This window comes from Arctopsyche grandis, chromosome 13, assembly GCF_051622035.1.
Source record: "Arctopsyche grandis isolate Sample6627 chromosome 13, ASM5162203v2, whole genome shotgun sequence".
Classification (NCBI taxonomy): domain Eukaryota; kingdom Metazoa; phylum Arthropoda; class Insecta; order Trichoptera; family Hydropsychidae; genus Arctopsyche; species Arctopsyche grandis.
In genome coordinates this window covers 14,659,567-14,762,003 of record NC_135367.1, presented here as the reverse complement: position 1 = coordinate 14,762,003, position 102,437 = coordinate 14,659,567, and the positions used below count along the sequence as shown (strand labels likewise).

The 102,437-nt window shown below is 35.2% G+C and overlaps 6 protein-coding genes across 10 annotated transcripts; 4 read left to right on the top strand and 2 right to left on the bottom strand.

The window, feature by feature from the left end:
* Positions 1–2,590: 2,590 nt before the first annotated feature.
* On the bottom strand, positions 2,591–6,246 carry LOC143921354 (uncharacterized). 3 transcript variants are annotated; one of them, XM_077444603.1, is made up of 2 exons: positions 5,970–6,235; positions 2,591–4,538 (listed from the first exon to the last, which is right to left on the bottom strand). In XM_077444603.1, exons 1-2 carry the CDS (start codon positions 6,012–6,014, stop codon positions 3,978–3,980), a joined length of 606 nt encoding a protein of 201 aa, XP_077300729.1. In that variant the 5' UTR covers positions 6,015–6,235; the 3' UTR covers positions 2,591–3,977. The 3 variants fall into 3 exon arrangements, with proteins under 3 accessions (XP_077300729.1, XP_077300730.1, XP_077300731.1); XM_077444604.1 differs by having other exon boundaries at positions 2,597–4,538; positions 6,172–6,246; XM_077444605.1 differs by having other exon boundaries at positions 2,597–4,538; positions 6,068–6,224.
* A 5,817-nt stretch (positions 6,247–12,063) lies between these two features.
* LOC143921353 (glyceraldehyde-3-phosphate dehydrogenase 2) lies at positions 12,064–16,620 on the top strand. The gene is made up of 2 exons (XM_077444602.1): positions 12,064–12,311; positions 14,630–16,620. The coding sequence occupies exon 2, from the start codon at positions 14,646–14,648 to the stop codon at positions 15,642–15,644; it is 999 nt and encodes a 332-aa protein (XP_077300728.1). The 5' UTR covers positions 12,064–12,311; positions 14,630–14,645; the 3' UTR covers positions 15,645–16,620.
* A 1,777-nt stretch (positions 16,621–18,397) lies between these two features.
* Positions 18,398–25,938, top strand: Reps (RALBP1 associated Eps domain containing). Of its 2 annotated transcripts, none has more exons than XM_077444599.1 (5): positions 18,398–18,850; positions 20,355–20,768; positions 21,795–21,978; positions 22,109–22,289; positions 22,865–25,938. In XM_077444599.1, exons 1-5 carry the CDS (start codon positions 18,701–18,703, stop codon positions 24,441–24,443), a joined length of 2,508 nt encoding a protein of 835 aa, XP_077300725.1. In that variant the 5' UTR covers positions 18,398–18,700; the 3' UTR covers positions 24,444–25,938. The 2 variants fall into 2 exon arrangements, with proteins under 2 accessions (XP_077300725.1, XP_077300726.1); XM_077444600.1 differs by having other exon boundaries at positions 22,115–22,289; positions 22,865–25,932.
* A 2,164-nt stretch (positions 25,939–28,102) lies between these two features.
* fz4 (frizzled 4) lies at positions 28,103–95,588 on the top strand. Its single transcript, XM_077444601.1, has 3 exons — positions 28,103–29,415; positions 77,220–77,386; positions 93,929–95,588. The coding sequence occupies exons 1-3, from the start codon at positions 28,442–28,444 to the stop codon at positions 94,609–94,611; spliced, it is 1,824 nt and encodes a 607-aa protein (XP_077300727.1). The 5' UTR covers positions 28,103–28,441; the 3' UTR covers positions 94,612–95,588.
* A 1,478-nt stretch (positions 95,589–97,066) lies between these two features.
* TFAM (mitochondrial transcription factor A) lies at positions 97,067–99,639 on the top strand. Of its 2 annotated transcripts, XR_013261379.1 has the most exons (6): positions 97,067–97,316; positions 97,646–97,856; positions 97,963–98,121; positions 98,194–98,387; positions 98,468–98,913; positions 99,482–99,639. XR_013261379.1 is itself a non-coding variant. In XM_077443957.1 (5 exons), the coding sequence occupies exons 1-5, from the start codon at positions 97,255–97,257 to the stop codon at positions 98,565–98,567; spliced, it is 726 nt and encodes a 241-aa protein (XP_077300083.1). In that variant the 5' UTR covers positions 97,067–97,254; the 3' UTR covers positions 98,568–99,109. The 2 variants fall into 2 exon arrangements, 1 of the variants encoding a protein (XP_077300083.1); XM_077443957.1 differs by lacking the exon at positions 99,482–99,639 and having other exon boundaries at positions 98,468–99,109.
* Positions 99,630–101,551, bottom strand: LOC143920922 (uncharacterized). Its single transcript, XM_077443958.1, has 2 exons — positions 101,265–101,551; positions 99,630–101,081 (listed from the first exon to the last, which is right to left on the bottom strand). Exons 1-2 carry the CDS (start codon positions 101,449–101,451, stop codon positions 100,582–100,584), a joined length of 687 nt encoding a protein of 228 aa, XP_077300084.1. The 5' UTR covers positions 101,452–101,551; the 3' UTR covers positions 99,630–100,581.
* Positions 101,552–102,437: the final 886 nt, after the last annotated feature.

Below are 102,437 nucleotides of genomic sequence, written 5' to 3'. Positions count from 1 at the left end.
GGCACAAAACAAATCTATGTGTAGATTTTATACATACATAATGCTGACTGAATGATAACATGCTAATGTTTATACTGTATACATATTGTGTAAATAATAAATATATATATAATATGTAATAATTTCAAAGTAAATTTTCAACGTGTGTCGTAGGGTTTATTATTATATTATATTAACTATCATTACCCGATAAAAATGACTTGACAACGTGCTGTTCTTTTTCTATATGTAATATTGTAATGCTATGTATTTCATTCGAAAATAGTTAAACCAGAGCATATATATATATATATATATATATATATATATATATATATATATATATATATATATATATATATATATATATATATTATATATATATGTATATAATTGTCAAGTTCCATCAGTTATGGTTGATGGTTACTTGACATTCTCATCTTAGGATGTTATTAAATCAGTCTATTACTTTTGTAACATATGTATGTACATACTTTTGAATGTCGCGCTCTATACGAACTTGCATCTGTTGATATTATGATTTCATAAAAGTACTTAAAATTTGAGAAATTGTTCAAACAATCTATTGAATTTGATGTTATTGACTGACAATAAATGTGACTAAATTAGATTATTAAAAGAAAGTAATATATTGTAATTGTTTTTGTCAAATGTTCAAGTTCGCCATGTGATTCTGATTACATCTGTAGTTAAAACAGAAACGAAGAAAAAAATTGTCACAATCGATGGTTTCTCACTATAATACTTGGAGTATTGTTTTGTTTTGAGGTTAAATGTTTATAATTGATATTATTTTTTACTATGCCTAGCATTTTTTTAATATTATTCATTCCACGCTCTGTATTAACAAATCTTTTCTAAGTAACAAATATTTATATATACATATATATTTTTTCATTAATGTTATATGTATTTTAGTACCGCCTGTAATCTTTGTATTTTATTTATTTTTTGCTCAACATTGATAAATGAAATTATTTTAGTCACTTATCAATTAAGAATTGATGAAAGTGTAAAATCAACTTAAAAATTGTGATAAAAGAAATATTGTTACCTTTGTTTTATCATCCAATTAACGTTATAAGAAAAAATGTTTGTTAATGAAGATGCTTTCTCTATGAATAAAATAAATCAAAAACTTGTTTTTTATTATTTAGATACGATCTACATATGTAGTTTCTATATATGTATGTACATATTTGCATCTATAGATTGTCTCCGGTCCCAAGTTACTAACCGTGACCGAAAAGTTGTAAGAATAACAACAAATAATCTTTTTTTACATACCTCCTTTACGTTTCACTTACGATTACAATTCAGGAAAAAGTTTGCCTCTTATCCGATCGTTTTCATACTTTGCCATATTGCTCATTTTGTTCATCAATATAAGTAAATCGATCCTCTGCCATTACGATGGTGCAAAAATATCGTGTAATACGCGTTTGAAATCTGTCCGGCGAGATGGTCGTTGACGTTTATCCGCCATTTGTTTATTAGTTTTAAACATAGATGGCAGTAGTAAAATAAAATTATTGGTATTTTTATTCAAAATAATAATTTTTATCTTAATGGAACAGCAAGATATTTATGTAGAGTTCGTTCAACGAAAGAGCGACCAAATTCATTAAAATGTTTGACCATGCAAAAAAAATTCAAGACCGATATATAGAAAATGACCACATAATAGACAAAATGATTGACGACGATTCCTTGCGCATTATTGTCAACGATAGATCAGATTCACAGACAGTGAATTCAATGGATCAGATGCAGAATAATTTATTAATATTGTTAATAATACTCGGAGTAGGCCGAGTAAGTGCAATCGGATTAGGCCGAGTAGCATCCCAGAGACTGTGTGACCGTTATAATTGGTTTCAAGGATTATCTTTAGACTCTAAGTGCATGTAGGCTAAACAATGGCCACCGAAGTGGCCCTTCGCAGAAGTGACCGATACCGTGGGACTGGGTGTCGTGGGAATACATATCCGGGTACATGCCTAAACAATAGGGAAGTAACCGGATGCCCTGAGAAACCTGCCCCTTATAAGGCGGTACTTAGGCGATATCAAGACCTTCTGGACGGAGCACTGCCAGTGCGTGTATCTCCTTAATCACCAATAAATGCTGTGACACGACTTTGGCCTTTTACTTGGATCCTCCACTCACGCCTACGCTACAATATGATAACTAGTTTTTGAAACTTCTTTTGGATTTTGCATTTATAAAATGCAATAAATCTAGGGATTTAAAAGGACCTAAAATTAATGTATATTATGCGTAAAGCATACTTTGCAGTCACCGGTAGTTTCCAACATTGTTTCATTGGTCGCTCTTTCGTTGAATGAACTCTATATAAAAGTTTTTCTCAACTGTTGGTGTTCAATAAAATTAGAAAGATATTCCTTTCATGGAAAGAAAGATAAGAAGCATAATATGTAATTGCTACTTTGTTGGCTTGTTTTAATTAATACCATCTTATGTACATTAAAATTTTTCACATGTATGTAGTTGAAAGGAATTCGATTTCAAAAACCAATGATGGATAAAAATTGGATGTGTGGAATTAAATTAAATCGATGAATTATTTAAAAAATAATAATCTATTCCATAGTATTTTAATAAACAATGAATGACAATTTGATACAAACATATACAAATTAATCAACACCGTGTAATAATCATACACACAAAATAGATAAATGCTTTACAGAGTAATAATAATTATAATACATATACAACTTAAACCTATATTAAAATATACATCGAGCGGTCACCACACTACATTTTTTTTACCTTTTTTTTTTGTTTTTATATTGGTAAAGTTTATTTCCATTAATTTGTCGTACAAAAATGTCAAAATGCAAAATCAGCGATTGTTTAACAATACACATACATCTACATTCTACATAAATACGGCGACAACACAAAGCGGTGAGTTACTTATATATTATAATATGATTCGTAATATTTTTTAGTTCTCAATGTTAAATATCTATACTATCAATTTAAAATCGAACACAATTCAAAAAGTATATAAGCGTAAATTAAATAACATTGAAAATGATTTTCTTTGTTTTCTTCGCAAGTTTCAAAATTCAAGTCATAAACTATGGAAAAATAAAATGAAAAATGCATATACAAAATGCGTTGCAATAACATATGTAGGCAAGAGTGAAATTATCCACTCAAGTGCGTAGTGTATTTTCAACTCTTTGCTCAAACATAAATATATGTAAATTATTGGTAAGCTTTGATAAAGTTAAATCACTGAAAACACATCAATGGTCTTAACAATATCAAAAATAATGAAACATATATATATACTTAATGGTTTATTTGCGGTTAGGTTTGAACAAAGTTTTATTGACTATCAGTTTCACACCTAATTTAGTATCTCATTTACTCTTTTAACTTCATTTAAAATAGAACATGAACTGTATTTCCATCTCTAATATAAAATAGTATAAATTTTTATAAATATTTCCCACGTATTTCCATCATATTTTTATAATAATTGAATAGAATCGTTATTTCAAAATGTTAAATATAAAATTGATACTATTTGTAGCTATGAACTTTTATACAACTTTGGACTGAAACTATGTAAATATTATTTTAGTAAAAATTTGCTTTACAATAATGAAATGATAACTTTGATAGGCAAATTCAAAACTTTATAAATAATAGTCAAATTAAAATCCTATTACATTCAAATAAACTGAAAATTAAATACAAACATATGTATTACATGACTGAAAATTTGAGAACCACATATGTATATGATTAATATACACCTGAAAAACGATTATGCAGAAGATATATATATATATATATATATAATTTTTGTTAATATGGTTTAATAACTAGCCAAGATCTCATCTCACATTACAGTCAAAATCCTCCTGTTTGTTAACAAGTTACATACTTATCGCTAATTTTATACGAACAAATAAATGAGATAATGTCTAGCATGCCTACTCCATAACCTTTAACTTCTGAATTCGACTCGACACAAATTCCATCTCGTGCGATGGCTGCGATGCATCTATATTCTCCACTCGGATATCCTCCAACGAGCGAGCCTTCTTAAGCGACGTGGGCTTCTTGTCTTTGGTGAATGTATTTCCCACTTTCGGGTCCAAGACGGATATATAACTGGACGAGTGCTCCATCCACGTATCCTGCACTGGAAAATCGCAAAAGTCCCTCGACTCCAGATTCAAACTGTCCGAGTTCTCGCTCTTGGTCCTGTTCCTCTCGGGAACGGTGTATGGCATCATTCGATTATTGGTCGTCTTCTTCATTCGCAGGCCGATCGTCACGTTCGAGACATACCTCGTGTTCATTTGGATCACGCTGAGATCGGTCTGACTGGCATCTTTCCTCACGTACGTGTTGGGTTTACTGCCAAAGCTCTTCCGCCTCATGTCATGTAAATATTGATTCCTCGAGTTCACAATCGTGCTCAACATTTCTAATTTACGCATGGCTGAGTTCAAGCAGTTCAACATAGGCAGGGGTTGATTCTCGGTATCCTGAAATTCATCATGGAATGCATTAAAAAACAAAACAATAAAAATAATTAACAATACATATATTATATAATAATAGAAAGCTCTTATTTATTATTTCTGAAAATATTTGATTTGATAATTGAATTGTTTAACTATTTAACTGCATGCTAGTAGGGCATTAAAGCTTAAAGATTAGGGTTTGATGATAAGTAATTTATTTATTCCAGAAGAACTAAATTATAGAAGATAAAATATATCATTGGTTTTTATAACATATATTGATGTTTTATAAAAAAGTTTCAACCCACATATGTAAAAAATTATAGAATCTCACATCAAATGATAAAATATACCACAATATGAAATCCATACAATATACCGGGTCTACGTGACGAGCCAGAATGTTAAATTACAGAAAACACAAATATCGGAAGGCAAAGATCGAAAATCGAAAGATCTTAAGTCGAAAGATCAAAAAAAAAGGGTGCATGGTAAACGGTACATACTCACTTAATTTGCGCGAGCAGGGTACAACAGGAATAAGAGGAACAGGCTTTTCCTCCCGTATTCTGCGCGCGCACATTAATACGGGAGGAAAAGCCTGTTCCTCTTGTTCCTGTTGTATCCTGCTCGCGCAAATTAAGTGAGTATGTACGTGAGTATGTACCGTTTACCATGCACCCTTTTTTTATCTTTCGACTTAAGATCTTTCGATTTTCGATCTTTGCCTTCCGATATTTGTGTTTTCTGTAATTTAACATTCTGGCTCGTCACGGAGACCGAATATACCTTATATATTTATTTTTGTATATATATTTTTATACCTATATATATATAGATATAAAAATATGTTTTATTTATTTGAAGATTCAGTATATAATGTTCTTTACTGATACCACCTGTTTATTATATTAAAGTTTATACTAAGTTTCTATACAGAAAAAAGTAACAGAAATGGTCATGTATAACTGCAAGTGCGAATTAAAAAAACATAGCATCTTCTGACAATCCATTAAATTATTGTAAATTAATATGTATTGTAATTAGAACTGCAAGTCAAAAATATTAGACTTGTTTACTTACAAGGAAATTGATCATATTACATTCTTTGTTTAGTTGAAGCAAAACATACACAATTTATTTAATATTATATTGAAACCGAATGTCCGAATGACACGTTTCGAAAATACACTCATCAAACCCTAACCAATGCGTAATATACTAATAAAAATTGGCGAAATACGATCCAATCTTCAATAGTTGACGGTCAGATCTTGTCGCATGCATGCTTTATTTATCTAGGCCAATTCAAAATCAACATGCAAAAAACAATAATAACACATTGCCATGACAGAACATCAACAATGCGACAAACAAAACGACAATATTTTACTAAGAAACGGTGAAAAGAAAGCCTTCAAAACATAACGATGATACGACAAATATACAGACTGCATTCGCACGGCGCAGAGGCGATTTTGCAATGACGGCATCCATAATTGTTTACTCGTGTGACGCGACCTACTGCGACATAAATATAATAATAATACGATCTGTCGCCGTTCTGGAAGCCAACGTTGATTCGAAAGTGTGACGTTCACGTTCACGTTCACGTTCAGTTGTTGTGAACAACCGCTGTGTGTGTTTTCCTTACGTGTGAAGTGCCATCACAGTACATGTTGACGATATTGCAATCACTGTCAAACTGTTGACGTGTCTTAACACAAGCCATTGCGGCCATTGTTTTAACTCAATTGCGTAAATGTCATTTTACTTCAAAAATCATAATTCTCATTCGAAAAATCTTAGTTGTACTACATATATTAGATCGAATCGAAAATAAGTTATTACACTGTAAGCTTTATGTATTATCATTCTACTTATATACAGTGGCGTATCAAGTAAATGGGGGACCCCAGGCGCATTTGAAATTTGAGGCACCCCCAAAAGCAGTGCTGGTTTTGGGGGGGGGGGCTGAGCCGGGTGGCGCCCGAGGGCGTCATATTATTTGGGGCGCCACTCAACAAGCCAAAGGCGCTTTAAAATTTAAAATTAGAGCGCCAAATGCCCTACAAAATTTTAGATTATAGCTCCAAAGGCACCTCTACTTTCTAAACTCAACATTTATACTTGGAAAATTCTATTCATTGGGTGAAGGCGCATTCCTTTTTGTATTATAATTAGCGTTTTCCAGTGGCAGCCACAATTTGAATCTTGTGCTATACGACGCTGCAAAATCTTTTGTAACATCGCATACTTTTTTCGATATTCTCCAAAGGTTTTTTACACTATTTTCTGCTTTAATATATTTATGGAAGATTCTAACTGATAACGTTGTAACGCGACGTTCTCCCCATAGTCCCATAGGGCAACACTCGCCCTTTATTTCAAGTGGCCACACAGAGAATTCAAAATCTGATATTATTAGCAATGAAAAGTTATCAATTGAAAAGCCCTTCTTTCAAATAAAGTTCAAGGTAAAATGAATTCACTCATTGTAATACATTTTATAAAACAGCATAATTATATCCAAACATTTGTGTTACTATGCTTTTGCTGGCACTGCCTAAAACTATAACAAGGTCCTAAGCCCGGAAAAAGGAGGATGGTAATCCAATTTTTATAATTTTTTTCTAAGGGTGTAAGAAACAATTGCCCAAGGGCGCCATTGGGTGTAAGGCCGGCACTGCCCATATGATATCATCGTTTTTTCCATGCTTTTCAGTATATGGTTTTTCATAAAGATTTTACAAAGCCATATTTTTTTTATTTATTTACTATATGTACTTGAAACACTAACAGTTTTTGGAATAAAATATGTACTATTTTAAAATACTATATAAAATAGATATTAATTTCATTTATTCTTGGCTTATGAACGTATTATGGACAATGATAATAATAAGTTGTAAATTTTGGTAGCAAAGGCTCATTTCGGGGCTCCCAAGATTCGGGGGCCCCAAGCGCGCGCTTATTTTCAATGTATGATACATCGCTGCTTATACGTGTACAATCAAAATTATGTATTTTAATAATTGTGTTAAAATAATGTTTTACAATAAATAAGCTTATAATAATAAATTCACAACTGATTAATCGTTTTATTATTCAAAAAATGTGTGTGAATTGCAAATTATGAATTAAAAAAATACATTAAAAACAAATAAAAAAAATTCTAAAAACTATTCATACAATGCAATAATTGTAAAAAAATTATATTGGCTTGGGATACGTTAATGGAACCTTTTTCCAAGAAGATAAAGTACGCCCTTGTGAGATAAAAATACTGAACCTATCTTAAGTGCGTATTTTTCATTACCTATGTACATTGATTATAAAAAAATGTAATTGAAATATATTAATAATTATGAGTTTTTCATTGAATAATTGTCCAAACTATACAATTAACTTGAGAAATATTTAAGTATATAATACTGTTCAAAAATTTTAAATTCATTAAGGTAGGCAATTTCTATTCATTTTTTTCTATTCGTGGGCTTGGAAACAGATTTATTCATCTGTTAGAATTAAAAACTCCTAATGATTAACATTTATAAATACATACTTAAGAATGGTACAGCGTATTTATCTCACAAAAGCGTATTTTTTCTCCATTAATGTATCCAATATATTAGATTATTACAATTATCGGTCACTTATATAAATCTAATAAACCCATTCTTATTGCCCATACATTTAACACCTACCTAATAGAATTTATAAAATACGCCTACATGAAAACACCAAGACGAAAACACCACGTACACGATTAAGAAATTTCTAATATGTGACTGCGTGGAAACAATTTTAATTATATCTGATGAAATGAATTTGTTTTTTTTAAAGATTAGCTTAAATAACTGCCAACTTGGATACTCGCAAATAAATTAGTTATTACATATTAAAAAATATAATTAATACATTTTAATTAATTATCCAAATAATATAAAAAATCCTGTTATCGAATTTTTGCTTTATTGTAGCGTTGCAAAATTCACCTCTAAATATGGTTTCACACTTCCCGATATGTACAGTGTCATAAAACCAACGTAAAGGTCATTACTCCTTGCAGATATCTGCAATTGCACTCTGCATTACCTACGCATAGCTCTGAAGTCTGAAGTATCCATCAAATAAAACTGCATGCTTGTATCTATCCCTGAAAATCTAATTTCGTCTCTCGCCGTTGGTCTGTCTACGTCGAGAAAAATAAAGACTAAAAGAAAGCTCTCACGAGAGAGAGAGTATCATAAAATTCACTATTTTGCCAATGTCTCTTTTGACATTGAAGGTGGAATTCTATAAATTAACATCACTTTTTGTATTAAAACATCGCACGTAATCAACATTGCAGTTCACCCATTGGAAAATGCATTAACTGAACATTTGTAGTCGCGTAAATATTCACACAAATTTAGAAAATACATACATATATTGTGCATTTGACCGCCAATGTTACAAAACGACATATTCTCTATCGATTTGTTCTTTGAAGGTTATTTTGAGGATATCACCAACAAAGAAAGTTTAGATAACCTCTAGAAAGAAAATTAAAAATATTACACTTTAACATTAAAGTTGTTATAGAACTTCAAAATTATATGATCATTGTTAATTTTTTATCATTTTGACTGACATATGTATATGTGTGTATGTATGTACATACATATATGTATGTACAAATCAATAGAAGTACATGCATATATTATGTGTTCTTAAGCGGTTTTGACGTGACATATTATATTGTAATCTTTTCTGAGGAATTGCACAAATGCAGTCTAATCATAAGTAGTGAATTTATTATTCATTTAATTTGTGGCGAATACGTAGTGTATCGCATGAATTTAACCAGGTGCAGGCAACCTTTATGGGTAAAAATTGAGAACAACTATCCATCATCATCGTATTTATTCATACTAAATGATTTGTCAGCAACTTGTAAATTAAACGTTTAAAACTATATATGAATTGGTCAGTTCATCCATAAATATTTTATTGGATTCATCAACAAATCCACTTTATAAAATTACAAAAAATCACTCATTTGTTTTAGACTGCACAATATACATAATTTCATTGTGTCGAATTATAATCCAAATGCCATAAACAATTGACCATTGATATATATGTACATGTACTGATCGTTTATTTTATTTAAATACCATTTTTTATCGTAATGACTGACCATTTATTATAATAACTAACTAAAACCAAAGTTACTGACCAATTTATTGTAGGTCTACGTACATGTAGCTTAGTTAAGCATTTTTTTAGCATATTGGTGGGCTTTCTTGGAACTTTCCAAAATGATCCCACATGTCTCGATGACATTCTCTTTTCTTACCTGCTTACACCTTAGCTCATCAGTAGTGCATGCGATTGCAATTAATGATGAATTGTTCTCCATCTCGTATGGGGACTTAACAAAATTTCTGTTTAATTCTTAATGTATTCATATATTTTTTTATTTGGCCATAGTGACACATTGGGGCAACCTGTCAAGTCACTTTGGTCTAATTTTAATTCTGAAATAAATAAATATAATACATTCCTATCTGATTGGGGCCTATCACACTTACAATATTATCACGTGATCGGTATTGATAGTATAACATGTTAGTATCGTGATAGTTAGGGTTGTTTTGAAATCCGCGATACTAGAATCACGATCCGTATCGATAGTGTAATACCCCCCCCCCCTTCCCATTTATATCGTGTTTTCAATATTAAATACTTTCACTTACAAATAAATTTTTCCATTTAAAAAAAGTCCAGCATTTTACTAAAAAAAAAAAACAGAATGAAGTCAAGTATCAAATGCCATAAAGTACTGTAGGCGGGGTACGATGTGTTGACCGTATCCCGGCCTAACGAAACACTGTTGTGTGGTTCAAAGATGGGGTCACCAATGTAGGCGGGGTAGCGATGTGTTGACAGCGCTGTTGGATGATCAGAAGGTTGCGTAGATCACGTCGGATTAGTACCAATGTAGGCGGGTTACATGTGTGTTGACCGTATCCCGGCCTAACGAAACACTGTTGTGCTAGTTTTATAAAGTTTTATTGTTTGCCTATGGTTGTACAAAGGTATGGTATTTGTGGGCAAAAGTATGTCGTTCAGCGGTCTCTGGATATGGTAGAGTGTCGCTGGCTCAGCATTCAGCTATGTACGGAAGGTCTCTGGATACGGCAGTGTGTTGCTGGCTCGTCCGGCTGGTTGATCTTCCAAGTCCGCGTAGTGTAGTGGTGGCTGGTCAGGAGCTGTATGTTGACTGGTCTGCTGCTGTGTGTCGACGCTTGCTGCTGTGGGTCGACTGGTCTGGTGCTGTGTGTCGACGCTTGCTGTTGTGGGTCGACTGGTCTGGTGCTGTGTGTCGACGCTTGCTGTTGTGGGTCGACTGGCGTTGTTTGGGTTGTACCTCCTTTTATAGTGTTTTTGGAATGCTTGGTGGAAGTGGTTATTGACGCGTACGAAAGGAATTTTGTTTTCGTCGAGGCGTCGAATTTTCTGGAATGCTTGATGGAAGTGGTTATTGACGCGTACGAGAGGAATTTTGTTTTCGTCGAGGCGTCGAATTTTCTGGAATGCTTGATGGAAGTGGTCGTACGAGCATTTAGTTTATTGATGCGTACGAAAGGAATTTTGTTTTCGTCGAGGCGTCGAATTTTCTGGAATGCTTGATGGAAGTGGTTATTGACGCGTACGAGAGGAATTTTGTTTTCGTCGAGGCGTCGAATTTTCTGGAATGCTTGGCGCCTTTCCGCTCGATGTATTTTAATGGTGGCGGCGTGTTTCGACCGTTTTGGTTCCACTCGACTGGTAGGGGCGTTCCGCCTGAGTTTAATATAATGACTGCAGGTGCATGTCGTCTGGGTTTCGGGAATGTAGTTTGTTGTTGCGGAATATTCTCGAAGGTTTCGATGACGATGACGACGACGAGATTCCTACAGTACTGTAACGTACGCCGCGGATTAAGCGAATAGAATCCCAGAGACTGTGTGACCGTTCAAAGATTATCTGTAACGGATATCTGTTAACGGATTAACTAAATGCATACCGTGCGACTGGTATAAGTGGGTTTTAAGGATTAGCGACAAGCTAAGTGCATGAAACAATGATTGCACTTCTCATACCGTGGGAATACATATCCGAATACGTGACTATAAAGTAGGTAAACAGATTAGACGTCCTGAGAGATCTACCCATTATAAGGCGGTACGTAAGCGATCTCAGGTCATTCTGGACTTAGCAGTGACACTGCGTGTATCTCCTTAATCATCAATAAATGCTGTGAAACGACTGTTGGCCTTTTACTTGGATCCTCCACCCACCCCTACGCAACAGTACCATGCACCTTTTTTATTATCTTTCGACTTAAGATCTTTCAATTTTCGATCTTTGCCTTCCGATATTTGCGTTTTTGTGCGTTTTACATTCGGGCCTGTGAGGTAGACCACAAAAGAACACCTAAAGCCACGTCTATTAATATTACATTTCTCTGTCTACAACGCAGTTTTCCTACCACAAGCTCTATCAACCACCAATACGTACATACGATAAAATGCCAAATTATCAACGCAGTCTATCAACCATCGATCAAATGATAAGGCGTTGATAACACCAAACATTACAACCAATAATAAGTGTAGAATCAAAATCCATCGAAAGAGTCGAGCGCTCGAAACCAGCAGTAGGGACCCCTGATTTAGCCGGTCACCTCTGTGAATTGGCGCCCCTCCGTCACTCTCCGTTCAGACGCCGGTCGGGAAACACCTCTTCGCGACTACTCAACAGGTAACTGGTGACTGGTGACCGGTGACCGGTGACCGGTACTTCTACCAGAAAACCCTCAAACCACACCCTTCAAAATCCCTGCACGCTAATCTGAAACGTCCCTTAAAACCATTCGCACGATCGTTTTATCGAAACCAGACGTGGCCCCACCTTCAGCCACATCATCATCATCAATTACGAAAACTCCATGCCATCGCGAATATCGTCCGGTTGTCACCAATGATCGTCCGGTTGGTTCAGTTGCGTAATTGTCGAGGCGCGACTCTCGTGTGATGGTTTCCGTTCGGTTGACCTTCATACGACCTCGAAACGTTCCGAGGATCCTACGCTCGCTTGGACTGTTCTAGGGTTTGGTCTATCTATATTGAATTGTTTAAAGTATTTTCTTATTGGATTCTATTTAGTTTGAATTGATTTCTTTGAATTTTATAGTTTGTTGAGGAATTGGTGCCGGCCGGCACGCCCAAAATGGTTGTTGTGCACTTTGCTGCACCAATTATGGGTTACGTGATCGGTCTCGCGTCTTCGATCCGAATTGCGTTTTAGTTTTCATTTGTTCTCGGCTACTTTTTGAAAGTTGTCGGCAGAAACAAATGAAGAAAAAAAAAAGTTGAATGTTTGGTTCAAATATGCTAAGAATTCATCCAATGTCCAATGTGTGAATATTTTGTTTTTCAGTTTGATTTTTTTGAATTAATTTCAATATGTAATTATATACAATACATAATGTATTTAAAAAGCCTTGGCCGATTTTAGATTTATATAATTTTTTTAACATACTGAAAGATAAAATTTTTGAAAAAAAATTATACTTGGTATTTCATTACTTTATATTTAGAAGAAAAAAAGAATTTGGCGTCTCTTTACTACTAAAAAATAAATTTCTAGACGTCTGTATATGCAGGGCAGGCCCTCTCGATGCGAAAATAATTTGAATAATATATTATAAAATAATTATTCGAGGAAATTCATTCTCCATTAGAGTTTGTGCAATGTCTTCATGAAATACCTTTAAATATTTGTATTCCAAAAAAAACCAAATAGGACGACTCATCTTCAGGCCTCAGGTTTCTGAGACTAATGCAAATGTTTTTGTCCGAATAAAATCCACTTTTCATACGTGAGACTGGGTGCCTTGCATCCGCTGTTCACCCAAGTTGGCCAGTCTTGTGTATATGTAGTATTCTTTTATCTTCAGACTTTTTCGTTTTATAAGAATCGGTTTTTCATTCCAAATTTACCCTTTTTACTAGTTCATTTCAAATTGACCCTTTTTCATTGAAAATGGTTTAATTTGAAAATGAAAAAAAATCAATTTGGAATGAAATACCTGTATCTTAGTAAATAGTACAATAGTTTTAATTATAGAAACTGAATGGGGATAAGATGGTCTGAATAATCAAAAAGAGGGGGAAAAAAAATATAAGCAATCCAAATGAATGACATTGAACAAAAACTGTTCATGTTTCCATCCTTGGACATTAGAAAACGAATTCATTTAATCTGATTTTTCTATTTTAATATTCTTTATTTTTTTTATATAATCTGGATTATTGAGGTTCTACTGTACTTAAAAGTAAAAACAAAATTTATGGACATGTCTTCTGCGAAATTGAATACTTAAATAATTTGAAACTTCTTGTCTTTAATTTGTAACATTAATAACTTAAATTTGAATTATATATAATTTATTAAAATTTATTAGTTTAGAATTTTAAAATGTTAATTGCTATTGACTGAAAAAAAAACACATAAGAAGAGTTTCATATGTTTGCATCATACTAAATGTAGTACTGCACACGTTATACATCTTAGGTCATAATTGTTCTGATGTTTGCATCATACTAAATATAATACTGCACACGTTATACATATGTATATCTTAGGTCATAATTGTTCTAATGTATTGTGCAAACATCAAACTATTCAAACAATAGAGTGAGTTAATCACTCCCAATTACGATTGAAAAATGCATGTTCAAAACCCCGGCCCTTGTGTGCAAAATATATAGCACTGACTCTATTCTTATCTATTTATTTATGAATGTATGAATTAAAAGAAATTTATATACCCTTTAATATTTTAAGATTATAAAATATTAATTTTAATCCATTCGTATTTATGGTTATTTAAAAATTAATCCACCTTCAGGATTATTTTTATTAAGTAGCTTATGTTTTATAATTACAAATAATTTTGGTATGCTTTATCTAATTGATCCCCAGTTTCCGATTAATTCACAGGTTCACATTGTAACAACAGTGTGCTATTTGATTTGTGTAATTTTTATTGATAGAATTTATTTGTTTAATTTCAGAACAATCTAATCCAAGATGTCGAAGATCGGAATCAATGGTTTCGGACGTATTGGTCGTTTGGTGCTCCGAGCTTCTATTGAACGGGGAGGCACCGTAGTCGCTGTCAATGATCCCTTCATTGGCTTGGACTACATGGTCTACATGTTCCAATATGATTCTACACATGGTCGTTTCAAGGGCACCGTCACTGCTGAAGGGGACTGCTTAGTCGTCAACGGCAACAAAATCCAAGTGTTCCAGGAACGCGATCCTAAGGCCATCCCATGGGGAAAAGCTGGAGCTGAATACGTTGTAGAATCCACCGGAGTATTCACCACCATTGAAAAAGCGTCGGCTCATTTGGAAGGTGGTGCCAAGAAAGTCATCATCTCCGCTCCCAGTGCTGATGCTCCCATGTTCGTATGCGGTGTCAACCTCGAAGCTTACGATCCATCCATGAAGATCGTCTCCAACGCATCTTGCACCACCAATTGCCTCGCTCCCCTCGCTAAAGTCATCAACGACAACTTCGAAATTGTAGAAGGTCTCATGACAACTGTACATGCCACCACCGCCACCCAGAAGACCGTCGACGGACCTTCTGGAAAGTTGTGGAGAGATGGACGTGGAGCTGCCCAAAACATCATTCCCGCCTCTACCGGAGCTGCCAAGGCTGTCGGTAAAGTCATTCCATCCCTCAATGGAAAGTTGACCGGTATGGCTTTCAGAGTACCCGTCGCCAACGTATCAGTCGTAGATCTGACTGTACGCCTCGGAAAGGGAGCTTCTTACGATGCTATTAAACAGAAAGTAAAGGAAGCTGCCAACGGTCCTCTTAAGGGTATTTTGGATTATACCGAAGATGCCGTTGTCTCCTCTGATTTCATTGGATCCACCCACTCCTCCATCTTTGATGCATCTGCTGGCATTTCACTCAATGACAACTTTGTCAAACTCATCTCCTGGTATGATAACGAATTCGGATACTCATGCAGAGTCATCGACCTCATCAAGTTCATGCAAACCAAGGACTGAAGACTTCAAAATTCGCATTTTTAATTTTAAACATTCAATTTACATCCGTTGAACGATATCTATGCATTTCATATACATATTTAGCTATTTCCATCTTCAAGTGCTATATAAAGTATGACTGTGTCATCCATTACATTTAGTAATATCAATATTAAATATTTTTTAAAAGCAGTCATTTAAATTGCCTTTGGAAAATAAAAATTTAATACGATTTCTGTCTTTCATTTTGTTTATACGTTGTGTAGGGTGGATACTCTTATCTGAGAAACATTTTTGACTCATGATGACCCCAATTTTTGTTTTACGAAAAAAAATCTGATAAATAATATCGAAATTCCATCACTAAGCGACTTAGTAGTTTTAGTTATTTTTGTTCAAATATTGACAGTCAAAATATAAACAATTTCGAATTGATAGTGTGTTGTTTTATGGCTGAACAATTTATAAAAAAAAAGATTAAACCATGTCATAAACAGTTGATAATGCTCAGTGCAATTTGTAACAGATAAGGAAAATTTGACATTATATTTTCCACCTGAAATTTAATACTCTCATTTAATTATAATGATTTTAAATTAGGTACTCTGGTGCGTAAGTTTTTAAACTTAAGTAATTATAGTTTTCGTCTATGATACTTAATTTCCTAAGTTAGAAATTTCGAGGTAAGAAAATCCATGCTTAATTGAAATATTTTTTTGATACATTAATTATTATTGATAACAAATCAGAAAAATTACAACACAAATTAATTGAAACTAGGGTTTTAATTTCATGTATGTACATATGCATGTACTTGTTCATGTGTAGCGATAATAAATTGACATGCATATTTTAAAACGAACTAGTGAATAAAAAAATCTAGTATCGATATAATAAAATTGATGGTGACCAAATACTGCACAAAATGCTTATAATTTTTTTCTAAAGAGAAGGCGATTCAAAAATTTTAAGTGAAAATAAAATAAAAATTGCACATTGATGGTAAAATTTTTCATTCTTTATGCACATATCAAATTCACTTAAGCTAAATATAACGAAGACGAACAACACTTAAATAGATTAAACAGAATATAATTAAATTATTTTAAAATATTTCTACATAATATTATAGTCAATAATGTTTCTGATAGTTAAATGTACGAGATTGAAATTACGTAAAAGGTGTGGTTCCTTTAAATAATGCATTAATTTTCAATAATTCATGCGAACAGTATTGGTATTGTTTCGGTACAATATTCATATTAAGGTTTTCACATTAAAAATATACTGAATATGAACACAATTTCTTGAGGTCGAATCGAATACTCTTGGAATAAGAAAATGCCATAATAATCCAGTCTGCAATTATGTTATAATTTTCATCGATTATTTAGAATGCTTATTATTATGAATTATAGGGAATTATTTATAAAATGGTGAACGGATTATTGCGCAAAATGCAATCGCGCGCACGTCACCAAAATTACGAAAACAAAATATCTGGCACTCGAGTGTTCATTAGTACAATATTTCAATTGATGGAGTTTTTGGGTGCCAGATGTTCCGTGATCAAGATTTTAGTGACGTGCGCAAGATCGCTTTTTGCGGAATAATCATCGAACCTTATAAAATAAGCAAAATATAAATATTACACAAAAATAATGCGTATTTTTTTCGTAGTAATATACGCAACAATATTTATGCTTAATTTAAAAGAGACACTTTTGGCGTACTGAGTTGGTTCGGTGATTACATCCCAAATATGAATCGCTACCAGGATAACCGCCGCTACGAAAATCGCCTACGCGGATCTCTTGTCGCACAGGAAAATTGCCGTACAGAAAACTGCCGAAATTATTGCTCGGCAAATTTCTTTTTTTTACGAGATTTTTATTATTATCGACTAGACCTATGAACTTCATATGGTGATACGAGCATACGAGTCCGTAACGTCATTTTAGATTTGATAATCATAAAAATCTCGTAAAAAATAAGAGAGAATTCTCAGCAAATAGGTTGAAAAGTGGCACTGACGTTCAAAAGATGGAAAAAGACGGCAGTCTTCTAGCCCTATTTGCATAGATCAATTACACAATGAGGATGAATTCAAAATATGTATAATAATGTATGTAAATACATATAGTACATACACATATAGTACTAATAGATTGAAAAATAAGAGAAGTTCTCAAAAAAGTTACGGAACAAATTTAATATATCAGTGAAAAAAGGCACGCTCAGTGTCGCCCCCCAGGTATCGTCGCCCCCCGCGTTGCGGGGTCTGCGAGGGCGGCTGATGCTGAGCAATATTTGGACAGTTTTCTGTACAGCAATTTTCCTGTGGGACGAATTTACGTGCGACAGGAGCCCCGCGCGCGCAGTTTTCGTTATCCTGGTAGCAATTCACATTTGGGACCATAACCCGTATACCACTGAGCTATATTTTTATTATTGAATGATTACTTTAAGTTCGTCTATATCAGTGACTGTGATTCTTTTTCTTTTTGTCGTACAGCCTTACTTAATGTGCACGAACGGGATACAAGAGGAACAAACGTACGACAAAAAGAGAGAGAATTTCAGCGCACACCACTGGTCTATATGTATGATATATTGCACAATTTTTTATTGAATCAACTAAACGAAATCGTTCGAAGCGAATTAGGGTGAATGAAAATTTTAGGCGTATAATTAACCGTGGGATAAATTTTAAACGGTGAAAAAATCACAACAAACACGCGGAGCGATAATTATTCGAAAGCTAAAAGAGGCTTAGACATGGTTGTACATCGTTACGTTAGGTCGTGTTGAGGCGGTCGACAGCGACAGCGACAGCGGCAGTCGTAGTGTCGGCTGTCGGCTGCGGCTGTCAGTTGGCAGTTGGCAGTGGGCGGTGGGCAGTCAGCAGTGAGCAGTGGGGAGTGGAGAAGCCGACTTGTCGCACGGGACCGGGGGGCAGGATTCGAGTGCGCGATCGTCTTGATCAGCATCAGCTACCTTCAGCAACCCACCCTATTTAGCCATCTAGCCATTTAGCCATTTAGCAATTCAGCCATTCAGCCATCCAGCAATCCAGCATGGACGAGCTGCGCCTCTCGGAGACGGAGCAGCGCTACTTCGGAGACCTGTTCGTGTGCTGCGACGAGCAGGCCAATGGCGCCGTTCCCATACTCAAGGCCACCGAACTCTTCCGCTCTGCAGGTCTCCACGACGACACACTCAAGCAGGTACTCCCCACACCTCACACCCCACACCCCACACTTTGATTTCGAGGATCGATCTACTTTTTACCGCACTGCCAATCGTTAGGAATTCGGTCAGATGATCACCATTTGTATGCACTCTTTTACTAATTATCATTTCATAGTAGAAAGCGGTACCAAATTAACTGTCATATATGCTACTATTTTTTAGAATTTTTTGCTCGCATTATATATATATATATATATATATATATATATATATATATATATATATATATATATATATATATATATATATACTGCTATATATTCATAAATATTAAAATAAATAACTTATATATATATATATATATATATATATATATATATATATATATATATATATATATATATATATATATATATATATATATAAGTTATTTATTTTAATATTTATGATATATATATATATATATATATATATATAGAAATTTAAATTGTGTATGTAATAATGTATGAATCTATCAAAAAAAGTTCATCGATTTTTATAGAATTGTGTCTGTATTAGGACAAATTTAAAATAATGTAAATCGAAACTGCGACAAACTGAGTTTTGTTCTCAGTAAAAAATGGACTTGATAATATATTGTGATATTTCAAATTTAAGCAAAACGATTCTCGCTTCAAATCGAGAAGTAAATTTCCATATTATACGTATATATTTTGGAATAGTAGTAACAAAAAAAAGATTCAAGATCCTCGATGCGGATGAATCGTATCAAGCACTCGTAAAACTAATGTATGTATAGCATATTCAAAAAGCTCACTTTAAAGTAAAGTTGGTGAATTAGTAAGACGGTTCCCGGAAAGATGCACTAAATTGCACTGAATAGTAGCGCAGTTTCGAGAAGTCATATTTTCAAAAGCGCTCAAAAAGAACTTGCGCAATAGAATTTTACAAAAAAAGATTAGCACCCTCGGATAACATACAAATACCCATTTTTGTGGAATTCTATTGCGTTAGTTCTCTTTGAGCATCTTTGAAAGTTTGGATGTCTCGAGAGTGCATTTTTCCGGTCACCTAGTAATACATTTACGTATGTGTGTGTGTGAAATCAAATTTTAAAATTGAACTACTTGCTCTTTTTTTACAATAGTAGCAACAACTTTATAACGTTACCTTTAGTAACGGTCCAAGTGACTAAGTACTATAAACTGAGCTGATTGCTGTAGTCTCTCCCCTATTGAACTAGATTCCACCTTATCAAGAGGCAAATTATAATGAAGAGCAACAGATGAACTCAATTGTTTTACATCGCCTCGGATCGATCATAAAAATTGAGCTTAAAATGAAGCAGAAATTTTTATTTTTCTTATTGATTGTACTACCGGCAATAAATTATATAAATAATGTTTTACATATATCCAAAAAAAAATATGCTACGTCTAATTTACGTACACATAATCATTATATTATTTTATATCGTTAAAACCTCTTATCAGCTACTAAATTATACATATGTACATTAATTTAATATATTATTTCCAGATTGCCGAAATTAGTTATGCAAGTCCGACAAATACCACTCATATCAATAGGAAAGAGTTTTACTCCGCTCTAAAGTTGGTAGCGGCACACCAAGCCAACATGCCTTTAAGATTGGAGATCCTCACCTCACCGGTAGACTTGCCGTTGCCCCGCTTCACGTGGAACCTGAACTCGGAAGGCGAACCCGATCTGATACAGCTTTCCAACTCGCCGATAGTAGCCGGACAGAAGGCCGAACTGAGACTGCATCACAAGCGCGACAAATCTTTTAGATCATACGAGCCGATGCGACTGTCATCGTCAGACGTCGAAGCTCCTCCGGGAAGCTCGCTACACGACAACGTAGAATCTCAAAGCACCGATTCGGAAGTTGAATCAGAAACGATATCGCAACACTCGGAACATTCGCATACTGTAAGTTTAACATGGCGATCGTTTTACATAATAATATCTTTAATTCTTTAGCATTGTGTTTATTTTGTCGATACAAATTCAATATTTTTCATAAAAATGCTAAAGGATTATTATTCTATTAGGTATATATTATGGAAACATTTTGTATTGATATTTTTACTGACTGTTTAATTGAAATTGTATTGTGTATTTGAATGATAGTTGAGAAGTGATGGACTTAAACATCAGATGAAGGTATTATCCCTGTTATCAAATCCATAATCTTCATACAGCTTGATAGCATATTATAAAATCTAAACATGCAGTTACATACATATACCTAAAGTCTCATGCAAACGAGTGTATTATGTGCGTTTTTGCAAGTATCTCTCTAACTCATATGCATGTATATTATAATAGAACTTAAAATAGTGTAATTACTGGTAATAATATGCTCGTCGAACATTCAATTTGCTTGTATGTATATTACAAACCAATTATGTACCTTCGACTGAGTTCACTGTTTCAGTTAATATAATATGCTATTAATCTATGTAAATACTGTTATAATTCAGATATTAAATAAGCTTATTTGTATTTACTTTTGCATTTATTTTACATTAGCGATTGTTTATTTATAATAGGTATATTATTAAGCAATACATAATATGTATTTATTTTACACATCAATGCATGTACTGATCAAGTTTAATCACTTTCTATTCACATTAATATGAAGAATTTTATTAGTTTATTTATTTTTTTATTAGTACTGCAATATTATACAATTTTAAAAAAATAGCTCTGTTTTTAATCTAACGCTTGACGTGTCTGTAGAGCAAGTTTACAGATATCAGTAAAACAAACAAACTGATAGTAGAAACAGATTTTTTACGCTATTACTAATTGGTAAAAATAGAGAATTTTACAATATCTTTATGCAAAATATATTATGTAGTGCCACATGTAATTTTTTAAGCATTAGCACTAGCCACATGTGTTTTTTTTTTAAGGATTAGCATTAAAAATATGTTTTTCACATTTTAGATGCGAGCTAAAAATGGATCTCCTTGGAGTACGGCTAGCGAAAGTCCAACGCCGACTAATTCCGTAGCAGATCAGCGTGCCCAAGGATTATTAGGACCTCACGCACCATGGACTTCTACGAGTGGTCCAAATCGCGGACGTTGGCCGGCAATGTCCATCGGAGAGGAGCATACCCAATTACTTGGTTAGTTTTTAAAAAATGAAATTTTAGCCGTAATTGCTGACAATTGAAACAGCCCAGGGATATCATGTTTCCTGTTAAATTGTGTGAAGTTTTTGTATGTCGTTGTCTATAGAGTTGTAAATTTTTTAAGGTACAGAAGAGGAATCTTCGGATCGTCATTCGTCTGATGAAGAAGGCGGGGATACTGAAGGTGACAGATCTTTCAGTAGGTCCGTATGGCGAGTCAGTCCTGAACAACGACTTCATTACGTTGGTCAGTTTCAATTGTTGCAACCCGATGTTCATAGTTTAGTCCCTGGAAGTATAGCTAGGTAATTTTTAAAATATTTTTTTAAATATCCAATCAAACTGGCGTACTTTGAAATACTAGATGAATATTTTATTTATATCATATATGTATTTAGGATTCAATTCACACGGTTCGGTGATTATTGGTCACAAAGGGATCGCCCAAAAGTCACTAAAATCTCTAAAACGGAACATCTGGCAGCCAAAAAGTTCATCATACGAACGATAACTATCATACTAACAAGAACTCGAGTGCCAAATATTCCGTATTCGCGATTTTCATGGCAAAAATTGTCTTTTGGGCGATCGCCATGTGACTAATAATCCAATTACCAATTCACACAAATGTATATATTTATTTTATTAAAATTTAATGAATGTTCTGGTTCTCAAGCTTCAGTTATACCTCTTTAAAGATGAAAATGTTTTTATTATCAAATAAAAACCAAGCAAAATCTTTATATCAAATTTTACTTATATAAAAAAATATTGGTGAAATCTCCACGCTAGAATAAAAAATTGTTCTAAAATGATTCGTCAGTTTGATTTTGGTGAATCTATAAAATCATTTTAAATCAAATAAATTTTTCTTTTTCAGGCGTTTCTTTGAAAAATCCCGGTTACCTGTAACAGATCTACGTAAAATTTGGTTATTATCAGATGTAACAAAAGATGGCGCTTTGTGCATTGAAGAATTTATCACTGCTATGCACTTGGTCGTACTGCGGCGCAAAGACATACCTGTACCTGACGTCTTACCGCAATGTTTAGTTCCAAAAGTACAAAAATCACCAGTTCGCAGTCCAGAACAAATTGTCACATCCAATCTCGTGGACTTAGGATCTAGTTCTAATATTAATATATCTACAGAATTCAATTCAAAATTACCTACAATTCCCTTACCCAATGCTAAACCGCCCCCTAACGACATAGATTCATTCGAGAGCAAAAACCTGAAGACCTTAAATCTAGACGATAGCTCCCCATCGCTCAGTTCGCCAGTCGTCGGTGAAGCACCAATTAGAAATAAACCCGAAGCACTATCGGGCAACAAGGAATGGACGAAATTTATCGATTCACCTACCTCAAGTATAGCCAGTCCCGGTCCAAAACCAGTCAATTTCGATTTTCATAAGTCTGCTGTAGAAAGGGATCCTAAGATATTTCATCCAGTTCCATTGAGAGTCACGCCCGAGGCGTCATCTCTTCCGATTCAATCTTCAGACTCGGGTGGCACTTCTCCCAGAAAACTAGAAGATTTAGCATGTAACTTCCAAGATTCCCACGAAGTAGCAAGTCCTAAGAAATTGAGTGCGCAATTGTCTTGTGATATTAACAGTCTGCCTTCAGTTCAAGCTTCTAGTGCGGAATTCAAACCCATTCAAAGACCACAGGCCAAGAAACCGGTGCTTAAGAATATCGGTGCCATTCCACCACCGCCAACCAAAGAAGTTCCTTGCATATCAGAAGACATTTCCGGTCCTGTTTCCTTACAATACGCTCCGAAGAAAGACCCACCTCCGCCTCCTCCTCCTAGACCTCTTCGAACACACACTCGCAGTAGTAGCTTGGACTTGAACAGACTGAAAGGTTCACACGTAGTTGTTGCGAATCCGCCTCCTCAAATACCTCCAAGGATATCGCCTTCCATAACCAGTCCTCAGAGTAAAAAACTCATCAATCAACGAAGTGAAGGAGACGTACTCGGCTTGATCGCCGATCCTCCATTCAGTCCGTGCGATGCATTTAGTCAAAATACACAAACATCGCAAAACTTCAACGAAATCGAAGAGTCGATCGAGACGTTCGCAAACTTTGCCCAATTTCAAAACAATCTCCCGTTACCCGCTGTTGAGAGCTCGGCGCCTATTAATCTACCGAGAACTCGGGCCAGCTTCGACGATATTGAGACGCATGTGCCGAGGAAGCACGGCGCGTTCGAAGTCTATAGGAAGCCAACGCCACGCAATTCAGAAAGTCCCGAAACGTCTAATCTGGGCGATCATAGTTCTAACAGTATATTAGGTATTCGAAGCGACGACTCCCTTAGGAAACTCCAAGAGCAGAATTCTCTGCTGTGTAGGCTATGTCAAGAGCTGAGCCTCGAACTGGCCGACGTTCAGCGCGAGCGAGAGACGCTCAAACTGCGGCTCGAATCGAACAGCACAGTTGTATAAAATTTGTATTTTTAAACAAAAAATTTACAAAGTAATCGCAATAAATGTGTACCCCTTCTCCCCCTTCGTGCATCATCAGTCTTAGTATTTTAATTATGGTTTTAGTTGTTAAACGTTTTTATGTGATGATTTTTATTTTTTGCTTATTTTCAAGCTTAAGAAAATTTTTGATCTGCTTATATTATTATCATATAGGTAGTAATCGTAGGAATATTTAAATTGAATGAATTTCCCAAAAGCTTAATTATATATCATTGGTAGTTTTCTCATCATATATGAATTTATTTCGTTGATATTAAATGTGATCGCGCAACGCATTATCGTATTTTATTATTTTGGCATTTCTCTTGAATACCAACATTTTTGAAATCTTCAAACAAAACCAAAGTGTATATGCTTATATGATATAGTAGATAGTTTTGACTAAAATTTTAATGGCATTATTCATACATTGCGCATTGCACTATCACTATTGAACACTTCTTTTATTTTGAAGTAAGATTACTTAAATGTTTTTATTATTATTTTCACTTTAAATCAGCGTGTAAAATTGAAAACATTTCGTTGACTTTGGCCACATTTTAAAATATAATCATCTATAAACTAAACATTTATTAATGTGAACAAGTCCTCGATATGATTTTGATTATTTTTATTTGAATTAAAATTTAAGTCAGTATTTATTTTTTCATAAGCAAAAAATATGAGAGAGAAAAAGAGAGAAGTACTGTAATGTTTATTTTTAGTTGTAAAATCCCGTCGCAAAATTTGTATCGGCAATTATATCTGAGAAAAATATCTGAAATTAATATATAAGATGACCTCTATGTAGGTTAAAAATATCTAAACTTTATTTTTATATGCATTTTCAATGTAACAAATGCAAAGTTTCACATATAATTTAAAAATAATCAATGGATCCTATATATTATAGATATGCTAGGTAATGTGAATGATTTAATATTTATTTTTATTTAGTACAATAATCAAACTGATAAATGAAAAGAATTCTATTGTATATGTATGTATATCTCATGATGAAAATTTCGCTTGTATATCAACTTGTAAATGGATTGAAATATTTCTAAAGGCTAATTTTTTTATAAATTTGAACGATTGTATAGAAAAGATTATATAAGAAGTGTAGATTTTGATAACAAGCTCGAGGTGATTATATTACGCTGCTGTTTTTTGAATTTGTAATATTTTTGACCCGTGTCCGTAATAAATAAATATTTTTTAACAAAAAGTGAATAAATTTTAAACATTTTCAGAAAGGCAGCTTGTAAATCAAAAGACAGAAATGGCATTTTCTCACTCACACACGTTTTCATTCTTGAGCAACTTAAATGAAATTTGTACATTTATACACTATGTATCTAATAACTGAATATATAAATAAATATTATCATTCATGTGGTGTTAACATCTGAATTGATTGATATATTTTATTTGTTAAAAAATGTTTATTAAATAAAAAGTGTATTAGTCAATGAATCTTTTTTTTGTCCTTCGTTTACATTGGTATTTTTGATTTACGAATCTGGTAATAAAATCAATATCATAAAATACACAAATTATTCATACAAATTGCTATATACACATCATATAATGGCTCAGGGCTGTTTATCAATTGATGCTCCTGCTTATCAATGTAAAAAATTTAAACGTTTACTATACATACACCATCAGATATAATCAGCAAACCATAGATTTAATAATTGAGGTGTGTTACACAAAATAAAAATGCAATACTGCCAAGAACATCATTTTAGCTTTTTCCACAGAGGGGGAGGGTCAAAAGTTGGACAATTTGTGGCTGTTTTTATAAAATCTCTTTTATTGAAAGAAGCTGCTGATCGACATTCTGGATTTGTTGCACTATCTGCTGGTCTAAACTTTTAGTAACAAATAATCGATTTTATTGAGATTCATAGTATTATACTTTATCAAATGACATGGATGTTCCTGACCTGGCCAAATCTAATGGGGGGGGGGCAATTACTCTCTCCTGCCCTTGCCTCCCAAATGACGTCCCTGAATACTGTATATAAAATGTATATATTCTTGCACAAATATCTATAAGCACTTATTTCACTTTTCATTCCGAGAGCATATCTGCGGAATGTATCACATATATCATTCAATACACTTCAATTGGTTAGCTACTAAAATGAATTGCAAAGCAGCTTCTAAAATCCTGGGCAATGAATAAACAGTAATGTTGTGATTCATGATAATTTATTTCGGCTTTAAATAAATCAGCAGTAAGTGACTCCATGTAACATGAATTCTGATCTTCGTTGAACAAAATAAAATGTTTATTCATATGAAATCTTTAAATCCCCCCATGTGTGCCATTTAGGTCATAAAGTAACAGGAATCAAATTCAATCAAGATTGAAGATTCTATCAGATATTCATACTTCACCTCATTTTACGAACTCGCCAATACCAATTATTTTTTAACCGTTATTTTATCCGGAACCGAACCGATATATATTTTTTGACTTGAACTGGAACAAAAAAAAAATACGGTTAGAAGTATGACATAAGTGGTTGATGTAATGGTGAAATTAAAGAAATTGAAATAGCAATGGGCGGGTCACGTATTTAGAAGAACGGACGATAGATGGACGAAAGAAGTGTTCGAATGAGCTCGCAAAGAGGGCCACAGGGGAGATGGATAAATTGAAATTAAAAAAAGCGTGTGAGATGAGATTGGTGAGAGTTGCTCAAAATGGAGACAAATGGAAGCGTAGAAGCCTTTATTCAGCAGTGGATGACGATGGCTGTGAATCATGATATCCGATTTAAATTGGACATGCATGGTTGGATGGATGGACGCGACCTCTTCGAGACTATTCGTCAAGACATATCGTCGTTTCCATTATAATTTAGGAATAAATTTTAAAATTATACGTTATTGCGCCATCTGTTAACAACGCATCGAAGCATAAAGTTAAAGAGAGTGCGAAACGTAATGTTGCAGCGAAGCGTAATAATTGTTTTTTTTACATACCTCCTTTACGTTTCACTTACGATTACAATTCAGGAAAAAGTTTGCCTCTTATCCGATCGTTTTCATACTTTGTCATATTGCTCATTTTGGTCATCAATATAAGTAAATGGACAGTTGGTAGTCATTAATTTTATACATAGATGGCGGTAGTAAAAAAAAATATTGGTGTTTTTATTCAAAATAATAATTTTATGTACAAATTATAGAAGAGGTATGTTTTTAAAAAACTTTTTTTAAGTGTAAAGTCTAAGCCTAACTACTAGACAAGTATAAAATAATTTTTTTTTTGGCTGAGGCACATGCTTTTCCATTCATAATTAATTTAATGTTGACAAAAGAGGAATATTTTATTTACGAAATTTTAAAATAAGTCCCCCCCCCCCTCCCCGCCACAAAAATTTGAAAAAGTTTGAAGTCTCATCGGTCCTGTCCAGTGACGTCTCGAGACTTCAAAATGCCATACAAACAGTAAAGATAGATATTTTTCAAAACATATATCATATATTTTAATGAAAGTAATTAGAATTCACTCATGAATGGCAAATTATGCATTTGTAATAAAATTTAAACGGAAGATAATAAATTCAATTATTTTTTATTTACCTCTTTTCTTCTGTTTTCTTATTTTGTTTGCCGTTCCTTAAAATTGTCTCGCCCTTAAGCGCTCCCTTTATTGCCTATGTCCCTGATCCTGTCTCCCATCAAAACATAGCCGGCAATCATCGTGACAGCTTTTTATTTAAAGTTTAAAAACGTTAAACATTTACAAATGTATATGTTCATACATCGTCAATCTCCGACTGGTTCCGGAAAGAGTCGAGCGATAATCCGCCGACCGCCATGTGGTTCGAGTCGCAACGACGATTCACCATCAGTCGAGCGGTGGGTGTCGTCGTGGTCGGGTGTACGTCGCGTTTCCTCGCTGACAGATCGTTGTAGTGTTATTGTTTATTATGTGCACATTGTGAAGAAAGACCATGATGGGGGCCGTGGGGATGTTAGCCGTGGTGAGCTTGTGGTCGGCTTGGGCGGGTGGGGCGGCCGCCGCAGACCCCACTTCCAGAACCTGCGAACCCATCAAAGTGGAGCAGTGCAAGAGCATCGGATACAACTTCACCGGCATGCCCAACTTCGCCAAGCACACCATGCAAGCTGATGCTGACACCACCATGCAGACCTTCACTCCTCTCCTCCAGTACGGCTGTGCCTCTCAACTTCTCCTGTTCCTCTGCTCTGTTTACGTACCCATGTGCACCGATAAAGTAGCCATGCCCATAGGCCCTTGCCGAGGACTTTGCGAGAGTGTTTACGCTCGTTGCTACCCAATCTTGAAAGGGTTCGGATTTCCTTGGCCCGTGGAACTGAACTGCTCCCAGTTCCCAGCTGAGAACAATCACGAGCACATGTGCATGGATGGACCCGAAGAATCGAACCCGTCCAATTTGCTTCCGTCGGCCACCATACCCATAACTCTCAACCCACCTTTCGGCAATCCTAACTTGGCCTGCCAGAATTACTCCAAGTCGACCAGTTACATCTATCTGACCAGATCGAAACGCTGTGCTCAGTATTGCGATGCTGAAATACTGTACGACGCCTCCGACAAGAGGTTGGCCGAAGTCTGGTTGTACATTTGGGCCACTCTTTGCTTCGTGTCGACTATGATTGCCATGCTCACCTTCTTCATAGGAGTCGGTTCTGGGTCTGGCTCTAATGGGAACTCTGGAGGCTTTCGCTATCCTGCTCGTCCTCTGGTGTTTATGGCTCTGTGTCATAATCTGTCTGCTGTCGGATGGGGTGTTCGAGGAGCTGCTGGACACGCAGCTGTGGCTTGCAGCTACGATGTTCAGACTCCGACCAGGAACATCCTGTCTCAAGACGGGTTGGCTAATCCCAACTGTGCCGTAGTCTTCCTGCTGCTGTACTACTTCGGAATGGCAGCTACCGTTTGGTGAGTTTCAATCAAATTATAAACAATCTTGAGACTTTCAAGAATTGCACCCACTCTTTTAAAGTCTTACAGTTGTAAGAATCGTGAGCAGCTGTTGGTATATCACCGCTCTATACGCCGCTGCTTTTCGTTCTAGTTCCGAAAATACTCACAAAACGTAAATATTTCCACAAGTCCTATTTTGATTGCGCACATAAGATGAATCAGTGATCTCCAACTCAATAATCGTTACCATTTTGAATTCTATTATGCAGTATTTGGACGTAATTCTGCAAAAACAATTTAATTGTTGTTTTTTTGCACAATATAAAAATAATATTTCTTTACACATACTGCCTCCAATTTTATAAATATCGTCAAAATATGATTATATTATATATTATACTAGTTTTGTATCTGATGAAATATCATCGCATGGGTGTTGGCATTTTAAGTTATTAAATTTAAAAAAAAAATGTGTCCTGTTCGATCCGCACGCGGTCGGACTTTTTTCAAATACCTTTTAAATATATTTAATTTAATATTTATATTTAATTGTTTAATATAAAAAAAATGGTAAGAACTACCTACTGCCTACTTACATATTATAAACAATAGAAAAATTAATTGATTAAATAAATTTTCAATAGATTGTGGTAAATGCTCCGAGACTTACCACCGTCTATTTGCCAACAGGAAACATTAGTAGCAAACAGTATATATAGATTTTTTTCTTTTGTTATTATTAGACACCGGATAGTCACAGTGCTATCCATTGTTCCATTGTTGTAAATCCTTTGTAAAAAAGGTTCGGCAAACCTTTAACAATGCATTTACAACCTTTGAACAATACGCGGCACCTTCTGGGTCCGGTGACTAGTTATTATATTCGTGTACGTTTTGTTGGCAGTGGTTTAGCTGTCACGTACATATATATGTCGAATCGAAACGACTCTTATATTACGGCGAGCGTTATCTCAGACGTACAGAATAGCGATATTATATATACGATAAAGATAAATCATTAGTTTTACAAAACTTTAATACATCTGTGTGTGTATTTATTTATATTTTCGCTTTAACAGTACGAAATATTTTTAGCTAGTTGAAAATATTACATATGTATATGTACAAACTCTGATGCAAATGAAGACTAAAACCGAGATGAAATTTTGAATTGACCTTTTTTAAAAAAAATCTAGTCGGTTAAATAAATTAAGCGTTTAATTAGCCCCATGTGTGTGGCATATACATTTGTATGCAATGCGTGTAAATATTTATAAAATATTTACATTATCCGAAAAAAATCTTGACGTATCCCGTCCCTACCAAATCAAAACCACGTGTGTGAATAATTTAGTAAGTTTGTTTTAATTATTAACACATGGTGTTTTTAAAAAATCGTCCCGTGTAAGAATATTGAATTTCTCGCTTCTTTCCTAGAAGTAGTCGAAAGCGGATTTGTTGTATTTGTTGGAAGATGCATTCCTCGAGTGCATTTTGATTTACGACAGCCGTTACTTTTGGCACTGATATGAATAGGATGGTGAAACGTGGTTGATGGGTCTTCTTTTTTTTTCTGTCTGCTGTCTTTGTTTGGTTTTATTTTTGTCTTTTGCATTGGGATTGCTTTGATTTATGGGAGCGCCATTTGAATAGTATCATCCGGTGTACCTGAAAACTTTTGTAAAGATACGTATCGGACAATAGTTTTGGTAATCAGTTTTAGTAACAAGGGAATTTCTTGTCCAAAAGATTTAAATACAATTTTTTCCAAGCAACATTATTGAAAATATGTGCTTTGTTTTTTGTGCAACGCAAATGTACCTAATAAGGTAATGTAAATGGAAATGTATTTAATAAAATTTAACTCCATTCGCTGATTCTATTATAGTTGAATATTGTTTGGATTTTTCTGGATATAAACAAGAGCATAGCTCAGTGGTTAGCGTATAATGCTAACAACTGATGGGTCACGAATTCGAGCCCTAGCCCAGCGGTCTTGCTGACCAATCTTGGATATTGTACATATGTAACTCCAATTCGATCGTTTTTTATCAGAATTTGCCAATTTATCTGATTTCATTGTTTATTTTTTATTACATACTAACATCATATGTGCCGTGACAGGAATTACCCCAAGGAGTCAATTTTTGTACGTGAGTACTAACAATTTTTCAAACAACAATACATGAATAAAATAGAAACATCTACAATAGGACAAGACAATCAACTTTTTTTTTGACACAGCAAATTTGCGAGAAATACATTATGTAGGCAGCAATTATAAGATTCAACAAATTCGAGATGCCAATTACTTGAATTTGCAAGAAACTGAGGGGGAGGATACTGATTTATTGGATTCGTCACAACAATTCCGCTAGAAAAATCAAAAAATTCTAACAGGAGATGGTCGATCTGTATTTTAATAAACATAAGATCTCGCCAGCAGCGTATTTGGCCGGGGCTTGAACAAACGACCTCTCTACTGTTATGCAATAACTCTACCAGTGTACTACGCTGTGGCTATTGAAACAATTGAAACGGTTTCTCATCAAATTGGTCGCCTTTATAGACTATAGTACATATGTACAACTTTAGCAACATGTGTCGCCTTGGGGAAACCTGTAATGACTAGAGGTAGGATAGCCAAGGGGCCGCTCATTGTTCCATTGTTGTAAATCCTTTGTAAAAAAGGTTCGGCAAACCTTTAACAATGCATTTACATATAACCTTTGAACAATACGCGGCACCTTCTGGGTCCGGTGACTAGTGATGACACTAAATCAGAATTGTTTGCTTGCTATAGTACAATAATTTTTCTAATTGTAAACTTTTATATGATCAAATCAAATAGTTGCGGTATTTAGTATTAGTTTCGCGTAATTGATCCAATTTTTTGACCAATAACTTGTCCACACACAGCAGACTATTAAGAATAGTTTTGATATTTTGGTATATTTTACACGCAATTAACACAAACTAGACGTGCTGCAAATTAAGTCTAGCGTCGATTTGCTATAATCTCACAGTAAATAGTCGAATAATGTTGTAAGCGATTAATTTGCTCGTGTGCCAATCGAGGTGTGACCGTTTTTATACTTACAAAAAGGTTTGTTGCTCAGATCCTGAAAATCGCCTCGAATTCCCCCCTTTTTATTTTAATTATTTTTAATGAAAATATACACTGTCTCGCATGACAAGATCTCGTAACAGGTGTATATCCTATCTAAATAAGCGTTTAAAACAGCCGTCCACCAAATATTTTAACTTTATCTCTTTTTGTTAATATCGTAGCTGTACACGCACCGATCTCGGTTAATTAAGAGCGGCGCGTTAATTAACCGTGTATACGAGTTGTAATTTGATAAAATACTAGGGTCTGTCGTGGATTGTACAATTATATTATTAAAAGTTGGAATTAGTGAACGACAAGCTCCTTTCTTCGCTTGCATAATACGTATGTATGTATATGTGGATATGGTAAATTAAGTAGTGACTTACCTAGCGTAAAGGCTAAAGACCCAAAGAAGTTTGATCATTTAGAACTTCATATGAGAATAACATTTTTGAAAGTTTTTTTACACATTGGTAAAAAGTTTTGAAAATTGTTTTGGCATCAAAATTAGTAAAACTTTACTGTGTATTATCTAAATCTAATTGGGTCAGTCTATTTTAAAAACAGTTAAAAACTGAAAAATTTATTTTTTTACCTGACATTAATTAGTGTGAATATTGAATTACTACTAAGAAACGGAAAACAGATTATTTCGCACATTGCCATGAAAACCGCGAACACGGAAAATCTGGCAATAATGGGGACACACCGTGCGGCTTGCGAGCAACTACGTTGAGGGCGACCAGACCAAATGTATGCAGTTAGATGGAGCGTGCCACACCCGTCAACTCCTTGGTTGCTCTCATTTCCATACATTTTTTTCTGGTGGCGCAACTAGTGGAGCGACAAAGTCGTCTGGCGTGGCCCAGGTCTAAGGCGCACTGAATCGTACGGCATGGCATGTCTAGATAGACTCCAGCTGTGATGTGCCACATCTTCATGTCATTGTTTATTCGCGCGGTCTTATTATTTCGACAAGTTTCTCCTTCATTTTTTCAAATATGGGAATCACTGTTAATACAAGGATAAAATATCACTGAAAACACTCCAGGGGGTAAGTTTTGCCAAGGATCGCCATAGCATAGATCAAGCGTGCTAGCGTATTTTATTACAATGTATTTTTAAACACATTTATGTATCTAGAAATGGTGTTTCATATTGAAACAAAAAGTGGAAAAAATGATATTTGACATTTGTAATTTTTTCAAATCGGAATCTTTTTTTTTATTTATTGCTGGAGTAAAATTCCATTTCCCAAGCGCATTATAATTCATAAGTGACACCATATATTGCGACTTAAATTATAGATATACACGATTTGAATTAACATATTCAATGACATCAAATTTAGAAGGTAACCGATAACAGATATGTAGTGTGAAATTTTAAAAAGTAACCTCCACAATCTTAACGAGATAACCCTTTTTCGGAGGGGCAGCGTATCCACATGCACGTTCACATATCATCGGCTCATTATCGACGATGATGAGATCCACACCTTTGAAGGCACGCGGGGTATGTTACTCTCGCTGCCATACTCATTCCGAGTCCAATTACGCTCGTAGTTTGTACGTATGCAGGTACATGCACAGGTACCATCTCGTCTGGCCAGAGAGAGGGAAAGATACTGGACCACTTAGAGCGGTTCTCCATTAGCCATTGCCAATTACGTCGATTACCCGCTAAAACGATTTAATGGCGCTTGTTTGTCACCACCGCGGGCGCCAAACAACCGAGATACCACACACACATACCGGCCAGTGGCCACATAATATATTATATTTATGTACACACGGTGTAACGACAAATCGAGCGCGAAATTTAACTGTTTATCTGTTTACCTATGGGCGTGTGAATGCGACGTTAGTACTACATGGTATGGCTTGTGCTCCACGCGTGCTTTTCATATTTGTGTAGCGTGTGCTCTACTTCTAGTCATAAATTTTAGTGGATCGTTTTTGTTTGATTTATTACACCTACTTTTACCGAGCTATCACTTTGTGTGCGTTCCTCACAATTACCATTTTTATTGGTATAAGTTGACTTATGGCTGGTGGCGGCTCGTCATATGCCTCATCTCTATCGCACATTCGACAGCTCCATGCGTGCGAAGAGTCTTTCGTAGGAGCGCAAACGCTTCTCGGAAACACTGCTCACTCACATGAAACCATGGACCGTGTGACAGAGATACAGCATTTGATCATCCGCCACAGCTTATGGCTTTATACTTGCATATGTATACAAATATTATGTTTAACTCGTAGATTTTCCTTTATATACATGCATTAATTTATTGAAGTTTACGTTTGGACCATTGTGGCATTAAATAGTCCCTTAATGCTCCACAATGGTCGAATTAAAATACAGAGAGATGAGAAAATAAAAATATATACACAGATACAGAGTGCTACGCAGAACACCTGATCTATGCTATGGCCATCCATACCAAAACTCACCCCTTAGAGGGTTTTTGACGATATTTTATCCTTGTATTGACAAAGGTTTGACAGTGGTCGATAACGGCGATTCCCATATTTGAAGAAATTTTGGATAAACTCGTTGAAATAATAAGATAGCACGAATTAACAATGACATGAGGATACGCCCATCACAGCTGGAGTCTATCTAGGCGTGGCGTGCCTGACGATAATACAGTGCGTTTGCGCCTTTACCCACGCTACGCCACTGCTCATATCTTTGGCAGAATGCTAAAATTAAATTTTAAGTTTGCTAGCGAAAGTATGTACGATTTGCTTCAGGTCGGTTAAGTATCCATTATTATCAATGTGCATTATCTTAAATTTTATTGTTCAAAGTTACATAGGTCGTTTGATATAATTATCTTATCACCTCTGTTCGTTTTTTTATGTCGATTTTTCCTTTCTTAATTGATTGCTGCACATGTAGATATTTGTACATATGTTTATTTTTTTGGTATTTATTTTTTCGCGTGCGTTGCCCAAGGCGACTTCCGTCTCCTCTGGCGTTTGCCACGTGCGGATTTTATTGTTTCCTGTATTCCAGGAAACGGCAAGTCGTATGTGTTAGGTATTCGTTGATCTTTTGGCAGTCGAAATTGATGATTCGTCTTGCAACGAGAAACAAAACTTAACTTCATCTAAAACTTCGGCATATTTGATTTGATCTTACTATTTTCTTGAGATTTTTAAAATTTCTATTGAATCATCAATCATTGATTTAAATCATCAATGAAAAAAACCTTATCTAAATCAAACGCGCTACCAAATTGTGATCATCTCTAACTTCAATCAAATCACGACACTTCAATGATGAAAAATATATTTTTGGAACGTTTTATAAGGATGGACTGTTTCAAGAGAATATACAACAGTTTCTAGTGTATGATCTATTTAATAAGGGACCAAAACTGAACTGATTTTTGATACATGTATTTACTTTTCAGATCTCTAAATGATAAGATGGTTGTATCTCCATAATTCTTTGTAAAGTATAATTTCTTATTTTACTTCGGCCGAACGAGCGCACAAATTTTGCATACCCCAAAATATTTTAAGTCTCAAATAAACATACATATGTATGTATGTATGCATATCGGAACATATGGTACAGCTTCTCGGAAACTAATTTGGGAAGACGCATTCTCTCCCTCTCTATTTCTTTCTATTATACATGCATTTCGAAACTTCTCTCCCCCTTGCACAAAGACCCAAACGCACATACATATGGTTCTTGGAATTCGACCCATTATTTTTTATGATCGTTAGGGATGTTTGTTCTTTGTCCTTGTTGCTTTGCGGTCCATATATCAAACCTTACCTACGAAGTGTACCTGCTTGTATGTGGGTACCTCGGAATTCACTTCTTTTGGTTACCCACAATGCGGTATAATAACCTTTTCTCGCCGATCGGATATAAGTTCGCGTGTCACGGACGCGATCGAAGATATTCGCCTGTTTCGTGAGGAGTCCGAAGACCAGCTCGTTAGCGCCGACTGCTATAGTGTTATGGTCGAGACACAGGCGCGAGGTTTATACTTTATTGCCTTATTTATCGACCGTTGCCTCAGGTGCTTCGAAGCGGCCCCTCCTTCTCCACCTCCTCATCTCTCATCTCGTTTCGTTTTTATTTTTGCGCGCTTGTTCATATTTTTATTTTTATATTTCCGAGGGCACTGCACTCTCGTACCTACATTAAATGGGAAAAGTTGCATTTTATATATAAGTAAGTATTTGTCAATCCATTATTCCTCAGCACGTCGAATTGATAATTCGCTTACTCCATGAAAATTTATTTAATCCCTTTATTTTCGTTTTATTTTATTACTACCTTATTACCCAGTACATAGAAATCAGGTATTTACTTAAGCAAAGCAAAGTTATTTGGATCCATGCATGTAGGGCGTGTGGTTGTGACCCAAGGATACATACAACATGTGACTGATTTATGTTAAATATCACCTGATGTCTGCAACTGAGTTGCTTATCTTCGCATGTCGAATTGTTCTGCAAAAAAAAAATGTAACTTGGTAATGAGCAAACTAAAATACGAAGTTCATATTTATCAGAAAATCTTGTGTGACTAATAGGAATCGCGAATTTGTCTTCCTACTGCAAGTTATCTGATATGAGGTATATATGTACATATATGGTAAGAACACACACACACACAAAAATACGGCACGACACAACTAGGTTGGTCTCCAGTTGTGATTTCAAAAGTTAATCTCAAACTTGTATATTGAAAACAATGAAAGAGGATTCAAGAAGTTTTCAACAACAGCATTAAGAAAAGCCCACAAGAGAATTTGTACATCAACTATGTAGTTCTTTCCCTTCCTGTGTAATCGTTTCCTAACTAGTACGTGTAGTAGCGTTTTTTTTTTGTTTTGCTTGTGCAAGGCTATCTGATATGAAACGTAATGGAGGTATGTAAAAACCACGTGCCGTGGACGACTCTGTGTATCTGCACCTATAGTCAAACCGAACTTATTTTGCATGGCTATATTTTAGCATGTGAACTGTCCAAAATGGTGCATGTACATTTCAACTTTATCTCATATTAACTATAAGTCATTGTATTCTTCGCCTATGTATGGATTTACTTAATATTTATGGTCTGCATGCCGCTCGTTCAATATTAAACCCCCAGTCATCAATGTTATGAACGATCGTAGCACGCTATCGGACGTTGTGTTTGATGATCAATCAAATATTTGTGTCTTATCTCCGGTATAAAGTTCGCTTTGGGCTACCGTGACTTTTTTGTACCAATATTTTTTACACTTCAAATTCGTCATTTTACAAATCAAAAATATGAAACATCTACACGTTCAGAGTTTTTATTATTGAATATGCGCACGCTTGTGTCGCAGCCGTGGGATTCCGTCAATATTCTTATCTGCGAAACCAGATAGATAAGTGAAGGTTTGTTGATAGCGGGTATGCAGATAGATAGCTGCTAGATTAACAATCTCCGCACGACGAGCAAATTGTGGTAGTGAATAATTTTATTGCGCAATGTTGTGGTAATTTGATAATGTTTATTTTTCGGATTTAGCTTATATTATTATTGCCGATGAAAACGGTAGCTTATTGCTTACTTTGCACCATCTGCTCACTGTTCCATGTTTTCGTTTGAAATCTAAGCATTGAATTCCCCAATTTTGCTTACCTGATACTTGGGACTAAGTTTTCCGTAGTTTTTTGCTTGAGCGCTTATTCATGTTCTTCTTTGTGGTTGCTTTCCTCATATCTGCGGGTCGTGCTTTCCTGTATTCTAATTTCCATAATACGGCCCGTCATGCTTATAATCCCCTGGACAGAGAGAATAACCAATGCCTCAATCCTGCAAGAACTGAGGGTTGGTGATAGGCTATCTTCCATATACCTCCTCCAGCCCTCTCGATACCCGCATCTCGCAGTGATTCGACAACTGTTTTCCCAGTGACAGGCCTGACCTGGTCACTCCATCTTGTCGGGGGTCGTCCTCTTCCTCTGTTTCCCTCAACGATTCCCAGAACGACCAATTTTTCCGAGCTGTCCTGGTCTTCCTTCGCGATTTGTCCAAAGAACTGAAGGATACGCCTAACGCATATGTAAAATAGCCTATCACCAACTCTCAGCTCTTGCATTGGTTCTAAGCATCCATCTCCAACACCACATCTCAAAAGCGTCTATTCTCAGTCTTTCTCGAGTTCGTACCGTCCATGTTTCCACTCCGTATCGAAATAAAGGGAAGACCAAAGTTCAGATCAGACGTATTTTCGTAGACACGGTGAAGCCTCTTCTATATATATAAAATTGAATGTCTGTGTGTGTCTTGTATAGGCTCCTAAACCACTGAATCGATTACGATGGAACTTTCAGGATTTGTTGTATGTATGTCCGGGAAGATTACTGTGAAAAAATATCGCCCAAACACGGGAACGGAAACGGGAAAAACGGGAATGAGTGTCATTGCAACGCAATAATTTCAAATATGTTCGCTGCCTGCGTTCTTCCGACAAATGGGAACGGGAACGGCAAGTGCATGCGTTATTGTGGCATTGCAACGCCGGGTTCAGCTAGTCTTAGGCTAGGCTTATACTTAGTGAGCAGATTAATTGCGTATATACATATGTACAAACGTACACGTAGCTTACAATTAAGCCCCCTCACTAAGTATGATAAAAAGTTGGATCAACTTGCTCTGCTGATACTACACACAAACTCGCATCTTTGAATACGTTAGAACTGGCAAAAAAAAAAAATTTTTTGTAAAACGCGATGGTGTGTATACAATATTTCCCAAATTGAATCCAGCTGTAAAAATTCAATCATGATTTAATTTTGAGTCAATTTACGACTACTGTATTTTTTATCAGAATCAATTTATTTTTTTTGAAAACATTAATGAAGCATAGTAACCACTCTAATATATGTAATACCGATAAATATTTATAAGACCAAAATGATCAATATCTCAAGGATCAGTAAGTATTTACTTTGTAAAATAAACATCTGCAAATGAAATCCCCCTTTTCATAAATCGTAAGTACTGATAATTACTTCTGATAAGCTTCAATCACCCCATTTCAATATGTATAGGCATGGGTAATGTGTCCCTTTCTATGCTTACATAAGCAATAAATGGGTCGAACTTGATGTTACCATTTTGAATTTTCGTTCACCTTTACTTGAAGTAAAAATTGAATATTCATGGAATCCCTTTTAGGTTCTTTTCAAACTCGCGCGATCCGCGTGCGTATAATCTTGATATCATGGCAGGTGCTAACTCACAATAATAATCGAGTGTTGTTGGGTCACCTTAAATAAAGATTCTTGCATTAACCTCCGCGTTGCTTAACATCTCTCGATATATGAGTTGTTGAATCGTTATGCTGTCTCTCGTAAGACAGGTGCTTCTGATTCTTAGTATCTTTTTATTTATTTATATGTATTTATTTTTTTGTTGCTATTCGTCTCCCATTTCCATTCTAGCCTATTCATGATGTGTCTATCCGAGTGTGGTGCAGAAACCTGATTTCCGATCGTATTGCACATTAATTACGAGTGATTGATGGACTATTGCGAGATGTGTCTCTTTATTGAATGAAGTCATCATCGTAATCGAATGGATAAAACCGGATCAAATAGGTAACTCAAAATTGGATGTAAATCTTATCCAATGTCGTGTCGCAGTTTGACCGGTGATTATGTAGTTTGCTTCTTCGAGGATTTGATTCCATCCGAGTAATATAATATATGGAATTGTGAGACATAGAGACTTGCCAAGTCTTCCACGTCTTATGAAGTCTGCGGCAGAAGCGTTAAAATCGATTTTTACAGTCAAAAACTGGGTAGATCGCGGTCGGGGGCTTAACTTTACGACTCTTGGCAGACACTAGGAACATGGCTTGGAATATACAGTCGCCGTAAAAAGCAAAAAGTACAAACCGAAGCTCTTTTACGTGCGACCTCGCCAGCGGGAGGCTGCGTGCAGGAGAACTACACCTCGCTATAAATTGTCCTCAACCCTTTGACCGAGGCACTGTTGTACCCAATGGTTCTTATACCTAACGACCAATAACACGGTCTACCAGCGATGAAAAATAAGCACGCAACAACGGAACCCCATTGGTAAATCGTAGTCGGTCTTTGTAACAGTGTGCTCTTCGAATTGAAATATGTGAAGTTGAGGAATGTTTGACTATTCTTGTGAGTAACGAGTGAATTGTCGATCGCATGTGGTTAACGATTTACGATTTTCAGAATGTTTCTTGTCGGATTCACTGTCACTTTATGATTGGTTACGTTAATTGGAATGTGTAGATTTATTTGAACTCTCAACAACATATATATGTATGTATGAACATACATATGTAAGTATATAGTGACGCAAAGCAGCTGCATAAATAATATTCCAAGACAAATTTAACAAAAGTAATAAAATTTTATAATAGAACACTTCAACTTGAATTCGGTGATTTAAAATTTACCACATGCCGACGACATTATTGCATTCAAAGCTTCAATTTAGATGTTACCAGGGCTTTGGAGTCGGAGCATTTCAAACGGAGTCGGAGTCGTAAACAATGAGCGAAGTGAAATATAGAAGAGCCAATAAGAGAAATAAAATCGTTGAATTGCACATATTTTGATGTGTTCTGGCCAAAACCGATTGTTTCCTCGGTCTCAAACTTTTTTTATTAAATTGATTTGTTTATGTATGAAATTCATATACATACACTATGCATGTACATATGTACTTTTTATTTATACCTATTTCATTACCAATAATTCAATAAATTGGGTTACCTGTCAATTTTTAGTGATTTTTTAAATTCCTTTAATTTTTTATATTTTGAAAATCGCTTTAATTTAATTTTAAGTCGATCTTACTAAAATCGTTCAAGTTGGAGTTGGAGTCGTAGTCGAATCATGAAATAAAGTCGGAGTCGGTAAATTTTTAACCGACTCCACAGCCCTGGATTTTACGAACAATCCACACACCCGACTGCATAAAAATTGCATTATTACATCGAGAGCACTCCCCAAAGTCTGAATTGCGTACTTAGTGCATACCATTATGACATACTTAGTAGTGCCAATTTCAAATATGGTTCAACTTGAGCTTCACGCTTATATGAATGGAAATTTTTGATCCGTTTAACGAACATTGACGCAACGAGCTTCGTTCTGCGAATGCCTACCTACCGACTTATCGAGATAATATCTCTATTTGCGAGCATAATTCACGCGGCTTTTTGTGTGTGCATGCTTTAAAATTATAACATTGCCGATCGGCCATTGTAGCCAACCAAGATGGCGGACGACCAAGCGGTCCAATAAATCGCGAGATAACGATTTCCAATTACCACCCGAACGAGCTGAGAAACAGAACCGCGGTAAGAGAACAAATACGTATACCGAAAGTGTCGATAGATATACCTAGCAGCTCTTTGGAACTCGACAGTAATCTTAGTCTATGTTTTTCAGAGTTTTCTTTCTCGTCTAGTGGGTATACTACCCAGATACAAGTCGGAGCACGTAATTGCCGTTCAATAAGTGAAGAACGCGTCTGTTTTATCACTCGTTGGCGATCACGCGCGCCATGATCATCTATGTTCTTTTGATGCTATATATCAGGGTGATTAAGAACGCAATGTGGACTTTGGTTTTATGGGAAACGTGCCGTTTATGTGGACTTGGTCTCTTTCCAATCAGTGGAGGTGGACAGTATTTGTTTCAAGATGAGAAATCTTCGATAGGCTTATATTGTCTTGGTTTATCGACCCTATTAAATGGTGGATAATCTCTTTTATTGTATCACGTATCACTTCTAGGCTATTTGGCCGATACTAAATGTAATGATTTTTTATATCATATTTTATATACCTACATGTACATACAGTTCGGATACCAGAACAAAATACTCAAGTATATGTACTTACGTTGGTTTTAACCTATACTTATTCAGTAAGAAGTTTATGCTTCCTAAACAATCTTATTTGACAATGGGTGTGTATGAACGTCTGAAACTTCTTCTACGCTTACGAATACGATCCATAAATATCCTCGAGGATCTTTCAAAAGCCAAATCGTAAATTCTCCTTCAAAGTTTAACTCTTTAGCTTGTAAGTTAAATACCGAGTGTTCGGGCTCTTGAGTTTATTTACAATCCAAGAAAAAACAGCAAGCAATTTCTTAATATCTGTCTCGTGGAGAATTTCTTAGTCTTACCCACCATCGCCATAAACACTCGCCATGACTATTTATGACATGAATACCTCGCTGGAATTTGCTTTGAAAAATAAGTTGCAATAGTAAAAAATATGTTAAAATATGAAGCACGGCTTCGTCGATAGAGTAGAGCTGCTAACGAGTGACACGTTCAATCGCCTCGGAGTTGAACCCGCTCAGGAAAAACGTTCATCACGATGATGTGCCATAAAAAATAACCCCGTGTATGTGTGTATATCGATCTCGGACAAAAGTACCGCCGATTTACATGAAGCAAAAAAAGACCAAGCTTCTCATAAGAAGTGAAAATAAAAATGTAAAAAAACACCTCACAGCCATCTTACGCTTGTCACTTAGTCAAGTGGTGCTGTCAGACGGATGTCGGCTACGGATTTGAACCTAGAAAAAATACACTAGAGACGTGAACCGAACCCAGATGATGAAGAGCTGAGATAAAGCCACGAAAAACCTCAAGTGATCGTATAAAAATGGTTTATTTACGGTGAATAGTGGGCGTCCATCTCGATGGTCGAAGTTTGATGAGCTAAAAATAGTATACTGTCTTCCTATTTATACATTTCCATTTTAGCTCGTGTATAATACGTAGTTGCATGCATTTTCTTCAAACGCATACACTTCATTATAAGTGCAATGCACGTGTAAATACCAAAAAATATTCTTTTTCATTCAAAATGTAGACCTCAAATTGAATTTTTATTTATACTTTATAAATTCGACCGGCTATTAGTGGTAGCTCCATGGCTCGGCTTCCTGAAATCAATTGAAAAGTACCGATTCCAAGACGCCCTTGCATGAGTAGAAAATTTTTTCTTGTACCCAACCATCCCAAAGAACCAGTGGTAAATATGCATATGTTGCAGTGGTTGACGTCATTGGACTTCAGGGACTAGGCCCCTAAAATCTTATACCTAAAATTAAAAAATATCCACAGATAAATTACTAAAGTTCACTCGGATTAACGAAGTTCGGAAACCGAAATCGGCCCTATCTGAGGTAGTGGATTGTTATGGTTCGTCGCGTCGCTCGCTTGCACGTACTCGCTGTTTCGGTTCTGTTCCCTTCGTGGTACTGGCGAATTGTTACGTATGGACGTTCTGTCGTATCTTCAAGCATTTATGAAATTTTCACTAAGAATATTTTGATGTGTGTCTATCAAGCATCATTCTGAATCATTCTTTTTTTTGAAATAACACATTTACTCTGTACTTTTCGAGTGCAAATATGGCAAGGAATTCGGGTCAAGAAACGATTCCCTCAGAACAAATCATTGCGAGGCGCGCGGAAACAAATAACGAGGCCTCAATAGATTCATTCAGAAAATTAAGTTTTGACGAGAAAAAATATGTTATTAAGAAAGCTAAGCTACTTACGATATTTCTGCACAAAAATGAAAAATTATACTCATCATTTCAAGACAGATAATTATAATTCAAAATTTTAAAATATATTTTTTATATATAAATTGTCCATCCTAATCCCCTGTTTTAAAAGTCACGGCACGCCACTGATATATTTATATAATATGTAGATATATCGTATGTACCTACATATACATACATATATTATATTCGTTTTACTCTAAAATTTATGGCTTGAATATTAAATGTCTTATGTAGAAGTTAGTGCATGCAATTTATGATAATTTAAACAAGCAGTTTAAATTTAATACCTGGAAGCACGTTAAGCTATGGATAATATTCTGCAGATTTACCTATAAAATTTCAAGTTTGAACAACATTTAATGTTCCAGAAGCACATACACATATAAATTGGGCTGTTTAATGTGCATTAATTTTGATATTTCATTTTACAACTATGCCATAAATAAGTGATATATGTAGGTACATTCAATGATGAATAGATTTATCCATTGTAACTTATGTTCTTCTTTAGTACTGTTTCATTTTTTAAATATATTTTTACGTATTTATCTTCGTAAATGGTGACAGTTTTACATACCTTATTCGTGAGAAAATATCATAAGTAAAAAAGAATAAAGCATAAAAAACTTATTGATATGCCTGTCACAAGGGACATTTTCCAGCTTTTACACGAGCATCACGTCAGTCAAAAAGTATGCCTTTTACATGTAAATCCGTCATGTGTGCGTGTGTAACTAGTTATTTTTACATTTTGGACGTGTTTCGTTTAATAATAAAGAATACCTACATATGTAGATAGTCTAAATTCAAACATATATTATTGGCATAAGCCGGCACGTTTCGTGTTCTCTTGAATCTTGATGTGTAAACAATTTTAACTTGTTTATTGGCGAGATTGTTCGAATATGTCGATATTGTGTTTTATACACAGACTCTTATTATTATTAAAATATATTATATTTAAATTATTATTAAAAATTATTTTTCCGACTCTGTTGTTCTGCCAATAATGTATTTTATCGTTTCGAGGTAAAATTATTTGCGTCTGAAACTTTTTATGTCTATATTTCGTTATACTCTAAAAATAAATGCTTCGTCATGTTGATGGTCAGTTGTTGATAAACAGACTCAACTTAGTATTGGTGGAAATGCATAATATGGAAGTTTTATATAAAAGGCAGCTATACCTACATATATACATATATGTATGTATGGATGAACTTTTGATAATAACGGATGAACAATATGAACGTTTCAAATTGTTAATATTCAGATCTGTATCACAAATCCAGTGGCGGTTCGTCCATATGGGCTATACCCAGTATAGTACACCCGGTATTTTTGGTTTTAATTTGGTCACCTGTATGGTCAACGAGCTACTACAGCCCGATTCATCTCTGAAACCCCAGCACTGTGAATTCTCACGAGCCGCCATTGACCACAACTATAACAATACAGGATTTGAGAGCATACATATTTAAAATCTTCTCAGAAATCGAAATATGCTATTCATATGTTGCTGGTAAATATTTGGATATCTCTAAATCCAAAACTACCAATTGCTTCTATATAAAATTGGCATACTTTGCTGATTATTCTTCCCATAGTTCATTTATATCTTCTAGAAAAGGTAAAAGGAAACCATAAAATTTAATTGTAAAAAACATTAGAAGCAAATCAAAGAAACAGTACATATATGGTCTGAAAACTATTAATTCATAAATAGATCGGACGGATATCCACGATCATCGATATATGTATGTATGTACATATACCAAATAATTGGGCAGTTTGTGTAAACGAGGAAGAGGGAGACGCTTTAATTGATCGTGTTTGTAGCAGTTACTTTCATCGGGGCAGATTCTGTTGGTGTGGGTCGACGGCATAGTTCTTGTAGCCCCTGCTGATCGTCTGCTTTGATAAACGAGCTCATGCGAGCACCGAGCTCGACCAGCATCCGCCCGCCCTCTAATTGGGATGCTAATCAGATCCGACCGTTCCTCTTCTGCTCTCTTGTCTTGTTTCGCCTCTCTTCCTCTTCGCCGAAACCGCAGATTCTCAAATTCTATCCACGTATTATAAATATTCAAATGCGTGCGCTTATTATTCTCAACAATAGGAGATCATATCGCGATTCGTGTAAGTCACCTCTAACTACCATTTAACCCACGCGGCACGTCGACGTTTACAAGCCTAGTGATAAATGGACACTCGTCGTCAAAGTATTTCTCTGTGCTGATAATTTATCATTGTGCTGATATTGAGGAAAATATGCGGTATAAATTTAACATTTAAAACGATTTTGGGCAACCGTAGATCGTGTATGTAGTCGTAGCGGGTGCTGCGATCTCTCCTCGTCTTCTCTTTTATGTTCCAGGTTTTTGTTTTATTTATTTTGAATCCTTGATAGTCTCGTTGGCACACATTCCTTCTCTCTTTTAACTTTTTCAAGGTTACTTAAGTGTTTCCTAATATTTTGGAATGCTTGTCATTCATCCTTACTTAATTAATAATTATAACAATATATTTATCACTTCACAATATAAATTAATATTGACTATATTCCGTGCACGATACATCAAACTATACAAAAGTTTTTACGTCTAAAATATTATTAAATTAAATCTACATACATACATTAATTAGTCTAAACATTTAAAAGTCATATTATCAAACATCTCAAGCTTTTGTTCTCTCCGTTTTTTAGTCAAAAGCATGAACCTTAAATAGTAGTAAAATAACCATCCATACTCAACTTGGATCGAAGACTTTATTTTTCTACACTGCACTAGTTAAGAAACTATGCTCACATTTTCTATATTCTACATTAAAACCCGCTCTGGATTGTTCTATATATAATACGTTCCTAATCCCAAAACAGAATTTAATCAATTTACATTCAGTCCTTAAAAACCTCTTTTTCTAAAGTTTCTATACTGCATTTGCTCTGTAACTACATACTTTTACTTATAACTTGGACTCGGCCAACGCCTCGTACTCGCACATTTCGAAATAGATAATAAACGAGCTAGATGATGTGCTTTGTTGCCTCCTATCCACTATCTTTACCTTAACTTCGTAACGTCGTAATCTATTTATAGAACCAAATCCCATTAAACGAACATACTAGACCTGGCAAACGAGTCACTACATGGGATAGGCGTTTCTGTTTTTAAAAGCTTTTATTTATTAACTCCTTCAACACACAATGAAAGGATTAATAAAATTTATTATTTACTTATTAAATTCTACGTTCAGGTATGCATCGGTTATTTTTCGATGTTTTAACGAGACGTCAATGATATAAATTAGAAGACGCTTCGGCGCGTCGTAATATACGATATTGTAAACACGATAATTGATGATCGACACGATCCGGTAAAACTGTCGGTCGTTGGTCGGTCGAGCTTTTTGTGGAAGTGTTTCTTTTTTTTTCTTCTTATATTGTATAGTTATTTTTTCCCCTCTCCGCTCGGAGGCTTCTCGCGGCTCAGAGGTCAATTGATGCAATAATTGGTATCCGAATGGTCGGAAGAGAAGGCTTTGGAAGTCTTCGCGCTGTTCTTCTTCTCGGTGCGCGAATCGAAAGAGATGCTCATAAATTGTTGGTGTTACAAGGCGTAGCCTCCCCAACACGTTCTCATTAAGCGAGGCTTGCAGAGGTCGTCTTTGAAATAGGGCTGCTACTCGATTTTGGCTCAGTTCAATTTATTTTATTTCAATCAATCATGCACACTCGTCTCAACAGATCGTTCCAAAGCCACGATTGTGGTATACGGATTAAGAATAATTAATTATATATACAGGTATACACCCATATATTTACGACATCTATGTATGGTTAAACATTGTACAGAAGTATTGTAAGTATTATAAAAGGCAAATACACACGTCGATTAAACATTAAACATCGATCCGCAGCGACGTCTATGGATAAATTTGCAGCGTTTATACAAATTGGCGAAATTAGAGATGCTGAAAACTCGAAATTTTGCGCGAAAATGTGTAAATGTTTCCAATTTTTTGGAACCATTTCAATGAAAATCAGATAAATTGGAAAAATTCTGATAGAAAACGATCGACCTGCAGTCACATATTCAAAGTCTGGCCAGCAGCAACCGGTGGGATTGAACCCGTTACCATTTTGTTCGAAAGCATTATATACTAACCACTAGTCAATGCTGCTTGTACATACATATTTTGATCAGTCATTCAAACTCAAATACAATGGAGTTTGAATGACTTATTTAGTTTGAATAATCACATAGGAACATGCTCAATAATTAACACACATATAATATATCATGTACTCTATCATTTTTCTATTGATATCAACAAGTATCTTTTTATTAAATATATATTGAACGCAATATATCTCCTACTAAACATTAACAAATTCCAGTTTTACGTTTCAACTCTCCAAATAGACATCGAACGCTGACCGTCGGTTTCGATTAAGCAAACGTAAAGCAAATACGCTTTATTTATCCCTCGGGAGCGCGTTACGAAGATATATGAGAAGCGTCTGGTCCAAATATTTCAGCGTTCTATTTTTGAATATAATAACACGTAAATCCACACACCATTTTTCGCTTAAAACAACCAAACACAAACGGTCATGTGTCAACCCTGAATCATTCTCACTATCTCGGTCTCTATTCAAAAGGAAGCGCATTCCGTACCGAATTCCCTATAGCGAGTAGTCGTAGTGTGATGAAAATATGTCTGGTTTTTATTATCCACGTGCTTACAGTTCGAACAGTGTTTGTTGCCCCGGGTTATGACCAAGTCGTGGAGATTCTTCGATCCTTCTTCTCCCCTGTAGTTCGAATCGTGACGACTTTTCTGATCTTATGGAAAACACGCTGTGCATCTAAACGAAAAATCGTATTATACGTACATATATTGATTATTGTAGGTGTTCTTCCTAGTCACAAGCGTGACGTTTGCGTAACGCCGAAACTCGTTGGTTACTTACTTCTAGACGTATAGAGATACATAGATACGAAAACATGATTTTCCTTATATGGATCACGTTCTATCCTATTTCTACGAAGGTGCCAAGAATGCCAGCTCGCGTTCGGATAAGCTGTAGGATATTGAAGCCTTGTGATATGAACTCGTTATCTAGTTAGCGTGCGGTATTATTTAATAGCATAATAATGTGACGGGAGTGCATCGAGATTTCGCATTAGTAGGTATGTGTTGATGTGTTAAAGATAGTAACGGTTACATGACTTTGCGTTTTACTTTTTATAAAAGTTTTTCGATTGAATTTTATTACGCCTGCTCTCGGGTGAAAATCTATACAACACCCGTTTATCATTTATGTAAACTGTAAAAAGAATTCAATTTGGTAAAAGTATGCAACGGTAGCAACTATTTCAATTAAGTTCATGTTAATTCATCCATCTTCACATACTCTCCTAATTTTATTTATATTTAATTATTGACTACTGCTGGCTCAGTTTCTGTCATTAATGCTGACCTAAAATATGACCGAAAGGAGATATCAAATGGTATGATAAATGATTTACAAGGAGTCAAGGTTGATTGAATAAACGAATAAATTCGCAAAATAAAAGAAAATTAGATCCATTAACGAATGACGGAAGGATAAAAAGCCTGCACTTCATTTTAATCCGAATATAGAATTGATTTTTTGCTCTAATATTTATCATGTCGAAGTTTTTAAATAAAAATAACACTTCTTGAATCATGATTATGTTTGACACCGGTCGCCAGTTGTGCATCACTGGTTTATAATGGTTATTATAATATTTGAATATCCACTTAGTGGTATGCGTTTGAGTTTAGTTTGCTTTTTATTAGCACCGAAGTGTCAAAATGAATATCTACATCCAATAAATATAATATTTTATTATGTTCGTGTCTCGTTAATACTAGCAAACGCGTCTATTATGATAATACTTTATCATTGATATCTTTCCATGTTAAATAAAATACAAAACTGTTTAGATTAAATTTGAATAAAGAAAGAAAATAACATTTTCCTCGAGAGACTTCAACGAACAGATAGTCGCGAAACCCACTATAATATAACTTTTATATTGGGTATAGTTTAATAATTATTTACTATTGTATTATTAGCTTCGAATTATTGTGAATCATATTTTGTTATTTTATTAACGTGGAGTATTTGGTCTACATTTCGAGGATAATACATACAGAATATTGAATACATATAATCAACAGAAACTAATAAATTGTGGTTGAGATATATTGATTTTATTGTGTATTTTTACAAAGTCATACCGTGGCATTTTAGAACCTGAAATAAGAAAAATAGGGAATGGTAGGTCAATAGTTAGGTAGGTAGAGAGAACTTGAGGGTTTGACGAGGGTCTAACAGCCGCCCACCTGCGACGCCATGTCTGTTGCATCTCGTTAACTAGTTGAATGTATATTTTCATATTTATGCGTACGACCATAACCCAGTAGATTCGTATACGTATATTTATTATTGTATGCATAACGATAAAAATAATAATAAAACGGAAAAGGCCGTCAGATTTCAGTACCCACCTTTTAAATACATAGAGTACCGTATTTGAATTAATATTTATCACGCATTGAATTTTAAGTCATTGTTATTTTTTATCCAAAATAATATTATTAAATATTTTACGCACGAAATGTGTTTCAGCTATGCCGAAAATCGACCCGCGGTTTATTCAGGTTTCATCAAAAAAAACAAAAAAATACAGTATCCCATCAAGATATATTGCCTTCAGAAAAAACTTTCCACTTAGTAAGTAGCTGGGAAGTGATGATGCCAGGTTGCAAACTAAAGCTTCTTATCAATTAAAAATAAACCGTATTTTATGTTATCGATTTCTCCTTTATTGTATGCATTTAATTTTACATGTTTATAACCCAATAAATCAGCGTTTGCTTAAGATAACATTTAAAAAATTTCGATGTATATTTCGTCGCACATTTTCTTTGTCACGGTTTCATCATCACAATTAATGCTAAGGTGTGATCAAATACTTTTATTTGCTTTCGTGTGGTTTCAATTGGATCAACTGTACCTTAAATGACGTGACTAAACCGAAAAACGTCTACCTTCGTCCGAAGAAAAAATGTAAATAAAACCGAAAGGTATATATAAAAAAAGATACACAGGCTGCCCCTGCCAGAGAGTCCTGAATCCAGGTGAAGAAACAGAGTTTGTTTCTGATGATTCTCTTGTTGTTTTTATTTTTCAAACAGGTTTAAATTATGTTATTACGGTGATGAAAATCTTGTAACTGCGTCCGGTTAACGAGTCTTGATTAAACTGTACAACACACTCACAATTCGTAATTCGTTATCTTCATATTAATTCAAGGTTGTTTTCAGATGTAATTCACTCATGTAATGCTAAATGCAAGTATACTAAGTTTTGCCCGATATTATACATATATGTATACACATATATATATATATATATATATATATATATATATATATATATATATATATATATATATATATATATATATATATATATATATACGTATACTCTGGTTTTATTATATTTAATCAATTGGTCAAACACGTACAATTATTATCTACCTCACCGAGGCCTACTATTAAATTAAAATTGTCTAGATTAAGTCTATGCAATCGCCTTTGATTTTATTAGTATTAAAACTTCTCCGTTATGTGTATTACAAACCTCCTTTACGTTTCACACGGTCTTCGTTTAAGGCGTCATTTTTTATATCTCTTATCTCTTATATATAAGTGTATCTACATATGTATTACAATAATAAACTGAAAGTATAATTTTGGCATTATTTTAAGCTGTTAATAATTTATTGCAGCATATTTTGACGCGGGACCATATTTCTCTTACGTAGACTATCCCGTATTGTTTTGAATTAAATATTATTATTTAATATATTTACGCACTCAATTTTGATCCGAGAGATTTATATTATTCTGCTTTTCATAGTACCGTAAGTCAAACCAAATAAACACCCACTTCCTCTATCAAAAACTAGATTGAAAATAATCACACGTTCAACACCCGGGATTCTGTGAACTCGTTGTTGAATTTTCGAATAATCATTTTATTGGCGCTAATTTCGTCGAGCTTGCGGTCCAATAAACGTTTTACAATTCAAACACAGATGAAGTCATTGAAATTTTTTTACCACCTTCTATTTTTGTTAATTTATTTAAAGTCCACTCGTCTACTATTTCTTCGACCGTAGATGATCCGATTGCCATCGGATACATTGACAACTTCACACGACTCAATTTTATCGGAAGTTTGTTTTCTCGCTGATAAGCAACGTCTTATCTCGACGGGTGTAGGCTTCTTGTATTTTCGATCAATAATAATATTTTTGTGAATGAATCCATTTATTCTTCTTTATCAATCGCGGCTTCGGCTACCGTTCAATTATTATATTATCTACGTGGTTAAAATAGCATGACTGAACAATAAATTCCGTATGAAATGATGATATTTGAAAATTGGATCGTGTCCAATTTTAGCGCTTCTTTTTAATCGCGCCGGTCATAAACTTGTGTGAATTATTATGCTGGCTGATTATGTCGTTATTTCCTGTCATTATACACAATTTATTATGGCGTGAGATAATTATGGTGTGGATCAATGTTTTATTCAGCGTGTGTCCAATCTTGATCCCATTTTTAACCATGTAGGATTACGAAACTTATCGGGCAACACAATATCGTTGCGATTAAAATTCGGTGTATTTGTCTCTCATTAGTAATATGTATAATGCAAATTAATGATTCGTAATATTTTTATGTATGTTTCAGCATCTGTTGAATGTCTGTCGATTTAATCGAAACAAATCGTTTATAATATAGATACATATATATCGAAACGAAGAATGGTTCCGTAACTTCACATTAATTATATCTTATTTATTATGGTATCGGATAAGAACGTAAACAATTTACAGAAAGTGCTGTTTCTGTTGGATTGAAGAGAACTTGTGGTATTTAGATCGCTTTTGTTAGTTATTTATATACATATCTAGACTGCAAACATTGCAGCGTAAACCTATCCGCAGGAAAGACTAATTTAGTGCCCGTTGTCTTTCAACTGATGCGTTCTTAGCACTCGAAAACTTTTAAAATCAACATCAAAAAAATATTTTAGACGGTTTAGATGGTCGGTTTCTATACTTATTATAATATAATTTGCCATCAATTTTGAATAAGAATAATAATTTTATGTTTATTACAGCAAACACATGTGTGTAATGAAACCTTTTAAATTGAAAATTCCAGGATAATAATTAAATTTAAAATAATCAATTTGAATTTAATAAATATTGAATTAAAAGTTGAGATATGTTGTAACATATGTAGTAGAAATATTAAAATGGTATTATTATTTATGTTTATGATTATGTTTCTGGAATGATAACTTTGATGATCCTATTACCAAGCCGACGAGACAAGTATAGAAACGGGAATTCATTTAACGAGAATTGATTTTTCGCAGGGGACCCCTAGTTTAGTGTCCGTTGTCTTTCAACGGACGAGTTCTAAGCATCCGAAAACTTTTAAAATCAGTATTAAAAAGTAGTTTTAGACTGATATACCTGATAGGATCAGAATTTTGCATTCAATAAAATATAACATTGAGCGCAATCTGCTCTACCATCTGATTTTTTCCAACTTTTTTTCTTTTATTCGAATTGTGAATTTATACCAATCTTCTATCTGCCCGATGTATATAATTTGTTGAAATCTTAAAAAAAAAATAATAACAACAGAAGCCGCAATCTAAATCCAAAACTTTTGTATCCCATAAAATCATTGTACCTACACGAGGAGCCGCCTCGTTTTAATTGGCTGCCAATTAAAATTTTGTCGAAGAAGCCAGTCTTTTGGGAAACAGGTCTCCGGACCTGGTCTCCATCCTCGGCTCTCGTCCAATTATATTTTCACTACGAATAAATAATGATTGTCGAGTCGGGGCCGCACTCAACGCCATCTATGATTGCCGTGTTGCCTCGTGATAAATCGTTCTCATGCCGGTTCCTCTTATCCCTTCAATAACTTCTTTCACATCTTCCTCGTTGGTTTCGTGCTGGTCTTCTCGGGTGTTTGAGAGTCGACAACCTCTCGCCTTTTCATGAAAAATTGATCCATCGACGCGCCCGAAGCGCTCCTCCGAAGATTCGTCTCTGTCATTCCCGCGTCGTCGACGCTGGGGATCGTTCAACCTGTTGCAAATTAAAACGTCAAAAAAATTGATTGGAATATATGTTGAAAAGGTGAATATTTACTATCGATCGCTTAAATGTTTTATCTTATTATTTTTCTTTGAAGGTTCTTTAATATCGCATCGTATTTCGAATGCGTTTTGTTCCATATAAAATTTGACGAATTCTATAAATATAATATTTGTAATATTACAGCATGTTTATAATAAAAACCATGTCGAATATAATTGTGAATTTCAATCAATTTAGAAATATTTCTTATTGTTGTTATATTTTAAATCATTTGTAATTTGCATCATACTATTATATTTTTCATTAAGATTTGAATTCTAGTTCCATCTTCGTCGGTAGTTACCTCAATTAAAGTGACTACATTTGCGGTAGAGGCGCAATTTTCCTTTAGTATATTCTCATTCTGTATAATTTACTATGCAATAAAAATCAATAATCTTACAGTACATTTTTTAACCAATTTTATGTGTCATTGGTTTTATTTCGATAACGACACTGACTTTCATAGACATCTCATCCAATAAGTCGACCTCTGGCTCCAGTATTTGAACTAATCGCATGTCGCACAAATAACTCGATATTGTTTTTTTATGTATAGTGTTAAATATACATATATCTCAGTATTCGTAAGCCTACACTTTCCAACCCCTCTCAATTAACACTTCGAATACTAGTTAGTGAAACCGAAATAGGCGGAAGTCGAAATTAACGCCATTAATTTAAAGAGAACACATAAAGGTATATTGGTGCGTAATTTCGTCGGACGGTAATTGTGTTAAAAAATAAAAATAAATTAGTTCGTAAAACGTTTTTAGCAGAAGTCGAGCGTGCGAGAGTCGTTAGTGCGAGGAATCCTTTTTAATTTCGGGGAACAACTACCAGATGCTATCTTTACACGCTGTACTTAATTATTGTTGTTTGAAAACGTTTTCTCCAGGTCGTTATGATTTATTTTCATGTGTCGATCGATCGACTGCAGTACGTTCGCGTCGATGTACATATGTACTCGGATGTGCCTTGGCAACAACGACAGCGAACGCGCCATACTCGTCGGCATCTGCCCATTTGATCTACGCTGGAATTTGAATATGTTAAATGGGTTTTCTGTCTTGTTATTATTATTATGTGGCTCGTTGTGAGTCCGATGGACAGTTTACGTTCGAGTTCTTGTATAATATGTATGTGTACGTGTGTGTGTGTGTAGTTGTAATACTTTTGGTCGTTTTTGCCTTGCATATGGAGAGCTTTGTAGAGAGCACCCACACCGCCGCCTCCCGATGGAAACGTTTAGATAAAGACTGATGGATGTTTGGTTATGATTAATGGACGAATTACCGCCGTCCTCGCCAAGAAACTGCCGGATGGGTGATTGGGTCTCGTTATTAGAAATGGGGTCGCTGTGAGGATTTAGTGGCTTATGGATAAAATACTTCTGCGTCCTTGCAAAGTTTATGCATTTACAATATATACACTACAAACATAAGTGACTATTCTTGTTAAAAGGATATCCTATGAATGGCTTCATAATCATTAATATTTTTATGTTATGTGATGCTATGCCGTAGAAATCTCCTTTTTTTATCGCACAGCCTTACTTACGTGTGCGCGAGCAGGATATAAGGAGACTCGGTGTGACGTCACCTAGTCCCCTTGTATCCTGCTCGCGCACATGCAGTTAAGCCTGTGCTACAAAAACAGGGAGATATCACTGGTACATACATACATGTGTAGATCCAATAACAAGACGAAATACAACAATTACAACCCAAAAAACCAATGGATACTTCAAATCAAATTTTCAAACGTACACGCCATTTTCCTTATCCAGCACTCTTTTTATACCAGTTTGAAAAGATTCTTCCCGTCATTTTTTCGCTATTTCAATAGCATTGGCTTGTGTGAAAATATCCCATTTTTTGTCGCACAGTCTTATTTACATATGTGTGCGCGAGCAGGATACAAGGGGACCCGGTCTGCCATGACGTCATCCAGTACCGTTTGATTCTTCTTCTTCCTCGTTTGCTCAATGCTGTGCAAAGATCAATACTCAATAGGTCATTGATATCATCTGGAATCCAGTGGACGTTCCGCCTCAACTCCTTTCAGTTCTGTGCCAAGTTAAAGTTAGCGTTTAGGGATGATCCCGACAGTTCTTTAATTTGGTCTGACCATCTTATGGGAGACCGTCCTATAGCTCGCCTTCTCTCTAGTGTTCTGGTGACTACCTACTAACTTTTCTAGACTCGTCACATTATTCCTGGCAATAAAGCCAAATTAAGAAATATTTTTTTCCTGCATGTCTCTATGAAACTCCCAGCTCTTTGAGAACGTAGATGTTTGTGTACCTTGTAGTCCATGGAATGCGCAGCATTTGCCTCCTACACCACAGTTTGATTATACTTTATTTTTGCTGTCACATTGCGATATCAATTGATACTGTAGCGACGACCACTACTGTCTAAACACTATAAACTATTTCTACATAAACTCATTATCTCTTTTGGTCAGGGGTAGATTTCAGTTATAATCCAAAGGCAGGTTTCACACGCCCACAAATTTATTCAAACGTTGTACTAGCGACTCAACAACCGTGCAAAATTCTGCACTGTATCATATTTGGAATTGTATAATGCATGCACATCTTAGAAATAAATTTAAGGACTACAGCGTGTCCATATTTAATTCAATTTGAATACATAATACACATATGCACATCCACATGTAGCTACTTGCAAATGAATCGTATTCTGCAAATATTTGTGCATATTTTTATGACACAACTCATAAATTTGTACATGCTGTGTATTTAATTATAAGCATTTATCTATGTAAATAAACGTATGTATATTATACTTGAACATAATTGAAGTTGATTGGCGCGTACGCCACATTTCCGGAATGCCAAATAAAACATTCAATGCATACCTATCTACTGCATTTACAGTTTGATCGATACGTTCAATTTGTCTCGGCAATCATCGCCATATATAATGTATTAAATGGCGAAATTCACGTCCAGCACGAGCCCGATCCGTAACGAGACGACTATTTCGGTACACTAAAGACTATAATATGTATATCTGTTGCGAAAGCAATCAATCTGCCAATTACTTTTGCGGTAAATGGGCTTAGATTGCGTCAATGGCTACGTATGTATGTATTATTGAATAGTGAAAGTTAAATTTGTCGTCGCCATTCAATTAAAACGATGACAAGAGCGCGAGCGTGTTTATTTAATCTTTCGAGTTGTGAAAGCGATATAACAACTTGTCTACAAGTATTAAATATTGTATGAAACGTACGTAAGTTATAGATCAGGGGCTCCCAACCAATGGGGGGATTTCCCAGGAATTCTGGAAGGGGAATTCTCTCCAGGGGAGGGGAATTTTAAAGATCCGGGGGACGAATTGCTGAATTGCTTGCAGGATTTTTATACTTTTTTTTTGAAAGCTTTCACACTTTTTCATACATATTTTCACTTCACTAATATTAGTGAATTGCGCGGTGCAAATATTGATATGCTTGGGCCAAAAGTCACAACACATTATCGACGAAGAAGAAAGGCCTCAATATGTTATTTGTATCGAAGTTTTATCAAATGTTTCCACAACACAATGACAAGGTAAAAAATCTTTTTTGAACGTCATGGGAATGCCCTAAAAAAATAAAGCTGGATTCAAAAGGGGATTTTCAAGTCGCGAGATCTTATTGGCTGTTGTACACAGTTTGTTCATACGTCGAGGCCTTTTTGGCGCGAACGTGCAATCATGCAGTTAGTTTTGGTAAACTTATTGAAAATTCTTATGTTGGAGCACTAGAGATAGCAAAACAGAAAAAAAAATACATACAATTTGGGAAACTCTATGCTTTCAAAATGCTGGAAATTTTGTTGGAAAATGGATTGTAGGAAAAAGAAGGGGGTAATTATATTTTTTTGATTTAATTTTTAAATGATTTTTATTATTACGAAATTATGTTCACAGTACATCTTATATCTATTTTAATAGCTACTGATCTACTGATCATTTTCTATTTTACAATTTTAATTTCATTTTATTCGTAATCATAGTAAGTACCTATAGTAAAAACCTATTGTACTTATATTTTGAACAGTGGTGAAAAGGGGGAAATGGACCAAAAATAGGTTTGTAACCCCTATTATAGAACAAACATCAAAAGTTATAAGTTATGATTCATAACTTATAATGTTTGGTCTATTATATAATTTATAACGTGTGCCTTCTATAAACATCATCTCAATTGTTCATTGACAGTAAAATGCATTTTACTGTTAACGAACAATTTTCCGTTATTCAATCCATTTTCGTCGTGAACTTGACAGGTATATCACTTGGACTATGTAACGAATTACGTCCATATAACGAATTGCAATGCCATAAGAAGTCAAGAAGATATATTGATCAGTCTATAGTTGCGAAAACCTTTCGCAAATTCTTCGAAACAACGGCGAAATATATCGCCGCATACATTTGCCAACAAACAAGCCAATTTATGAGATGCTGCTGTCTTCGCTCTTGGGTAAAATACTGCTTACATACAGGGTGGCACGAAAAACCGGACCTCGGTGGGCGAGAATTCGCATTCGAGGCGTACGCACATGTACTCGAATTTGCATACTTAACATTCGTGGCAAAAGCTGCTGCCGAGTTAGTTGCACGAAAATCTCATTATACCTCAGCGTGGTCGATTTTGCGAAAGCTATGCACTTTCCATGTAAACGTTTGCAAGGAGTTCGAATTGCTTATTTCTATAGATGTTGTATCTTCGACGTAAGATACATACATACATATGTATATATGTATGTAGTGTTGCTGGGTCGCTCATGTTGAAATCCAACCTTTATCATTTCAGATACATTGTTGTAAATATAAATATAAATAAACTTATTCAATCAATAACGCTAATGATTTACACCTACGTAATACCCAATATTTTATGATAACCTCGTCTGTAAAGTCTACATGTGTATTTTTATTATCCATCAATACACGTCAACAGCTCGGCAAAGCACTGCACGGAATAGAATTCATACAATACAGCACCGCCTGTTTTCGATACGTTCATACTATTTTAAAAAAAATACAAAATCGGCTTACATATGAATTCATTACAGAGCGTGACGAATATTACTTATGTACGTCTTATAGTCGAATTAATATTTTTACAATATGACGTTTACAAAAAATTTCATATGCGCACGACAGCACTTTCATTAGTACGGGTGCATTCGCTAGTGTGACGTCACCTCATGCGTGAATTTCCACATTGGCCAAAGAAAATCGGTTCTGCTTGATACGTTTCAGTGACATGCTGCAGTTGTATAATAGGAATGGATCGTGTTGGTTACTGCTGTAACGGGTACGCCACGTAGTTATTACGGAACATATGAATATGTCCATATAGAATGTACTAAAGTATATTTTTCGTATTGTTGTTTACATGCAGTTGCTGATCTATGCTGTTCTAGTATAAATTAACCTTTTGTATTTGCCCCTGAGACGACACTTGTGGCCAGCTTTGTATATATTTACTATGTATGTATGTATGTATGTACATATATATAAATTTATAAAATTACTAAAAAAATTGAAATTAAATTCAAATAATGGTGGCCAATTTGGCAGGAACCGTTTCAATGAAATCAGATAAATTGGCTAACTCTGATAGGAAACGATGGACCTGGAGTCGCATGTATCCAAGGTTTGGCGAACAACATTGAATCAGGGATCGAATCGGTGACCCATCAGTTGTTAACATTATACGCTAAACACAATGTTACTGGTAAATGTGTGTATATAGTATTTTATTAAATGTACATACATGTGTATAGTATTCTTATACACATACATATCACATACTACATATGTACATATTATATATGTACATATGTTTATTTTACACGTTTACTCGTGTGAATTTTATGAAGCGTTGAAGTGCAACTATTATAAATAATTGCAACGTATATTTATGTACATGGTTTGTTTGATTTTATATAAGTTGGCATATTATAATGACCAAACACTGCCTTATATCTAAATGCAAATTAGACACTGACATCGACCAAAAAAATGTATTAAAAACAAACATTTTAATGCTGGTGTATAATAAGACGTGTATAAACGATAAAAAATGTTTCCACAAATGAAATTCAAACGCATATTTGCATATTGTATGATTAACGAACGATTTTAATAATTTAGAGAGAGGAAAAAACTGCATTTCGCCATTATAGAAAATATATTCACAGTGATCTCATCGCGTCTCGTGTTGGCACGTGCCACACCTTGAATATATTATTATTAAAACAATAATATTAATATGTACTCGATTATTATAATGATATTTGTTTAGCCGACCGTTTTTGCGTTGTGAAACTTGGATTATTCGTTTTTTTTTATTATTTAAATAAATAAATAAAAAATATCACACGTATCAATTATGGTTTCGCGGCACGGTATAATTTTGTTTTTGTTTTAACAATTCATTGTATTCGTAGAATTCAGCAGGTAGAAGTGAGCATTCGGTACAACACCTGTAATTATTCTCCAAAAAATAAATAATAAATTATCGAGCTTAACGCCAGGGAAACGTTTATTTATTATATTATACGGGCGTTTACTCACCTTCGCACTCATTATATGTGCGTATAAGTAACTTGGAAAAACTTGAAAAATTCGTACCGAAGTGTATAATTTTATTATTCATGTTTTTTCGCAACTTAATTAATTCGTCGAATAATAATATATTTTTATTATAATTATGTCGACAATGTACGAATATTTTCGCGGACGGGTTTTTTTTCGTGCAGAAATAAAATTTGCAATTTCGACGAAGCGTATATTGATTGATTCTCTTCGATGAAAATTCTTTTCCAGTTTCCAATTTTGAACAAATTTAATTAAGAAAATTTGCATTTAATCACACTTTTTGATGCAGTATGTATGTACATACATATGTACGATGTGTACGTCATCGACTCACATTTCAACACTTTTTTTTTTTACAAGGTGGAACAGTGCTTAGGTTAATTGCATTTTTTACTTAATCTATGTAATCTACTTACTCAATCTACCAACATATGTACGTAGTAAGTTAGTAACAATAGATGAAGTTTTGTGGTCATTCGAAAATTCGAACTCGTGATGACTGATTTTAACTCAGAATCGATCACTGATCAGTGATCACGTTTACATACATGGCTTAATGTGTTTGTGTTATTGTGTTAGGTAGTCTGTGTATTTCAGAGATTTTTTGAATATTGTTACTCCTTTCGAACTTGAACTTATTATCAGTTACTGAAATGGTAATCAAAATATGACATAATTTTTTTTTTTTTAAGTTGCCCGGAAGTGGTACCTCCCCTTATACGTGTCGTTGTTTTAAGTTTGTGGATTCAATTATCTCCTAAGGGCCGGGCCGCATCGTGCAACTTGGCCGACTAGTTGCGCGACATGAAAAAATGTATGGAAATGTGTGCGACAAACAAGTTGACGGGTCCCATCTACCTGCATGCATTGGTCTGGTCGTCCTCAACCAAGTCGCTCGCAAGTCGCACGGTGCGGCCCGGCCCTAAGCCACTCAACAGATCAGATTGAAACTTTTTTTACATGTAGTAGGTATGATAAATTACATAAGTTTATATATTTTTACCTCAACTGGTAAAATAAATCTTAAGCTAAGAGAGCTAAGTTTTATTTTACTTAAAAAATCCACCCTAGCTCTGACCGAAATCACTCAGGTCGAAGCCGTCTTGCATAATTTATTTAATATTTTTTTTTTACTGCTTCAAATTGTATCTATGTGTCTGTGTTTCAACAGTAGCAATTAAAACATGCTAAACGTGTTATTTTTTGTTGTTGATTTATGATCTGTTACGTAAATTTTATTGTATACTTTTTATCAATTTCACACAGTACATTGTGTAAATTAATATTTAAATTTACATCCATGCAACCTTATTCGAAATATGCAGAGATGTCTTTTCGACTTTTTCAACTTCGAGTTTGAAGAAATTTTGTTAATTTTCTTTCTCAGTATAATAATAATAATATTATAAGCTCTTTTCGCACCTTGTAATTTTTTCGTTCTAACCCGCCAATAAATGCAATTTATTATACATTTAAATTTTTACGATTTTTTCGTAAGTGAAAACATCCCGCAGCTTGCCGACTTGTTTTATACACGCACGTTGATTTTTTTTTTGTAGATTTTATCATGCGAATGAATCGAAACACCTAATTGGACCATAAAACATAGCATTTCCATCTCTCGGCATCGACTTCCTTTTACTACGCAGTCAACATATTGTAAAATAAGTAAAAATTAATACACAAAACATACATACATACATATATTAGTATGTATGCATTTTTACGCACTTTCCTGAAGAACGGTAACAAGTCTCCAAAGGTTACCTCGGAATCATCTCGAGCGTAATTGTTATGAATCCATGAGGGTGTTTTTTTTAGTTCGTCCGTTTCGCTTTCTTCGTGACTGAGCATTTTTCTCGGATGTCGAAAGCTCCACTTTAATAACAGGTTGCCGAAGACCTATTAAAAGTTCTCGTCTCTTAACGAGGTGCCTTCCAAGGACGTGTCAGGGTCGACTGTGTATATTATTCTTATGCATATTTATATTTCGCAAGCTTTTACAGTCGGATTCTGATCTCATCGCGATCGCGAAAAGCTTTTAAGAGGATAGAAAAAAATCCCTTGTGTTTTGTTGCACTTATTGTAAAATTTCTGAGTGCGTTAAAATCGTTGCACCTTATCCGTGCAAAAAACCCTCTAAAGTTCCTCTGAAATTTCAATGACAGATACATATTTTGAAATTTAATGTTTTTCGCTTTTTGGTTGATATTTTTTTATCTTATTATAATAAATTTAAATGAGTGAGTTCGATTTGAAAATTTTCCTCCCATTTATGTATGTATGTATGTACATAACTTGACTTTTCCATTTTCCTTAGGATGTTCTTTAATTCTATTTGATATGTTTTCTGACATACTATCAACTAACATTAAACATTGATTTATTAAAAAAATCCTAAGTTGATTTAAGATTTATTATCATAAAGTATTTCAATTCGTACGACACAAATTGATTTCTCGTTTATCAACCTTCACAAAGATTGATGCAAATTGAAAAGCCTTGTCTTTAAATATATACTGCTATATTTATATAGTAAGCTCTTATCGAAAGTCCCATGAACAGAGTTCAATTATATTTATGTTCACGTCGTCGAATAAATTTCGACTTAACGCGGCACCGGTTATAAATTAACACGAAATAAGATAGATCGGCACGAAAACGACCACAATAATAATAAACCGCCATCGAAAACGTTTCTTTCTAACTACACTAACACATACGCGTGTACATATCGTGCATGCATACTAGAAAAGCACATACGAAATAAATAATAATAAAAAAAACCCGTTCGATAAATTAAAAATTAATCTCCGGTCGGCCGAAGAGTGAAAAATAAATAAAAAATGTAGACGACAAGGTACGTTTTATTGGTTTTATCGGGGTGTTTCGATTTTTAGGTGACCGAAGAACATCAACAACCTGTTGGTTTGTCTTGGCCAGAGGTGGATGGTCGCTAAAGAGGAGGTCGGCATCTCTCCCATCTCTGTTTATCTCGTTCTCTCTCGCCTGGGAACGTGGCAACCAATCATCTCTATAACAAGAGATTTCATGCTGTTTTAATGGAAGTCGTTCTGTTTTATGTTGGTGCTCCGTAGGTTTATACGGTGCGGGGCGGAACCGAAAGTCACGCCGCCAAGGCATACTGATGACGTTTCGCCATTATATTCAAATCTAATGTGACCAGGTTCATTTCTCTCTCTTTTAACCATTGTTTAACTTCGATGAATTTCAATCCTTTTTTTATTCATTTGATTATTTATTGTTGTGTATTTTGCTTTCAATGTCGTATAAGTTCAATAGTTCAGTGCATGTTTGAACACAATAGATACATATACATATGTACATATTGTACAAAATATCAATTCCGTCCTGGATTTAATGGAAGTTGGCTAGATGTGCTTTTTCGGATTTAGACTTTTCACACAACTCCCAATTCCATATGACACAATTTCCATAAATATGTACATGTGTATATATACATATGTACATGGTACGTACATACAGCCTAATTGCGTTCTGTGAAAATCGCTCTATTTTTATCGCATAGCCTTACAGCAGTATACATAAATGTATGGAGATCCAGTATGACATAAATGATGAAGAAAGAATATTGAAATCTCATTTCAGCAAAATATTTTTTACTCATCACAGATGAATCATCAGCATAGGCCGGCGCGACCCTGCGCACCATTGTTCATTTTTATGGTGAACCTTTTTTTTTTTGCTCTCTAGCTTTGTAGTTTGCCCTGTTCCCTGGAAAATAGCCCCAAAATACCCCCCTTTCTTGGAAAAAGCACCCTCCACCGCCGAAGACTAGTCATCAATGTCAGCAGAGATTGGCGATATTGGTTCCCATAAAAATGGTTCACTATTGTCCTACAAAGCAAGAGAGCAAAAAAAAGGTTGACAAAATTGAATCATTTTTTGTGGGCAAAAGGAACTTGTCCGCCAATCTCTGGTCATCAGTAGTCTTCGGCTTTGGCTGGGTGCTCGCCAAATGGAAATAATCTGCTTATCAGATGTGTTCTAAAAGAGTCAATTAGAAATTCAGGGCCAATTCGCCAAATAAAAATCTCTCCGTTTTATCGCTCATCGTTCGTAAGTGAGCGTGAGCGAGTGAGATGGAGTGATGCGCTCTCCATTCTTCATCTCGCTTTTGCATCATCCATGTGGCCTTTAAACAACATTTTTTTTACTCAATTTAAAATCATTTAACGCTCGAATTAGTACGTTTCGATAAAATAAAAATTTACATAAAATCACCAATCCTTATAAACGTAGTAACGTGAAAATTTAGGGGAATTAGCTCAATATTACGGAAAAAGTATATTTTTGACTAAAAATTCAATCGAAAATTAATTATAGGTATTTCAAAGCAATAAAAAATAACAATCAATATAAAAACATCTGACTATTGATTCCAATATTCACTTTTGGTACAGCAATACTGGATTTTGAATTAAAGACTGCAAAAACCAAAAATCTGTACAAATTGCCCATTTATTTAAACGCTCATGTCTCAACGAGAACAATCCAACAAAATCATTTTCATATTCGAATTCAGTGGTGATTTTTTTTATTCAGTATAATTAAACAATCTAAGTTACACTCATAACTAAAATATAATTTCTATTTAATTTATTCACCCATTTTTGAGATTGCCGTATACTTATAAAGGTATATGCTTGTATGTATTTTGTGCACGTGTACGTTTGCGTTCCTACAGGTGTTCGTGTTCAGTCCAGGTAGATACACATACCAGGTACGAACTAATCATTATTGTTATTGGCATCGACTCGTACAGTCAACGCAATTGCAACCGTACATCGAGCCAAAATTAATGAAAAAATATCTATCAATAATACGCTCATTTTCAATTTTATGGCTTTATGTGGAATTCTTGCGCACGATTTTCGTACAAAATTCAACCCCACCGACATTATAATTATACACTGCGAGAAGACCCCGCTCCGTTGAGCAAACATGAATCCGCCAGAGGCTAGATGCCCTCTCGTCTCCTTTCGTACCATCATCATCCATTTACCGAGATGCCACACAGGGTGTTGTTGTTGATCTCGTTCGACACCGGCAATCAACGACCACGCCAAACAAAAAATAATAATAAATTACAAAATCGATTGGGCGCTTTGAAGAAGCAAAAAAAAAATCGTATTTGTTTACGCGATTCGATTTGCAAATGAGATTACCGCCAAACTTTATTTATAACGAGTTATGATAACAGATCGCCGCTTATATGGAAGTGGACAGGTGACATTTTAAATGTTGCACCATAAATTGGAACGGTTCGAAAGTCGCGTGTTGTCGGATTTATTCGGTGATAAACTTCAAGCGAGCTTGTTTTGTTCTGTGTTTAATTTATTTGGTACATATTTTATCGATGTCGGTTTGGCATGTGTGAAAAAGGTTGACGCTCGCTGTCGTCGTCATCATCATCCCGATTTTGTCGGACCGGTCGTTTTGTAACCCGACGGGTACAGCTGAACCTCTCAGGTTCAAGTCGTTATTGGTGTACTTATTTATACCTTCGAAACCAATTCGGCCACTTATGATTTGATCGATTCCGATCGCGAGATAAAACTGTGTGCCTGTAAAAGGCGGTGGTTGTCAAACTGTGGCGCACGCAAATTCACTCTCACTCCTTCTATGGCTATGTTCGATTTAAATCATTACTTTTTTTAGTATCTTTGATTGAAACTGATACTTTTCTCGTTGATCGATTACGTTATCCAATCATACACACAGTGACTCAATCTCGCTAGATATACATACATACAATGGACCTATCCTTGTTTCCATGAAACATACATACATAAATGTAAGTCGTACGAGAAATCATCATCATCATTTACAGCCATTCACCATCCACAGCTGGGTGAAGGCGTCTCCAACACGCTTCCATTGTATTACTAGCTTCACTCTGTTAGTTCTTCTAATTTCATGTACCCATTTTCCTATTGAATAATCGTGATTCCCATGTAGAAGAAACTTGTCGAAATAATAAGATCGTACAAATTAACAATGAACTGGGAAAGCTCATCCTCGGCTGGAAGCCACGAAGACGTACCGTGCCGTTCCCTTCAGTTTGCTTTCGCCTATAGGAAACGGAATATGTGGGTGAGAAGCTGTGGTGGCTCGTCTATATGGGTTGCTGGGCTGCAGCCCTCCCAATACTTTACATGTGCATGCTATTTTTGTTTGAATTCGGTCCCCGGTGTGGACAAGGTTAAAATATCACCGAAAACACTCCAGGGGGTGATTTTCGGGATAGGGTGCTGCAGGAAAGATTATGCGTGCTGGCCATTTTTTACACGTGCATAACAATCTAAAAAAAACACGTGTCGCATGTCTCTCAGTGTATTTTCGGCCTATTTCTCCTCGTCATGCAGGGCATACATACATACATCGTTCCATATTTCTTTTGAGTGCATTTGAGTGTAATATGAATATCTTGAGGTTAAATATTCAAGTTTTGCATCCATATTGATAAAACCCATTAATGGAAATTACGTATCTGTATATAATGTCAATGTACCACCGCAACATTGTTTTTAAAACACCTACCTTTCAAGACCTTTCACTTATTTGTACAATAAAATTATCTCCAGAAACCTTTTTTCGCTCATCCGTAAAAACATGCCCCAGTCAACCTTAATTGAATTTCTTGTTAAAACGTTCCAAAAATCGGTAGTGTGTGAAGACCGAAGAGAATATCTAATGTTGAATTGACGTCAAACGAAAAAAGACCGAATGATTTAGTATGTACATACTTCCATTTGTTTCTTATTGATGTCAACAGCACAACAACAAAGCCGTCTATCAGCCATCGGTTTATTGTAAACGCAGCATAATGTTATGGCTAAATTGAGAAATATTGAGAACATAAACCCTATTTGGCTACAGGCGTCAAACACCATTCGCGGTTTCCGCATTGTACTCGGAACTATAAAGAGAAACTTTTAGAATGGTTAATTAATGTGAAAATGTCAAAAGACGTTAATCATCCAACTTCTTCTTCTAAGATAAGATCCAAACGAGCCCGAAAGCATGGAGATAAATCATTCGAATTTTAGATCAGCCGTATGAGAAATATCTGGATTTTTTTCTATTCATACACACATAAAGTATGCATTTGTAGCCTTGGGGGTATTCGTTCAATGAGTTGACTCCATACTTGGCAGGTCGGTCATCGCAATTGCTTAGTTTTTAATAGTACATAGTATGTCTTGTTAGCAATATACATACATATATGCATTTTAGAGTTTTTCGATCAATTTTTTTTTATTATTTGAGAAGTAGTGTCGGCACTGCTTTTAGGTATGCGGTTCGGCTTTTCGTACGGCCCGCGCGCCCTATAATCATTCTAAATTATTTATTTATCTTCTTCCATCTGCAATTATCTCCTCGGTAAGGAGTCTCCGTAACGAGCAGTGAAACTGGCTCTGAGCTCCGTACGTAATGGCGAGCCTCATCTCTGAGACTATCGCTCTCAGGATGGATAAAGCTCTGGACCGCGGCCCTGGCAAATATTAATGTACATAATATGACAAAAAGTTTTTTTTGCCAATTTTCACTTGATATTTATTCCTCGTATTTGCTTAACATGGTTATTTTATTTTTATTTAATTTATATTTTACAATGATGCCATTATAGGTTTTACACCGGAACCACACATGTAGTATTAAACTCATACATTTATAAATTTGAAATAATATTCAAATGACGAATAGTGGTGACAAATCTATATAGGATGGTTTTGCCAATTTGACGAGGAACCGTTTCGACAATGAAATCAGATCAATTGGCAAACTTTGCTAGGAAACGATTGACTCGGAGTCACAAATATCCAAGTCTGGCCAGCAGCGCTGCAGAAATACTTTGAATAAATTCTTTTCAATTAGGGTCAACCTTTCTGTGGTTAACATTAACTGAACCATCGAGCTCAGTCGTCCCTTGTTTGTATCGAAAGTTCTTTCTATAAATACATTAATTCATATTCAGACTTTTCAACTTTTGTAATTGTAGTGTCTCATTTTTGAAGATCGTGATTATGATGACGTTTTCTGTCTGATAAGCAAATTTTAGGCCTTGGATCGATGCTTTTCAACCAACAATAGACCGCTCCATCAGTGTTCAAAGCAAGAGAGAAAAAAAACATGGTTTTTCTAAGACATTGACATTTTTTGTGCGAGCTAACGTCCACCTCTGATGATAAGCTGCTTCAATTTGTCCCTTGATTTGGACACGGGGAGCTGTATTTGGTCAATCCAGCTTGTCGGAAATTTACCTCTTCCTCGTCTTCCCTCCACATCACCGACCTCCAGACTCTCGTCTCTTCTTTGTGTTATGTAACCAATTTAAATGCTTGTCGATTCAAAAGACTCTCGACATCCATCTGCAGCACCAACTTTTCAACTTACCAAACCATTTATGCTATTGATTTAATTTCGTTAAAAAATTGACAAACCCTGAACGTAGATCCTGCGCTGGAGGCTGCGTTCCGACTTCGTCTCGTTTCTCGTTTAACATACGAGCCGCTTCGCCGACATTAAAAATTTGTATTCAAATTATTATTTTAATTTCGGTGCCTCGAGAATGCGATCAAAGATAATGTAAATAAAAATGCACACACATACGTCCACACATATAACCCCCCCCCCCCCCTCCACCAAATGATAAAAAAAGTAAAATAAATAATTACGAGCCCATCGGATAACAGACTGTGTATGTATGTAACTACAAATTGCCCAGTCAGTGTGGGTGCGATAAACCTCAATTCACATTGTTTTTAATTTAATTATTATTTATATCTCCATATTTATAATACTTGAGTGTTGACGGTGGACACACCTACCTACCCGCTGGTGATTCGTATTTTATTTTATTACATTATAAATTTAATTTAATATAATCGCGTCGACCGGAAAGTGTCCGAGATAATTTTCATTACGATAATTGCGTTTCCTGTTTTTTCGTGTGTATGAATGGGCGTACGTTTACTACGCGAGTATCGTATGTAGGTATGTATTATATGTACGAGCAATGCTGATTTGCAAGTCTCCGTGTAAAGTTTGCAATAAAAATGGTAATTTAACGAGCCCCGAGAAATTAATTAACAAACACGCGATGATTAATTCAACGATGCTCTGAACGAAATCGAAATCGATCTTATAGCTTTTCGTATGCATCCGCAGCTTATTTATCGCTTTGGGAATGCATTGAATAATCTTATTGCATATATAAAGTACGATATCTGTCAAAATAAAATCAAACCGAATAAATTCCGTCACCCAAAGTTTATACAGACATAAAATACAAACATACTGAAATTCTATAGAATTCATGGTTCACTATTGCATATATGCAATAGTAATTGAAAATAATGAACCATTTTTTGTGGGCAAAAGCAACTTATCCCCCAATCTCTGGTGATGACTAAATCAGTGCAATAATGCTCTTGCTTTGAACAATAATGGGACGGTATATTGTTATCTGAAATTGCACCGAGCCTTTACCTAAGTCTAGCTATGACTAGAGGTCGGACCGGAAGCGTGCCGTTCATTGTTAATTGTTCGCTGTGCATTGTCCAATTTTATTAAGAATTTTTTTTTGCACTCTAACTTTCTTGCACAATCGAGAGGTCTATTGTTATTTTATGGCGGAAACCTGACCTTTAGTGATGACTAGACTGTGGATAGACACCGTGCTTTTTCCAGGAATCGGGGCGGTTTAGCTCTATTTACAAAGCTAGAGTAAAAAAAAACGTTCGGCGAACCTTAACAATGCATTTACAACAATTGAACAATACGCGGCACCCTCTGGGTCCGGGCTTTAGTGATGACCAGAGTTAGGCTCAGCGCAGTTGCTTTTCGCACAAAAAATGGTTCACTATTGTTAAATTCTAAGAAAAAACATGCTTATTTGCTCTCTTGCTTTGAACACTAATGGAATGGTCTATTGTATTTTTCAAAAGTAAACCGTATGGTGTAATTATGATGTTTTTCCACAAAATTCCGACAAACGACAATCGCAAAGCAGCAAATAAAGAAAGTGTTACCAGTATAATGACATATTTTTTTCACACGTTTCACTATCCAGTTAATTTAAATATCAGGAACGTATGTGAAAAATCGCATGCTACGTATACGTATGTAATATGTACATATATTCACGAAAATAACCTCATAAAAATTTTAGCGGCCATGTTTAACGGGTTAATTTTAACTGTGTGTATTTTGATGCACCATAGGTAGGTATACTGTGTGTATAATAGTATAGTATTAAATTTTATTATATCTAGTTAATCGCGATGCTAGTTCGTCGAATCTGCGAAGAAAATACTACAATCTAATAAAAATAAATATGGGCAGTAACGATTAAAATAGTGAATATTTTAATACCGTAAATTCGGTTGGTCGTTAACCGGTTTTCGAATATTTTCTCACACGCCAATACTATGTATCGCTATTAGTTCGATACAACAGTTTTAATCACGTTGCTTTCTCACATTTGTGTGTTTAATGTATTTTCGACAAATCGGTGTGGCTAATTTTATTAAGCGTATTTACTTTATGGTCCCCAATCTATTGTTTGTACAGTGTGGATAATTTTAATTAGTAATTAATGTAATAACATAATATTTCATCTGAATTAATGAAATTCATCAGTTTTTTTTACTATTTATTTCTACGACTTGAATCTTTTCCTTTTATATCTGGTATAATTCATGCCAGACAAGTTATTTGTTAGTAACCCAAATACTCGTTCCTTTAGATTACAACTTCAGAGTTCATTGCTATAGGAAAAAATCATTTAAATATGCACAGTCAGCTATCTATAATACTTCAAAACGATCAATCTAAATTTTATATTCACGCTGCATTGACCATTCAATGAATTATTGTGGTATAATATTACGTACATAAACGACTCTATAAAAAGAACATAATGGATAAATTAATATTTCGATTTTATTATTATTATTATTAGAGCATTACATGGAAAAAGGCATACTCGATTTTGTAATTTATTGCTTCACCGCTGCATACATTTTTTGGTGTCGTCATTTTATTAAAGCACATCCCCACAGAATTGCCATAATAATTGAAACGAGCGAAGTTAATGAAATTTGATAAAAAATATATTTTTAAAAATAAATATAAATAAATTTTTCAACATACATATTACCTAGATTTATTACCTGAACCTTTCCGTCCTTGTCATATCTTCTGACAAATGTCTTCACTCTAGTTTTGTACTAAAGAAGAAAATACATATACATATACATAGCTTTAAAAAAAGTAGATTATTTGTCTTTTGGTTACTTTTTTTCCTGATTAGGATATAATGTAGAAAGAAAGGTTAGTGGAATGAATTTGTTTTCATTTTTTTAATCTATAGGTATGCTGTTTTCCGAATTCTAGGACATTTCATCGCAGGCGTTTCATCGCGGTGGGTTTTCATTGCACGATAATTTCATCGAGATCTCTGACTGTTATTCACATAATTGAAGCAATGTTCCGAATCATATTTACTCTTTTTTAACAAAAGTAATTGAAAACTTTCGAACTTTCTTTTATCAATAAAATAGGATAAATTAGAATATTTTCTTAGAATTTTTTACTGTTAAAAAATATTTGCATGAAATCTGTCAGCGAATTGTCCTCGCGATGAAGTGGTCATGCGATGAAATGTCGCCGTGTTGAAATGCTACCGTTATGAAGTTGTCCCGCGATGAAATTTCTGGGACACCTATTTTCCGGCTCATTGAATTTTGGGAAGAAATAATTTCTTCCAGACACACATTGGAAGACGCTTTGTCCAGCAGTGGATACATTTGATTGTGATAATCAGCTAATTCCAGATGAAATTATTTCCAGCTAATATAGGAAAACTAGCCTTCTCTCATACCCAGAACTTTCAGCATTGATCAATGGTTAACATTTTTTCACTGATGGGATACTCGCCAGTTATGGTATCGTTGACCCAAGGCCTTGTTGAGGTGTTGCCCTCAGCTCTCTCTCACTCTCGTTGTTTGTTTGTTTGTTTATGGTCCACTTGTATACATACCTACCCACAATATACACACACACACGTGGTTGTACCTCGTTAGAAGTGAGGTACTACATCGCATTCCACAGCCCACGAATGTCGGCGGCCATCTTGCGCACAATCGATACCTCGTTTAGTGATCTCCGGTGACCCCAGAAGAAGGTTCATCAGATGTACTTTCCTTTTCCAGCATGAGTGTTCGTCTGACCCGATTTTGATTGGGTTGAAATGCTACAAATCGACCTTATCTCACTCAAAATGCCTCATGTGTGTATTAAGATTGGCTACGAAATTTTAATGTGTCGTTTTGTTCTTCGGTCAGTTGTATGGCACCTTTTTAATTAGTGGGAATGCGAGCGCTAATGAAGCCAATTATGTATTCGATAAAACGTTGAGTGGCGCTCGTGACTTCCTTCAGTTTTAACATCGATGGTCAACTTTTTTGTTTGAAATTTTAATTACGTATATCGCATTTAATTAGGCCCAAAATCGGTTGCTTTTGCTGAACTGGACATATGTATGTGAAATTGACCCATATTTTTTTATTTTAATTACTTTGTGTTGCCTTGACTTTTTCCATATTTTGGTACCTACATACATATACATATGTATGTAATCTTCTATATAAAATTGAAACTAATCGTTATTTCAATATATGTACATACATATATCTATAGGAAAATATGTATCTTCCAATTGTTTCATTTCTGCCACTTACATATACCGAGCACTTAATAAAGTAAAAAGGGCTTTGAAACATTCCATTGATCTATAAAATACTGTCATTGTTTACCATCAAATGACAGTTCAGAGTTATTAAAAATAGAAGTAATTAATTGTTTGACAGAATGAGAATGAGAATTGACTGAATTAGAGTAAGATTACCTACTATAAATCTCAAAACTACTTTTTTTGTCCCAACATTCTTGCAGTATATATTTTTTATTTCTCCCATGTTATCCTTTTGACTAAATTGTTCTTTTACGAGCACAATGTAAATAATTCAAAAACAATTTTTCAAAAAAAATTATAGATATTGCCAATCTAACACCTCATCATGTTGCTACAAGTTTCATATCATCATCATCATCATCTTCTAAAGTCATTCACCATCCACTGCTGGATGAAAGCATCTCCAACACGCTTCCACTCATCTCTGTTTTGCGCAATGCTCATCCATCTCACCCCACACATTTTCCTAATCTCGTCTACCCATCTTCCTTTTACCCTTTTGCATTCCCTCGGGTACCGTTCTAGAACTTCTTTTGTCCACCTTACGTCCATTTTTCTAGCCACGTGACCCGCCCATTTCCATTTCAATATAAACTATATCCACTACTATATAAACTACATATATCCACTGTATTTCCTCGTTATGCCTAGCATACAGCCTCCCATACTTCTTTGATTGCATTGGACTTTTTGTAGCATCTTGGCGTTTAAAGTGCAAGTCTCACATCCATACGTCATCATTGGCAGAAAACATTGATCGGAGATCTTTTTCTTCACCAAAGTGGCATTTTTGATTTAAAAATTTCATTCATTCATTCGTCCAAATGCACTCCATCCGAATTTCATACGTCTCTTTATTTATTCTTCTTTATTACCAGATATGTCTATTATTTGTCCTAAATATGAATAATTATTGACTATTTCTACTATTTTATGATCTACATACATATGTACCTTTATATAGAAAACATACTTCAATATGCTTGTACTATACTCTAATGTATTGGTAGTACATACAGTGCAGATAGTCACAGGCAGTACACATATGGTCACAGTACACAGATAGTCATCTTTGCATACATTTCAATTCTGAATAATCTAAAAAAAAAAGATTGTATCCATAATTTCAAACTTTTTGTGCAATCAATAAGCCAACATACGCTTCTCGGACGATTCAAATTGACTTCATACTGGTTTCGAAAGTCTGCATGCATTAAATTTCCTTCAACAAGCATTCATTGTTGTCACAAGTGACGCACGCATTCCTCGACAGAGTATGCAACAATTTATAACACTCTCGGTATTGACATTTGGGCTGGTCTGCTACTACTGCCCTGTCGTTAACCCTTATCGAACCTGAACCGATTTTGTCTAGACAGACAGCCGGCCATAATCGATCTGTATGCGTACACCGACGGTGGTAAAAAAGAAACGAATCAGTATCGGTACCAAGACGTCGTATGTACCACCGAAGCTTGTGTAAACTTCATAGACATACGTTTGTCCTGCGCTCATGTGTGTTTACAGATTGTTAACGCGTCGACTACCCGGTTTCTACATTATTTGATTTGACGTGTCGTGAGGTTTGTTTGACTTGCACCAAAATAAAGTTGACAGACTGGGATCGGATTACAACCGGTCGAATGTGTTTTACAATGAGACCCATCCGGCGCCGGGATCGTGGCTGGGTTGCTTTCCCAATTTCACGTGTATTTTCAATATTTTCAATGCGGAGAGTACATACATATACCTAAATAAGCAAAAACAACATATCGTCAATAGTCGATATGAAAACCAAGAACAGCTTTGATACTTGAGCCAATGTTACGTATTGGTTTAAAATGTTTCGCATCGTCAATCGAGCACAAGTCCTTCCAAGCCATGTTGCAAAATTGTGTGATCATAGATAGATACATACATATCGTTTACAGCCATTCACCACTACTGGATAAAGGTCTCTCCAACAGGCTTCCATTCTTCTCTGTATGGAAACTCTCATCCATCTCATCTCATACATTTTTCTGTTTAATCCACCCATCTCCCTGTGACTTCCTTGCGCCCTTTTACGATCTCTTGGGTACCATTCGAGCACTTTTTTCGTCCGTTTTTGTAGCTACGTGACCCACCCATTGAAATTTCAATTTATTTACCTCACCATGTATCAACCATCTCTGTCATGCTTCTCACCCACGTACTTTTCCTCGTTATGCCAAGCATACAGGATTCCATACCTTGAGTGCACTGGACTGAGTCCAAGTTTCGCAACCATACGTCATCACTAATCTTAGGCCGTCGATGGAGGCTTTTCGCACAAAAGATGGGTTAACTTTTGTCGATTTCATAGAAAAACTATTATTTTTTGCTCTTTTGATATAAACACTAATGGAGCTTGATTTGAACACTAACGCCGGTCTTTGGTCATCACAGATAGATCGTAGATATATGGATTTCCAACTGCCTCAAAATATTATATTAAAATTTGAGAGAAGATTTTAGTCTCATGTTCTGAACTATGTATGTACATGATTTTGATACCATGGCTTACTTACATGGTTACGTTAATCAAAAAGCCTCGAAGACACAACCAAATAAAGCTGAACGCATCGATCTGGGTGCACTTGGTCATGCAAATATGAGCGAAAAATTTTACCGTTATCAAACACGGTAAATGGACAATCTCGCACACGATAATCTAGCCCACGAATAATCGTTAGTTGGACAGTTCGCGTGGGTGAATCTCGGTGGGTAGAATTTTCGGGTGCCAGATATTCCATGATCGAGATTTTAGTGACATGCGAAATAGTCACCGAACCATCAAACACACGAAATAGTCACCGAACTGCTAACACGATCGTAAAGATAGAGAAACATCGTACGACTAATCGTAGATGGTCAAGGGCAGTTATTTTGCATTCGCTTCAACTATTAAAAAAAAAAGCTATGCATAACGTCGACTGCTGTTTGTCTGTGCCGTAAAGCATCCTTCATACAGATTTGTTTGTCGATTTGAACCAGTCTTGCTAGATCACTGATTGCAGCAATCAAACTTCTGGGTGCTGGATCCTTGCCCAGTAGAATTTGCCGCCTTCCTGTCGTTGGTGGCGTTTGTTTGGCGAGCATCACCAACAACAGCAGCAGCATTTCTGATGTTTATCCACCGATGGTTGTTTTTATTTTTGGAAGTCAATATCGGGTGCGCGCGCGTCGTTGTTTACCGGCCATAATGGGCCTCGTCGTGAGAAAGACACCGGATATGCCGCTCGGTGTGTTTACGCGTCCACAACACTTGTAAATAAATAATGTTCAGTACCTATGGTCGCTTCAGACCCCTTCCAAACAGCACTTTAGAAATTTCAATGCTTTTTAACTGATTTTTGTTTGTTTTTCTCTCTAGGTGGGTGGTTTTGGTCGGTTCTTGGAGAGCTCGCGTCGTACGGAGGGCCACAGGAGCCACCGGTGGACGAAGAGGTCCCTCTTTGCAGCTAGCCACTTGGGGTCTACCTGCGCTGCAAACTGTTGCAGTTCTAGTCTTGAGGGACGTCGATGCTGATGAATTGACAGGTAAATTTCAACAATTTCAAGAATATTATAGCACTTAAACCAACGCATAGATAAGTGGCTAGCGTATAATGCTTGTAATTGTGTGGTCACGGGTTCTATCCCTGGTTTAGCGCTGCTGACCTGATCTTGGATATGACTCCATGTTCGATCGTTTCCTGATTCTGATAGAAGATGCCGATTTTATTGGATCTGTCATAACAATTTAGCTAGATAAAATGGTTTACTCTAGCAGAATAATTGGCAAACTCTGACAGGAAACGATCGAACATGGAGTCATATCCAAGATCAGTTGGATATGACTCCATGGTTAATTAATCACAGGTTATTAAATCCAGACGGTTGGTCTGGATTTAATAACCATCAAGATCTCGCCACCAGCGTTTATGTATATGCAGTGTCAGCTCGTGCATAGGAACTGCGGCGCTACAGCACCCCCAGAAAAATTACAAAAAAATCACATTTGTATACATTTACAACTTGTGAATATAATTTAAATAAGAATGATTAGATATTTGACATAATCATTATTAATGAATATGTCAAATATATCTAAATACAAGTTGTAAATGTGATTTTTCTGTAATTTTTCTGGGGGTGCTGCAGCGCCGCAGTTCCTATGCACGAGCCGCCACTGTGTATATATATGTAAATCGAAGAATTACTCGATTCCGGCCGGGATTATCCTATTTTCTTTTACAAGGCTTTTCTATATTTCACTTCGCTCATTGGTCTGACAATATGTCGTTCTTCCGATCGTTTTGAAACTTTACCATTTTGCGCGGTTTGGTCAACGATAGACATTTAAATCAATTCCTCTAATAAAATGGTGAAAAATGATACTGCAAAAATTTTGGAGATCTTGACGTTTAGTGGTCAGTGGCCTCATATGTTTGACTTTCCGCCACCCACTCATCTTGTCAGATTTTAATTGTTTAAACGCCTATAGCTTTTTCACACTGTGTATATATTCTTATAAAATTCGCATTATAGGCTCTCATCGTCTCATATATATTTTTACTTCACTAATAGGTTATTCTCTTTATGATTTACATACATATGTTGGTATTTGTTACAATTGAAGTGTATCTTCTAGTTGTAATATATTTTGACTAGTTGGAATATATTCCATCTAACCTGATACCAAATACCGTTAGAGTTGAAGTGTATTTTCAGTTGTAATATTTATGTAGAACAACTACTCTACATATGTATGTAGAGTAGTTGGAATATATTCCATCTAACCCATGTAAGTTGATTCATATCCAGCTGGTCAAAATATATTACAATTTGAAAATATTGTTCAACAATAAGTTTGTTAGATGGAGAGTTAAGGTTTCGTGAAAACGTCATTCGACTAGTAAATTGAGTTCGAAAGTCACATTTTTGTTTTGAACACATTCTTTAGAGTTATCGTAATACGTTACTCATTTCCTTTATCCGTAAAACCTAACAGATATTAACGTATTATTGAATTCTAAAGCACTCGTAAAAATATCAGAGCTGTCATAACTGGCGCACATTGTTGAAAGTGTATTTGCGCTTGTAGAGATATAATTTACTGGTTAAATAGAATTCGAATATGAATGACCTAAACCGCCAGTTGGAATATATTACAACTGAAAATATACTTCGCTAATATGTATTATCATACATGGCGTCACCTGCAAGTTTGACACTTTTATCAATAAAATCGATTCTCATGATCATTCTCCGATAATTATCCGTTCCCGATCCGGCTTTATGAATGTGCATATTCTATAAAATTACCAATCCGAAGAAATCAAATTTTTAATAGAAGTTTTCCTGACGAGTCACTCATTAAATCAACGCGCACTCGGGCAACGCCCTGCACTCGCAACGAGCTGATAATAACATAGCGGGCGTCGTATGAAAACAACATCAACACCACACTTGAATGGTAATCTTTTCTACAATACACACACAGTTTAATTCAACATTTGCGCTCGCCCAGATAATACGGGAGATTTATATATGTACATACATACATAGAAAAGATTTAAAAAAGCCGCTCGCTTCTTGCACCTTTTGATAATGTCGGCTAAAAATCTTTTGATGTTTTGCCGCGTCGCAAAATGGCGGCGACGCTTTTCAAAATGGTGGTGAAAGCAGTCTCTTTTGCATACAATATCGAGATTATCACACATTTGAAGTAACCTTTTTATTTACAATAAGTATGTTTGAACACTTTTAATCTTGTTTTGGCCGTCTTTTCCCGAACCGTCTTCCCGCCGAGCTTGCTTACTTGCCTTATCTCATTTGTATTCCACATTTAAATACCGAGAGCTTGTTCAGCTGCCCGACCATAGTTGTCTCCGCGACTACCGCCATATTTATACGCATTACCATTTTATTCAAAAAGCCAAGCAGAAGGAACAGCTTGCACTACATTATTTAAAGATATTCAGTTTCATTTGAATACACAACGCGCCATGTAAATGCTTTCCTCCCGTACATACAACCTTCAACATGTATGACGTTTTGTATAAGAATAATTTCTTCCGATTTGATCGTTGTCGGTGAAATAAACACCCACTGGCTTTTATACAGTCTCGACAGCTTCCTGTCTTGAGCAAGTCGCATCCGAATGTGTACTGTACTGTTTCGTCTGCTTTATACCTTGTACTTTAAAACTTTGACTTAAAAATGACTAACTTTGTATGTCTTGCAACCAGTGGCGTGCCGTCATTGGACTAGAGGGACAAGGCTAGTCCAGACAATTCTGATTATCTTCACTCAAATTAGCGAAGTTCAGAAAACCGAAATCACCAAACCCTACCTGAAGTATGGTAGTGATTTGTTATGGTACGGTCCACCGCGTCGTTCGCTTGCACGTTCTCGCCGTCTTAATTTTCTTCCCTTCGCGGTCCTGAAGAATCGCTATGTATGCAAAACATTTTTTTTAATTCTCACTAAGAATATTTTGAATTTGTTTTGTTAAAATAACACAAATTTACACAACTTATGACAATGGAGCTTCACGAAATGATTCCCTCAGAACAAATAAGAGCGAAGTGCGCAAAAAAAAATAACGAGGTCCTGGAATGTTGCATTCTCGATCGATTGATTCACAAATCATTCGGAAGATTAAATTTTGAAGCCAAGCAAGATGTTATTTAGAAAGTTAGACTACTTAGGATATTTCTGTTTATATGGGATATGTCTGAGCACAAAATTAGGCTACTTAGGATATGTCTGAGCACAAAAATGAAAAATTATACCCATCACTTCAAGACAGATTATCATAATTCAAAAAAAAAATTCTGTCCATACCTATGTATAGGCACAATGTATGTATGTAGTTTGCCCGTTTTAAGTCACGGCACGCCACTGCTTGCAAATATTTAAGTATACAATTGTTAGTCTTTTTCTAGTTTTCTTCTATTAATTGTTAGCCTTTATATACATATTATTGAATCAATCAGTGAAAATATAATGCAAGGGAAGAAAAGCTCTTGAACTACATACATAAATATAGTTAACCGTTTTATATACCATGCAATCTGTGAGCATATCTACCATCCAAACCGCTATCGCATTCAAATGCCACATATCCAAATCGTTTGCACACTAAACAAAGATTATCAAACGATCCAAAAGAACCATACTTTATCTCTGTCACACCGCTTGTTCTCTCTGATATAAGAATATAAACCGTCTTCTACTTCTTTTACGCGGAGAGGCGCCTCTTTGTTCCGCTCTTCGCCGGCCTAGAACAAAAGCAGTTTTTAAATTCACAAAAAAAAAATTAAGAAAGAATAAGAAAAGACGAATCTTCTGAATGGTATGTGTGTTTTTTTAGCCGAAAATTCTTTCAACTCAGACCGACATTATGCAAACACAGTTTTATGTATATAAAAATATATTATATACCGTAAAAGCGGTTAATAATATGTAAATATGCAGGTCCTTATCTCTACTTACTAGAAGTTAAATGGAATCCATGGAAGTGTATGTATGTGTTGTCTTTTTTTTTGCCTTGTTATACCCGTGACAAAAATTTGGTATTACAGCGTGTGTACTTGTTTATACAAAATAGTATTTACCACATCTGTATGTTGAGTTATGTTAATATGCAAATTGCGCATTCCTTGTCCGCGTATTTGTTTTAATTACGATCTCAATATAACAAGTTGCCGATTTTAATTATCACTTTGGCATGTTGCCCCAATTATTCGTCAGTTTTATTTAATTTTTTTCATCAACCGAGTCTCTTATGCATACAAATTCGCAATTAATCTCTGTGACGCTCATAAACTAACCGTAGTAAGTAATAACGCAATCTTGCGCACGATAAAATCGAAATTAAATTAAACGGAAATATTATTAAATATTTATGTGATTTTTTTGTGCTCGATTTTAATTATAATTGTTATTATTATATTGACGTTTTTATGAACGGCTTTTTATATTATACATATTTAGATCAACTGTATAGTAGATATTTTTATATTAATTAATGAAAAATGTATAAGCGAGTATTATAAAATACATTATTATAATATTTTTGAGAAATTAAATTATTTATCCACTGCTGGATAAAGACCTCCTACAACGAGCTTCTATTCGTCACTGTTTTGAACAACTCTCATCCATCTCATTCCACACATTTTTCTTATACCATCAACCTACATATGTATCATCCTTGTAGCCTTCATTGCACCCTTTTGCATTCTCTCGAGTTCCATTCGAGCACTCCTTTCATTAATTTTTCTACCATGACCTTCAATCTCTCATTGCTATTTCAATCTCTTCACTATTTCAACTACATATATAATACATGTACGTATCAACTATTTTTATTTTATTTTATTTTATTTTACATATATACCAGGAAGGCCTTACAGGTAAATCCCAATGCGCCTTCCTGGCCAATTACAAATACAAATGCAGCATTTTTTTATTATAAGTCGTTGAATTGCGAGACACTGAAAAAACTCGCAAATTAACGAGACATCTATGAATTGTACATAAATTTTTATTGTACATCCATCAAATTTCAAATAGTGGTGACATAGTAGGTAGGAAGGATTTTTAGCCAATTTTTTTTTTCCGGGAACCGTTTCAACAATGAAATCAGAGAAAATTGGCAAACTCTGATAGGAAACGATCAACCTGGAGTCACAAATCCAGGTCTGACCAACAGCATACTCTGAAAAATTCATTTTCATTCAGGGATAGAACCCGGCACCTTCTTGACGGTAAGCAGAAGCTTAACGTCCGAGCTATGCTGCTGGCTTGTCATACCACGAATACTAGTTTTATTTGACTTAATTCACAAATTGTAATCACTTCTTTTAATTCGTTATGTCCAGAATCTCGGAAAAGCAGAATAAATGTATTATAGGCCACCAGTATTTTTACAATCCTCCTTTACGTTTTTCAATATTGTTAAACGCAAAGCATTATACATATATAATGTTTTGCGAGGTATAATATTCCTCGAAATGAAGTAAAGTGGACTTATGCCACTTTCAATCATTTCAATACATACTGAAATTAGATTTTTTCGGTCTAAATTATATAGGTAAAGCCTCTACTTGACTTGGTGGTAGCTTTATGTACATAAATCGACCACTACTTAAATTGAAAAAAAAATACCCGCATCCCACACACAACCAATTTTTGTCATGTAATATCTATGTACTAATTAGTCAGTTACCCAAGAGTCAAGTCACATCGTAAAAAATCCCCTATCAAAGAACCCCCCATAGTGTTAAACCCTCCCACGTCGAAGTACCATAATATCATAATTACTGTTCATATTACGCATTGTTTACGCGTAATACGAGCGCCACACATTTTACATACACGGTCTCATTGTTTGCATGTTCGCTTCGCTTATCCGCGATTGTAACACAACCATTATCCGGTAGCCGACTTCAAAGACTAATTAGTGTGGCTCTTAACTCACTGTCCTACACATGAATACAACCGTCGTTGTGTAAACCCCAAGACAATGATAGCGGTTGTGCGGTTTTAGAGCAAAGGCAAAAACCCGACACGGCGTCTTAGTTTTCCAAACAAACCCCTTGTGCACAGGGCAAACAAACTGATTATATTTATTCTCTTATCGGATTAACCGGATTTTGGTATTTAAACACTAGCTTATCTCACTGCTTTTGTTGTATTCGAAATAGATCTTACCTACGGATCATTTTCAGAATTTATTAGTTGTAGAAAACAACTATTGAAGTCTTACATGCAAAGATCGGTTTTCGATGAATGCTTTTCGCACAAAAAATGGTTTACTATTGTCAATTTATTAGAAAAACCATGCTTTTTGGCTCTATGCTTTGAACACTAATGGAGCTGTCTATTTTAATTTGAAAATCATCTATCCAACGCCTATATTTACAAGTTAGATGTTTTGCGTTTTACAATATTTAAAAATACTGGTGGCCTTTAATAAGTTTAATGAGATCCTAGACATTTCGAATTAAAACTAATAATTACAATTTGTAAATTAAAACAAACTGAAATAGTGTTTTTGGAACTGAAAATTGGACTTCCGCCACTTTCAAATATAGTGGCACATATGTATGTATTATAAACTGAAAATTTTACCACAAAAATACATGTACATATGTACCTTTTGATTATTGTTAATACATGTGTATAACGTAAGAACACCAGTCATAGGCGGTCAATGGATGCTTTTAGCACAAAATATTTTACCAAACTAAATATTTTTAAAAACCATGCTTTTTTGCTCTATTATTATTTGAAAAGAATCCTTCCAACGCCGATCTTTGAAGAATATACTCAGTGTGTGTGTATGTATATGCATACTCGCATAAGTGTGGCACGGGATGCGTATGTAGAAAAATTTAATTATTTCGACAAGTTTTATTAAATACTATCTAAAAAAATCTGTGTGTCGTATCTTAAAACCCCAAAAATATGGACATGTGAATCCCAAAGATTCAGTAAAATCTGACCCCAATAAAAAGTTGCATATTGAATTACTCATATCTACCTGTATACATGTAATTTGGTGAAGTTTTTTTTATTGCCGAAATAAAATTAAAGTTTTAAAATTTATCCGTTATATAATCTTTTGACGTTTCTAAAAACCATTAGCACAATAATAAGCGAATGAGTAATGTAGCCCACTCGCGGTCGAGGAATTTTATTATAAAACATGTTATCAACGCGTATAATATATGTATTGTGTAGAATTTGTTGAAAATTGATTTCGCCATTTTGTATTTTATCGTTTTTTTTTTTTTTAGATGAAACTCGATGTACAAAATGTATGTTTTATTATAATCTGTTGCATTACAAAATATACAATCTTTCAACTTACATATGTATATATTTTAATATGAAACTGATTATAATTCGTTTTTTTTTTGTAAATAGAAAAAAGTATATCGAAATCATTGACTATCACAATTTATCTGAAAAAATATTCATAAAACTTTTTAAAAGGCCAAAATACGTACATATGTATGTACATATTTACATGTATCAAAAATATGATAATTTGGTCGATGTTTGTTCACATGTTGATCTTATCAGTTCCGGTTTCCAAATTGTCTGATAACGTACACAAATACCTTGTTAAGCTTTTGTATATTATAATCTGTGCAATATAACTACCAAGTATACGCATTTCTTTTTTAATAAAACTTCTGTTCAAACAACCACTATTTACCATCAATATGTTACAACATCGATTGTATACCAAACGACATATGCCGAGCAACCTTATCTCTTATCAACAAACCCGTGTTTTTTTTACAGTTACATAAATGCATATGTACAGGGAAAGTCTTTGCCGCTTCAGTTACATTTGAATTCAATTTTTTATCGATGTTTTTATAAATGTCTTTGGATATTTTGATGGAGATATCCGCCCGCCCGCGTCGATAACTCGCCATGTAAATTACCTGACGGATTGTTTGTTGTGGTCAAGTCAATGTCGACCGCCACGAGGCGTGTCTAATATCAGTCCTTTCAGAATTCGATATCCAATTACATGTGTTTGATCTTTGATTTTCTTTAGATTTTGGTTTTTGAAGGTTCTAGACTAGCAGTCAACCGAATCGTAATGGGCTTTTTTAATGTAGAATATATTATCCAACCTACTGCACACAAAATGCTCGTAATGAAGTATGTACTTAATAATTAATTTGATTTTATCAAAGTCGGAAAAAGACAGCAATTACTTAAATTTCAAGTAAAAAACCTTAAGCTAACGAAAGGAAGTTAGAAACCAAAACACTTTGGCTGCTACGATGTTTTTCAAAATCCTAGCGATAAATGCTGACATAAATAAAATTTAAGAATACTTAGGAAAGTTGGCAAAGCCGATGGACAATATGAGCATATGTTTTTCTTCTTCAAAAATGATGTATTATTTTTTTAGAATACTTCATTAGCCGAGCGCGCTATACTTGCTTGTGCATTTTATTTGAAACAGGTGTTTGCTATCGATTTCTCTTTCTTTCTTACTTTTATATGCGAGCGTGCGAGTGAGATGCACTAGATACGGATTTTGTTTATTAGCACCATATACATATTCGGGGGAAGCATTGTGCATATTATATTGTATTGTAGCTCAAAAGGGTTAGTTAAAATTATACTTAATGAGAATCTTTAGTATCTTAAATTAGCCCTACCATACTTTGGTCGTGAATACTAAGAAAACCGATTTGGTCAAGAAAGCTTTTTAAGCTTTCTTAGAATATACGGTTAAGTATATTTAGGAATTGCTATGAGTATAAATCCTTACTACCTCTCTTCAACTTAGGTAAAATACATACGTACATACATATATCTCAAATTCACCTTCATGTAAGTAGTGGCCAAAAATCTCTCCCTTCAAAGAGTAAAAGCTTTTATCTTAAAACTTTCCGTATTTAATGGATATGATTATTATTAATCCTCTCATTGTGGTCCTAAATCTTACCTGTTCTAATCCGTCCTCAGTTTTTACATTAACATTTTTTTCTTTCGGCGTCCAGCCCAGCACACAGCAGACAATATATTTGAATGTCGCTCGCTATTCCTACAATTCTTACATCCACACAATGCGTGTCTGCCTTGGGTACATATCTACCCACTCTTGGCTCCAGGTGAACCACAAGGGGGAGATAAATATGTGAGCTGTAAATATACGCGGCTGTCACAGATGGTCGCCGGTGATAAAGGACTTACAAGAGACCCGAGAGGAGAGATTTAGGACCCTCACGAGCAGATTACGCCAGGATAAAACTCTCGGCAGCCCAAATAATTATCGAACAGTCTCATCTGACCCTCAGAAAACGCTTCCAATGCAAATAACGTCCTGCGTCCTACATATTCTCCAGTCCTGTCTTCATTGTTCCTTCGCTTTCGGCTACTGTTACGTATAAATTCATCGCGTGACTCCTGCAGGTATATCCACCTTTGTCTTCGCGTTCTTTTTTTTATTGTTATTTTTAGTCGCTTAGTCGGTTTTGGTCGTTTTAATTGGCGCGTGAAGAACACCTGAAATGATAACGAGACGTAAAACCTTGCAGTACCTGATATTTCTGGGTAAGGTTTCTATGCAGAAAGGTGGTGGATAGGTACCCACAAGTGTCCGAATACAATGCAGCTAGCTGGAAGTTAACAAAGAGAATATGGTAGCCGACAATGGCGACACCTTCGCATAGGAATTCTATAGAATTTTCATTGGAGAAATCAGTCTGTGCATACATGTACGTCTAGGTATAGCTGGGTACAATACCCAAAAGAATAAACAAGTCCAATGTATGTATAAGGTTCTCAAACAATTTTTTTTCTTAAATGCTCTTTTTCGTTCCCCTTTTCCAAGTTGGAGTCTTAATATTTTCATATTTCTCCAAGTGAATCTATCTTGTACTGTTATTAAAAGCTGTTCTTTCTGTTTCCACTAAATATTTTTGAGTAACCTCACATTTCCTAAATTCACTCCAGTTAAAGACTACTATTCCGATCAAATCTTTTTTGCATCTGCTCATCATTATGCAAAGTGTTTCAAATTATACAAATGGCTAAAATTTAATTGATGGTATACATGTATGTGCATATGTACATACATACATACATAAATACTGTTGCATACGTTTGAAGCTTGATTATTTGTTGGTCAACTTAAAATTTTGTAGACAGATCCATTTAGTAATAAAATATACTTTCCGTAATCTTCTTCTATAACATATGTGCTAATATTACAGTGGTTTGTACTTATTCTCCTGGTAATTACTGTCAGTAAGTTATTGTGATTGGTGCTCGTCGACACACTGGTTTTCTACCCTGATCACTAAAGCCCGGATAACCAGGGTGCCGTTCATTGTTCAAATGTTGTAAATGCATTGTTAAAGGTGTGCCGAACCTTTTTTACAAAGCATTTACAACAATTGAACAATGAGCGGCGCGCTTTGGGTCCGTACTCTACTGATCACCTGATCTTCCGTTCGCGCTAAAAAGGCCTCGCCGTATGAATAAACCGTATACAACAACCAATAAGGTCTCGCGACCCATCGAACAATGATCTCTCTGTGCTGAGAGTACACGCTGTGTATAAGTATTCGACGGATCTGTTTCGTGACTTCATTCGGAGCTGGATCTTCGACGGAACAACAATAAACTACCTCTATCACTATTCGCTGCGTCTTTCACTCGATTTTTTTTTCTCTGAAATATCAAACCATCAATACCAAAATAAGCTATTTGCGTCGCCGTTTAATGAGTAATTTAAGTGATTCTATTCTGAATACCCAGAGGATTTAGATAAATAATTCGGAGCGGTCTCTCCGGTTTCGCTGGTGAATAATAATTTCGTGAAAACTATCTAGAAGAAAAGCGAATATTCAAACTTAGTGCTGATGACGAAGCACAGAGGGGTTGGAAATTCATTTTGAAAATTTGGTCGATGAGTTAAATTGCATTTATCAGCAATTTACATTAAAACGACTAATACCTACATAAATTCAAATTAGATTAGAGAACACCGGATTAATTCTTCACGTTGATGGTTATACACAGGGCCAAATAGACAGGGACAAAGGGAGACGGTATTAATTTCTGGGGCCTGGTCCAAAATGATAAGTGATGTAAGCAAAGACTACAAATTCCCGTCTGCCCAGCGGTAACAAATTCGTCGACAAAATCTCTTCACGTCTACGCTACATTATTGAAATATGCAGATTAATCATTTTTCTATACACATCCAGAGATTGCAATAGTAGCTTAGTGTTTGTTAGAATTATAATTGTTCACAGATCCCAATTAATTAAATGAGATTATCTTATAAATTACGATACTAGCTCCATTTCTACTTTGTATATAAATGTATGCAGTTTCTTACATATACTGGGGTATTCATTCTAATTCAGATACATCTCCCAGAGCTTCTTACTTATTACTTAAATTAAATAATGAGAAAAAATCGAAATATTACAAATTGAACCCATGCACGCTATGTATACTTTGATATGATTTGCATTTAGAATTTTCTTCACTATTTTCACGTTTCAAATTAAAACGTATGATTAATTCCACAATTTATCCAATGCCAAGTTTTGCTATCGTAATACAAAAATTGGCACGCCACTCCATCTTTCCATGTATCGTTAGATAATTATTTATGTATATGTATTACGTCTCGAACGGAGCGTGTAATATATCATGCGAGTGTAATTTAAAAGATGACATGTGAAATTCCACCATAGTTCAATTTGAATAATTTAAAACTTGAAATATTAGCACTAACAGTTATTTGTATAGGTAATTATAGTATTGGCGAGATACATCGATGTCCCGCTGCTTAACAAAAAAACCAATCGATATGCTAAAGAAACGCTGAAACGGGTTTTGTCATTTTTTATCGCGAGATGTCGTATAACAAGTTGTCGCATATTTAGTAAGTAATATTAATTCGAATTGTTATTTTGATAATCGACCTATACCGCGTGCTATTACTATAAACGATCCCGATAGCGATATTCGCTCGTGTGAAAACAACCAATTTGCTAGATGTAGCGTTGATTGCGGTGTTTATTAATCGTTTGGGTATATTTTGGAAGCTTGGATTTTCCGAAAGTCGTGTCCTGTGTATATGTAGATTAAGAATTTTTGTCCTTGTGGCTTTGAGCGTGCACAATGCAACGTTACTGGTATTACCTTTCATGGCGTGTTGTGTTGTACCTGGGACGATCGCCGATCTACCCAAAAGATATGCCCATAACTGCACCATAAATAAGCATGGGTATATTTTTTGTGGTACAAAACTAATTTAAGATATGTAGAAAATGCCTATTATAATCTTAACGTCTTATCGCTCCAACTCTGGAGTGTAATTATAATTATGGAAAACACATGTGAGATTATTTCTCGTATTTGTATAGATTCGTATCATTTCCACAATACAAATAATGCTTTACGTTTAAAGGTTCGTTAATGCCAGCACAGCTCAAGCTGGCAATCGCACGTAAATACGAAAAATATTATTTAGTACATTATATATGGATACATTCATATCTTCCGTAATGTGTACATATGTGGCGTATCAGAAACAGCAGCAACCCACGCGATCTATTCTTAGTGATCCGATGATTTCTAGTAATAGACGTATAAGAATTTTTTGGCACCTGCAAATTATATCACATGTAAGTAATGGTTTTTAAGGCAAGGTGCGAAATGTATGTATGTACATGGAATGTAAAAAACTATCATTCGGTCTAACCCTGCTTGTACGTAATTCAATCATATGATTATTCCCCACAAGAAGATTACCTACGCGAATATTATTCCCACTAATATTGCTCACACAAAGATCTCGCCCACAGAATACCAACAGTTACATCTAATATATAATTTCAAAAGAGACTTTGTATGTATGTAAGGTTTAAAGGTTTGGGTGGGAGCATCGAAAACAAATCAAATTTTCTATGACTACAATATCGATATCGTAGAATATATATATATATATATATATATATATATATATATATATATATATATATATATATATATATATATATATTTTTTTTTTTTTATTCAAATAAATTTAATAAAAAAACAAATGAATGTTTACTATTAGATTGTTTTGCCATGTTTAAGCTGTTTATATTACAAATACCGAGCGAAGCCGGGTAAAACCACTAGTAAAATATAAAATCAATAGAAACCCACAGGCCCACTCGTGTGGGCAACTCTCTTGTGGGAAATAATCCGTTTAATTTAATGATTTTTAAAAAGAAATTGTTAAATTTCAATTTATTACAGATTTACTTCAATAAAATTGGAGACTCTAGTTGACACATACCGTAATTAAGAAAATAATAAAATAGGAGTCCGATTCGATTGATTTCGACTCCACAGAATTTTACATACATACATATATTCTCCGGTCAATTTGATCATAAATGCAATGAACAAATCTAAAAATCAAAATAAAAAATTAAATTTCATACATTTACCGCGCAATGTATGCACATTTCCCTCCCGAAAAGCTCTAAATCGCCACTCGTGCAGACTCCGAAGTGATAATTGACACTTACTACCATACGTAGGCCGTTCGCCCGCAGCGCGTAATGAAAGGTCATCTCCAGCGTGAATTTATCGCCATGGTTTGTCTTATAGTCGCGCTCCAGTTTAGAAATTTCAAGAAGAACTTTACCTATAATTTTCGTAGAAGCTTTCGTCAGCTAATGCTTATAATCAATAGTGCTTATTCACTTAGCGCGGTCGTGCTTGGCCAGGAAAAAAATCCATACACACCTTCCCAATAAGTTCAATTATGTTTATGCATGTGTGTGTGTGTGTAATTTATGGCCGTCGAGGTAATTATCATAATCTCGGGTGTGGAGCGTGAAATTCAAGAGTTTTCTCGTCGGCATAAATCAGCGACGGCAAATCAGGTTGTTGTTATGCCGCGTTGACACGATAATTGCGAATCCCCGGGTAACTGGTTTGCCCGTTCGACCGGGGAGAATGGCCGGCCAGTAGAGCCTTAGCATCTTCTGTGTGTGAGGGCTTTTTTGTATAAATATGTGAGACTGATGAAAATCTTTTGGATCTCCTGAGAAAAGTCCCACTATTCGTCAATGTGGTTCTGATTTTGGTTACGGAATCTGGGTTGGCGGATTGAGCACAAAGTAGACGATTATCTCCTAGTAGACTAATCTAATCTTTGATTTTTTCAGATTGTATTTAACTTTGCTAAATTTAGAACAGAAGTTTCTCACTCACCAAGTCACCAGACTCATAACAAAAAGCTTTACGCAAAGCTATCGCTCGATCGTTGCACATTTCTACTCTCCTTTCACATTGGCGATTCATTAAAACTTTGGCTCGCGACGATGCATTCTCTTGCATACATCTTGAGGGTTCGAGGACCCTCGATCCGGGTAACTCAGGCGACGACTCAAACACTATTGCACAATGGGTCTCAACACTCGCCCTTTGTGGTCAAATTACAGCACTGAATGGCAGAATGGCGCAACCATGGTTACTCGGAGGAAGTTCAGTTTGCATTCAACGAGCAGCTGAACAAACACAATGCACTTGGGAAAAAGAAATGCCGAATTCCCCTTTCTTGGTTCAGATTTTATTCATCACCCTGAGACCGATTGTTTGGTGTGAAGATTTTAACCCCATAGCACAATTGATTTCCACCGTTCCATTATGGCAGTATGCACTCTACAGAATTGACCGTGATTGCATTCGCCGGTGTTCGAGCACTCACTCGTGTAAGAAATTTTAAAGAAAGACATCTTGAAAGGTCTCTGGATGGGAATTCCTCGTGGGTACGACTCGGAATGTGAGCACACCCGAGTGTGTTTGTTATCCGGCATGTGTCCTTTTTTCTGAAGTCTTCGTCTCCTTCTGAATGAAGCCGTTCCGGTCGGACTCTTCCCCCTCCATTCACTGGTCTCGTTCGATCAGAAGATTCTCCCCGGGAATGTCATTCCCATCGTGCCGAAGCCGGGTTTTTATCATCTTAGGGTTAATTTATGGCGTCTCATCACCAATGGCCACTTAACGCGCCAAGGACTCCAGTGGTTAACCGCGTGCTTATGTATTTTTTCCGAACTCTGTGTAGCACGCGATCAGGATCGCAATGTTGTTTTTACTCGTTGGTATTGCCATGGTGAGATTTTCACTGATCCTTATCAGATGTGTATGGAAAAAGTTGGTCACCAGTATAATACTTGCAACCATGGCATGTATGCATTCGAATTTTCTTTGAATGCTATTAAGTTTGTTCGTCTGTCATGAACAACATATGTGAGTGTTGTGCAACCGTTTCAGTGGTACTGTAGTCGTTATTTATGTATACCCTCATTCAAAACTATCATTGTAGGAACATGTGTTTATCAATCAGCTTTAGATCCTTCTTAGGTTTTTCAAACTGACCGCTCAAAAGCATCATCATCATCATCTACAGTCATTCACCATTCGCTGTTGGGTGAAGACCTCTCCAACTCGCTTCCACTCGTCTCTGTTTTGCACAAATCTCATCCATCTCTCCCCACATAATTTCATAATTTGGTCTACCCATCTTCCCTGCGGTCTTCCTTTTACCCTTTGCATTCTCTCGGGTATCATTCTAGCACTTCTTTTGTCCACCTTTCATCCATTCTTCTAGCTGCGTGGCCTGCCTATCGCCATTTCAATTTCTACACTATCCACTATATCCACTACCCTTGTCATACTTCTCACCCACGTATTCCGCTTCTTGTCTTTCCTCGTTATGCCTAGCATACAGCGGTCCATACTTATTTTGAGTACTTTAGACTTTGTGTAGAATCTTGGCGTTTAATATTCAAGTTCCACATCCATACGTCATCACATTAATCGAATATCTTTTTCTTTAGGCAAAGTGACATTTTTGATTTAAAACGGCATTCATCTATCTAAATACACTCCATCCTTACTTCATACGTCTCTTTTTTTTTCTTCTTCTTTATTACCGGACATATATGTATATTATTTGTCCTAAATATAAATAATTATTGACTACTTCTACTATTTTATGATGTAATGAAATGCTGAAGTTCTAATAATATTTTACAAACACTAATTAATGGTCCTGTATTAGCCGTATATATTGTTTTTGGACTACAAATACATATTATTAGCGCTTAAGTTCAATTGCTAAGTGTGCATATATGTATATATTATGTATGTATATGTACGCATATAAGACTTGAACTTTTACACTAAATTAGTATATTCTTATCAAATCTGAACTATTCATATTTCAAACATCACAGTTAGAGAAGAATCAAATTATTGTATGTAAATATGTAAATACCTGACTTAATAATAATTATGTACATACTTTATTATAATACTAAAAATTTATTTTTTTGAATAATTTGCATAGAAATCAAGCATTATAATGTATAATAATATATTATTTCTATGCATTTTATGTATATTTTCTAAAGAAACATGTATTATAGTATATTATGAATACTTATACTTAATGTATGTTCTTTTGCACATACATACATGTATCATATTTCAATATTGTTCTTAACTATCTCTTTTTTCTGCTTGCAGGAACATGCTTTGTCGGAAACCAATCAACCGGATCACTCATGGCACTTGTTATAGTTCCTCAACTTATCTACCTCTCAATAGGATGTATCCTGCTGCTCCTCGGTTTCCGTACTCTCCTGAAATCCCCATCACCAGCAGCTATCCCAGCCCTGCAACCACAAGTGACCCCGCACAACCCACACCTGCGCAAAGACTCCGCCGAAGAAGTCAACTTACTACGTCTAGGAATCTTCGCAGTCATCTACACTGTGCCCACAGCTTTCATAATAGCTAGTTGGCTGTACGAATACTTTTCCAGAGACGCATGGTTGGCTGCTGCCAAACCGTCTCTGGCACCGAGTATCGCGCCGAAACCTTCCCTCTGGGTTTTCTTGCTGCGCATACTGATGCTGCAAATTCTCGGAGTACTGACTTCTTTCTGGGTCATGTCGCGTGAAGCTTTGCGATCTTGGAAAACTGTCTTCGGTCGGATGGGTCCACCAACATACAAACCAGCACCGTTGAAATGCATCCCTCAACAGATACCCATACATTACTATGCCACTCCACAGATTCATACAGTTCCCAAGAGAACGCATTCTCATAGTAAATACCCCGCACATAGTCATAATGGCTCACACAGGAAGCCGAGACTTCATCATGGTCATCAACTGCCACTGCCCGGTGGTGAAACTATGCTGTGAAATCTCTGAAAAAACTAAAGTAGTGATTGATTATATATTATCGGTGGATTATGTTCCAAGTGAACATAAACGTTCACTATTCAGTGCCTTAACACTTGTTATAAAAGTGAATTTTATTTTACATATTTGTAGCTTTGAAATGTTGATGTTAACTAATTTTAATTATTTTTTTAAGATCGTCTCTTTAAATTTTATTATATTTTTATATATTATTTTGTACAATAATAACTATTATAAAAACAGCAGTGACGGTAAACGTTTTAAATAAACTTGCCAATATTAGTGATACATTGTATACTACCTATACAGACACTGGTTGTCTTTTTACACATTATAAATCATTATGCTTTTAATAATACAATTGCACAAATGTTTATTTGTATATAATAAAATATAAAATATGTGATATATAACTTAAATAATGTGCCATTGTTTACAATCTTATATCTAATTCAATTTCAATTTCAAACTCAACAAAATAGCATTTTTATAGTGAAAAAAATCTGTAAAATAAGTGAATATCACAACTATAATTGTAATATTTTGATAGTATGTGTACATATTTATGCATATTGAAAATTTAAAACTTTTTATATTAATTGTAAATAATATTGTATTTAATTTGTATAGTTCTCATTAATCTCAAGTTTCTTTCTAATAGTATATGATGTTTATTTAACTGTCTGTATTATTTAAATAAGAGCAAGATGTGATTTAGTAATTTTGTGGTGTAAAATTTGAAATCAATCATAGAAAAAGTGATGTTCAAATTATGATGATCATTTCAAAATTTTAATATTGCTATTTTATTTTAATAGTTGTATATATTTATTTCTTACATACATGTATGTATGTGTTGATCGAAACTATTTGTTTTATATACATATATATTTGACTGATTATTATTATGTACCTAGCAGAGTGCCTTAAAATTGAATATGTGTATATGTTTGATACAAATAAATACTATTAAATTTAATGAAATGGTTTTTTTTCACCCATAAAAAAGTCCCAATATTAATAATATTCGAAAAAGCGATATTACATACAAATATATTACAAAATAATAAATTAACATGCTATAATAATATAAAGATATGCAACGAATATTGCTTTATAATAGCTTGTATTAGATTTTTTCGTCATTTTTCTGGGAGCGCTGTAGCGCCGCAGCTCCCATGCAAGAGCCACCACTCCATATACCTATACATATGTGTAATACAGGCTATTAGCCTATAACAGGGCTTTAGAAAATAGGTGCCAGAACACTTACTGTCAAGATTTCTACGGAAAGGTGCCGGAACGTTGTTCCACTGCTATAAAACATCCTGAAAACCTGGCCGGAACGCTGTTTCGCCATGACAAAAAAGTCCCTGGCCTATAATTTATAGACATACATATACTACGTATATTGAATATTAAAAGTTAAATAATTAATTAACGACAATTTCAAAATCTCAAACAATAACGTTGTTGACAACCTTGTATTCCTATGTACTATGATGTTGTTCTTGTTCATTTTTTATCGAAAGTCGTAAGTACATGTATGATTTTAGTTTACTTTTAGCTTTAATATCTCCCTTATGCCTGCTCTTCAAATTTTCGTCCTCCGTAAATATATGATATATTTGCACAAAAATAATATTATATTTTTAGAAACGGGAACTGCCCCCCGGCATGATGGAAAACGGTAAACGGACTACTAGTCATATGTGAACCAGTCACAGGACAACCGGTCGCTCTAGATCGGTCACACGTGATCACCCGTCACACTAAAACTGGTCACACCCTAAAACGGGTCACGAGAAAATTGGTCACACCCTAAAATCGGTTAAGCCTAAGACTAGTTTTAGTGTGACGGGTGATCACGTGTGACCGATCTAGAGCGACCGGTTGTCCTGTGACCGGTTCACATTTGACTAGTAATCACCGAACCATGGAAAACATAATGCTTCCACATCGGGACTCTGTTCATTTTGATAGACGCCTTGTCTGGGAAACTCACATTAAAAAAAAACGCGATGAACTTAATCTTAGAACTAAAATAAATATGCAATGGCTAATGGGTGAAAACTCGTATATAACACAATCATTAAACCGATATGAACCTATGGATTACAGTTCTGGAGCTCCCTTATCAGCGCCAATAATGAAATTCTATCACGTGTAATATTGTGCTAATGAGAACTCGAGTGCCAGATATTTCGTGATCGAGATTTTAGTGACTTGCGCGAGATCGCTTTGTGCTGAGTAATCCATTTACCATTTTTGCACAATGTTTTTGTGACGGAGTAGGACCAACGTGAAGAGCAGGCCTATACAATTTATAGTGAGTGTAGAAAATCGAACGTCTGTATTTTGTTGAAATGCATAGTAAATGATTCGCTTAATAAATATCAATAATAATGTACCCAATTTGATTAGAAACAAATAAGTGTCTGGTCGATATTTGTAGTGTTTGGTATGCTTCGATTGAAGTGGATTCTTGTGGCGAGTGGCGGTTGGCACCATTGCGTTTGACGCGGCTGGATTCGTCTGTGCGCCCCCGTAGTGCAGCCCTCTTAGCGCCCCCTTAGCGCCCCCTCAGCGCCCCCTCAGCGCCCCCTTAGCGCTCCCCGAGCCTCCGCCCCGGCGGCCCCCGACATGGCTGCGTGGCTCACCCTTTGCCGGCGCTACGGCCCTTCCAATTCCGCTTCGCCCTTCAGGTACGTCCATTATTTTGATTTGAGGTTATGTTGATACAACTTTTTTAGCCCAACGCGATTACAACGCCATCACTACCCTGCCAAATACATACTACATCATGCCAAACTATAAAACAGATTTCATTCCAATTCAAAGAAATATGCATAATTTCGATGCGCATGTTAAATATAGCTCATTCGTGTGTTTCACTTGTATCGTTAATTAAATCGATTAATATTGTTAATAAATCCGGCAGTTTTTTTAGTATGTAGGTATTAATTTTTTACTTAAAATTGATGTATTCTTTTTTTATTACATAATTCTAAACTGTGATTGTTCAATTTTTCAGGTTGACACCATTACTATGGAATTGCTCTGCAGGTTACACAAAAGTCTCCGCCGAAGATAAGTTAGGTATCGACAAGCCGAAACGACCGTTGACGGCTTTCATCAAGTTCTTCACCCAAATAAGACCGACGTTGGTTGCCAAAAATCCTGGCACCAGCGCAACTAGCATTCTTAAAATGGCTTCACAACATTGGCATCAATTGGGTGACGATGTGAGAATATTGCAATTTTAAACGGCTTATCATGTATTTATGTAATATTATTGATTAAAATTTGCATTGGTTTTTTATTGCGTTTAACAGTAATCATGATTTATAGGTAAAAGAAAAGTTATCGAAAGAATTCTTAAAAGAAATGGAAGAATTCAAGAAGATAAAAGCCACCTATGAGGCATCTTTATCTGAAGAGCAAAAACAAGAAATCAAAAAAGTACGAAAGCAAATGGATGATGCTAAAGAAAAAAAGAAACTGAAATCGGTACATTTGAAGTTATACATATATTGTATTATTGAATTTTTATTTTTGTCTTATTTTTTATTTGGATTTCAGGACTATAAAGAATTTGGACGCCCCAAAAAACCAATGTCTTCATATTTACTGTTTTGCAATAAACATAGAGACTCCTATAAAGATTTAAATTTTACAGATTTCCAGATTGACATGAAAAATAAATGGTATGCTTTGGCAGAAGAGGAAAGATCAATTTGGAATAACCAAGCTCAGAAACTGAAAGATGAATATAGGTTTATAAATAAATCTTTCAATTATTGATTAAAAAAAAAAAAAGCTTATACATTATAATAAAATCAATTTAACATTTCAGAAAAAAACTAACACTATGGGAAGAAAAAATGATACGCATGGGTAATATAGATTTAGTTAGAAATACAGCTTCGAGGAAAAATGCGAAAGCTCCAGCATAGGAATTTTGGTGTCCTGGCTCCGTCGAAAATGAAGATACTGATCTTCAGTTTGGCGAACTAGAGAAACAAACACGAGCCAAAATTCCTGATGTAAAAATTGAAAAAAATATCGATAAAAAAAAAATACAATACGATAGTTTCACTAAGGATGCTGAGCTCGGTGTTCAAAGGAGTCAGGACACGGGTGAACTCGCCTCACAAACTTTTATCAATCATAAATCAAAAAAAATACTGAATTATGATGCTACTAATAACGAACCCATTGATCAAAACGCTACTGTTGACGACAAGACGAAAAATAAAAACGAAGTGCCACTAAATATTTCCAAAGACAAAACCAACTCGAGTAAGGGCGTTATGAATATTTTTAAGAAATTGTTTAAATTCTAATAATAACAATTGTACATGTAGATTTATATATGTATGTATTTTTATATTTTTGTGATATCAAATCATTTTGATATAATCTCATTTTTTTAATTTCCTAGTCTTATATAGAAATGCATTTGTAATCGTAAAGCATAAAAATATAATAAAAATCAACACCTAAAATATTTTCATTAACCCATAACCTCATATAGTCATTGTGATTTCTGTTTTTTTGGTGTGTAATAACTATTTATACAATGAAACCTCGGTTGTGTCAGAATACACTTTACCGTTGATACTTCTCATTATACAAGGCCTTATTCCGTTTTCAAGTATTGTGTGCTTTAGATTTAGACACAATCAATTATTCGATTCAAATAAGCACCTTTGCTCTCTTATCGATTCATTGAATTGGGATTTCATTGTATTTATAATACTTATAAAGTGTTGCTTTAATGCATGTTCTAACAAGCGTATCCTCAAATTTTGTGAATAAGCTTTGCAGAGGCTATACATATATTAACGAATATTATGTTTTTCCGTAGTGTTAAAACTTGCTCTGATCGGCATTTTTCAGCCCGATTGGTGGCAGCTCTACGAGGATATCATTGATGATTTGAATGAAATATAATATTTTTATATGGAATTTTCATTGGGATTGTTTTGAATAAAGAGAAAAAAACAAACATGTGTCGTAAAATTTTATATTTGTATAAATTCAACATTACACCAACTTTATATAAACTGTGAATCGTCTCGTAAAAAATACATAATATTATCTCATGACAATGATAATAATAATAAACCTCAGATATAGGAGTTAACACTACAACATGAATGTGCCGTAAAATAGCTGAAATCGACAGGTACTACTATAACAAGTCATATTGCGAAAAATCGTCATGCACTCATACACAAACACCACAACCGTACTTTTTTTTTTCAATAGAATACTCGTATCAAACGTTTCTTATTTAAACACATGTACAAAATAGAAGTTATAGTTAGAACCTTTATAAATGCGTTAGAAAAATATTTTATCGCACAGTTAATAATGATATTACGACGATATTGATATTGCAATTGTGATTAATGAGATGCCGTTGTGTTGGTCTGAAAGGATTAACAAATTTTTTCGTGATTTTATAATGAATTATTGCATATATTAAAAAGAAATTTTAGAAAACCAGCACAAGACATCCCAGAGAAATACAATAAAGTTTGGTGCACAGATATGAAAATACAATATTGTGTGGATATTTGCATTATTTTATATTTTGTTCGATTTAATTGTGTAATTGAATTTATAGAATGGATTCTTTTTATATCCATATAAAATAATACTATCATATATATATATATATATATATATATATATATATATATATATATATATATATATATTTTGTAAAGCGATGCGATATGATACAATACAAAGCAAATTTGGTCTTATATTTTGGCACAATTAATATAATTTTTCTTTCTAATTTCTATGCAAAATGGAAAGTAAACATAATAAATTATTTAATCAATATTTCTTATTGCAAAAGTAGTTGATTTATAAAATGCATCAGTTAGTATGTTAAATTTTTCACGTGGAAAAATGCATAAATAAATACATAACGATGAATTTTTATCTGTATTATTACCGATAGATTCCTAGAAGACTTGAAACGAATTGAATAACGACAGTGGTGAAAGTGTACAAAAACACGTCCTCTAAAACATGAGATAATTTTTTAGCTAATTTCAATATAATGCTGAGTTTATCAGGTGGTAAGCCGATTAACGGCAGCAACAGATCCAAAGTTGATTTCTCCTGACTGTTTTCAAAATAAAAAAATTCAATAACCTCCCAAATAAACAACGGGAAAAATAAGTAAGCTTCTGTCACTCTATTCGAAATGTACATCGCTTGGACTAGAATACAGATCAACGGTATGTGCAGTCGAGTGTCTAAGAAAGAAAATTCTTTTTTAGCGGCATCGACGATTCTTTCCGGTTCTTGAACGTGAGGGGGAAAACTGCTAATGTTGAAACTTTTCAAATCATTCAATTCGACATGATTAACGTGAAAGACTGATGCATCGTCGACCAGATCCGTTGGAAATATGGCTCCGTCTATAGGACAGCAGTTTTCTGCAACTGTAACATATTAGAAAATCATATTAAAATTGAATCTGAACAAAAAATATTTTGAATAAACCAGTAACTACTGATGGATCTTTTGCAATACTAATTTCGACTACAAGACTTTCAATTCAAGGGATATACACAAAAGGTACATATTATATATAATACAAGTAAATAGATAGGACCACAACGTACCTGTAGTATCAGTGGGGAATAGATCATCGGGTTCTGTAGAAATGGGCTCGTGCAATCTTCCCGTAATTCTGGTGAGGCGCGACGCAGAATTCTCTAGAATTCGACGACGACGAGCTCGAGCTCTGGCCGCGTTGGAAGACGTGGATGCATCACTGGCGGGGGGCGGAGCCACTTCTGCCGCGGACATCTTCGACTTTGATTTAATTAGCAACACCTGTCACTTTCGATCAAAGCCCGAACGAACCGACCGTCACCGTCCGCCATACAAAATACACACACGCACTGTCGCCACTCTTTCAATAGCACCACATTGCTGTCACTGCTACCACGCAACCATAAACATTCTTCAGTTGGTTTCTTCGTCATTTTACTAAACTTCTGTTAATGTTACAGCATTGCAATATAATTTAAAGCCGCAAAACGAAACCAATGTTAAAAATACATTTAACATATGTCTAGGCTTATACTATATATAAAAACGGACTGTCGCTAAATATATATATATTTGTATATTTGTATATATGTGACGGACGATCAACCGTCAACCAGTATGGGGAACAAAATTTTTTTTTTTTCATTTTTTTCATATTTTTCATTTTTTTCATATTTTTCATTTTTTCAGTTTTTTCATTTTTTTCATTTTTTTCATTTTTTCAGTTATTTCATTTTTTCAGTTTTTCAGTTTCCCAGTTTTTTCAGGCCCCGGGGTGCCGAAGGCATCGGGGGCGCTGAGGGTGCCGGAGGCGTCGGCGGCGCTGGGGGCGAAGCCCCCGGGGTGCTGGAGGCATCGGGGGCGCTGGGGGCGAAGCCCCCGGAGTGCCGAAGGCATTGGGGGCGCTGGGGGCGCCGGAGGCGGCGGCGGCGCTTGGGGCGAAGCCCCCGGGGTGCCGGAGGCATCGGGGGCGCGGGGGGCGAAGCCCCCGGAGTGCCGAAGGCATTGGGAGCGCTGGGGGCGAAGCCCCCGGGGTGCCGAAGGCATCGGGGGCGCTGGGGGCGCCAAAGGCGTCGGCGGTGCTGGGGGCGAAGGCCCCGGGGTGCCGAAGGCATCGGGGGCGTTAGGTGCGCTGCGGGCGCCGGAGGCGTCGGCGGCGCTGGGGCCGAAGGCCCCGGAGCGACGGAAGTGCCGGGGGCGAAGGCCCCGGGGTGCCGGAGGCGTCGGCGATGCACAAAACG

Coding starts and splice junctions, on each gene's coding strand:
- LOC143921354 (XM_077444603.1), bottom strand. CDS start 6,014: ATGGATGCCGTCATTGCAAAATCGCCTCTGCGCCGTGCGAATGCA. Junction 4,539..5,969: donor CTCTGCGCCGTGCGAATGCA/GTCTGTATATTT, acceptor GATGAATTTCAG/GATACCGAGAATCAACCCCT.
- LOC143921353 (XM_077444602.1), top strand. CDS start 14,646: ATGTCGAAGATCGGAATCAATGGTTTCGGACGTATTGGTCGTTTGGTG.
- Reps (XM_077444599.1), top strand. CDS start 18,701: ATGGACGAGCTGCGCCTCTCGGAGACGGAGCAGCGCTACTTCGGAGAC. Junction 18,851..20,354: donor ACGACGACACACTCAAGCAG/GTACTCCCCACA, acceptor TATTATTTCCAG/ATTGCCGAAATTAGTTATGC. Junction 22,290..22,864: donor GTCCCTGGAAGTATAGCTAG/GTAATTTTTAAA, acceptor TTTCTTTTTCAG/GCGTTTCTTTGAAAAATCCC.
- fz4 (XM_077444601.1), top strand. CDS start 28,442: ATGATGGGGGCCGTGGGGATGTTAGCCGTGGTGAGCTTGTGGTCGGCT. Junction 29,416..77,219: donor GGAATGGCAGCTACCGTTTG/GTGAGTTTCAAT, acceptor TTTTCTCTCTAG/GTGGGTGGTTTTGGTCGGTT. Junction 77,387..93,928: donor CGATGCTGATGAATTGACAG/GTAAATTTCAAC, acceptor TTCTGCTTGCAG/GAACATGCTTTGTCGGAAAC.
- TFAM (XM_077443957.1), top strand. CDS start 97,255: ATGGCTGCGTGGCTCACCCTTTGCCGGCGCTACGGCCCTTCCAATTCC. Junction 97,317..97,645: donor AATTCCGCTTCGCCCTTCAG/GTACGTCCATTA, acceptor TCAATTTTTCAG/GTTGACACCATTACTATGGA. Junction 97,857..97,962: donor GGCATCAATTGGGTGACGAT/GTGAGAATATTG, acceptor CATGATTTATAG/GTAAAAGAAAAGTTATCGAA.
- LOC143920922 (XM_077443958.1), bottom strand. CDS start 101,451: ATGTCCGCGGCAGAAGTGGCTCCGCCCCCCGCCAGTGATGCATCCACG. Junction 101,082..101,264: donor ATTCCCCACTGATACTACAG/GTACGTTGTGGT, acceptor AATATGTTACAG/TTGCAGAAAACTGCTGTCCT.